Source organism: Telopea speciosissima, chromosome 3 (assembly GCF_018873765.1).
Source record: "Telopea speciosissima isolate NSW1024214 ecotype Mountain lineage chromosome 3, Tspe_v1, whole genome shotgun sequence".
Lineage (NCBI taxonomy): Eukaryota > Viridiplantae > Streptophyta > Magnoliopsida > Proteales > Proteaceae > Telopea > Telopea speciosissima.
Genome location: NC_057918.1, coordinates 71784028 through 71906731, shown reverse-complemented (window position 1 = coordinate 71906731; position 122704 = coordinate 71784028). Strand labels below are relative to the sequence as shown.

Here is a 122704-nt window from a genome sequence, read left to right as displayed (position 1 = left end):
CCTTAGCCAATTTGATGCATCTTTACTTGCTCGTTGGTGTTATACAGTCTGTGACATTCGATTTCGTAATGAGGAATTGCATGTAGCCTATTCTTGATATTGACATTCTGTGATAATTCTGAACGTCACGAAAAGGTTAATTTATGTGATATTTTTGTAAATATATTGGCTATGTGTGTTTTATGATAAAAGCAATCTTGATGAAAATTATTAAAATAAAATGGGCATTCAATAGCAATCCAAGTCTATGGGGTTCATGATTTAAGTAATTATGCTTTCACTCAGTGGGTTAGTTACTTGGATTGTGAGATCATTATTGACTATTCGGATGGATTGCAGCCAGAAAAATCATATGACGAATGATATGCTCTTGCCACCACAGGTGAGTCATCATTTGGTCGATTTCGCTTGACGGTATGAGGGTGACGTTTTGGGCTTCACTACTTTGGAGGTTCTTGTCTTGCCACCACAGGTGTGACCCCGATGACGCCGGATCTTTTTTCAGTTTATGTTTTCCTGCAGTTACTGAAAATAAAACTGGGATGAATCTGATTAATAAGCCCTAATTAATCAGTTGCAGTCATATTATTAGGATATAGATATGACTTCAGTTATTGCATATTTTATGTTTGCTAAATTTTGTGTGATCATGCTTACCAGTTTTAACTTCCCAATTATCTTCCATCAAAATCTTGAATGGTTCCAATTTAGGGAATGGAACGAATTCTTTAATGTTTTTCTGTGGCTATAGTGAGTATGAATTTTGCTATTTTAAAATTGACAAACCTCCCCAGCCATTGGCTAACAGCTCCATTGAACATAAAGGTCTTTATGAAAAGTGGGATGAGTCAAATCAGTTATGTCTGATAGTCATGATATATATTATGGACATGACCATCAAGAAAAGTAACATTCTTATTGAGAGTGATAAGGAACGAAAACTCATTACACCTGTAAACAGAAGATTCATTGTTCATGATGAGCTTTAAAGAACACTTACATGGATTTTGTATTGTTTACACCCAGTTCTTATAATAGTGTGAGTGTGTTTGTGTAGATATATTATAAATTATGTCATGCAAGTTGGGTGAAATTGAGATAAAATATTTAATAGGTTTTCTTGTATATTGTTCAGTATTCTTAGTTTAACAACATTTATCTGAAGATCAGTGGAAGTAAATACTTTTTCCTTGTTTTTTATATTGATGACATTCTCCTTGCCAATAGTGATGTTGGTCTTTTGCTTGACACAAAACAGTAGTAACCATTTTTTTTATAAGAAAATCTTGGTGAAGCCTCTTATGTTTAGGCATTAAGATTCACCGTAATAGATCCATGTGCATGTTTGGTTTGTTTCAGAAGACCTCTTATGAAAGAAAACAGATTCACCAACACTCAGTGAACTCAGATGAATAATACTCTTTGTGCAATTAAGGTTGGTAGTTTAATGTGACCTCAAGAATACATATGAATTGATATTTGAATGATCTTGGAGTAGCACATTAGGTAACTGCTAACATGACCTACAAGACCATATGTGGATATCTGTTGGTGATGACATATGGTGCTATATGTTAAGAGGGTGTCTTACAGACACCAAATGTTTTTCTCTATGCAAGCAGAGTTTTGTGACTTATATGATGTCACTGTTTAGACTCTATGACTTAGGAATTTTTAACTCAAGGAATTTGATATTTATGTTTCCTTGTTAAAGAGAATGTATGTGAGTTACAAAAACTCAGTAGGGTACATTACTACAGATAGTATGTTTGTTGACCCTCTCACTAAAGACTTGACTCCAAAAGTTTTCAGGAGTGTGTCAGTAATATGGAACTTGTTAGTTCTTTTGATGCATTTTATTAGTGGGAGTTTTGGTTGTGTATACAGTTGCAACTAATTTCATATTCTTGTTTTGTGACATTTTATTCTCCAGAATATACATGTATCTTATTATGGTCATTGCTTATGTGTATACACTTGATTAATTGCCTCATAGAGAATTAATTGAGGTCATATGTGGTGTATTTACCTCATTCGGTATACGAGGTTCTAGTCAATACACGCATATCCAGTTGTTAAGTAAATGCATGCAGATTCTATTGTGTACACTTGTTTTTGCCTCCTTAAGATATTTGAGGCTATATGGTGTATTTGTCTCCTATGGTATTTGAGGCCTTCAGTAAATACACGTATATTTTGTTCACTATAAGAGCCTCATTCGGTCTCGAGGACGTGAACTAGTATGTTGGGATATTTGAACCCAGTCCCAACGAGTTTCCTTATGTGAAGTGTTTGCGTTTGGGCGACGCTTATAGTAAATGAGACCTCCAGTTTTTGTCTCATGTGGCTCATTCAGTTTCCGAGCCTGGACCAATTTGGAAATTGGCATGTTGATCATTGTATCATGCATTTTTCATACCACACTCATACTGTACAACCCAAGTCGGTGAGGCCATAAGTACTTTGACGTGTTAGGTCCCATGTCTCTTTAGATGTGACGATCTGCACTGTTGGGTGTTTGTAGTTTCATTTGGACCAATGCATCAGGTTTAAGGTGTACCCCATTCAACACTATCTTTTGTGGTCAACAATCAGTTTGTCTAAACCGGAGAGTCATTTTAAAAAGTTTTTAAAATCAAAACTTGTGACATATGCAGCCCAAGTGGGAGATTGTAAGATTTCCATAAGGTGGGCTGGCATAGTCCCACTTTTATTTTATTAAAATCGGTTTAGTTGTGTTGATGGGAGCCGCCTTAATGGTATGAGTCCAGTTACTATGTGTGGACCTAAAGTATTGTTTCCTTAATGGGAAGGAAACTCTAGTTTTTATGCAGGGTTGGTCACTGCCCTCACCACTATAAATAGTTGTCACTGGCCCATTAAGTGATCTCTTTGAGAAAACTTCAAGTTGAGTGGAAGAGGGCAGACCAGACCAACACAGTTCGTGTGCAACAGATATTGTAAAGATTTCAACTTCCACAACCATGGATCTAGGTACGCCAAAACAACTCTGGATTTATTTGTATGCTCATTGATCTCCAAGGATGTTCTGCATGAGTTATTCTATCAAAACTTCCATAATTCTCAAATTAATTAAAAGAAAAGAGAACGCCACCTGGGTGCTTGCGCCTTGCGGTGTCTGGGAGCGCGAAAGGCAGAAATTCTCTCGGGGGCATAGCAGTCATTCGCGCCCTATGTCTGGGCACAGGGGCAGGGGCAGCGCACTACTCGCCCAGCCGCACAGATAGCATTCTTTCTCCCAAAAAATTAAGGAAAATTATCAATGACAACCCCTCCGTTAGCCCGTTAAATTAATGTCACCCCACTAAGCACCAAAATATCAATTTTAACCAAAAAAATTAATGGAAAAAGCCTTTTAACTGTTTAATTAGTGATGTCAACAAGTTTGATTTTTTTAATAAAATATTTTACCCTTATTACTGTATGAACTGCCTATTCTACCCTTCAAATAAAAGAACAAAACTCATCCCTTCTTCTTCCTCCCACCCCTCCCCCCCCCCATACCCGCTCCTCTTCTGTACTTTACCCTTTTTCAACTCCACCTCCACCATGCCCTCCCCTGCCCCTTTCTTCCCCGGCAATTCTATCTCACTTATATTAGGGTTGTAAAACCGTAGATATTCCATTTTGAAGAAGTGGAGCAACAACCAGTTAACAGATCGCACTCACAGGAACGGACCAGCAAACACAAATCAACCTTAATTGGTCAATGTAAAGAAGAAGCCCTCTCTATGTAGTTCGTTATTATCCAGATCCTGGAATTTTCGGCCAAAGAACTGGGGACAAAATGCTCTTGCTCTGGTTGGAAACCTTTGTTTTAGTGTCTTTGTATTTGAGTGTTCACAGAGAAATGCAAGCAGACTAAAATCCGCCAAAAAAACCCTATAATCTCTTCTTAAGTTCATTGTCTGCTATAACCCTTCTTTTTTCAAAATATTCTTATACATCGTTGTAATGGCGAATTTCCCTTAAATAATTTTTAAAAATGTCTCCTTTTTAGCTGTTATAATGGTAGAATAAAACTTCTAAAAAAAATACAAAATTCCCTTTTTAGCCGTCATAAAGCTAAATTTAGGATTTTCCAACATACATAATCGCCTTTTTAGCCAAAAAGATCTTGTCTAGCACTCTGTCCGGGCTGCATGTGCAGCGCTAGACTGAGTGAGGCATGAAAAGACCGTCTCACCCTTGCCCCCTTTTTAGCCACTATGCTATTGAATTGGGATTTTCAAAATGCTTAGTATTATATTTCACGCCGTTATGATGACCAAATTTCCAAGAATAATATAGAATCAGTTTCTTCTAAAGAGGATGCTCCTTGTTGTGCCTCAACCTCTAGAGAGGTGGGACACATCATACTAAGCATTCTAAGTTCAGTAGATTCTGTCGGCCGATCTCTGACCCCAAAACAAATCTTTCTCCATAGGAGTCCAACCGACGCATAGTTAGTTTTATCAGACTCTATTAGCCAATAATAGATATTCAAAGACCATAGATCCTCCATTCAAAGTATGTCTAGACTATTTCCTCAATATGAGGATATGTAGGCAACTTGATTAAGTGATGCTCAAGTTGAGAGTCAAGTTAGAGAGGCTCGGAGCTGGCGCAAAATAAGAAGAAGCTTCTTATCGACGAGCGATAATTTTGAATTGAGCGTAGTACGATGGCCGCTCAACCCCAGGCCGCAGTAGAGGATCCAAATCCATATATTAAAAAAAATAAAAAAACAAAAATGGATGCCATTAATTATCTATAATTGATTATTCTTGTTAGATTATTAATTTTTCTAAATTTCAAGTACTGCTCCGATCAACATTATTAATAGTTTTTCTCTCCACATATTTGGTGGCCCAAAACAAATAGTTGAAGAACCCAACAAGGCCAAGGATGGCTAGCAACCAATAGAAACGGTCAAGATGATTGTGATTCAAATCGTTTCCTCCCAACCATCCAGTTTCTCCGGGATGATGTGCGGTGTATCTGTTGACTAGTTCCACAAGAGTAGAGCTTAACAAGGATGACAAGCCAAGTATACACCAAAAAATGGCAGTTCCCAAGGACTTCATCCCCCTCGACGCCTCACTATTGAAGAACTCAAGCAAACCAACATATGTAAACACATCGATGATAACAATAGCAAAGAATTGAAATCCAAGCCACAAAACAGACATGGGCACCACCACATGATCAGCTCCAACTCCAGCTCCAGCAGCTACGATGCTTTTCCTTTTCCTCTCAATCAGTGCAGCTATAGTACCTGCTAGTGATACCATTACGAAGCCAACGCCGACCCGTTGCAAGTGGGTGATGCCAGTTCTATGTCCTGTGATCTTGCTTGCAATTGGCACAAATAAGCGATCATAGACGATTAAGAAAATTGTTTGGAAAAATATGGGGATGGTGAGAAGAGAGACAGGAGAGACATTGATTTTCCCAGATGCTAGCTTGGTGTTCATAGTGCTTCCTTGTTGAATGGTAAATGTCAAAAGTTGTGGTACAGGAATGTAAGCAAGCAAAGCACTAAGGAAGATTGGTAGCATTCGAATTATGATTTTCATCTCCTCTACTTGGGTCACAGTGCAAAGAGACCAATTATTATTAATACTCCCTGTCGTTGTTGACCCATTTATAATTGCAGCTTTGTCTAGGAATCTGGAAAATCAAAAATCAAAATTCATAGCTAGCTAATAAGTAAAAATAAAATTCATGGGCTGGGCTGGGCTGGGCTGGGCTGGGCATGCACTTACTTGAGACTCTTTGTCTGTGAGAGTATCTCCCCTATTTTCTCTTCACCAGGAGATTCTTGATATAATTCTGCTTCATTTTTTGGTGAGGGAAGATTTCTTTTTCTAAATGCAGCTACCAAAACCTGAAGTAGGAATTAATTGGATCAAGATGAAAATATAGAATTAATTAATTACCACGAAAAAAAAAATAAAAAAAAATAGAAGTTTTATTGAATTCAACCTGTAACATCCGAGTAAGGGGGCTGCCTCTTGGGATCTGATAACGGTAGGATTTAAAACCAAGTGAAAGCACAATAAGTCCAAGTAACATAACAGCTGAAGTTAGAGCGAGACCTAGGGTCCATCCTTTGCTACTCTCAATCCATACTATCAGGGTTAGACCCATGACGGATCCACCTGAAATGCAGACGTTCAACCAGTTGAAGTAGCTAGACTTGCGGCGGCGGCGCATGTTGATTATATCATCATCATCATCATCATTATCATCATCAAACTGGTCTGCACCAAATGGTGGGAGGTTGGCTCTTAAACTGCCTTCTCCTATCGCTATAGTGTATAAGGCTATATACAATACAGCAGCTTTGGGGCCATGGACTTGCTTGCACTCACTTTGTTGCCCAGAACCAGAAGTAGTTGTGTCGTCGCATGTTGGTGGTCTTAGAGATGGAAGATATGCTTGCAATGTAAGCATCACAAAACCCTACAAAAATCCAATAATCAATATATTTTCCCTGATGATGCCAGGCCGTCTCACACTGTGGGAGTTGGAGGTGGTAATGGACCGTTTCATTACATTTGTTTTTTTTTTCTTTCATATTTTAAATTCTTTCTCATTCTACCACCTCCTTCTCCAATGACATGGATTTGACTTTTCGCTGCTGCCATAATGGTGTGGAGAATAGCTAGGCCTCCTTGCTATCTCCCCCAAATAAGGGTGCAAATCCGTTCGGTTCTGATTCGGTTTCAGAGAGTGTTGGTGTGAACCAAAATTGAACCAAATTAGTTTGAAAATCGAAACTCAAACTGAATCTGCTCGGTTACTGTACTTATTTATATATTATAAAGTATTATTATATTAATATATATATATATTATTATTTTATATAATTTCTCTTCCTTTTGTGTGGACTAAGGATGTCAACTTGTTGGGCCGGTCAGGCTTAGCTGGGCCTCACCGTGCTTAAAGCTTGCATGGTAATTAATATATTAATTTTACTTTTTTGATCCTTATCTTATTCTCAAAAATTATTTGATGAAACTTTTTCAGTGAGTCTAAATTTATCATTTCACATAAGAATTGGATTAAATGATTTTCAACTCTTTGGATATATATTTTTTTAATTTTGGCATTAAGTATTATATTAAATAACTTTTAAAAATAAAACAATAGACATAAAGATAAGATTATAATTGATTACAAGAACCAGATTTTCAATTTAACAAACATGCATGAAATATATCAAACATAATGTTTGCCAAAAAAAAAAAACAAAAAAGAAATATACCAAACATATAATAAATAAAATGTGAGGGTTGATAATTTCAAATAGGTGGGAATCATAAACGTTTCTCGGCCTTTATCGATTCCAATTCCTTAAACAGTGCTCCTTACTTGATGGGGCCGGGTTCTATTGTCATATATAATGAGACTAGCTTAGGTTCAGATACGAGAAGAGAACCATCTGGCATGCCTCTTAGGGGGGGTTTTCATTCTCTCAAATGCGGTGCACTGTCGAATACACCACACTTAAGAATTCAACCATAAAAATATGGACAGTGATGTCTTTTTATCCTTTCAAGTGTTTGATAGACGGTTGAATTCTTTATTGGTCTTTCGTTTCTTTCATGACCAATATAAGGCTAACTTACACAAGAACGTTACCTATGGATAGCTGATCGCCACATGTCTGTCTCTCCTACAGGCGTTACAAGAAAACTGTTTCAAGAACCCTCTGTGTGCCTACTGATATTTCATTGACAGCTATTTACAAATGGTAAGATCAGAAAGGTTCCAAACAGCATTTGGGGCCCGGGGGGTTTGAATCTGAACAACTAGACCAAGAAAGTAGAATAATTAATCCAAGATTGCTTAAAAAAATAAATTTGCAGAGCTTTTGATGACGTTTCTACTAGATCTTCTTCTTCTGATGAAGTATGGGCAATGGGATTGCTCTTTAATTACGAGTTTCCAAATAAGAGGTTGAGAGAGAGAGAGAGAGAGAGAGAGACTTACAAGGATAACTAGGGGAGCAAAAAGAAGCAAGGTTTTGAATCTAGTGAGATAAGAGTCGGAGATGAAGGCGCCGAGCAAAGCAAAAGCGCAGGTAGTACCGAAGAAGTTAGTGACGGTGGTGGACGCAGTGGCAACATCCATATGCATTGTACCACGAAGATATGTCACCAAGTTTAGAAAGGTTGGTGCATACGACATGTTTGTCATCAACACCATAACTGTAACAAACAACAACAACATATATAAGAAACAAAAACAAAAAATAGGATCTGATTGATTTAATTGGGTTTAGATCGAGGGCTTTCGCAGCTTACAGCAGATGAACAATGCAGCTTTGGCTCCACCATGCCTGTCTTTGTTGATGGGGTTGCCCTTCCAATCCTTGAAAACCTGGACACCCATGTTGGTGTTGGTGTTGCTCTTGGAGAGATGTTTTTGAGAATATATATATGCCTCACTTTTTCTTTTTTATGAAAGTATAGTTACACAAATCACACATCAATCCCAAAAGGTTAACCGATTTTGAGGACCGTGGAATGCCGATTCTATTCTCTTCTCTTTATATAAAGATGATGAGACACTTTTTACTGAATCAGTCAAAGAGGCCGGGTAACATTAAATAGGGATATTGAAGGAATGAAAATTTGGAAAAAAATGATTAATTATTTTTGGCGTTGATATGGAAACAGCTAAGCAGACCATGGTTCGTGATCTCGGTATCGCCTGGATCAGATCGGATCGGGATCGAAACTCCCGATATGGATCGGGATCACTCAAACTCAGGTAAATATGACACTTTTATCCCTGTTTTCTTATAAAAAAAACTATATTTTTTTACATTTTTACCCCTGTTCCTACTGTTGGATAAGACCGATACCGATCTGATCCGGCCAAAATCGGCCAATCCAATCCAATACCTAAAACCATGAAGCAGACAAACAGACCAATCACCAATGAAGGGAGCCCGACTTTGAAGTCTGCTTGGATCATTGGTCAAACTAGGTTCACCCATGCCTAAGACTTGCAAGGGATAAAATGGCTCGGCTCTTTATCCCCTCAGTTTCCTCAATTCCATCTAATAGGGAGGCGGAAATGACCACCCTACCCCCTGCCTAAACACACTGCCTGGGTGGGGTCCACCTCCCTCTATTAGAGGAAATTGACGGGCAGACAAATTGAGGTGATTATTTTCCTAAAATGACTCCGCTCTTGACTGTATCCAACAAGCCCAACTGGCCTGGCCGGATTGACTTGAATTAATTTCCTACTTACTCAATTGCAAAAACTCATGAGTCATGAAATTTGGACGAGTTTTGGGTGTATCAACTCATTGATTTGGTCGGGCCAAGTTAACTAATGGACCATGAAAACAAAAAATAGATTTCCTATTGTTTTATACTTAATCTTCCTTGATTACGTTTTTATAAAATATTTTGCATGCTCCCCACCTCCTTTAGGACGTAAATTTTAATTCTTCATTTTAATTCAAATAATTTTAAAATAACTCAGTCTTATCCCAACTAAATGGGGTCTGTTACATGGATCCTTTAAAAATCCAAAGTAGAAAAAAATGAAGTCTTCAAAAAAGAAAAGGAAAATAGGAGAAATGAAGATTAAAAATGAAGAAATGAAATAAGAAAAGTAAGTAATGGAGGTCCTCATAATTTTACTTTTATGGGGGAAATCATAAAAGGAGTTTGGTAAGAAAAGAAAGTATGCATTAAAAAACTATAAAGTCAGATACATAATCATCCATGTCCGCCTTTTTTTTTTCTCCACGCAGTAACCACAAGACGATCAGCTGGTTCAATGTAGTACCAATCTTTTTTTTTTTTTTTTAAATACAATACTAAGCAAAAGATTTTAAAAGAGACTTATTAATGTCTAATAAAACTGAAAAAATCTACCATGGCCAACTGCATGACTCGTGGCTCACCCATGCCAGCCAATACCTCAGTCCAACATTTGGGAATTTTTATCCTCTCCTGTTACAGCACGGTGCTGTAATGCATCGTGTGACAGTTGCAGAGGCCATGTGCACCATGTGGGGCCCACTGTGCCACATGGCCTCTGCAACGCCACACGATGCATTACATCACCGTGCTGTAACAGGAGAGAATAACGATTCAACATTTGGAAATTAAAAAAACGAAAGACTCATCCACCCCTCTCTCCCCCCCTCCCCCTCCCCCTCCCCCTCCCCCCTTCCCCTCTCCAAAAAAAAAAAACAAAAAGAAGGCATATTAGAAAAACACTCCATTTCTGAGAAGCCAAATAGACTTGGTGCTTTCTTATTTTCAAACTACCTACTTTTTATTTTGGTAGATAAGTATACGACTTACTTGTGCTCATGAGTTAATTTTGCTAGCAACTTGTAGAGGACTTTATATGGGGTTAGGACTTGGGTTTTGGACATCTTCTCTACAATATAGACTGATATGCACAGCATCAAATATGCTAACGTTGCTGTGTATTACGAAGAGAACTGATGCTCAGGTAAAAGCAATACAACTCATTGTCTGGTTCAAGGTAACAAATAAGATTTTCGGTAGGGGTAGTAGATCAATCGAAGTGATGCCCTAGCAGGCGCAACCACATCAGTGTTTTTGATTATTTTGGACTGAAACTTAACATGTAACAGGGGATGGGGCCAACCTGCTCACAATTTATTTTACGTTCTATTTTCGCATTTTACATCAAAACAAACATAAGCAAGCATATGGTATTCCCATTAAGCCTTATCATAATTTCTATGGATTCAATCTTGGAACTGCATATCCATACCGAAGTGAAATGTAGGGTACATTGTAAGATATTTTTACTTTAAAACATGGTATCCAACTAGACAGCCCCAGTAAATTCAGGTATCATTTGCCAATAATTTTCTTATGCATGTATGTCCCATCAGAGAAAAAAAAACAAGTTACACATGATAAAATATATATATTACATCTCTACAATGTTATTCAAGAATTTTTGCAATGATCTCTTTTTGTCATACTTTTGCATGTATAGAAACTGTTAATTGACATATATCATGTCAAAATCTATTATTATTTTACATGTATGCCAAATTCTTCAACAGACTTCTTCCAATAATCATGCCAAGTTTTACCTGAAAGTCTTGTGTACTAGTCTTCCCCCACCTGAATGCACTATGGCAGTACATCGAGGTCTACTGCAATTAACGTACAAACTGTATGTATAAACCTGCAATTAACATACAAACTGTATGTATAAACCTCACTCTCAGATGCTTTCCGACTTTTAATGCATGGACACTAACACATACAGGTACAGACATGTACAGAGTATCTTTTACTTTCAGGTATCCACTGGAATTATACTGCTTGTATAGTGAATAAAGGACAATGTTTTTTTTTACACAGTTCATAACACTACTAACAAAGGGGCAGAATCCAATGTACGTCTTGATTTTGCAAAGTCCTGGCAGGATAGAATGGGTCAGTCCTAACCTTCGGCAATTTTTGCACGAAGTGCCTGCCTTCAAACTCAAACCCGCATTGGTATGCTGGCAAGCCAAGCTTTTACCATCACACCAAGCAACAGCCCCTGGAGTCCATAACTATGGTATCCTATTACCAGACTAGCTTTTGGGTTTACAAGGACCTAAACCAGACATAAAGCACTTGAGCTTACCCAAGCTATGGACTGGTTCAATGCCATATTGTATGGCTTTAAAGTTTAAAAGACTGGTAGATTCTGGTTTCCGATCAGTCTCAGGGGACAGGCTTGTCCAATGCAGGGTCACCCCAACCCAGCCTGCCATGCTCATTGCATGGTCCAAGCCGCAAATCAGCTTAAGATATGTCAAATAATATTGGGTACAAAATGCCCCCATGCTAAACAACATGTCCAAGCCTGGGATAACAAGTTGTATAATAGATGTACATAATTTACATCACATTAATGACGCAGAAAATTTGAAGCTAACTCATCACAAAGAATAAAACTCATCCTTGAAACTGTCAGCTTAACTGGTAATTCCAGAAACATATATTGGGAGAGAAATTTGATTAGTTAATGCAAGGACTAAATAATTTAGGCCTCACCGATCAGCTTAATGCCAACACTAAGGAGAACATTAGGGCAGATATTCATTGTTGAGGAATACGTTTGTATTCGAGCTCTGAACGTGTTTGCTGGAGTAGTATTTCTTCAATAGCATCGACAAAGCCTGAAAGATTGTGCCGCACATTCACATCCAGGGAGTTCACCAATTCCTATTTATAAAAAATGAGAAATCATCTAAATGACCAACAAAACCTATACAAATAAGATGGATATTCAAGTGAAAACAGAACTAGAAGCAGTTTTCTTGTCTGTCACATATGGTTTCAAACAGCTTTGGCCATTTAATGAACTACTCTCAGAAGGCATGAATGGAATTTGACCAGACCAAATTATACCTGAGCACATCCTAAAGACCCGAACCATATGTTTCCCATACCCAAATATACTAGAGTGTTGATCAAATGGGGCAGGGACTTGAGTTGGATTCTTAGCTCTGAGTACTCTATCAGGAGCTCTTGTAGGTGCTATCAATTAGAATAGCCAGGAATTTTATTTAATTAAGGGTGAGTCTACTACTTGTATGGTTCCCATGTTCTTAAAACTTTTCCTTGTCCATTTATATTCGTCCTATAAAATGTATAATCCCTCCTTCTCATCCTCTTTGTCCTTCCCATCCTACAATCCAACTTCCAACCAAATTAAGCGAGTAAAATGAACCATTTACTCCAAAACAAACAGCAGAGATGTAAGCAACTCATCCAACTTCAGCACGGGAACCGCAGAGATTTCTGAACAAGCTGAATTTTTGCATTTGGTGCATTGTCCCTTCCATGCTATTTCAGATATATAAAACAAACAAAATAACTTCCGTATATAATATATGGGAAAAAGTTCTCTGTCCGGGAGTGTGGCCTACGCCAGCACTCCCATGAGTCTATCTCTCACCTCCCATGTGAAAAGACACCTCTGCCCCCTTGTTTTAAGGAGGAGAGAGATAGACACAAAGGAGTGCTGGCGTAGGCCACACTCCCGTGCAGAAAACTACTTCCCATAATATATATATGGGTGCATCTTGTTGTCACCAAAATGGTGAAGTGAGAAATTGTAACATTCTTTTGATTGTCTTTTGTCTTATTCCCAAAAGTTATTCAATGTAGGGGTCAAAAGGGGTTTTCAAAATAATTTGAAAATGATTTGTCAAAATATCATTATTAAAAGTTGCACAGTTTTCAAGTAGACATGTGAAGCGACAGGATTTACCCTCTAAGGCAAACTCGAACTCAAACCAGGGAAAAACCAGTGGGAGATCGATTGCAGCAGGAATAATAAAATAAGGGAGAACAAAATTGAATAACTAAATTTTTTTATTGCTCTTTTCTGTTTACAAATGAAAGAACATAAAAGGCTAGGGAAGAACAAGAAGAAGGGGATATGGAAGGGGGAATAGGGGACTCTCTCAGTCCAGGGTCTCTCACCCACGGTCTCTCACCATCACTGCCTCTCACAGGCTCACAGCTTGAATCATAGCTCTATTTTCTTCAATCTCTGTCCCTTTCTGCTCAACCACATACACTTATTTATAATCATCTCATCAATGGTTACAAAATTAGCAACTCCCAATAGCGTGAGGAGATTGCTTGGCTGCCAATAAAACTGAAAAAAGGAAACTAACATAAATATAGAAACTTGCTGGAAAATAGAAACTCTACCTATTGACACAATAACAATACAAGAAAATAGAAACTAATAGATAGTATCCTAACAAATATTGGCAGCATCTCATCCAAGCCAGCTGTCGATATTGAGCCGAGCAACACTATTCACGTGAACAGTAACTCGTGGTACTGTTCACGTGAACAGTGTTTTTATTTTTATTTTTTGAATTCAGTCTTGGTCTTCTTCATGCTTCGATCTACATCACTCATTGAAAAAAATGCCAAAAAGTAAGGTTACGACTTTCTTTTCACCAACCTTGCTTACGAGAAGATTTTCCCTATAAAATGAAAACTATAAACGGACTGAAAGTACACGGATTACAAACAAATTGATACTTAGAAGGATGGCCGACAAAGGCACTATAAAACACAAATATTACAAATATCAGGATATTTAGGAAGATGGTAGACAACAAGGCACGATTCTCTGGTGGAGGCATGTTTTTGTAAAATCAATTTTAAGGCTGCTGGAATTCGTTAAATAAGATTTTACAACTAAATATGGATCTAACAATATAAGACTAATGCAACTCACCTCAACTGTGCAGAGAAAGCTTAATGAAATTCCCTTTGAATGATTATCTGAACTCTTGAGGGATATCAGCTTTAATGGCAAATTTGACAATGGCCAACCTTGAGAAATCTTTATGAAAGCATCTATTCCACCAACCATATGAGCTGTTAGTGTGTCATCTTTGTCCGAATATTCAAAGGAGTGTCTGCAATAGAGGTATTGTTGTTGAGTACAAAAGCTTAAAATGCATCAAACTAGTAACACTGATAATTTCAATTACAACAACTTTGATGATAATGATGGTCTAAAGAAAAGGTGGTGATTTGTGAAAAAATCGTTATGTTAGTGAAAGTAGCAAAGAACCATGCTCTTCATGTTCTGCTCTACATTATCAGATGATCCTGAACATCTAAATAATAATTTGAGTTTTACTTTCAGAAAGGAATGGCAAAATATCCAGCGAAGGGTCCACAACCAGATGGTTAAGGTCATCCAATTGATTGGCTGGACCCAAAGATGCCTGTACACAGAAGATTTAGGAGAACCTGACGCAAGTATATTTTTGCTATTTAAAATATGTAATTATAATACATGATCAATAACACTGGAAGACAATTGAAGATCGTCTCAAAACAATAATGCACCCAATATCATAATTAGTTAAATCTGAACTAATTTAGTATAAAGACAGTTCAATAATCTGTGTCATGCAAAAAAAATTAATTTAATGCACATAGATCGATTAGGTTCTATATAGTAAAATAACGAGGGTATCAATTATTTCTAGTTATAATAGTCAAATAAAATCGTACTTCTTGTAATATGGGTTCAAGGGTAAAATTGTCCTAGGGGTAATTATGTCCTTGTACCTATTCTAGAATGTTCTCTATCATATTATAAATAAAGCATGGCTATGATGACATAGATCAAGCCAGTATTCACGGAATTCCACATGGTATCAGAGCAGGTAGGGGTCACGGTATCAAGTCCCCCTGGGTGCGAGCAGGTATTAAAAAATTATTTATCCACCTATGTCCCCCTTTGGATAGTCCGCTGTGTTAGAGCTCCTATATGATATACATATTGTTTCCTTCCTTTCCTACAAGGTCGACCTTTTACAGGAAGCGGTTTCTACATGGTATCAGAGCCAAAAATATTCTGGGAACATGGGAATTGAAAATTTTTCCTTTTTTTCTTTTTCTCTCTCTCTGCTCCTTTGTGTTTCCGCCCTAAGGCCAGCCACCACCACCAAGCTCCTCCATCTTCCGCCAGCCCTCCGCCACCACCAGCAACCCTCCGCCACCTCCGCCAACCCTTCTCCACCTCCCGCCAGAACCCCCACCTCCTTCCGCCACCACCGAGAGCCCTCCCAGGGCTTTCCCCCTTCTTCCGCCACCACCGCAAGCCCCCCACCTCTCACCTTCCTTTCTTTCTCACGAGAGGGTCGCTCTCACCTTGCCGTTAATTTTTTCCCACCCTTGGTGGTGAGTTGACTCCCACTAAGGGTCCTTTTTTTCCCAACGTATGATTTAATTATTTTTGGAGGCCTTGTTTTTTGAGTTCTGCGATTTTTTATTTCCAGCCACCATGCCTGACGCTTCGGAGATCACCTCGGCTTCTTCTGGTTCTGATGGTTCGTCGCAACATGATTTTATTCCGTTTCCTCTAAACACCATCAAGTTAAATGGAAGCAATTATCTTATGTGGTCTCGTTCCTGTTTATTTGTGATTGGTTCTCGTGGCTTGTCTGGCTACATCACGGGTACCACAGTCAGGCCTACCGAGGTTAGTTCTGCCCAGAATCGCTGGATGAATTTTAATTTCTTGGTCATGTCGTATCTGGTTAATTCGATGGACCAAGAAATTGCTGGTCGATACCTCCTTGACTCGGCTGCAAAAATATGGAAGACAGCCAAAGATACTTATTCTCAGGTTGGGAATGCTGCCCAATGCTATGAACTCCGTCAAAAAATTCACTCTACCAAACAGATGGAGTTAACACTTTCTCAGTATTACAATACCATGTGTACAATGTGGCAACAGTTGGATTTTCTGGGCACCTTCACTACCACCATTGATGTTGATGCCATGGCCTACCGAAAGTGGGAGGATGGTTTACGCGTCTTTGATTGCTTGGCAGGGTTGAATATTGAGTTTGATCATATCCGGTCAAATATTTTGAATCAGGAACCTCTCCCAATTCTTGAACAGGCCTATGCGATCCTTTCGACTGAGGACAGTCGACGAACAGCCATGGTTCACCCTGTTACTCAGGAGCGATCGGCTCTTATTTCCGATTCATAGTCTTCCTGTGGGGGCTCTTCCCGTTCTGCTAGTACTGATCGGTCATTTGGTGATTGCCCTCCCATTAAATGCGATCACTGTAGGAAGGAATGGCATACGAAGGACCGCTGTTAGAAGCTTCATGGTCGCTCTGCAGACACTCGCGGGTGTGGTAGGGGTGGTTCTAATCGGTCCAATAACACCCGTGCTCATTAGGCAACTACTAAGGACCAGCATGATCATTCTCTTTCACAAGTTATGGCGGATTTGCAAAATTTACGAGATATGGTGACTCGTTTGGACATGTCTTCTTCGACATCTGCATCTCCTTCCATGGCTACCTCAGCTTCGTCTCTGCCTACTAATTGTTAAGAATAGTTGTATCAGGGGTATATATGTACATAACCCCTCTTTTGTGTATTCTTTATGTCATTTGTATAAGGCCAAGGGCCTGCGGGTAATTACATATTCTTTTCAATATAAGCATGTTAGTCTCTTGTTTTGAGATATAACACACAAAACCAAAACCATGGCTGCTCTCTATCTCTTCCTTCTCTTCTCCTTCTTCCACCCTAAATGCTAACATGGTATCAGAGCTGATCCTGCTGTTTGCAAGTGTTTGAAGGAAGTTTGGAGTGTGAAGAAGGTTTTCTTTCACTTGGTTGCTGTTGCTGTTTGAACGTCTGGTTAGGTTATCTTCTCCAAGTTGTTTCTCTTTGGTTTGGAATTCAAATGGAGTGCTTCTTAGTGCTCTAGTTTCGTTTGGGGATCCTCTTTGATCTCCTTGGCTTCTCTCAAGCTTTTTCCAAGCATCCATTCATCCACAAGGAATCTCGTGGTGGCTGTTCTGCCCAGAATTTCCGCCAGCTTGAGTCTAGATTGGCACCTTGGTCTTCAATAGGGCTTTGTTTGACCATTGTTTATGGTCTATTTGCATCGTTTTTTTGGTAAGGAACATTACTCATCCCTACTCCGCTGCTGTTTGAGCAATTTCTGAAGATCTACAAGTGTTTTTAAGCCTTTTTTGGCTATTGTTTGCTCTGTTTTGTGCCTACTGTTTTGAGAGATATCTGTTTGCTTGAAGTACTACTGTTTCCCTATTCTAAGTGGTTGATTAAAGCTTCAATATGGGTGAGAAAAATGTTGAAACACCCCTGCCCCTTGTGGAAACAGCTCCATCTCTCCCTTCTCACTTTGAGAGCCCCAATATCCAACTTCCTATTGCCAAACTTGAGAACCACAACTAATTGGATTGGTCCCGCTCCATGAAATTGATTCTTCGGTGTAGGGGGAAGATGGGATACATCAATGGTAGCATCAAGGCCCCCCTTCCTACCGAACAAGGGTACTCCAAATGGGACACTGAGAATTCTCTTGTGATGGCCTGGCTTCTTTTCTCCATGAAGCCTGAGATTGGAAGAAGATTTATGGGCAAGGAGATTGCCAAAGACATTTGGGACAATGTGGCCCATATTTTTGATCAAGTTGGGGACTCTACAAAGGTGTAGCAAACTTCTCCAACAGATTGTTAGCCTTCGCCAGGGTGATAGAAGCATCTCTAACTACTACAGTCTTGTTGTGGGCCTGTGGGAGGAGTATGACCACTATAGAGATCTTCAGTTGTGTCCTGATAATGAGGTCAAAGTGCACCGGTTGTTTGAGAAAGAGAGGGTCTTATTTCTCCTTGGAGGCCTCAATTCTGACTTTGAGCCTCTTAGGGTACAAATCCTCGGCCGCCCAAGTCTTCCCTCACTAGAGGAGGTGTGTGGATATCTACAGAGTGAGGAGACCCGTAGGGGTGCCATGGGGACTGCTCCCACTGTTATGCACTCTGCTCTTGTTTCTTCCACCCCTCAAGACTCCACTAAGGGAGCTGATAAGGGAGCTGCAAAGGGTCGATTCTTATGTGACCATTGTGGCAAATTTGGGCATACGAAGGAATTTTGTTGGGATCTCCATGGGAAGCCCTTTGCTGGTTCATCTGGGGGACTGAAAGGGCAGCGAAAGAAGGGGCCCAAGGCTCATGTTAGAGTCATTGAATCTGATCCATCCTCTCTGTCCAAAGAAGACATTGCTGCATTTCGCCGGATTGTGGCCCATCTGGATGGTTCCTCTGCTACTCCTCCTTCCACCGCACTACAGGCATCTTCCTCCTCCGGTACCACACCTTGGGTCATTGACTCAGGTGCCAGGGATCATATGACTGGTAGGTCTCAGCTGTATAATTCCTATTCTGTTTGTTCTGGGAAAGATAAGGTAAAAATTACTGATGGTTCCCTCTCCTCTATTTCTGGTAAGGGAAATATCCAAGTTGCACCATTTTTACCCTTGAAGTCTGTTTTTCATGTTCCCAACTTTGCCACTAACCTCCTTTCAGTTAGCCAATTGACTAAATCTTTGAACTGCTTTGTCACCTTCTTTCCTACCCATTGTCTTTTTCAGGATTTGGTGACGAGGAGGGTGATTGGCAGTGGTCGTGAGGCTAACGGCTTGTATGTTTTGGAGACTGGTGCTTCCCCTGTTATGCAAGCTCAATCCTATGTTTGTGGGCAAGAAGGTGGACGTACTCAGGAGGATATTTTGCTCTGGCATCGTCGTTTGGGACACCCTTCCTTTTCTGTTATGAGGAAACTGTTGCCACATTTATTTACTTCTTTTCCTGTCACTCATGTTTTTTATTGTGAATCTTGTCTATTTGCCAAAAGTTGTAAAACAGTTTATCCATCTAATGGTAATAGATCTACTTCACCCTTTCACCTTATCCATACTGATGTTTGGAGGCCTTCCCCTGTTACCTCTTTGCGTAGCTTCCGCTACTTTGTTTCTTTCATTGATGACTTTTCTCGGGTTACTTGGGTTTACCTTTTGAAACATAAGAGTGATGTCTATGTTGCATTTAAAAATTTTTATGAGTTAGTGTATACCCAATTTAACACTCGGATCCAAATTGTCCGCTCTGACAAAGGTGGGGAGTATATGTATAGTGGTTTGGAAAAAAAATTTCTGACCATGGCATTATTCATCAGGTGGCCTGTGTTGATACCCCCCAACAAAATGGGGTGGCTGAAAGAAAAAATCGCCATCTCCTTGAAGTGGCTAGATCCCTTTGGTTTACCATGCATGTTCCAAAAACTTTTTGGTCTGATGCCCTACTCACTGCTGTCTTTCTTATTAATCACATGCCATCTAGTGTCCTAAACTTCAAGGTTCCTCTTGATGTCTTACCCTCACGGTCTTCTTCCTTTTCTCTTCCTCCAAGGGTGTTTGGTTGTATTTGCTATGTACATATTAGCAAATCTGCCCACACTAAATTGGATCCTAAGCAAGGATTTAAGTATCGGTATCGGGTATCGTATCGGTCGGGCGATTTTAAGAGACGTATCATATCGTATCGGAGATACGTATCGATCGGTGCAAAAACGCATGAAAATGATCAAAATACACATGAAAATACACTTTTGGACAATAAAAACAATATAAACAAGCAATTTGTGTCATATATCATGCATATATACTGAGAATTGTGAATAATCAATAACCAGACAAGTGCGGCACATTGAAATTGTTATAAAAGATTAAAAGATGAAATTTCTTACATGTAAAGTCACTCAATTGCCATGAAGAATGTAGGGGTGGATCAAAGTCATGTCTGTAAGGGTCTTCAACAATAGGAGTGACTATTGTGATAGATTTTAGGGTAAATATATAATCTTCTTGGAATGTGATAGATCTATACATAATATAGTACATATATTATATACATTAGTATTTGTTTTAAATTTTAGAAGAAAATAAAAAAAAAAATCATTTTAAAGAAGCAATTTTCGGTTTTGGGTAAAAGGAACTCCTTAAAGGGAGTTGGTCCCAAGCTGTACATATAAAGCAAGTTTGTAAGGTGTCTCTTTGGGTTATATTCCCTCTTCATTCAAAATTGTGGACGGCTGGCTTCATTTTATTTGCCATGGTGGTCCTTTCAACAGCTGGTTATCATCTCAAGAATCTGAGAAAAGATTTTACCAAGAAAGAAAGTTGCCTTCTGTCTAATTTTAGGATTAAGTTTTCCTTCATCCGTGGAGTAGAGAAACAATCAGAACGAATACCCCCATTTTTAACCCACGTAGAGGGATCACGTGGCCCATTCAAATTATTCGTAGGATAGACTTCCTAGTGGATTTGCCAATTGTCTAATTTATTTTGTATGTATTTTCAACTTCATATCTTCCATGTGATAAGTCAGTTTAGAGTCCAAATTTCACCTGTTATCAACCTTTCTCTAGTAGCTCACACTATGATGTCATTTTGAAACTGTCAAGAGCTATAGACATGATGAGATGATACTAATGGAGATGTTCGATATCGAATTCGGTCAGATAGTTGCAAAGAAACATGGATTTTGAACTCAAATCTTTGTAAATGTATACAAAGAATGCAATACTAAGTTAGTTTAACATATTCCCTTTGAATCATAACAAAAAAAATACCAAAAATCAAAGATTTAAACAAAAGAATCAAGTTTTTTTCAAAAAACCTACCTTGCCCTTTAAGAACACCTTTTGATTTCGAATGTGGGCTGTTAGATGCAGCAAATGATGAGATTTCACCTCCTTTAGGATCGTTTTTGGCAAAGGAATCAAAGCCCTCAACAAATCTTTGGCAAAAACCAAGTTTAAAGATGTTTTTTTATGGTTTCTCAAAGCTGGAACTGTTTTTTTTCTGCCAGCCTGCTCCTGCTCGAGTTTTCTGTTTTGAGAAGACTTGGGCCCATGTGGTTTTTAAGTTGCCGATACGTATCGAGACGTATCGAGACGTCTCGGTATGTATCGTTATTTCAAAAATAATAAAATAATGGTTTAAATCATGTCTCGTCTGTATCGATACGTATCGACCATATCGTATCGTATCGACCGTATCGTATCGTATCGATATGTATCGGTCGATACATTCGAGACATTTGCATTTTAAAAAAAAAAGATACGTCTCGACCTGTCTCGTCTCGGCCATGACCGATACCGAGACGTATCGGCCGAGACGAGACGATACGATACGTTCCGATACTTAATTCCTTGATCCTAAGGCCCTAAAGTGCATCTTTCTTGGGTATTCCTCCACCTCCAAAGGGTATAAATGCTATCATCCTCCTACTCGTCGGTGGCTTCTCTCCAAAGATGTTCATTTCTTTGAAACCATTCCGTATTCTCAGTCATCTCTTCAGGGGGAGTGTTCCTTTCTTGGTGGTGGTGTTGAGGGTGAAGAGGTTCCCGAGTTTGTTTCATTTCCTTTTTCCTCTCTTGTCCCTATTTCTCCTTTTCAGATTGACAAGGGAAAGAGAAATTCTGTGGATACTGTTGTTGATGGGGAACCTTCTGTGGATACTGTTGTTGAGGGGGAGCGTCCTAGTGCACAGGAGAACAGAGAACAGGGGGAGCTACTGGTGTATAGGAAGGATAGGAGAAATCCTTCTTCATGGCTTCCTATACAGAAGACCTGCCAAAATCCTTCTTCGTCTCCTCATCCTGACCCTCCATCCATCGAGACAGGTATACCTTCCTCTACTTCTACATTCTCAGACTTAGATCTTCCTATAGCTCACCGCAAGGGAACTCGGGCATGTACTAATCCCATTGCCAAGTTTGTTTCCTATGATTCTATCTCCCTTACAGGTATAGCCTTCACTGTGGCTATCTCATCCATCTCTATTCCCAAGAATGTAGCAGAGGCTATGGCAGATCCAAAATGGAGAGAAGCAATGAACACAGAGATGTTGGCTCTTGAGAAGAATCACACTTGGGACCTAGTTGAACTCCCTAAAGGGAGAATCCCTGTTGGATGCAGATGGGTATTCACAATCAAGTTCAAGTTTGATGGTACTGTGGAGAGGTATAAGGCAAGACTTGTCGCCAAGGGTTATACACAGGTGTATAGCATTGACTATCAGGAAACCTTTGCTCCGGTGGCCAAGCATAACTCCATTCGTGTACTTCTCTCAATGGCTGCAAATCTTGATTGGCCATTGTACCAACTTGATGTGAAGAATGCATTCTTATATGGTGACCTAGAAGAAGTATATATGCACTCTCCTCCTGGGTTCAAGCATCCAGGTGACAATGGGAAAGTATGTCGACTTAGGAAGGCTCTCTATAGAGTCAAACAGTCTCCTAAGGCTTGGTTTGAGAGGTTCAGACAAGCCCTCCTACAGAATGGATATACTCAAAGTCAAGCTGATCACACATTGTTTATACAAAGGAAGGACAGCACTATTATGGCTCTCATTGTTTATGTTGATGACATTGTGGTCACGGGAAACAACGAAGCTGAAATCTCAAAGCTTAAGCTTTATTTGGCTCGGCAGTTTGAGATCAAAGATCTCGGTCTATCGAAGTATTTTCTGGGGATTGAAGTTTCAAGATCCAAGCAAGGGATCAATGTTTGTCAAAGGAAATTTGTTCTTGATCTACTTACAGAGACAGGCAACTTAGGATGCAAACCAATCTCCTCCCCTATTGAGCAGAACCACAAACTAGGGGAAGATTGTGGTGAACCTCTTGTGGATGCTGAAAAGTATCAGAGATTAGTAGGTAAGCTAATCTATCTCTCCCTCACCTGGCCTGACATCACCTATGCTGTTGGTGTGGTGAGTCAGTTTATGCATGCACCCAAGTTGGAACATCTTGATGCAGTTTACAGGATCCTCAGGTATTTGAAGTCATGCCCCGGAAAAGGTCTTTTCTTTTCTAGGAATGGTCACTTGCGAATTGAAGTATATACAGATGCTGATTGGGCCGGGTCTATTTCTGATAGAAGATCCACCTCTGGATACTGTACCTTTGTTGGGGGAAATTTAGTCACCTGGAGAAGTAAGAAGCAGCCTGTGGTAGCTAGGTCAAGTGCTGAAGCAGAATTTCGAGCCATGGCTCATGGTGTGTGTGAAATCTTGTGGTTGAAGAAACTTGTTCAAAAATTGGGATTTGAGACGACTGAACCTATGAGTCTATATTGCGATAACAAGGCAGCCATCAGCACTGCTCACAACCCAATTCAACATGACAGGACAAAGCATGTTGAGGTTGACAGACACTTTATCAAGGAGAAGATAGACTCTAAGACTATTTGTACTCCTTTTGTGAAGACAAATGAACAAGTGGCAGACATCTTCACCAAAGGACTTAGCTCTCATCACTTTAGTTTTATGTTAGACAAGCTGGGTATGTATGACATATACCACCCAGCTTGAGGGGGAGTGTTAAGAATAGTTGTATCAGGGGTATATATGTACATAACCCCTCTTTTGTGTATTCTTTATGTCATTTGTATAAGGCCAAGGGCCTGTGTGTAATTATATATTCTTTTCAATATAAGCATGTTAGTCTCTTGTTTTGAGATATAACACACAAAACCAAAACCGTGGCTGCTCTCTATCTCTTCCTTCTCTTCTCCTTCTTCCACCCTAAATGCTAACACTAATCCCAATACACCTTCCACAGGTATTTCATTTTGGTGGGTCTTGCACCTCGGTCATGCCCGATTCTTGGGTAATTGACTCAGAGGCAACCGACCATATAACCGGTTCTTCCTCTTTTTATTCCACTTATTTTCCTTTATCTAGTCATAGTAAGGTTTGTGTCGCTGATGGGACTCTTTCTCCTATCTCGGGAAAGGGATTTGTGCAGTGTTCTTCCTCTCTTACCTTTTCATCTGTGTTATATATTCTGAAGTTCACTACTAATTTGCTTTCCATTAGTAGCATAACTAAGGATTTAAATTGTAAAGTAACATTTTTTCCAACCCATTATTTATTTCAGGACTTGGCAACGGACAGTACGATTGCATGTGGTAAGGTGGTTGGTGGTCTGTATGTGCTTGATGATTCCCGGGCAGCTTTGACATCTTAGTCTGCATCTTCTGATTTTGATTCTGCACTTTTTGAATTGAATAATTGGCATCGTTGTTTGGGCCATCCACCGTTCGGTGTTTTGTCAGATTTATTTCCTAGTTTAGTGAAGGGATGTAATAAATATAATTTTTCTTGTGATGCTCGCACTTTGGCAAAGCAAACTCGAAGCATTTTTCCTATTTCTGATAATAGAAGCTTGCATCCTTTTGGTTTGATACATTCGATGGTTTATCACTTTCATTGATTGTTTCAACAGGATGACTTGGGTATATTTGATGCATAGTAAAAGTGACCTCTTCACGTGTTTCACTTTATCTCACAAGATGGTCGAGACACAGTTCGATGCCAAGGTCAAGATTCTTTGGTCAAATAATGGGAAGGAGTATATGGACGGTGCCTTTCGGTCATATTTGGACAGCCATGGGATCATTCACCAAACCTCTTGGTTTGACACTCCCGCTCAAAATGGGGTGGCTGAACGCAAGAACCGACATCTTTTGGAGGTTGCTCGTTCTCTTATGTTCACTATGGCTGTTCCTCCTCGTTTTTGGGGTGATGCTATCCTTACAGCTACATATCTTATCAATCGGCTTCCCTCCCGTGTTTTGGATGGACGCTGCCCCTTGGATGTGCTCTGTGGGAAATCAACCTTTGTTGTGTCTCCAAAAGTCTTTGGCTGTGTCGTGCTTGCCAGAAATCATCATGTACACGGAAAGTTTGATCCCAAGGGACTGCGATGCATATTTCTTAGTTATTCTGCTACCCAGAAGGAGTATAAATACTACCATCCTCCTACCCGAAAAGTGTTTGTCACTATGGATGTAGTGTTTCGGGAGTCTAAGGCTTACTTTAAACAGCCAAAACCTCTACAGCGGGAGATTATAAGTGGTGAAGAGGTCCCGCCGATTGCTCTTCTAGACATTGAGATACCTACTATAGAGGATACCTCTGTTGAATTCGAAGATGGAGTTACAGGTCAGGAACAAGAAGTGGGACAGCAGCAACAAAAAAAAATTGTGTACACTCGGGGAACTGATTTTCCTCTGGACGGCCCTCTATACAAAGAGACCACCACCACTGATCCTACTTAATCGACATCTGCTCCTGCTCCAAGTCTTGCTCCTAGTCAGATTTCTGGTAAGCCCCCTCTTGATCCCAGTCTTGATTTACCCATTGTTGTTCGGATATCAAAGAGGAGTTGTACATTCCACCCTATTTCCAACTTTGTGTCATATAACTCACTAACTCCTGCTTTCCATGCCTTCATAGCTTCTTTATCCTCGGTTTCTGTCCCTAACAACTGGCAGGAGGCTATAGCCGAACAGAAATGGAAGGATGCGATGAATGAAGAGATGCATGCCCTTAAAAAAAATCAGACCTGGGATTTGGTGAGTCCTCTACCTGGAAAAAGACCTGTTGGTTGCAAATGGGTCTTTGTAGTGAAGCACAAGGCTGATGGCTCAGTGGAAAGGTACAAGGCGAGGCTTGTTGCCAAAGGGTTAACTCAAACCCAAGGTATTGACTACCAAGAAACCTCTGCTCCTATAGCAAAGATGAATATTGTACGGGTCATATCTCTTGTGTTGTGAATCAAGAAGAAGATGCCTACACGGAGATACCTCCTGGTTTTACTTCTTCAAAAACTCAGGGAAAGGTATGTAAACTGAAAAAGGCCCTGTATGGTCTGAAACAGTCACCAAGGGCTTGGTTTGGCCGGTTCCATAAGGCTATGATTGCTTATGGGTACAAGCAGAGCAATGCTGATCATACGTTGTTTGTGAAGAAGGTAGGACAACAAGTGACAATGTTAATTGTCTATGTTGATGACAGTGATCACAGGTAGTGATGCATAAGAAATGTAGAAGTTGAAGGCTTATTTGGGCACCGAGTTTGAAGTCAAAGAATTGGGTAGATTAAGGTATTTCTTAGGGATTGAGGTTGCCTATTCAGCTAAAGGCATATCTCTCTCTCAAAGGAAATATACCTTGGATTTGTTACAAGAGACATGGATGCTTGGGTGTAAACCAACAGATACCCCCTTGAGCCCAACACACATTTGAAGAGTAAGGACGGTGACCCGGTGGACAAAGGCAGCTATCAAAGGTTAGTTGACCGATTGATCTACCTCTCACATACCCGGTTGAATATCACATTTGTTGTAAGCCTTGTCAGTCAATACATGCATAATCCTCACTCTTCTCACTTGGTAGCAGCATATAGAATTCTCCGTTACCTTAAGTCATCTCCTGGAAAAGGAGTCTTGTTCTCTCCTCATAACCACCTCCGGATAGAAGCATACACTGATGCAGATTAGGTAGGCAGTCCTGATGATAGGAAGTCCACAACCTGGGTATTGCACATTTGTTGGAGGAAACCTAACTACTTGGAGAAGCAAAAAGCAAGCTGTTGTAGCTCGATCTAGTGCTGAAGCTGAGTTCCGAGCTATGGCCTAGGGTATTTGTGAAGTTCTTTGGCTCAAGGGGCTTCTTTAAGATTTGGGGATGTTTGCCGATCTTCCTATGCGGCTCTACTGTGATAACAATTCTGCAATCAGCATTGCGCACAATCTGGTTCAATATGATCGTACCAAACATGTTGAGATTGACCGACACTTCATCAAAGAGAAGTTGGAACAAGGGCTAATTTGTATTTCATTTATTCAGTCTAGTGATCAGTTGGCTGATATCCTTACCAAAGGAATCAGTCCTAAGTTATTTTTTCCTATAATTAGCAAGTTGGGCAGGTTTGATATGTATGCACCAACTTAAGGGGGAGTGTTGTAATATGGGTTCAAGGGTAAAATTGTCCTAGGGGTAATTATGTCCTTGTACCTATTCCAAAATGTTCTCTATCATATTATAAATAAAGCACGGCTATGATCACATAGATCAAGCCAGTATTCACGGAATTCCACAGTACTTTATCCCAATAAACCAGTACTCTTTAATTTTATAACTAAATACAATGTACTGTAGAATTCTATCCTTTTATTTAAAATAAAATAATGTTTAGACTTCATAGCTGGTCCTAATACGCAGAACTCTTGGCAGAGGAATCATTCAAATCCTTTAGATGAGTCCATGGTAGGCCTGTAAATTGACTGGATATACCAACATCTGTATCATTTATGTTTAAGATAAGAGGATATCTACACCCAATTGAAAATATCCGGCAGATTTGCCCTTGCAAACTCCAAATCCATGACCAGTTATATTCAGAAATGCATAACTATATATCCATGTTTTTATCACCTACTGTATAATCACGAATTGTATGTCCTACCCACAACCTTCTGAAAAAACTGATTAGACTAGTGCCACCAAAATAAGACAAGTAGATCTCAACAGTGAAAGCTATGTAGTTGCACAGGCAACTAGGCTAAAGTTTCAACACTTGAACAAATTATCACTACCCAAAACCAGAGAAGACCAAATGGTAATTAATAAGCACCTTTCGAATTAAAGTTGTGTGTTCTAACAGCAATGACTCTGATTCTTGACTTGCATAGAAGTGGTCAATTGGGTGCCTATAAGCATTGGCAGCGTTTGACAAACATAGAACCAAATAAATTTTTTATTAGGGAAATTAACGTTTACCACCCATGAAGTTTCAAACAATTATGTTTACCACCCCTGGAATTTCATCTATTTCATAAACCTCCCCTGTATTTTGAAAGATTTTTACAAACATACCCCTACCGTTTGATGAGAACACTTAAGTGATGATGTCATAACCCAAATACTAACTAAATGCCCGTAATACCCTTAATGAAGGTAATTTTCCATATTTACCCCCATTTGTAAAAAATGGACCCACAAACCCCACCATCACCACCACCTCCTCCTCTTTTTTCTTTGTTGTCACATAACACCATTGCCACAACCCCATCTTCTGTTCTTTCTCCCCAACCCCCTTTGCTTCTTTTTTTTGCCCCTCGTTTTCTTGATCCTTCAAGAAGCCCAGAAATGCAAGAAAGCCAAAAAAGAAAAATCCACCCTTCCAACCTCCTCCACCACCACCATCATCATCACGAGGTGGAAATCCAGTCCCCCTTTCATCAAGCTCCCGTGATTTTTCCTTGCCTTGAATGGGAGCATTGGTAATTACTGATGTTGTTGCCTGGCGTGTAAGTTGTAACAGTCTGGGTTTGCTCTGTACCATGCTTCACGTTCAAAGAAGCTGCACCTATTACCGTGGCAGACTGCATTCGAATAAAATCTGAGATGGGCTTTCTGCTTTGAAAACATGGAGATCGTGTAACAGGCTTCACTAGACCAGATTGAGCAAATTGAAGTTTTCCACCATGCACACACAAACAAAGAAAAGGGTTTAGAAAAAAGTAGCTAAAAATCGCTCAATTGGTCGCCTGGTGGTGCAGTTTGGGAGCCCTTTGTTGTTGCTGTCTTCTGGAAGCGTGCTTCTAAGGGTTTGTAGAGCGGAGCTGAATGAGGTGGTTTGACATGATATGAACAGAAAATTCCGCCACTTTCGGGATGATTAATGATGCTGACCATTTTATGTAAACTGTATTTTGTCCAGATTCCTCTTTCCTTTTATTCTCTTCTCTCCCTTTTCTTTCCATCTCTAAAATTTATTAACAGTTAATTGCTTTTGATATGATGATTTGCAACTCCTTCATGCGTGTGTTTGAAGAGAAGAATTTGATTTTTAGTAGTGTGGTTAGGGTTTAGATTGGCAGATTAAGGTTTTAATCGATTATGTTCAAGGAAGCAACAGGTCTGATGGTTTCGGTGGCGATGGGGGAAGGGGCCGCCATGATGAGGGTTACGGTTTTGGAAGCGGAGGTTGTGGATACGGTGGGAAAAATGGTGGGGGTAGAGGTGATGGTGGTTGAAGGGGAGGGGGTGGTTACGGTGGTGGTGGCGGATGTTACAATTGCAGTGAGACAGGGCACTTGGTCAGGGACTGTCAACAAGGAGGCGGAAGGTATGACGGTGGTGGTGGTGAGTAGAAATCAGGGAAGAAGAAGAAGGGGACAAGGGCAAAATTGTCATTTCTTTCCAAAACTAACAGAGTTAGTACTCAGGGGTGCGGAAGTAATTTTTTAAATTCCAGGGGTGGTAGGTGTAATTGTTTGAAACCCCCAGGGTGGTAGACGTATTTTTTCCCTTTTTATTAAGTTTCGAGCCACCATTTGGTTTCAAACCCCATCAATTTTTTAACTCCACCTGTCCATAGGGATTTGCCTAGTGAAGAGATGTAAGTGGATATTTGAAATCTGGATACAATTCACATTCATAGCCGATTATGTGGATTTGAATACCAAAACGTAATTGAGTAAATACTCAGATATTGATGTATCTACTTCAACAATAATGGTTGATACTTATTCTTTAATTTATACTTAATATGCATATAATGTGTCATATATGTTATATTTATTTATAGGGATTTTCTTATTATATGTGTGTGTGTGTGTTATAAAAATTAAATGGATATTATTGATTTCAAAGAACCACATCTTTAATAGATTTGAATTCGGACACTCAGAAGAAATGTCCCACAGATATTAAATCAAATTTAGATAACAGGTATGCTCATCAGAGATGAGTTTGTGTACGGGTGTATTTTCTCTGTTAGTCTGTTTAGATCCTTAGTCTAGTGGAGGATGGCTTGGTTGTGCAAGTAACAGTAAATCACCAAAGGAATCACTGCTTTCTGTAAATGTGGGTATACAGCTACTGTCCATGTTTTTGCTCTCCAGCTTTCCCAATTCGATGCTGTTACTTTAGCCAAAAGAAATGAATCACCCATACATGTAATAAAGGAGACTACGTTTTTGAACAGGCACAGTCTGCACTACTTAAGATTAGGAGATCCCAAACAAGGACATTAATCTATAGTATTAATAATGTAAAAGTTATATTCATAACACATAACACTCTAACCTTGATTTGTTTGCATACTTCACTACTAATCGCCTTAGAGTACATAACCGGATTTGGTCTTGCACTTTTCTTACAAACCACTCCAATGAAGACCTCAGCTCAAGTACTGAAAATGATGAGGAAAACTGCCTGCAAGAACTAGAAGTGATTATATCATCCTGAAACTATAGCAATGACGAGCAATGAAATATGTATATTCAATAAACTCAAAACTGTGTTGTTTTCAGTTTGCTGTCCAAATGAAAAAGTATTTGATGACAAACAAGGAAGCATTCCTATCCAATACCACTAGGGATAAATTAGTGTAAATATAAACAACACCAAAGAACAAAGGAAGTACATTTCCCAATTGGTTTTCATCCCTGGACGACACATCTCGGACAACATCCTTATTTGTCACGACATTGTCAGAGGATTTGAGAGGAAAAATCATTCCCCTAAAGATTGACATCCACAAAGCCTTTGATTCTTTAAGGTGGGACTTCATAAGTCAGGTGATGACCAAGATGGGATTTCCCTGTATCTTTGTCAACTGGATTCAGGCTTGCATCTCTTCCCCCAAGTTTTCTGTGCTAGTTAATGGCAGCCCGGCAGGTTACTTTGATGCCTCTGTGGGAATTAGACAAGGCTGCCCTCTCTCCCCTTATTTGTTCACTTTGGCTTTGGAAGCTCTCCCCAGGGAAATCCAAATTTGCACTAATCAACAGCTTATTGCGCCTATGCCTAAGTGTAAAGCTCTCAACCTTTCTCACTTGGCCTTTGCGGATGACCTGATGATCTTCTCAAAGGCTTCCATCGCCTCTCTGGAGTTTATTATGCTTTGCTTGCAGCACTTTCATGAGCTATTGGGCCTTCGCATCAACCCTTCAAAGTCTCTCTTATTCTTTGCGGGGGTTTCTAAGCTGGATAAGGCTCCTTTGCTTGAGAGATCTAGATTCCAAGAAGGTCACCTACCTGTTAAGTATTTGGGGCTCCCTTTGATCCCTGCTAGGCTTTCAGCTCATCACTGCACCCCAATGCTCGATCTCATTCGAAAAAGGCTTCAGTTATGGAAAGGCAAGCTCCTCTCTTATGCTGGCAGGTTGGTTCTTATCAGATCAGTCTTAGAATCTTCTTATATCTACTGGTCTGGCATCTACGGGCTGCCACAAGCTACTATAAAGTCCTTGGAATCTCTTTTAGCTTCTTTCCTTTGGAAGGGTAATGATACTTCCAGATTCCTTCATCCTCTTCCCTGGGCTGCTGTGTGTCTACCGAAGAATGAAGGCGGCTTGGGCATCAGAAGAATCAAAGATGTGAACTCGGCTGGTATCTTTAAGTTAATCTAGAAGATTGCTTCAAAGCAAAAGAGCACCTGGGTAGACAGGATCTACTCGGGGCCCCTTCGGCATGATTCCATTTGGACGACTTCCCTGTCGGCTGATTCTTCTTGGGTTTGGCGCAAAATCTTAGGCTCCCATCACTTGGTCATCCATGTCATCAAATCTCAGTTTGGGGATGGTCGCTCTTCCTATCTTTGGCTGGATCACTGGCACCCAAAGGGGATCCTCCTCCCTCTGATTACCCCTCGGATCATTTATGCTTCGGGCCTCCACAAGCTCTCTTTGGTGGCTGACATTCTAGATCAGTCCGGCTAGGCTCCCCCTCCTACTTCCTCTCCAGATCTTGCCGTCATCAGGAATGACCTCTCCTCCATCATCAGAAGGCCTTTGGGCAGCCAAGACTGTGTAAACTGGTTGGCAAACAATCCTTCTCTCTTCTCCTCAAAGTTTGCCTGGGACATCATTCGGCACAAGGGACCTCTAGCCACTTGGAGAAAGCTTCTTTGGTTCAAGCACCACATCCTTAGGCACTGCTTTACAGTTTGGAGGATCTTCAACAAATTTCTTCCAACTCAAGCCTTTCTTCTGCATCGCCACATCCCTATCTCCCCCTCTTGCTGCCTCTGCCTGGAACAATTTGGAAGACACGGATCACCTTTTCTTTGAGTGCCCTACTGCAGCAGCAGCGATCTGGAAAGGCATCTTGCTTAAATGTTGGCCAGCCCCTAGAAGAATTCTTCCTTTCTCCCGAGAATGGATTTGGATAGACATGACTTTTGCTGGCCGCTCTTTATGTGATACTATTGGAAAGCTTGCTTTTTGTGCTACCTTGAACCACATTTGGATAGAGCGCAATATTAGGAAATGGACCTCCAATTCTAGATCTTACCAGCAGATTTGGGATTCCATTTCCTTTGATATTATGGCATCGTCAGCCCCTCCATCTTTTTGCACTGACACCCCAAGGAACAGGCTAATTGTTGTCTCCTGGGGTCTCTCTTCTGTCTCCCTTGTTTCCCCTAGCCCACAAAGCTGAGGCTTGGGTTCCTTATTTTTTGTTTGGTTGCTCCCCTTTGAGGGCCCTGTAATTCTTTTTTCCTTCTTGGTAATGAATTTCTTATTCACCCAAAAAAAAAAAAAAAAGTACATTTCCCATGCCTGCAAGTGACGAAAATATTTTAACCAAGCATCACACTAAGAAAACTTTTGGGAAAAAAAAAAAGGAAAAGGCCCTTGAGTTAAGCTAAAGGTATGCAATGACTCGAGAGGTTATACGTTGCTTGTGATGGATGCAACACAAATCGCTGGAGGCCATGAGTCCCATGCATGGGTAGACTATTGCAGCTAACCAACCCAAAGGAAAATATTTTTTGCTGCTACAAGAAATCTGAAGAAAATCAATTTCATAAATTGATATAAATCCTACTGCGACTAGTTAAAAATTCAACCCCAAAAGCTCTATTAGTTTTCAATAATTTGTCAACACCCAAAGAGCATTTAATCATCCTTATCACCCATCAGCTTATGAAAATTTAGGACCTAAGACTTGAATCTTATATTAACACAAAAACATCTAAAGGGCGTACACAGTGCACGAGGCTCCCACCACTATGAGTTCTGGGGAGAGGTAGATTGTATGCAGCCTTACCTCCGCTTTGCAAAGAGGCTGTTTCCCGATTCGAACCTATGACCACCAGGTCACAATGGAGCAACCTTACCGTTGTCCCAAGGTCCGCCCTCATTAACACAAAAACATCTCTATGTACAAATCCATTACAAGGAGAAACTATGATTTTACATTTGCATGCTCATAACCCAAACCCTGAATTTATCAAATCCCCTAATTTTAGTCTCTGCTGAATAAAACAATAAAAACTATTTCTTGCCTACATATAGTATGGAAATTACATAAAATTCGGGTCCTTGTACCAAGATCTCTACTTGGAGCATCACTTATTTACCAAATTAATATGGTCTGTCTTTGATGCAAACATGAAAAATCCAACATAGAAATTTGAAAGGACTTAGTTAATGACGGAAATGTTGAAACTGAGCTAAAATATCAGAAGATAACCTAAAATTTATGATTATTTCTCTAAGTGAGAATACTTGTTTAACTTTTTCGGATACAACAACAAAAACAACTCAGCCTTATCCCAACTAAACAGAGTCGGCTACATGGATCCAAGTGAAAACAAGCTAAAAAGAAAGGGATAGAAAAGGAACGCAACAACAACAAATCAGTCTTATACACAGTGACCGGGGTCAGCAACCCAGATCCTTTCCCTCCAAACAGCTCTATTCGACGTCATACTTGGAGCAAGACCTAAACCATGCATGTCTTTCCTCACCACTTCTCCTAGGGTCATTTTAGGTCTGCCCCTAACTCTTTTAGAACCTTCAATCAGAATCAAGTCACTCCTACGAATTGGAGCTCCGAAGGCCTCCGTTGAACATGGCCATGCCACCTCAGCCGACTTTCTTGAAGCTTATCTTGAATCGGGGCTACTCCTAGGCTAGCTCTAATAACATCACTCCTTATTTTATCCTTCCTGGTTTGCCACTTACCAATCTCAACATCCTCATCTCCGCTATACTTAGCTTATTTATATGACACTTCTTGATAGCCCAACACTCTGCACCATACATCATAGCCGATCTTATGACTGTCCTGTAAAATTGTCCTTTAAGCTTTAAAGGGATCTGTCGATCACATAACACTCCGGATTCACCTCTCCACTTCATCCAACCTACTCTAATCCTCTGAGAGACATCATCTTCTATATCACCTTCCTTACTAATGATTGATCCTAAATACTTGAAATGGCCACTTTGTGGTATCTCCATCCCATCAACTTTTACCCCCTTATTACCCATCCCGGGGTTGCTAAAGTTACATACTTCATCTTCGTTCTACTTATCTTAAAACCTTTTGGTTCCGAGATTGATCTCCATAGCTCCAGTTTGGTATTAATTCCAGCCTTGTCTCATCCACCAAGACAATGTCATCAGCAAAAAACATGCACCAAGGAACCTCACCTTGGATGCCTTAGGTTAACTCATCCATGATAAGTGCAAACAAATAAGGGGGCTCAAGGCTGATCCTTGGTGTAACCCAACTGTAATTGGAGATTCACTACCTTGACCCCTTACAGTTCTAACACTAGTCACCACACCATCATACGCATCTTTAATTAAGTCCACATACTTACTTGAAACATTTCTCCTCTTTAGCACATGCCAGATTAAATCCCTAGGAACTCTGTCATAAGCTTTCTCTAAGTCGATAAAGGCCATGTGAAGATGCTTTTTGTGCTCTCTAAATCTTTCCACGAGTCTCCTAAGAAGATAGATAGCTTCTGTTGAGGATCTTCCCGGCATAAAACCAAATTGGTTCTCTGAAATAGAGGTCTCTCTTCTCAGGTGCATTTCAATAATCCTCTCCCATAATTTCATAGTATGACTCATTAGTTCTATGACTCTATAATTGTTGCAACTTTGGATATCACCTTACTTTTTGTAAATCAGGACCACAAAACTTCTCCTCTATTCATCTGGCATTCTCTCAGTGCATATAATCTTATTAAACAGCTTAGTTAACCAAGATAAGCCATAGAGTCCTAAGCTCTTCCACACTTCTATTGGGACCCCATCAAGACCAGGAGCCTTGGCTATTTTCATCTTTTATAGTGCTTCTTTTACTTCAGAAACCCTAATTTTACGTATATACCTCCGACAGGTGTCTTGAAGTGTAGTGCCTTCTCCCGGTCCACTATAACTCGAAATGGATTCGTTAAGTAGGCAGTAGAAATAAAGGATTAGTTTAAACTTTTCGGATGTTAGTTAATAATAAATATTTTTTTTATAGTTCAATAAATTTATTGCAAAAAAGGAAAAGAAGTGCATAGAGACTAGAAGGGAACCCTACATGCTTCACAAGGAGAGCAAGAGAGCCCCACCCCCACCACTAGAGGGATCACTCGACCTAAGCCAACAAGCACACTAACTGGTCAAAGGGAAGAAGGAAACAGCCACCCGTAAGGCTTAGAGGTCCACGTGGGCTGGATACCCCACTTCTCGGCAAGATACAAGTTCCTAAGGGATTTGGGTCCCTTAGAAGAAACTCCTCGGCATTTATCCACCACATCACCACAAATGTCTCTGATGATCTGCTTTGTGAAAATGTGATAATTCCTCTCCCTCCGTATATGGGAAATGGTACTACAGAAAACCAGCTTAGCAATACAGCCAATGGTGTCACCCTTGAAGCTCTTCCCAATCCACTAAGCATCCAACACAACACTCCTCCTAGGGCTTCTGATAGGGGAACAAAGTCTAAGAATGTCCTTCCATACTTGAGAAGAGAATGAATACTCGAAGAAAAGGAGATCTCGGCTCCCAATCCTAGCCCAATAGAGGGTACAAAACGAAGACATCCGGATCACTCTCCTCCGGAGATGGTCTATAGTGGTCAAAGCATCCACCTCCAGGTCATGAAGGACTGACGCACAATACACATCGGAAACCAAATGCAACAAGTCCAACCCAACCGAGAGTGTGGACTTCTCAGAACAGCCCAGGCTGAGCTGGAGGTGAATTTCCCAAATGGGTTGGCAGTCCATCTGATGGCACCCAGCATAGAAACTCTGAGATATCTAATACTGTCCAACTGTCTCCACACGTGATGCAGATCTACAGATGTAGAGAGGCCAGGGTTCCAATCACCATCTGTAAGAATAGAATGTACTCAAGCCAATTTGTCAGAACCCGCATCATAACGAATCCTATCCTCATACCTGAGAACAAGAAAACTGTCTGGATGCAAAGGGTCTCACCACAGTTTAGTAGAAAGCCAATTGCCAATGGAGTGGTGAATAAATGTCCGAGCATGATCTCTGAGCTTGAGAATCTTCCTCCATACCCAGGAGCTGAAAGGACTTTCACTGTCCAGATGGATTACCCTTTCAAGTATCCGAGACTCACCCATTTCACCTAGAGAAATCCTGTATGGGAGGCAACCCACTAAATCTGTTCAAAATGCCCACCATATTCACGTCCTTAGTGCGCTTAACCCCCATAGCACCCTCTTTCTTCGGCCTGCAGAAATGTAATGCAACTTTCTCTTAAAAGAGGGGCCCGATCACAAGAAGCCTTCAACTTCCCTGAGATTAATGAAACCCCAAGGTATCTCACGGTAAGTTGAGTATCAGAGAAACCAGTCAATAGAAGGAGCTGATCACGGATTTGGGCCTGAACACCAACAAGGATAATAGACAACTTGGCGCGGTTCACATGGAGCCCTGATAGGGATGAGAAAATGGGTAAAACAACGACAGCTGAGACTAACAAGAAATCTACCCTCACAAAACCATAAGATCATCTGCAAAAACCAAATGAGACAACAAGAGAGGCTTGCACCGAGGAATAAGCTTGAGGCTCTGATCTCCAGTCTTTTTAACAGAGAAGTAAGGCCTTCCATAACAATAGTAAACGGGTAAGGGGACATGGGATACCCTTGTCTAATGCCCCTCCCCCCCCCCCCCCCACACAACAAAGTAGCCATCCGAGCCATCATTAACAAGGACAGAGAACATAGCAGATTGGATACAGCTCTTCACCCACTCTATAAATTTCCCAAGGGAACCCCATACAAGCCAAAAATTTTAGGAGATAATTCCACTTCAAGGAATCATAGGCCTTGTGGAAGTCAAATTTCAGGATGGAATTGGGGGAAGCATGCTTCTGAGTAATCCCCCTCACAACATCATGGCACACAAAATGTTGTCCGTAATGGATCTCCCCTTGATAAAAGCAGATAGGTTTAATTTTCAAAGGAATTACTGCAGAAAAATACCTGACAGACTTTGCAGCATCAATAAGTTCACCTATGAATACATCATTTGGGAATATCTGGAAAGGTAGCAGTATGCACTATGCAGTCAATAACCATCCAGAGAAACTGTAAGAGTAGCATTTAACTACTAAGATGAAGCAAAAACCTTGATCACCATGAAAGAACAAAAAGGAAATACATTTGTCACAACAGCATGAACAGAACATTATGATGTGTTTATTGCAACAATGAATGAATGCACATAACACTAATATTGAGCATGTGACAACTGACAAAGACATTTTAGTGTAAGACATTAGTCAATGCTACTAATTTAACTGCATTATCGAGTTTAAAGATTCAATAGGCCTCTTCAGCTTCTTTCCTAAGGCTATTGCATTTTCTATCCTCCCACAGGAAGTGCTTTGTATTGAATCTAGAACTTACTACCTCAGTGAGACTTTATTACATATCTTGTAGATGCGAAACTTCTCTTCAAAGGGAGTAGAGCAATTAACAGAAAGCCTATTTTGCTCCTCTTCCTGTTTGACCATATATGTCTGATGCCGAAGGTAATGATGGTGATGGTGGTGGTTCCTCTATTGGTTCAATGGAGATGGAGTGGACTTGAAAGTGCAGTCAAGAACTCAAGATAAGGGTGAGAGCCTGCCCACATGCATGTACTTCGACAGTAGGTCTCTTCTAACCTTTCTATCACAGGTGATGCTACTAAGGCAACTATCATTCCAATTTTTGTTGATTGCCAATTCCCTACGGCACTTATAGAAGGAGTTCATCCATTTATTCAGCATCCGATACCTGTTTGTCAATGAAATACCATGTTGGGACTGATCTTGCTGTGTCTAAGGACATTTCATCTCACCAAAAAAGTATTTTATTAATATAATCATTCAGATAAAAACAATGGGTTTTAAACCTCTTCACAGGCCAATTAAGTATGTTAAGATAATTCTTTCAATGAGTGTATTGAGGATATTGGAGTGCATGACCTGAGGTGGTCTGGATTCCCCCTTACTTGGAACAACAAAAGGGCTGGAATTCATCGAATCTCTTGCAAGCTGGATAGGGTGTTGGTCAATGAAGATTGGCTTTCAGCTTTCCCCTCTTCCCATGCTTCCTTTGACAATCCAGACATATCCGACCACTCCCCCATCTCCCTTGCTATTCAGCCTCACTTCTTTTGGTCCTAAACCCTTCAAATTTTTCAACATGTGGTCCTCACACCCCTCTTTTTTACCTACTGTTCAAGAAGCTTGGGACAAGCCTGTTTTTGCTTTCTCTACCCTCCTCATTGCCCTCTCCAAAAAGCTCAGAAATGCTAAGGCTGCCCTCAAAGATTGGAACATCAACACTTTTGGCAACATCCCCCAGCAGGTCCTGGATTGCAAGGCAAGACTTGCCTCTATTCAGCTTTGGTTGCAGTCTGACAATTTCAATGGTGCTTTAGCTGAAGAGGAAAAGGAGATTTCCTTTGAGGTCTCCTCTTTGCTAGCCCGTGAAGAAAGTTTCCTCAAGCAGAAATCCAGAATCAAGTGGTTAGACCTAGGTGACTCCAATACTGCATACTACTACCGTTCTTTGAAAGCCAGAGTCAATTATAACTTCATTGTTAAGCTCACAGCTCAAGATGGTTCTACTGTTTCAACAGTTAAAGACATTAAGGACTTGGCGGTTCAGCACTTTAAGGGATTATTCAGATGCACTCAGATGGACTCTTCTTCAATCCTGAATGACTTACTCAACAAGTTCATTCCCTCGGCTTACCTTGACTCTTTGAGCTCCATTCCCAAAGAAGATGAGATAGTGGCAGCCATCCATTCTCTTAAGGTGTCTGGTGCTCCTAGTCCGGATGGGTTTAGTATGGGATTCTTCTTAGCTACTTGGGACATCATCAAATTGGACCTTATTGCTGCCATTGAAAGCTTCTTCTTTAATCCTAATCAGGTCAAGGGTATCAATCACACTTTTCTCTTCCTCATCCCCAAAAAGGAGGGGGCATCTACTATGAATGACTTCAGACCCATTGCTCTCTGCAATCTTCTGTACAAGTTCATTGTCAAGATTCTTGCTCAAAGGCTTAAAAGTGTAGTGGATCTCCTTGTCAGTGACAACCAATCAGCCTTCATCCCAAGAAGAAACATCTCGGACAACATCCTTCTTTGTCATGCTATTGTCAAAGGGTTTGATAGGAAAAATCACTCCCCCTCTATTCTCCTGAAGATTGACATCCATAAGGCTTTTGATTCTCTAAGGTGGGATTTCATTAGACAAGTGATGACCAAGATGGGATTTCCAACAATTTTTGTCAACTGGATTCAGGCCTACATCTCCTCCCCAAGGTTCTCAGTGTTAGTTAATGGCAACCCGGCGGGGTATTTTGATGCTTCAGTGGGAATTCGGCAAGGCTGTCCCCTCTCCCCCTACTTGTTCACTTTGGCTTTGGAAGTTCTCTCCAGGAAAATCCAAATTAGCACAGATCAGTAGCTCATTTCTCCTTTGCCAAAGTGTAAAGCTCTCAAGCTAACTCATTTGGCATTTGCAGATGACCTGATGATTTTCTCTAAGGCTTCCATTGCCTCTCTAAAATCTTCTTTGCTCTGTCTTCAGTATTTCCATGAGTTATCGGGCCTTCACATCAACCCTTCAAAGTCTCTTTTGTTCTTTGTTAGGGTTTCGGATTTGGACAAAGTGGCTTTTATTGAGAAATCTGGTTTCCAAGAGGGTCATCTTCCTGTCAAGTACTTGGATCTCCCTTTAATTCCAGCTAGGCTATCAGCTCACCAATGTACCCCGATGCTTGATCTCATTCGCAAAAGGCTTCATTGTGGAAAGGCATACTTCTCTCTTATGCAGGTAGATTAGTGCTTATTAGATCAGTTTTGGAATCATCTTATATCTACTAGTCCGGCATATGGTCTTCCCCAAGCTACTATCAAGTCCTTGGAAACTCTTTTGTCTTCCTTTCTCTGGAAGGGTAATGATTCTTCAAGGTTCCTTCACCCTCTTAGCTGGGCAATTGTGTGTCTTCCTAAGAAGGAAGTTGGTTCGGTTATTAGAAGAATCAAAGAAGTGAACTCTGCTGGAATCATCAAGCTCATTTGGAAGATTGTCTCTAAACAGAAAAGTATATGGGTTGACTGGATTTACTCGAGCCTCCTTCGTCAGGACTCCATCTGGATGACTTCAGCTTCCTCTGATTCTTCTTGGGTTTAGCACAAGATCTTAGACTCCCGTCATCTGGTTCTTCACAAAATTCACTCTCAGATTGGTGATGGTCTCACTTCCTATCTTTGGCTCGACCAGTGGCACCCAAGGGGGATCCTCATCCACTCGATAACCCCGCGAATCATATATGCTTCTAGTCTTCACAGGCTCTCCTTGGTAGCTGACATCTTAGATCAAACTAGCTGGTCCCCTCCTCCTACCTCCTCTCCAGAGCTTAATCTCATCTGGGATGAGCTTCCCTCCATTTCCAGAAGGCATATAGGTAGAGGTGACTGTGTTTCTTGGTTGGCAAGCAATTCTAGTTTCTTCTCCTCTAAATCAGCTTGGGATCTCATTCATCTGAAGGGCCAGTTGGTCCCTTGGGGAAAGCTTCTTTGTTTCAAGCATCGCATCCCTTGCCATTGCTTCACTGCTTGGAGGATCTTTTCCAATTGTCTTCCAACTCAGGCCTTCCTTCATCACCGCCAGATTCTTGTTTCGCCCTCTTGCTGCCTCTGTTGGAACAATGTGGAAGACTCTGATCATCTCTTCTTTGAGTATCCTACTGCGGCAACAATTTGGAAAGGTATATTAATCAAATGCTGGCCTGCCCCTAGAGGAATCCTTCCCTTCTCCCGCGAGTGGATTTCGATTGATATGACCTTTGCTGGTTCCTCTATCTGTGACACGGTCGGAAAGCTTGCTTTTTGTGCAACTCTTAACTATATTTGGATGGAGCGTAATATCAGGAAATGGACCTCCAACTCTAGGTCTTATTAGCAGATTTGGGATTCCATTTCTTTTGAAATTAAGGCGAAATTATCGTCAGCTCCTCCATCTTCTTGCCTTGACACTTGAACAGGCTCATTGTTGTCTCCTGGGGCCTTTCTTCTGTCTCTCTTGTTGCTCCTGGCCCTCATTTATGAGGGTTTGGCTTCTGATTCTTTGTTTTGTTGCTCCCCTTTAGGGGCCCTATAATTTTTTTCCTCTTTGGTAATGAATTTCTTATTTACCCAAAAAAAAAAGTATGTTAAGATATCGTGGGGCCCTCTTATGTAAACCACGATAGAAGGAGTCCTTCTATCGTGGAGTATTTATTTCCTTTTGTATTCCTACTATTTTAGGTAGGTTAGTTGCTTCTTCTCTAGGAGATTTTCTATCTTATTTCTTTCCTATTCTAATTAGGAGAGTGCTGGTTGTAATTTTCCTTCTATTTTATTCTAAATCAGATCTGGGAGAGAAGAGCAAGTATCGGCTGTGAGTTCTCTCAACAGCTTCTCTTCTTCTCTTATCTCCCACTTCATTTCCTTCTCTTCTTCTTGCTACTGGTTTTCATAGTCTGATGTTGTAACATGGTATCAGAGCATTAAAACCAGTAGCTCCTCTCTCCTTCAATTCTGGTTTATTAGTGATCTTCACTCAGCTTTGCTTCTTCTGGCGGCAGCAGCCTATGCTGCATATTCTCCGCCCTAGTTGTTAATGATATGATATAAACTAGGCTGCATACTACTACTACTACAACATCTTCCCATCGATCCATGAAGAAATATTGAGAAAGAGATCGAATTCCTGCTACTATGGTGCTTGCGGCTACTCTGTTTTTTGGGTCTTTCTTCAACAAGTCATCACTTTTACTCCATTGTCCATCGCATGATATGGATGGAATTTTCAGAGGTCATTGGCTTCTACTAGTACTTCACTCGACCAAGAGTTGGAAGTCTTCTACTGGTTGGATTTTCTGCTACAATTTTTTGCTCTCTACACCTGGCAGATGCTCTGTTTTCTGGAAGTTTTTTTTTTTTTTTACTCTCATCTGCTATTGAAGGCTGATCAAGTCTACTGATCAGAGTAAGGTTTTTCTTTGGAGATCTATTTAATTCATCTACAGCAATTGTTTAAGTTGTTCTGCTGCAGTTTTGCTCTGCATATTTTTGGTATTTTCTGCTACTACTACTCTGCTCAATTGCTGGTGTTTCCTACTACTGCTGCAACTCTGCCCTGCATATATATTTTTTGTGCTTTCTACTACCACTGCTCTGCACAAGCTGCTACTTCTGCCTCTCCTTGGTGTTCACTTGTGTCACTTTATCTGCAATACTACTATTTTCTGTTATGGCTGATCCAAAGTCTACTATGGACAATGTCAATATTCAGATTACCAGTATTAAGTTGAATGGTGTTTCCAATTATATATTACGGTCACAAGCTGTACTTGTTTATATCCATGCCAAGGGAAAAATGAAGTATCTTACGGATGATCCCCCCATTATTGATCCTAAAGATCCCACTTCTTTCACTACCCATGATGATTGGATGTATGCATAGTTGTCACGGCGTCACGGCGATCCAAGTCGGTGGAGGGGTGTCACGTCGATATATCGACATGTCGCCCGCCATGGCGTTGCCATGGCGAGCATGTCGACCATGTTTTATTTTTTATTTTCTCTATTTTTAATGTGTTAATAGATGTATACTCAAGCCATGTTTTATTTTTTCTCTATTGTTTCTCAAGTTTTAAGAAGAAAATTCAGAAATCGAAGAAGAAATCGAAGAGGGAAAGAAGAAATCGAAAGAAATCGAAGAGGGAAAGAAGACAGGAAGAAGAAATCGAAGAGGGAAAGAAGACAGGAAGAAGAAATCGAAGAAGAAATCGAAAGAAATTGAAGAGGGAAAGAAGAAATCGAAGAGGGAAGAAGAAATCGAAGACAGGAAGAAGAAATCGAAGAGGGAAAGAGAGTCAGGAAGAAGAAATCAAAGAGGGTCGCCATGGCGTAGGTCGCCATGCAGCCCTCTCCAGCGCCAGGACGCCATGACAACTATGGATGTATGAAAATTCTAAACTTAAAATCTGGTTATGGAATAGTATTGAACCCTTCATTGCTGCCAATGTTATGTGCCACAAGACTGTTAAGGGAGTATGGAATGACTTAAAGGAGAGTTTTTCTCAGGAGAAAAATATTTCTCATACCTATGAGTTATATGAAAAACTGTTCAGCTGCTCTCAAGGGGGTAAATCCCTCAAAGAATATTTCAACACCAACAAGGGAATCATTGAGGAACTTCAGGTCCATCAACCACTCACTACTAACTTGGAGCAGCTGAAACTCCAAAGGGCAGAATTTCATGTTGCGAAATTTCTTGCCAGTCTGCATCCTGATTATCAGTCGGTTAAGAGTTATCTTCTTGCGGGTGAGAAAGTTCCATTGTTAAATGAAACATTTTCCTGACTTCAGTGCATGTCTACATCTACTAAGGCTGATTCCGCTCCTTCTCCAAAGGACAGTTCTGCCTTTATTGCTGGTCGGGGACGAGGTTCTTCCTTCCGTGGTCGTGGTCAAGGGCAAGGAAGAGGCCATGGCCGTGGTACTGGTGGACATGGTGGACAGCAAATTGATAAGTCTAACTGTTTTTGCACCCATTGTGGCAGGCAGAATCATACTGTTGATACTTGTTGGGCTAAGCATGGCAAGCCTGAGTGGGCCCATGAGTTGGCCAATACTGTTATGACCGACCATACTCCTGACAAGATATACTCTGGCGAACCAGCATCTGCACCTAGACCTGCTTCCACTGTGTCTATTCCACATGATGATTATACTCGATTGCGGCAACTTAAAGCCACTACGGCCACTCCCACTGCCACTCTTGCTCACACAGGTAATTCAGCCTTTCTTACTAGCTCCACTCCTTGGATCATAGATTCCAGTGCTTCCTCCCACATGAAAGGTAAGGCTGATTCATTTACTTCCCTTTAAAATTCATCAATCTTCTCCGGTTATTGTTGCTGATGGTTCCGCTACTAAAGTGACAGGTCATGGTACTATTTCTCCTACTTCATCCATGACCTTGTCATCTGTTTTACATGTTCCTTGTTTACCCTTGTCCTTATTGTCTGTTAGACAAATTACTAAATCTCTAAACTGTTCTATCACATTTTCCCCATCTTATTGTGTTTTTCAGGTTCTTCAGACAAGGAGGATGATTGGTGGCGCAGTTGAGTAAGGTGGTTTATACTACTTGGACAGCACAAGCCCATCTACTACTGTTGTTACATCTACTACTGGTTCTTCTTCTCTACAATGGCACTACCATCTTGGTCATCTATCATTTTCCAAGCTGCAACTTATGGTTCCAGCTGCAAATCCATTACCCGTCTTGAATGTGAAGCCTGTGAATCAGGCAAACATCATAGATCTTCTTTTCCTTCTCGTGGTTTACCTGGTAGTACGTCATTATTTTCTTTAGTTCACTCAGATATTTGGGGTCCATGTCATGTTAGTAATAGATTTGGTTTCCATTATTTTGCCACCTTTATAGATGATTACTCTCATTCTACTAGGGTCCACTAGTTAAAAGACCGGACTGAGTTTCTTAATGTTTTCAAAAAAATTTATCAAGAAATAAAAACGTAGTTTGGTAGTTCTATTAAAATTTTCAGATCTGATAATGCTATTGAGTATGTGCAAAAGGATGCTTCTGCATTTTGTTTGGAAAATGGTTTAGCGCAAGGTTTTGGTGGAGAGAAAATTATTATCGGAGGTGACCTTAACGGACATGTGGGCAGGGATCGTAGAGACTATGATGAGGTTCACGGAGGATACGGAGTTGGAGAGAGGAATAAAGACGGGATTTCAGTGTTAGACTTTGCGATAGCGTTTGACCTGTGCATTGCAAATACCTTTTTTAAAAGAGAGAAGAACATTTAGTTACCTACAAGAGTGGGCAACATGCAAGCTAAATAGATTTTTTCCTAACTCGAAGGTCAGACAGACTTTTATGTAAGGACTGTAAGATTATACTAGGAGAGAGCTTAACCGTTCAACATAGACTGATGGTCTTGGATATGTACCTCAATACGAGGCAACGTAAGAAGGCGAAACAGGTTTGCCCTAAAATAAGATGGGGGCGACTACAAGGAGTTCTCCTAGAATCATTTACCAGTACAGTAGCTCTGCAAGGAAAGTGGGATTTTGAGGGAAATACCAATGAGATGTGGACTGAGATGACGATTTGTATTAAGAAGGTTACTAAAGAAGTCCTAAGGATTTCAAAAGGCATGTGTTTGGCCCCTAGAGAGACTTGGTGATGGGATAACGAGGTTTAAGCAGCCATTAAGACTAAGAAAGCTCGTTTTAAGACATGGCAAAGGACAAACAAGGCAGAGGATAAGGTGCGATATTATGCGGCCAGAAAAGAAGCTCGGAAGATTGTGGGGAAAGCAAGAGCGAAGAAATATGATGACCTCGATGAAAAACTTAATACAAAGGAAGGGGAAAAATGCAATTTATCGGATCGCCAAAATAAGAGAAAGGAAGAGCCGAGATTTGGACCATGTTAGATGCATTATGAGTAAGGATAGTAGAGTACTAATACGAGATGAGGACATTATGGAGAGATGGGGTGAATATTTTTACAACCTATTAAATGGAGCTACCTTGACCGATAGGATGGATTCAGAAGTGGAAAGGAATAGTCTTGAAGTCAACACAAGTCATGGACATCTACAACAAGTTAGCGAGGACGAAGTTAAAGAGGCCCTACAAAAGATGAAGGTAAGTAAAACACCAGGACTGGATGAGATCCCAATTGAAGTGTGGAAGAGCTTCAGAGCACGAGGGATATCTTGGCTAACCAACCTATTTAACAAGATTTTGAGTACAAAGAAAAGGCCAGATGAGTGGAGGAGAAGCATTGTAGTTCCAATTTATAAGAATAAAGGTGATATCTAGAACTGCAATAACTATAGAGGCATAAAACTAACGAGTCATACTATGAAACTTTGGGAAAAAATCATTGAAGCCCACTTAAGAAGAGAAACTGATATATCAGAGAACCAATTTGGTTTTATGCCAGGGAGATCCATGTCAGAAGCTATTTACCTTTTAAGGAGGCTTATGGAAATATTTAGAGCTTTTAAAAGGAATCTCCATATGATCTTTATTGACCTAGAAAAGGCCTATGATAGAGTCCCAAGAGAGCTAATTTGGCATGTCCTAGGGAAGAGAAGGAGCTCAAGTAACTATGTGGATATAATCAAGGACATGTATGCGGGCGTAGTAAAGAGTGTCAGAACTGCAGGGACCAAAGTAGTGAATTCCCTATTACAATTGGGTTACACCAAAGATCAGCTCTAAGCCCTTTTTGTTTGCACTCATCATGGATGATTTAACCAGGCACATCCAAAATGAGGTCCCTTGGTGTATGCTTTTCGCTGATGATATTGTTTTGATTGATGAGATAGTGGAAGGGATTAATGCAAAGCTGGAGTTATGGAGATCAAGCTTGGAATCACGAGGTTTTAAGTTAAGCAGAACAAAGACAGAGTATATGATGTGTAACTTCAGCCAAACCAGGAGAGATGATGAAGTGGTGAAACTTGAGAACCGAGAGCTACCACAAAGTGAATGCTTTAGATACCTGGGGTCAACCATTAACAAAGAGGGTGATATAGAGGATGATGTTTCCTACAGAATTAAAGTAGGATGGATGAAGTGGAGAGGTGCATCGGGAGTGTTATGTGACACATGCATGCCTGTTAAGCTTAAGGGAAAATTCTATAGGACAGTAATAAGACCAGCCATGACTTATGGAGAGGAATGTTGGGCAGTTAAGAAGAGTAATATAGATAAGATGAGTGTAGCGGAGATGAGGATGTGTGGCAAGACCAAGAGAGATAGAGTAAGGAAGAATTGTATTAAAACCGAATTGGGAGTTGCACCAATCCAGGACAAGATTCGTGAGAGCCGTCAAAAGTGGTATGGTCATGTGTAACAGAAACCTATGGATGCACCGATAAGGAAGAGTGACCAAATTCAGTTTGACGGAGCTAAAAGAGGTAGGGGCAGGCCTAAAATGACTATTGGAGAAGTGGTAAAAAAGGATATGCATGTGGTAGGCCTCGATCCTAGTATAACTGCAGATAGAGTTGTTTGGAAGATAAGGACCCGTATAGCCGACTCCTTGTAGAGGAATGTTCCTGGGATGGTGCTTTGACTTTTTTGTTTACTTATTTTTTGGTCTTCTTCCTTTTACTTCTTTTTACCTCTCTTATTTCTTTTACTGTCATAACCTCTATCGGATCCAAGTAGCCGACCCCATTTAGTTGGGATAAGGTTATGGTTATTGTTATTGTTGTAGAATGGTGTGATTCATCAAACTAGCTGCTCTCATACCCCCCAACAAAATGGGGTGGGTGAACATAAGAACCGGCATTTGTTGGAAGTTGCCCGGTCTCTTATGATTCACATGCATGCTCCCAAGAATTTTTGGTGTGATGCTATCCTAGCTGCTTGTTTTATAATTAACCGAATGCTTTCTTCTGTAATAAATAATCAAACTCCGTTTACTGTTCTCCATCCTCGTAGTGCCCTTTTTCCTTTATCACCCAAGGTGTTTGGTTGTGTTTGTTTTGTTCAAATTTTGCAGTCTCATGTTGACAAGCTCTTTCCTAGGGTAGTAAGTATGTCTTCCTTGGTTATTCTCGCACCCAAAAAGGGTACAAGTGCTATGATCCGCTGTCTCACAAACAGTATGTGAGTGTTGATGTCACCTTCTTTGAAAACACACTGTATTATTCTGCTCCTACTTCTCCTTCTCCAGCAGGTTCGGATATTCCTCCTCTTCCTCCGGTTATTCCTCTTGATGTGCCTGACAACTCCACCACCTCTATTAAACCATTGTAGGTGTACCAGCGCAAGAAGAAACTTGTGCCTCCTACTAGTACTAACCCTGCTCCACTAGCTGTCCAATCTGATCCAAGTCTGGAGGTCTCCCCTGATCATCCTACTGCTCTTCGAAAAGGTAACCGTGCTTGTACTCAAAAGTCCTTAATTGCTTATCCTATTGAAAAGTATGTGTCCATTTCCCGCCTACCTCTACTTTTCACAACCTTGCTTTTTCCGTATCTACTAATCCGATTCCCTGCTCTCTTTCTGAGGCTTCCTCTCACTCTGGCTGGAAGTTGGCTATGGATACTGAAATGGAAGCCTTATTATCTCTTGGAATTTAGCGGATTTACCTCTAGGGAAAGATATTGTAAAATGGCATTGGGTGTACACTGTCAAATACAATCCTAATGGTTCGGTTGAACATCTTAAAGCCAGTCTTGTTGCCAAAGGGTATACTCAGACTTACAGTGTTGACTATTATGAGACATTCTCGCCTGTTGCTCTTCTAAATTCCGTGCAAGTTCTCTTTTCTATGGTTGTCAATTTGAGTAGGCCACTTTACCAGATGGATATCAAGAATGCATTCCTCTATGGTGATCTCTAAGAGGAAGTTTACATGGAGCAACCTCCAGGGTATGTTGCTCATGGGGAGAATTCTACCAAAGTGTGCAAGTTACATAAAGCTAAATATGGGCTGAAGCAGTCACCTAGAGCTTGGTTTGACAAGTTTAGAACTATTGTTACTTGTTACGGGTTCTCTCAGTGCTATGCTGACCATTCTGTGTTTGTTCGACGCAAGGATTCCAAGGTTGTTGTGCTAGTAGTCTGTGTTGACGACATAATTATTACTGGGAATGATGAGTCAGGAATTGCAGCAGTTAAGTCCTATCTACATCAGCATCTTCAGATGAAGGATTTAGGTCCTCCCTAGTATTTTTTTAGAATCGAAGTGTTGCGTAGTAAAAAAGGAATCAGCTTATCCCAGCGGAAATATGTACTGGATCTTTTCACAGAGAGAGGTATGCTTCTAAGCCTACTGATACTCCCATGGATCCTCATCACAAGCTAGAGGTTGATGGTGGTGAAGATTTTGAAGATATACACCAATACAGGAGGTTGGTGGGTAAACTTATTAATTTGATTGTTACTCGACCTGACATATCCATTGCAGTTGCTGTCATTAGTCAGTTTATGCAGTCTTCCAAGAAGCCTCACTGAGAGGCAGCTTGTCGTATTCTATGATATTTAAAAGGAGCTCTAAGAAAGGGACTGGTTTATACATCACGTCAGAGAGTAGATCTGATGGGGTTCTCTGATGTTGACTGGGCTGGTTCTGTTGGTGATAGGAGAGTTGGTTTTTAGGTTAGAGCTGCAAGTAAGAGAAGGAGAAGAGGATGAAGAAGAAAGAGGAAGAGAGGAGAGGGAGAAGGAGACAAGAGAGAAGAAGTGAGGATATTTCGGTGGTAAGTCTTGGGTGTGAGAGTGATCTCTCCACACCTATATTACTTCATTAATAGAAATGAGAATATTACATACACCTCCCTAGGGAGGTAAAATGTAAGAAAGGTAAAAAATAGAAAATACACAATAGGGCAACTAGACAAAAGGGTAGTTTGAGCTAAACACATAACTTCTAACAACTCTAACACTCCCTCTCAAGTTGGAGAATAAATGCCATGAATTCCCAGCTTGCATAGGAGAGTACCAAACTGAATAGAGGTAAGAGCCTTGGTGAAGATATCTGCCAATTGATCACCAGTCTTCACAAAAGGAGTACAAATACAACCAGAGTCTATTTTTTCCTTGATGAAGTGACGATAATCTTCTCCTAGTTTGTGATTCTGCTCAATAGGAGAGTTTGCTGGTTTGCAGCCTAACATCCCTATCTCTGTCAACAAATCAGGAAAAAACTTCCGTTGACATATGTTGATTCCTCTCTTGGCCCTTGACACTTCAATTCCTAAGAAATACTTCAAGGGACCTAGATCTTTGATTTAAAACTGTTGAGCCAAGTAGATTTTCAGTTTAGTTATCTCAATCGTATCATCTCCAGTGACTACAATATCATTAACATAGACAATGAGGGTTGTAACGGTATCATTGCCCCGTTTGGCAAAGAGAGTGTGGTCAGCTTGGCTCTGGGAATATCCATTCTTCAGAATAATCTGCCGAAAGCGCTCAAACCATGCCTTTGGTGACTGTTTGAGGCTATAGAGTGCCTTCTTGAGGATGCACACTTTCGCTTCAACTGAAGGTATTTTGAAGCCTGGTGAGGTTTGCATGTACACTTCCTCTTCCAAGTCGCCATGAAGAAAGGCATTCTTCACATTTAACTGAAATAATGGTCAATCTTTATTGGCAGCCAATGATAAAGGAACTCTAACAGAGTTGTGCTTAGCCACAGGAGCAAATGTCTCCTGATAGTCAATTCCATAGACTTGACTATACCCCTAAGCCGCCAACCTTGCTTTGTATCTCTCAACAGTAGCATCAGATTTATACTTGCTTGTGTAGACCCATCTGCATCCAACCGGGACACGTTCCCTGGGAAGATCCACCAATTGCCAAGCACCATTCTTCTCAAGTGCCATCATCTCCTCAGACATAGCTTGTCTCCACTTTGGGTCAGACAAAGTATCAGTAACATTCTTAGGAATAGAAGCAGTAGAGAGAGCAGCAATAAAGGCAAGATCTGTAGGAGAAAGAGCATCATAGGAAACAAACTGGGCTATGGGATTAATACATGCTCTTTTCCCTTTTCTAACAGCAATAGGAAGGTCTAAATCAGATGGAGGGGAAGGGATGTCACCTGATTGAGGAGAATGAATCTCAGGATGTGGATCCAAAGAAGACTCTTGGTAGGTCTTCTTTCTTTTACTCTTCAAGCTTTCACCTTTTTTGTACTGAATGTGGTAATCCTTCTCATTACCAGAACCACTTTCTGTTTCAACCAATTTAGTATTTTTTTTTTTTTGGATGAATAAAAATATATAACTAAAAAAGAGGGGGAAATGAACAAGCAACCAATTTAGTATTCACACTTGATTGATCATCAATATCAACCACATCCATAGTCCTGTGTTTTCCAATGTCAAGCATAAAAAGAGAGATAGGTAGAGGAGAATGAAGGAAATTAGTAGCCTGTTCATTTCCACAATTCTCCCCCTGAAGAGGATGCTGAGAAGGGGCAAAGAAAGGGACAGATTCAAGGAAGGTGACATCTTTGGAGATAAGGCACCTGCGAGAAGAAGGGTGATAACAATTGTAATCTTTGGTAGTAGAAGAGTACCCAAAAAAGAAACACTTGAGAGCTTTGGGATCAAGTTTAGTGCGAGTGGATTTGTTAACATGCACATAACAAACACCGCAAAGACTTTCGGAGGGAGAGAGAAGGCAGCAACCTGTAAGGATAAGATTTCTAAGGGAGATTTGAAATCAAGAAGTTTGGTAGGCAAGCGATTGATGAGAAAGGAAGTAGTGAGAAGAGCTGCAGACCAGAAGGTCTTGGGAACATGCATGCCAAACAAGAGACTACAGGTGACCTCCAATAAATGGCAATTTTTTCTCTCAGTAACCCCATTTTGTTGGGGTGTGTCAACACACGCTAGCTGATGGATAATGCCATTATTAATAAAGACTGCTTGGAGGCCACTAAACATGTATTCTCCCCCTTTATCAGACCGAACAATTTTGATTCGAGTATCAAACTAAGTAAGAATCATGTGATAAAAAGTCTTAAATGCATCACAAACATCACTTTTATGTTTCATAAGAACAGTCCAATTAGCACAAGAAAAATCACCAACAAATGACATAAAATAACGATAGCCAAATAAAGAGGTAGTAGGGGAAGGTCCCCAAACATCAGTATGCACAATATGGGAAGGAGCAGCAGTTCTTATCATGATATGGATAAGAAGAACGACAGTGTTTGGCAAACATACATGGTTCACAATGAAAAACATGAGAAGAAGCAATAGAAGAAAATAAGTAAGGTAATTGTTTCCTCATTACAACAAAAGATGGATGGCCAAGACGATGCCGCCATAACATAACAGACTCCACAAAACTACTATCATTACATCCACAAACATAGGGCTGAGTTGTGGGCAAAAAAGGTTAAAAAAGATAAAGGCCTTGTTCCTGACATCCACTACCAACAATCCTCTTCGTCACCAAATCCTGAAAAAGACAGTGAGAAAGAAAAAAGTGACACAACAGTTCAGAGATTTAGTCAAATGACTCACAGATAGAAGATTAAGAGTAAGGTTAGGGACAATAAGAACAGAAGTAAGAGAATGAGATCACGTAACAGGGATATTGCCCTTACCAGAGATGGAGGAAAGGGAGTCACTAGCTACCCTAACCTTATCCTTACCAGAACAAATGGTATAGGAATCATAATAATGGGACGTACCAGTGATGTGGTCAGTGGCACTAGAGTCAATGATCCAAGACTGGACTGCAGTAGAAGTTGAGGAGGAGACCTGCAAAGCTGAGGATGAAGAGGAGTTAGCCACTGTAGGTGTAAAAGATGTGCTCAGTTGTAACATGACCCTGCGAAACACTGCATCTACCAAAGTGGAGTCATCTTATGCAGCATCTGCCGCAGTCATTACAAGTGTGCTCGAGCTCTCCTTCTACGACCACCACGAGTACCTCCTCGTGTACTAGGGGAACGACCATAAAGAGTCTAACACCTATCCTTGGTATGTCCAGATCTCCCAAAATGGTTACATTTAAACCTGTCTCTGCCACCTCCACTAGCACCACCTGTCTCTACTGCTCTGTCTTCCCCATGGTTAGGCCCCTAGCTTCTACCACCTCCACGGGTGTCCCGAAAAGAACTAGAATGGAGGGTTGACCTCTCAAGAGATGCTGGTACTGGTTCCATATTAACACGCCGAGTCTCCTCACACTGTGAGTAACTACAAACCTCATCAAGAGATAGAAGAGGGGACCAGCCTAAAATTTGGAGCCTGATTGGTTCATAATCAGGGTTCAGGCCACCAAGTAAAGTGAAGACACGCTCCTTTTTAAGAGTGCGATATACTTTTACTTCATCCTCTGGGTTGGTCAATTGAAGATCCCCGTAGTGGTCATACTCCTCCAAAAGGCTAATATAATCATTGTAATACTCAGAAATGGTCCTGTCACCCTGCTATTGAATTAATTTTTTGGTGAAGCTGATAGACCTTGCCAGAGTCACCTACCCTATCAAAGGTCTGGGAGACATTGTCCCAGATTGCCTTGGCAGTCTCTTTTCTCATAAACCTTCTCCCAATCTCGGGCTTCATGGAGAAGATTAACCATGTCATGACTGTAGAATTTTTTGTCTCCCATTTCTCATAGGTAGGAGAGCCAACCTCTAGGGCTTTAATAGCATCTGTAATATACTCAAGCTTCCCTTTGCTCCTAAGGGATAGCTTCATTGAATGTGACCAATCTAAGTAATTAGTGTTATCAAGCTTCACGATGGAAACCTGTGGATGTGAGCACTCATAAACAAACTGAGGAGTTGTTGGTGTTAGAGTGGGCTATAAATCAGCTGAGCCAAGCCCAGATGTATCCGAATCAACCATATTGTCAGGGAAACAGCACTTGACGATAAACAAGAACACCAAAGACAGGTGGGGAGTACACACTCAACCCAAATATGGAATCCAACACAATAATCAGATTTCAGCAGAGAAGAAACTAGCACAACCTTGATAACACTTCACTCTAATACTCTCCAATGAGTAACATCAACTTTAAACAAGTTCAAAGACTTCACAAAAGCTGTCCATAAGCATTTCTTAACCAAGGAAGCAGCATATGGCAGTCCAAATGCAAGGAACACAGGAACTAGGCATTCTCGGATTTCCTTTTTCCTGTCTACTAGCTTTCTTCTGAGCTGGAGCACTTGTTGTTTTCTCAGTAACCATCACTTGACTTGAAGTTGTGCCACTCTGTTTATTTTTACCCTGTTTGGATGTTTCACATGGTTCAAACCCAATCCAAATCTAACACCAGCTGGTCTCTGTACACTGAGCATCTCATCCAAGATTTTGCTATTCTGTACTTGAGATGTCTGACTGCTCACAATTGGGGATGAACTTTCTGCCCTAACCATTTCTTCAGCTTTTTCTTTCAACATAGTCGGCTCTTTTTCCATCTCAGAGTAAGCAGACATGGCAGTAGCTTGCTCCTCTAATTGTGCCTTGAGAACTATATTTTCTTCCATCAGTTTCTTACACTTAATCACTTTTAGAGATAGTTGTTTCTCCATCTCATCTGCAGCTTGCTAAGTTTCTTCAAACTTCTCCTTGAGTGACTTCACCTGTTCATTTCTTTCTTTGAGGAGTTTGGTAATTTTCTTGTTTTTCCTTCTCTCTTCATCAAGATCATCCAAAGCGGACTCTAACTCAGCTTCTAGATTTATTTCAGCTTCTTGCTCATCCTCCTTTTCAGTTTCAGCTTCACTAACTCTGACCACCTTTTCTTTGTCCTTGGTCTCATACACCATGAACAAAGCTTCGCTGTAAGCACTATCTGATTCATCATCAGTGTCACTCTCTGAAGAATCACTGCTTTTCCTAGAAATCAAACTTCTTTTCTTTAGTCTAGTCCTCAGGTTGGTGGTTTTCTTCTTTTTGAATTTTCTATTCTCTTTTGGTTCCTCCTCATCATCACTAAGACACTAACACTGTTCTTTCTGTGAGGACACTTGGAAGCAAAGTGACCAACTGCACCCTTTATATTTGTCTTTACTTCTGGTAAGTTTTCTGACAAAGTTGGCTGCCCCTTCATCATTACTGCCAATCTCCACATCTGAGGTTTCATTAATATCAAGTTTCTTGAGTGCTTTGAATGCTGCCTCCTTGTCATCTGATTTGCCTTTGCCTTTACCAATTCTCATCTCATATGCAATAAGTGTTCCATGGACCTCATCGAGTGTAACTGTATCAAGATCCTTTGCTTCTTCTATTGCCGAGACTTTTGAATCAAACCTTGGAAGCAGTGATCTGAGGATCTTCTGAACAACTGCCGAATCAGACAGTGTCTCTCCCAAACCTCTGATTGCATTAACGACCTCATTCACCCAGTGCATATAACTTGCAATGTCTTCATCAGATGTCATCTTTAGGCTTTCAAACTGTGCTCTGTGAATTTGTAGTTTAACCTTCTTAATCTTGGGATCCCCTTCATGAATACTAATCAATTTATCCCACATCTGCTTGGCTGTAGTACATGTCATCAATTTCAACATCTCGCTGTCCGGCATTGCACCAGAGATTGCATTGAGTGCCTTCTGATTACTCACATATTTTTTTCATTCTTCAGTATAAGTTAAGGGTGTTGATGGTGCAGTGTACCCATTTGTCACAGACTCCCAAACTTCTAGACCTAAGGAACCCAGATAGAATTCCATTCTTTTCTTCCAAAAGATAAAATTTGTGCCATCAAATTTTGGTACCTTACCAGATGAATATCCTTCTCCTGAAGCCATGACTGTCCTATAGATCTCTCAGTTGTTGGTTTCCCTGTCACTGAATGTGGCTCTGATACCACTTGTTGAACTGGCTTCAACACTGAGAGGAGGGGTCAATCAGTGTTTATTAAATTTTCTCTCCCCTTTTTTCAATTCTCACGGTACCTGTAACACAGTCGTATGCACTCCCGCCTCGCAACCAAGAATGGTCAGGCCTACCAAGATGTGCACACCCATTCTGCAAGCACACATGCACTTCTAATATCCAATCAACCACAAAGACACAAGATGTACATGGTTCGGCAATTTGCCTACATCCACAGAGCAATACCCAATCGGGGTTTCGTATTTGCTCAATACGCAACACTTTTTAACCGCTACAACGGTTCAAGATAGTATCCTGCTTCTGTTCTTGATAATACAAGAAACTAAGGCAACAACCCCAAAAGGAAATTCCTATAAAGCACCAACCTGATAGCCCATACAATGATGTAATAATAAAATAGCAAATCCCCCCTTTTACAGCATCAATCTAAGTTTAACATCAAGCAACAAAAAACCTAGAACATCAAAACAGGGATTCGATATAGAATTACCTCACAACGTAATCCAATTAAGGAAGAACTCAACAATCTTCAACAGTAGCAGCCTTGGACAACATTCTCCAACCTTGAACTTCATTTTTCTTTTTTTTTCTTTTTTTGTAATACTTTGTTCACAAAGGCAGCAGCAAGTGTATGAACCCAAGCCTCCACTCTATATCGCTTTCTTTAGATGGTGCACCGAGGCAGCAACTCACGAATTTCAGAAACCAGTGACTCTTTTAAACCTCCACTTCACAACCAGTGGCAGCAATAAAAAATATATATAGAGAGAGAGAGAGACACCTTACTCGGTTCTGCTGCCTCTTTCTCTGATTTCTCTCACGAGAATACTCTTGGGTCAGCAATTCATCTCAATGAAGATCAATAGAACATCTTCGGCCAGCAACTAAAACTCACGAATCACCTCTATTGCAACCCCGAGAGAACTCTCTCTACTTTTTCCTCTTCTTTTTTATTTTAATTTTTTTAATTCCACAAGGTAGATTATTTTCAATCCACACAATAACCAACTCAGATTCAGCAATCTTCGGATTCCCGAGCTAATCGCATATAGATAGCTTTCCTTTTATATTAGGATCCTAATATTCTTTCGATATAGCACCAAATCAACCAAAAGAGTTCTAATTGAACTCAACTACTCAAGCCACGATCAACAAGAGATGCAATCTGAGCCGCAAAATCTCCTTTAGGATTAACAAAAAAATCAAACTTGAATCACATTGCTGCAATATAGAATGCACAGCTGGCTTTCACCCAACCACCATGACTTGCTGTCCACCTTAATAAAGAATCCCAGCTTACTTCAATAACATGTGGCAGCTCTCTAAGGATACCAGCATTGACATGTGGCAGCAACTATATTCCCATCACATGAGCTGTATAATGTTAACAAGGTTGTTGCTTTACAAGATCAAGACTCCAATATCAAATTAGCAACTTATATAATGCATACCTTGCTGTCCAGCATATGATAAGGTTCCATATCATGCCATGCCTTAGTGCTATCAATCCATTTGACATGATTCATGTTTAACCAATGTACACCTGGTGAGCAATTGAACCATTCCACCTTGAACCATTGAGAACCAGCCCACCTTGAACCATTGAGAAACCAGAATCAACTGTAGTTGCCAACAATGACAACCTTTACTTCAGTAGTCCAACACATAGGGGGTATAATAGGTACCCTTGGGCGATTCTAATGGCCCAGTTCAAACCTCAAACACATGCCGAGAGGTCAAGCATAAGTTCTATAACAAGGTATCGAACCTATGGATCTATTCCCTCTTTTTTTATTTCTAATTAATTGGTTAGTCCTTGGATCAAGAAATAATATAGAAATAGAATAAAGATCTCTTTCTTGAATGAAGAAATAATAAAATATTGTTTCCGGATATCTCAATTGGTCAAATTCCAAGTAATTGTATCCTTTCGAGAAATGCCCGAAAGAGTAACCTCACCAACTAGATAATCAGACACGAGCCCCTCCTTGGGCGGATTCCTCCTTTTGCTCCTCAGCCTACGGGGTATTAGCAGCCGTTTCCAGCTGTTGTTCCCCTCCCAAGGGCAGGTTCTTATGCGTTACTCACCCGTCCGCCACTGGAAACACCACTTCCCGTCCGACTTGCATGTGTTAAGCATGCCGTCAACGTCGAACTCTCCCTTATCAGTGTATGGACAGCTATCTCTTGAGCACAGGTTTAGGTTCGGCCTCAATGAGAAAATGGAGCACCTAACATCGCATCTTCATAGACCAAGAACTACGAGATCACCCCTTTCATTCTAGGGTGACGAAGGGATCGCACCATTCGAGCCTTTTTTTTTATGCTTTTCCAGAGGTCTGGAGAAAGCTGCAATCAATAGGTCGACAAGCCTCCCTTCCCGAAAGGAAGGAGTCAGAAAGACTGCAACTTGAAGCTGGCGGTATTCCTGGCAGCAGTTGGGTGAGAACCAAATCTTGAAAAGAGCTTCAATACGGCTCAATTAGTGTCTTCAAACATCTGAATAGGCTATAAGGAACTTATTTCATACTCTTTCAACAAATCTTTACATAGGAATCTCCTCCTTGAAATCCTTTATGCCCTAGGATTCCAAAAAGAAGAAAAAAATAGGAACAAGGAACTGAACACGACCCTCAAACCTGGTGCTCTGATACCAAGTTGGTTTTTAGGTTAGAGCTACAAGAGAAGGAGAAGTGGTTGAAGAAGAAAGAGGAAGTGAGGAGAGGGAGAAGGAGACAAAGAGAGGATATTTCTGTGGTAAGTTTTGTGTGTGAGAGTACACCTATATTACTTCATTAATAGAAATGAGAATATTACAAATACCTCCCTAGGGAGGTAAAAGATAAGAAAGTTAAAAAATAGAAAATACACAATAGGGCAACTAGACAAAAGGCTAGTTCCCAAACTACCCTTATCGCATAACTTCTAACAACTCTAACAAGGAGGAATACTACTGGGTACCGCACCTTTGTTGACGGAAATCTAGTTACTTAGCGAAGCAAGAACCAATCTATTGTGGCTAGATCTAGTGTTGAGGCTGAGTATCGAGCTATGGCCCATACTGCAGCTAAACTAATATGATTGAAATCCCTATTACAAAAGTTGGGGTTTTCTGTCTCAACTCCCATGAAAATGTTTTGCGACAACCAAGCTGCCGTTTACATCGCAAGCAATCCGGTGTTTCACGAGAGGACCAAACACATCGAAGTTGACTGTCACTTTGCGAGAGATGTTGCTATGAAGAAGCTCATCTCCACACCTTTTGTCTCCTCCGCAAATCAGCTTGGTGACCTGTTTACTAAGCCCTTGTTTGGTCCGATGTTCCATGGTGATCTATATGCTCCAGCTTGAGGGGGAGTGGTAAGATATCGTGGGGCCCTCTTATGCAAACCACGATAGAAAGAGTCCGATTGTGGAGTATTTGTTTCCTTTTGCGTTCCTAATATTTTAGGTAGGTTAGTTGCTTTTTCTCTAGGAGATTTTCTATCTTATTTCTTTCCTATTCAAATTAGAAAAGTCCTGGTTGTAATCTTCCTTCTATTTTATTATAAATCAGATCTGGGAGAGAAGAGCAAGTATCGGCTGTGAGTTCTCTCAACAACATCTCTTCTTCTCTTCTCTCCCCCTTCGTTTCCTTCTCTTCTTCTTGCTGCTGGTTTTCACATTCTGATGTTGTAACAAAGTATGTTGGGCAACTGGAGCATGTGTTGTTATTGTTGGCAACTATACAGTATGTTCTGGTGATGCACGTGTGTACAGGTGTTGTGGCAATGCTGGGAGTGTTGGACAGTGAGTTGGCAGTCCAGTAGCAGTGAAAACGTAACATGTGTCAGTTGGCAGTGATATTTAAGTATCCGGGCATATGTAGCAGTGTTAGGCAGTATATTACAATGTTATCTAGTGATCGGCAGCATGTGGCAGCATCAGGTGAAGGGTGCATGCATTTTAAATGGCAATTTCATAGGTTCACGCTGATGTGTCAACTTTGGAGCCAATTTGAGTAGGCCAAATGCAGATTTGGAAGGACAAATGAACATGGAAATTGTGGTGTGTTGTGTTATCTTTCCAGCACCACTGAAATCGCATCAATCTGATTCCGTACGGGGAAGTTATGAAGATTTTTGTATACTCACAAAGAAAATAAGGAAATGAGGAGGTTTTTGGAATTCGGAGTTGGCATGTGTGGCACGTGGCAAGAGATGGTTGGGTTTTAAAATAAAAAAGGGAAAAAGAACTTTGTCCGGGAGTGTGGCCTACGGCAGCACTCCCATGAGTCTATCTCTCTTCTCCCAATTTGAAAAGACAGCCCTTGTTTTGAGGAGGAGAGAGATAGAAACATGGGAGTGCTGGCGTGGGACACACTCCCAGACAGAAAACTACTTCCTATAAAAAAAATAATAATAATAATAACATTCCTTTTGGGGTGGCATCCCAGGTGAGGGTCATGGACCATGGCACAGGGAGTAGGGCTGCAGGCCAACCCACATAGCTGGCCGCGCAGCAAGCACCAGGCCAAGGGACACGCATGTAGCACTGCACAGGCTAGGCCTCTCCAACAACCCATGCTCGCAACTGGGCCAAATGTTCGACCGAATGCCCAAGTGAAGACCCAATTTCATGAGTTCTCGCCTTCTCGGTAGAGTCCCAGAACTGAGGATCAATGTGTTCCAGAGTGCACTCGTGACATACCAAAACTGCACGAGTTGGTTAAGATTCCAATCCGAGATCGCTTACAAGTCAGCCACTACTGGATCTCAATCAGACAACCACAGTTTGCATGCACTCGAGGCGCGCAACACTGACGCAAATTATTCCATCGTGCATTCTCTTATTTGTCGAGCATCGAGAGATCTTTGTGCAGTGAAACATTCAATTGTTGCACATTATCGGATGTTGCGCGTGTACAACTGTTGATGCCGATCCAACAATCCCCGCTAAGCCTGCATTTTGGAAGGCCGATCCAACGGCCAACATTTGTGCTGCCCTTTGAACGTGTAATTCTGTGCTTCGCAACCTACCCGTGCACTTAAGAAGATTCCAATCCAGAAGCCTGGGATCCAGTGGCTCATATTGAACCCACATTTTAGATAGCCGATTCAAGGACTGTAATCCAAACCGCGGACTGTGACGTTCTCAAAGATCACAAAGATGCCTTTTTAAGCCCATCCAGGCCTCCCCCCTTCATCGATCCGACTGCTGAACTTCAAATTGAGTTTTTCAAATCAATTTAGGGCCTTTTAAGCCAAAGTTTTTTTGCAGCTCTCATGGGATTTGTACCAGAACGTCATAAACCTGAAAAAAGGAGAGAAAAGTGAGGAGAATAGTGCTTTAATGGTGAAACATTGATTTGGTTGATTGTGATGGCTACTTTGATGATGTGAGCATGTTCAAGGTGTAATTTACGCATCAAGGAAGCAGTAGTTTGTGGGATTACACAGGTTGAGGTAATCCAATTTTGCAAATCCCTATTTTGTTAATCTAGGTTGTGTTTAATGTCAAGAAACCTAGCTATATTGAAGTAATATGGGGGAATTTGTATTTCAATTTTTAAATTGTAATACATGTCAAGTTGGGCTTGATAGGATCGCGGTTGTAGCCCCAAGTCTGTGTTGCATAGACGGAAGCAGGGATTGTAGTTCCTGGACTGTTGTAACAGTCAAAATATTGGAGATGATCGAGCAATATACGAGGCCCAATTAGGGCATTGCTCCATGGATTTAGGCAACTTGCCGAACCACGTATATCTTGTATTGTATGTGCCTAGCTATGTTACTGGCTTTTGATGATATTGGAGGGTTGTGACTGCCTTGTAGAGTGGGTGTGCACTACCTGGTATACCTGGCCACATTGTCATTGCGAGGTGGTTGTGCACACGATTGTTTGTGATTGGTAAATTTGGCATTTGGGATTGCTCCAGCCAATCAGTATGTGTGCTTGAAGACAATATCGTCTGTGTGTTGATCAGCAGGGTGAATATCAAGGTTCAGTTGGGAGAAAATTTGAAGACATTGGTTCACTCTCTCTCAATGTCAACCTAGGAAAATCAAATGGTATCAGAGCCATGGTTCCCTAAGAAAAAGAAGTCTAACAGCTTTGGGTAGTTGAACTGAGAGATTGACAGATGGCATCAAGTGACAGTCGTCAGGTGCACAACAAGGTTCCATTATTTGACAGGTCCAACTACAAATTTTGGAGGATGAAAATGGAAGCCTTAAGGCTTTAGGTTATGATGTATGGATGGCAGTCAAGAATGGGTACACACCATCAGAGGAGGATATCAATCATATCACAGATGTTACAAAAAAGAAAAAGAGAGAATGATTCGAGGTCAGTGAATGCTCTACTGAGCTCTTTGATAGATAATGAATTTGCAAGGGTTCTCAACTATACTACCTCAAAGATGGTTTGGGAAAAATTGAAAAGATCAGAGAAGCCAAGCTACAGCATCAAAGGGTAAAATTTGAAAGTTTGAAGACGTCAGAGGAAGAGACAGTTGAGAACTATATGAGCAGAGTTAATAAAATCAATGCTATCGAAGGGCTAGGTAAATAAGTAAAGGATGCAGTTGTTGTGAAGAAAGTCCTTAGGTCTTTGCTGGATCTCTACAACCATAAAGTGTCTACAATAGAAGAATCCAAAGATTTGAATGCTATGAGTTTAGATGAGTTGCATGACACATTGACAGCTTACGAGATGAGAATGATGAAGGTAAAACCTACAGAGAAGGAAGCTGCATTCAAGGCTATAAAGACATTGTTGTCTGTATGATGATCAACAGGGTGAATATCAGGGTTTAGTTGACCAAAAGGGGCCTCAAAACCAAGATTTTGAACCTTGTTACTAACACATCCTGAAAATATTAACCTCAAAGGTTAAACTATAATGGAAAGTGAATTAGGTCTATTATTTCTTTTTCTCTTCTTTTATGAATAGTAATTTAAAAAAAGTAAAAATAATGAAGTGTATAAAGAGTTCAGGGAAGCAATCCTCCACAGGTGAAGTATCTCTATATACACTATTTTCAGCAACCAAGGCACAGCATCCTTTTTGTTTGTTTAGGTATCAGAGAAAATTAACTCTGACAGCTTTCTTTGGAGCAATTTAACCAAAAAATTTACAAGGATAGTCTTCATCCAGTTGCTTTTCCACCTCCAAGGGCATCATAACATACCCTTAAAGATTTTAAAGTTTTTAAGAAGAGCTTCCAAAGCTACCAGGTCCATTAGAATTATGTCACCTGATGGACCCCCAAACTCTTCAATAATTTCACACCATGATCACTACTGAAAGCACACTAAGTGGAAGGCCTCCAGGAGCATAACAAATGATGTTCAGCTTGGACAATCATTTTCTTCCCCAAGGAGCATTTAAGAGTTCTTCACAAAATAACTACTAAAACAGAATCCTGAAGAACATGAATTCATTCTCTTTAGCAGGCTCCTTCTTTTTTTTGGGTGAATAAAAATTCATTACCAAAGGGAAGAGAAGGGGAGAGGAAAAGAATACACAGGGGAAAGAGGGGGTGGAGCTATACAATAGCAGGCCCTAGGAAGGGCCGGAAGGAATAAGATGAGAAGCGGGTAAGCCCCAAATAACCACAATATACATACACCTTGGGGAGTCTACAACAGATCTATGACGTAACAAGTGAGTCTTAGAGTTAACATCATCATGTAAAGGGAACAGGAGTTGGAAGTCCATCTTCGAAGATTTCGCACCATCCACATATGAGATATAGCAGCACCGAACACAAGCTTACCAACCACGTCACAGATAGTGCTACCGGAGACCGTCATATCCATCCAAAGCCAGTCCCTAGAAAAGGGGAGAGGTCTACTGCAGCGGAGCCAAAATGACGCTAAGGCTTTTTTCCAAACTGAGCAGGCAAAAGGGCAAGAGAAGAAGAGGTAGTCGATGTCCTCAGAGCCATTCCAACAAAGGATATAGGAGGGGGTGACAAAAAGACAACGGTGAAGGAGGAAAGCATGGGTGGGGCGACAGTGGTTAAAGATTCTCCAGACAGTGAAGCTGTGGAGGGGTATGTGGCCTTTGAACCACACCAATTTGTGCCAAGGGACAAGGGGACCACTATGTCTAACAAAATTCCAAGCAAATCTGGAACTGAATAAGACATTAGAGAAGGTACAAAGCTTTCCAACAAGTCCAACATTGCTTAAATCTGATTTATATTGAAAAAGTTATGTAATCTGATTTATATTGAAAAAGTCATGTACCGGTCAAACTTAATTTGGTGTGCGCGAATGCTGTCAAAATCGCTCTGAATGAAAATATTTTTTTGGACATCAAAACAAATGAATATTTTACCGTACTTTTGGTTTTTAGCAATGTTTTACCATATTAAGAGTGATGGGATTTTTAGATTTGAGAAAAACCCCAGCATTAGAAAGTTGAAAATTGCACCTACCGCCAAAAATCCAGTTTTTGTTCTTGAACTGGGAGGTTGACTTTTTATCCTTTAAGAATTTGATTTTTCAACTATTTTTATTGGATTCAAATAGGGGTATTTGCTTATTTATGAATAATATCTTAAGTGCTTGTCTTAGTTTCTGGCATAAGTAAGTGTCTGTCCTGGTTTCCCACTAACTGAAACTCCTATTTGGACTTTGATTTTTCAAAATTTGATAGTGCCATTATATTTAAATGGCCCAAAATAGGCTGTATACCAATTTTTATGACCAAACTAGATCTATAACCCACCGAAACCAGCCATCGAGTTGAAAAAAAAAAACACAAATTGGATCTCGGCGAGATCTCGACCCAACTCGCTATTTGGCCAGGTCAAAACCTGTACTCGAGACGAGTTCTTGATCTATGATCTCAACATGCTTATGTACATGGCAAGTTCCTTTCTGTTCAAGTGTTTGTTAGGTTCCTTCACATTGATGTTCTTTCATTATTTGTTAGAGTGAGCCATCTCTACACAATTAGATAAATTAAATTAAATTAAATTGCCACGGTGATGGTTATGATATCTAATTTTACTTTAGAAATACATGGTGTTAAACAGTTTCCACATTTCAGGAGACGAAATACCTCCACATTCTTTAACTCCATAGTCCCATCTATAACTTCTATTAATAACTCATGTTCCTGTATCAATGGCTCACTGATCTCCATTTTCTGTTGGCAAGCTAAGCCCTCTGAGACTGGAATGAATGTCTTCAGAGATAATCTGATATTGTTTCCTTCGAAATCAATAATCTTCAGACCTGTCAATCTGTCTTCAATCTGTTGAATTGCTTCAACCCTAAAATACAAGAGCAAATGAACATGTTGTAGAAATCCATGTAAACAGAACAAAGAACAAGTATTAACTTCCCTAAATGAATCAGTTACCTTCTAAAAATGGACTCAAGATCCTGCAAAGTGCTTAAAGCAAATTTTTTCTCCTCAATCTGATGTTCAAGTTCCAAAATCTGAAATGTCTAGAAAACTGAATCATAATCTTCTAAGATGTTGTAAGATAGCATAAACAATTACAAGAATGCAGTACTAGTAAACTAGGAGAAGCCGGCACAGAAAAATGAAAGAAGACAATGTAACAAAATCAAGAGACAGAAAACTATGTTAAAAACAGGTGTTATCAAACTGAAATTGTGACCAGGTGAATCAACAGAAAACATGTCACCATTGTTAGTAGTGATAGCAGAGACTGTTTGATGTTTAGGTTCTAGTTAAGGGTAGTTTGGGTATTTTATTTTATTTGCTTCTTTCTTATTTCCCTAGTGTATCCTTTAAGTGAATATATGTTGAATGAAGTGGGAGCTTCATCACCAAGTGGAAAACTCCCAAGGGTTACACAAACACATCGATTCTCACTGTTCTCCTGTTTCCTCTCTTCTTCTTCTCATCTCTTCTCTTCTATTATTGTTTACATGGTATCAGAGCAAGATCTCTAGGGACTGCTACAACTTTCCTAGTATCTTGTCTCCTCCCTTTCAAGGTTTCAATCACCATTGATTGATTCATTTCAGCTCAAGTTTTGAGAGTTTCTTCAGTTTTTGTTTGAAAGGGGTGCAGCATCCTAACCAGTATTTTCAGACTGTTTAGAGACTATTTCATGATTGAAGATTGAGAACTAGGTCTCCTTTGCTGTTGGTTTTTTTTGGTGAATAAATAAGTATTACCAAACCCCAGGAGGGGGCCGGAAGGAGAAAAGAGGGGGGGGGGAATGTACAAAGAGAGAGAGGGGGGGGGGGGGAGAAAGAAAACCAGAGTCAAGTCCTCCTTAAACTAGAAGGGGACTGCAACATACTACTATCCAGACCCCAGGTAACAACAATGTGCCTGTTCCTTGGGGTATCCATGAGGGACCGGTGAGGAATAGTGCTGATCTTAGAGGAAACTTCGAAGGAGATGTCTTTCCAAATCAAGTCGAAAGATCTAGATTTGGAAGTCCATCTCCTAAGATTCCTCTCCATCCAAATATGATGGACAACAGAGCCAAAAACAAGCTTGCCAATACTGTCACAGATGGAGCTGCCTTTAAAAGTATTGGTCAACCAGATGCATTCTCGGTCAAAAGGAAGGTACCTCCTGCTTCGATACCAGATGGAAGAGAGGGCTTTTTTCCAGATGTTAGAAGAAAAAGGGCAAGCAAAGAAGAGATGGGCAGTGTCCTCAAAACCGTTCCAGCAAAAGGTGCAAGAGGGGTGAACAGGGATGTGGCGGTGCAGGAGAAAGGCTTGAGTGGGAAGGCAAAGGTGAAGCGATCTCTAGGCTGTAAGGCTATGGCGAGGAATGGAGCCTTTGAACCAGACTAGGTTGTGCCAGGGGACTGGGGCGGAAGGGTTGCGGACGAAGTTCCAAGCTGATCTAGTGGTGAAACTGCCAGAAGGGGCTGGGAGCCAAATTGACTGATCCACAATGGAAGGAGAGGGAAGGTGTAAGGGGGGGAGGGTAGGCCAGATTTGGGATAGGACAGAGGGAAGGGGAGAAGGAGGGGACCAGGAACCAAGGGAGATGATGAGAGATAAGGGGCAGATTTGGGAATGCCAGAAGAGTAGACAGCTCGAGGGCCAAAGACATTATAAGAATGCCTAAAGGATGCCAGGGGTCAAGCCAAAGGGAGGTAGAGGAGCCATTAACAATGGCGGTGGAGGTGGCCGTCAGGGCAAGAGGCCGGAGAAGAAGAATCTTACGCCAAACCCAAGACGCGTCTGGGCGTAAAGGAGCAGTCCAAATGGAATCATTCTTGAGAAGGTGGGAGTAGACCCAGTTGACCCAGATGGAATCGTGCCTGGAAGAGATTTTCCAGATGAGCTTAAGGATCCCGGCTTTGTTGGAGTCCTGAATGCAGCGAATGCCTAATCCTCCTTCAGCCTTGGGGAGACAGACAGATTTCCAACTGATTGGATGCATGAATTTTGAGGTTTCTTTGCCTTTCCAAAGGAAAGCACAGAAGAGGTTCTCAATGGCTTTGATGGTGGCTTTAGGGATGGCGAAAATGCCACACCAATAAATGTAAGATGATTGGAGGACCGATCTGATACATTCAAGCCTACCCGCATAGGATAAAAGTCTGCCTTTCCAGAGCTGAAGGCGCTTACGGATATTATCAAGCATGGGGGAGCAATGATGGCTGGTCAGCCTGGCGGGGATGAGAGGCAAGCCAAGATATTTGACCGGAAGGGAGCCAAGGGAGAAGCCAGTCAGACGGAGGAGGGATTCCTTGTCAGACTCGGGGATCCCAGCAATGAAGGGTTTGGATTTAAGGAAATTTATTCAGAGCCCAGAAAGGTCTTCGAAAAGGCAGAGGGAGGACATAATGGCAGCAATGGAGGAGGGGGAGGCCTTGGAGAAAATCATCAAGTCCTCAGCGAAGGCCAAGTGGGTAAGGTTGATGTGCTTGCATTTGGGGATGGGGGAGATGAGATGGCGATCAGTTTTGGATTGGAGGCTCCTGGAGAGGACTTCAAGAGCAAGGGAGAAAAGGAAGGGGGAGAGGGGGCATCCTTGGCGAATACCAACCGAAGACTTGAAGAAGCCAGCAGGGGAGCCATTAACAAGAACAGAATAGGAGGGGGAGGAGATGCAGGTGTGAATCCAGCGCACAAAAGCATTGGGAAAACCCATTTGGATGAGCACGTTACAGATGAAGTCCCATCGGATAGAATCAAAAGCTTTGTGCAAGTTAATCTTCATGAGAGCAGTAGGGGAATGGGATTGACGGTCGAAGCCACGAACAATCTCAGAGCAGAGGATGATATTGTCCGCAATACTCCGGCCCGAGATAAAGGCAGATTGATTGGGGCTGACCAGATCAAGGATGACTCGTTGGATCCGATTGGCGAGGATCTTAGCAATGAACTTGTAGAGGAGGTTACATAGCGAGATGGGTCTGAAATCAGACAAGGCGGATGCGCCATCCAGTTTGGGAATGAGGCAGAGGAAGGTTTGATTGATCTGGGCAAGTTGACTGGGTTTAAAGAAAAAGCTGCGGATGGCTTTGAAGAGCTCGCCTTTGATCGAGTCCCAGCAACTGAGGAAGAAACCCATACTAAAGCCATCGGGACCTGGGGCTTTATTGGTTTTGTGGGAGAGAATTGCTTTGGAGATTTCATCATCCGAGGGGATAGACAGGAGGAAGTCAAAAAAAGAAGGGGGAACAATTTTATTGATGAGATTAGGGGGAAATGTGGATACAGAGTGAGGAGAGGGGTTGAAGAGAAAAGAGAAGAAGGAGGCAGCTTCGGCCTTGATCCCAGAGATGGAGGAAATAGGGGTCCCATCCGAAGAGATGAGATGGGTGATGGAGTTAGAACTAAGCCTGGCACGCAAAGAGCAATGGAAAAAGGCTGTGTTCGAATCACCCAACTCGAGCCACTTGATTCTGGATTTTTGGCGCAAAAAACTTTCTTTGAGGAGGGAGAGAGATGAGAGCTCCTCGGAGAGCTTTCTCTCCTCCAAAGCTAGATCCTGAAGGGAGGGATCTTGTTGGAGGGAAAATTGAACACGGGCCAGATCTGAACGGCATGAGGAGAGGCGGGAAGTGATGCTGCCAAAAGTGGAGAGATTCCATCTCTTGAGGGCTGCTTTGGTACGACGAAGCTTGGAGGCGAAGGTGAGGAGAGGAAGGGAGGGGAAATGGACAGGAGGGCGCCAGGCTTGGAGAAAAGTGGTTTGAAAGTCGGCATGGGAGGACCACATGTCGAAGAATTTGAATGGCTTAGGGCCAAAAGATGAATAGGGCTGGATAAGAAGGAGGCAAGGACAATGATCTGATAAGCCCTGAGGGTGGAAAGTAGCATGAGAATGAGGAAAGGTAGTGAGCCAAGAGTCATTAATGAAGAGGCGGTCTAGCTTACAGGCAACCCGCTCAGGGCCAATCCGTCTGTTGTGCCAAGTAAGAGGAGACCCAGACCACCGAAGATCATCAAGACCGAGATCTTCAATGCAATCATTGAAGGAGTTGACAGAGGGAAGGTCAATGGGCCGACCTCCAAATTTTTCGGATTGATATCTAACCACATTGAAATCACCGCCCACACCCCAAGGTAGGGAATTAATCCTACATTTGAGGAGAGATAGGTCCTTCCAAAGGGCTAGACGGTCAGCAGCCAAATTGTGAGCATAGACCACAGTGAGGAAGATGGAAGAGGGGGAATTCGGGAAGGAGAGATGAAGGTGAAGGAGTTGGGAGGAGGAGTGAGAGATGGAAATGTGGATTTTGGCGGGATTCCAGAGTATCCAAATACGACCATTTGGGGAATGGGTGTAGTTAGAGAGCAAGGACCAAGAAGGAGCAATAGAAGCAACAATACGGGAGGAATTCTCTTGGAGGACACGGGTCTCTAGGAGAGCACAAAAGGAGGAGTGAGAGGAGTTGATGAATGATCTAATTTCATGGTGCTTAGCTAGGGAATTGAGGCCCCTAACGTTCCAAATGAAACCAGCGGACATGACTAGGGGATAGAGGGCAGGGAGGACCTAGGGGGAACACTTCGGTATCGTCTGCAGGAAAAGACAATAGCCGGGTTACGAACATAAGGGCGCCAAGGGGGGGAGGGTCTAGAAAGGCCAAGAGGTTGGGGGGGGGGGAGAGTAGGAATTGAAGGCAAAGGCACCGAGATAACTAGAGGAGCAAGGGGAGGGTCCTCAGGAAGGGTGGGGAATTGGGATTCAGAACTGGACCGGGTTAGAAGAGGCCGAGGGGAAGGATCAGGGAGACGGGGAGGTGGGTCAGGGAGATGGGCTAAGAGGAGATGGGCTGGGGGTTTAATTATAGGAAGATTGTAGGCAAAATAAGAGTTAAAAGGGGGAGGGGGGTTCGGTTGAGAAGGAAAAGAAGAACGAAGGTTGGCATGGGTGGGCTTAAGAGGGATGGGTTTAGAGGAGAATTTAAGACTACTGGAACAGGTGGATATGGACGAAAGGATGGGCTTAGGGGGGGTGGGTTTAGCAGAGGTTTTAAGGATTTTGGAACTGGTTAAAGAGGAGGAGAGTGTGGGCTTCATGGGTGAGGTAGTCGTGGAAGATTTGAGTGGGCTTAAATGGGCTTTGGGACTGAAGGGCTTAGGAGAAGAGTTAATGGAAGTGGGTTGATGGGCTTGAGCGTGAATGGGCCAGATGGGTGTTAAAAGGGTTGATGGGCTAGAAAGACAAGGGTTTTGGGAAGAGGTTGAGGAGGGGTGGGATGTCTGGAAAGTAAGTTGAGAGGACACTTGTCAGGAGAAGGTAAAGTGGGGACAAGGGGGTTTAAAAGTGGAGGAGAAGAAAGCAAGGGGGGTAGTTGTGAATAGGGAAAAGGTGGGAGAGGGGGGGAACTACAAAAGGGGGAAAGGGGTTGGGGAGGGGGGTTATGCAAACCTGACGCGAGCGCAGGAGTCGAACTTCCATTCCCAGAGAAGGCATCGTTGACCAAAGCTTCAGGGGCACGGGCATCGTCAGCAGCAGAGGGAGCCTGAAGAGGCAAGTCCTGGTTAGCGAAGGAGACAGGGCGTGAAGAAGCTCCTCCTCGATCAGCAGAAAAGTCCTCACGGATCAAGGGGCTCCGAGACATCATAGTGGAAGTCGCGTCAATCGAGGTGCAAGCAGGGCTTGTTGGATAGCTTAAAGTAGCCAGACAAGAGGGCTTGCAGTGCGACAGAGCGGACAGGGGATCAGACTGCAGAGTCTCTGATCCACCAGAAGCAGCGGTAGTCGACGCAGAGGTTTGGGGCATAGCAGGTTTCAAAGAGCAGGCAGGCATCTGGGCTGCCTTTCCAAGATGTTTCTCCAGCAGGGCAGCAACGCGACAATTATTTTTGCGCCCAGGAAGAGTTGCACGAGAGGAAGATCTTCCCGAAGAGGTAGATCGATGGGAGGTGAAAGTCAGAGATCGTGGTCTTCTGAGAGGAGATAGTTGACATTTAAAGCATCCGACGAAGAGGAGACTGCAAGTGGAACTTCGAGCGAAACAGGCAGAAAGCACTTCAGACGAGACAAGAATTACCTGGGTAGCAACCGGAGGAGCAGTGGACTCGCAAGGGCTTTCCCGAACAGACAAGGATTGGTGGCCAAAGACTTTACAGATGGTGAAATGAGGCGGCAACCAACCGTACTTCACAGTCGTTCAAATCGAAACCATCGTCCTCCACGATGGTAATGGAGGAGGGAGGGGGCAAGCGGCAATATGTCGCACGCAGGCGGGCGAAGGAAAGTCCGAGCATCTTAGAGGTTCGCTCATCCGAGTACAACGGCACCCCAATGACCGAGCCTAGCCGGCCGAGACACTCTGCTCCAGAGTGCAACAAGGCCAGGAGGGTAATCCACAAGGGAATGGAGTCGTGGTCGACCTCGTGGAGCCGGATATAAGGAGTCCATCGGCGAAGGAAGATTGGTTTGGAGCCAACCATCCAAAGGGCGCCAGCAAGGGCTCGAGCTTTGACATCGGGGGAGTAGAATTTGAAGATAAAAACTCCATTATCAAGCAGGAAGAGGTCCAGCGCTCCAAGAGCTTTCCATTGCTTGGAGAGGGAGGCTTTGACAACATTGAAGGAGGGTCTGGCCCCAAGGAAATGGCCCACGAGACATTCGTTCCATTTATTGATTTCAGGTGCTAAAAGACTGTTTGGGCAGAGGGCGTAAGTAGCGCCATTCTCAGAGGAAGGTTGGATAAAGTGTAGGGAGGTTGCAGAAGAGGATGAGTCACGATGGAAGAGGTAGTTGCCCCAATTTTTTGCAGGGGCAGGAGTATCAGAAGGTAAGAGAGTATGAGTGGCGATGGAGGGAAGAGAGGAGAGGGGGGGAGCAGCGATGGTGGAGACAGGGGGAAATTGGGTGAAGGGGGCGGTAGAGGGTGGAGGGTTGGCCGGAGGGAGTGGCGCTACCATGATCAAGGGCCCATTTCACAGCGGCAGGGAGTGTTCACCATTATGATATTGTTCTCCTTTGCTGTTGGTTATTGATTTATGAAGTGGAAAATGCATTCAAGAGCTTAGATATCATGTTTGATCAAGGTTTTTGGATCGATTTTTAGGGCAGAAGCTGAGATCGATTTCTGTTAAAATCGATTTTTTTTTTGGGTGAATAAGAAATTCATTAAAAAGGAGGGGGAAAAATTTACAGTGCCCTCAAAGGGGAGCAACAAAACAAAAAATAAGGATCTCAAGCCTTAGCTTTACGGGCTAGCGGAAACAAGGGAGACAGAAGAGAGACCCTAGGAGACAACAATAAGCATGTTCCTTGGGGCGTCAGTGCAAAAAGAGGGAGGGGCTGATGATAACTTCGCCTTAATATCAAAGGAAATGGAATCCCAAATCTGCTGGTAAGATCTAGAATTGGAGGTCCATTTCCTGATATTGCGCTCCATCCAAATATGGTTCAAGGTAGCACAAAAAGCAAGCTTTCCAACAGTATCACATAAAGATCGGCCAGCAAAAGTCCTGTCGATCCAAATCCATTCCCAGGAGAAAGGAAGAATTCTTCTAGGGGCTGGCCAACATTTTAGCAAGATGCCTTTCCAAATCGCTGCCGCAGTAGGGCACTCAAAGAATAGGTGATCGGTGTCTTCCACATTGTTCCAGCAGAGGCAGCAAGAGGGGGAGACAGGGATGTGGCGATGCAGAAGAAAGGCCTGAGTTGGAAGACAATTGTTGAAGATCCTTCAAACTATGAAGCAGTGCCTAGGGATGTGGTGCTTGAACCAAAGAAGCCTTCTCCAAGCGCCTAGAGGACCCTTATGCCGAATGATGTCCCAGGCAGATTTTGAGGAGAAGAGAGAAGGATATTTTGCCAACCAGTTTACACAGTCCTGGCTGCCCAAAGGCCTTCTGATGATGGAGGAGAGGTCATTCAAGATGATGGCAAGGTCCGGAGAGGAAGTAGGAGGGGGAGCCCAGCCGGACTGATCTAGAATGTTAGATTAAAATTGATTTTTATTGGACTTGAAATCGATTTTTTATTGGTTGGAGATTGATTCTCATTTGAGTTAGAAGTTGGAAATCAAGCTTGCTTCAAGGTCTTGAGATTTAGCATCAACCATTAGGGTTTTGAAATCGATTTTTCAGTGCTTTGGAGCTGAGATCGACTTTTTCAGGGTTTTGACTATTTCTCTGAATCTTTGGTACGTATTGCAACTCCATTCCATTTTGTGTTTGTTGAAATGTCTGAACCATCAAAGCATGTCATTAGTGAGGTTGTATCTTCATCAACCAACCGTATTACTGAGAATCAACTAGAAGGAATCACCAACTTTCAACAAAGGAAGAAGATTGTTAAGTTGGTGTTGATTGCTGGTGACCAACATGACTATTTGACTAAGACTAAACCTTGTGATGATGCATTATGGGATACCACTAATGCATGTATTCTAGGACAGTTGCTGAATTCTATGGAAAATCAAATTGCTGATTTGGTGACTCAAATCGGTACTAGTTAAGGAGTTACATGATTATTTGAATGTTCTGTATTCTGGGCAGAAAAACTTGTCTCATATCTATGAGTTGTCTAAGGAGTTTTACAGAGCTTATCGAAAGGGTCGTCCCTTGACCCAGTATTTTGCCGATTTTAAGAAGATGTATGAGGAGCTGAATTGCCTACTTCCTATCACCTCTGATGTGCAATAGATGCAGAACCAGTGAGAGAAACTCACAGTTATGGGATTTCTGGGTGGTCTTGGGAAGGAGTTTGACTCTGTTTGTTCCCAGATACTTGGTGGTAATAAGGTAGCCACACTTTCAAATACTTTTTCACAAGTTCTACGCGTATCTCGTGTGCCTACTCATGATTCCACCGTTGTGGATGGTTCAGCTTTGGCATCTTTCACACCTAACCATGGGCCTAGTAGTAGGCATGGTACTAAATCTCGTTTCGTTTCGGTGTTTCGGTCTGACCGAAATTTCCGAGATACCGAAATTTCGTCGAAATCTCGGTCGAAATATGGTATTTTTCTGTGGGTGTAAAATGCCAAAAATGTCCGAGATTTCCGAAATTTTCGAAACGAGATGACCGAAATTACCGAGATTTTCGAAATTTCCGAAACGAGATGACCGAAATTTCGTCGAAATATTCGAAATATTGCATTTTTTCATTTCGGACTTGCATTTCGTTTCGGACAGGTCGAGATACTCGAAATATTCGATATCTCGACCGAAATTTCGCGAGTTTTAGTACTATGGTAGTAGGACAGGGACTGTTGGTAGTCCTTGTCGTGGGACTGGTTCTGGCAAATCCCCTATATCCGGTAAAACTCCTATTTTTAGTACTCAGGGTGGTTCAGATTCTTCAGGAATAGTGAAGACCTGTCACCATCACTGGACATATCCAACTCTTTTGTTGAAAATTTAATGGCACACCACCACAGCAACAGTTTGATAATTTTACTGCCATTACCAATTCTGCTGCTACATCATCTTCCCAGTTTGAGGATAAGACTTTGAAGATGTCTGGTGAGGATTATGCACGCTTTACCAAGTTTCAGATCTCTTAGTCTTCCCAGCCATTTGCTGCTACATTTGTTTAGACTAGTAATGTCACTGCATGTCTTTCGACTGCTTCTCGCACCTGGATCATTAGTTCAGGTGCATCGGACCATATGAGTGATATGACTGGGGTCTCAGGTATATTTTCCACCTTTCGTGCATCATCCTCTAGTGTTACCTTAGTTGATGATTCTTTAGCTAAAGTAACTGGTACATGCATTGTTCATGCTACTCCTTCCTTATCCTTATCTTCTGTTCTTTATTTGCTTGAGTTTCCTTTTAACCTCTTGTCTATTAATAAGTTTACTAAAACTTATAATTGTTTTGTAACCTTTTCTATGATTCATGTGTCTTTCAGGACCTTACGACAAAGAAGATGATTGGTAGAGGTCATGAGTCAAGGAGGGCTATACCTACTTGAGGATATTTTGTCTATGGCATGTTCGAGTATGGCATCACCTCACCAAGTACAAAGTCGTTTGGGTCATCCATCATTGCAGAGTTTACGGCTTTTAGATTCTCGTTTTCGGTCTATTTCTAGTTAAATTGAGAGCCTTGTCAGTTTGGGAAGCTTCACCGTGTAAGTTCTCCCCTAGAGTCAATCAACGGTCTAATCAACCTTTTGCTTTAGTACATTCAGATGTTGTCCTTGTCTGGTTGTTTCTAAGTTAGGCTTTTGTTATTTTGTTACTTTTGTTGATGACTGTTAAGTTATGTAACCCGATAAGGGTATTTTGAATATTTTTCTGTCTTTTTCCCAATACCTAGCATAGTCGGCTATGTGGGGGTGTTCTTGTAATTCTGCCTCTTTTGGAAGACTGTAAATAAAGATGCTTGGAGATCACATTGATCATTCAAGCCATTCATAAAATTCTGTTTTGTTAACATGGCATCTGAGCCAAATGTTTCTCTGATCTAAGTTTTTTCAAAACCCACCACCCACCCATCATTTTTTCTTCCCTCTCTTTCTCTCGATTTTTTCCCTCCTTTTCTTCTTGGTTCTCTTCCTTCACCTTAGGGCAGCACTAATGAAGTGATCATATGATCTAGTTGCTGCCCTCAAACCTACCTCTTCTTTTTTTCCATGACCTAAAGTTCGATTCTGCTCAATAGTTGCTGCAACACTTCTCTGCGATATTGGAGTTCTCCATGTTTCGAAGATCAGGCCTCTATCACTTTTGAAGGTTGATTTTCCCTTCATGGAGATTCATCTGCAGCCTTGACCAGCATCTATCCCAACTCTACAATTTTTTTTTGAAGCCCCCTAACCTAAATCGATCTCCAGTTTCAGGGTTTTCTACAACCCTGACACCTATCAATTTTTTAAGTTAGGGCTGTTTACTGTTGCTGCCTTTTTCAGAGGAGTTTACTTCCACCAAGAGGATCACTCGACATCACTTTCAGCCAGCCAGATATTCTGAGTTTTTTTACAAAATTCAGATTTTCTTTTCTTGGGATCGATTTCTCCCAATATCGATTCCAAGGTTTTTAGTTCTTCCTGGCAGGCTGCATCGGTTACTTGCTTGTTTAATTCATTGATTGGCTGCCACAATGACAGGCTCATATTCTTCTTCTGCAACTTCTGGGATTGATGGACAAACCCGGACTGATTTCCTTCCCCTTGTTGCTCCTATCAAGCTCGATGGCACCAATTATCTCATGTGGTCTAGGTCTACATATTTGACCATTGCTGGTCGGGGACTTACTGGACATATTCTTGGGAGTAACTCCATGTCAGCTGACCCTGGTTCTCTGCAAGACAGATGGATGTCTGATGATGCTATGGTGATGTCCTATTTGATCCACTCTATGCAACTGGACCTCTCCAGCAACTACTTGCTGCTGGAAACAGCCCACCAAATCTGGAGTGCTGCCAAGGAGACTTATGGGCAGTTAGGGAATGATGCTCAAGTGTATGAGATTCGCAAGAAGGTTCATGACACCACTCAGAAGGAGCTGTCCGTATCTAAATACTATGCTGCCCTCAAAAGTTTATGCCAGCAATTGGATCATTACTCGGATTTTCAGCCCTCTACTGCTACTGATATTGCTGCCTATCGCAAATACGTCGACAAAATCCATGTGTATGACTTCTGGTAGGTCTGAATATAGAATATGACCCTATTCGAGTGCAAGTTCTTAGCAGGTCTCCATTTCCTACACTAGAGCAGTCCTTTGCTTTGGTTCATACAGAGGAGACTCGTAGGGCTGCTATGTTGCATTCTCCTATTATTAATCGCTCTGCCTTACAAGCTACTTCCATTCTATTACCATTACTGATGGTGGGAATGCTGCCTCCAAAAAGCCTGTGAAGTGTGAACACTGCAACAAAACCTATCACACTAAGGCTCAATGCTGGAAATTACATGGGAAGCCTGCTGACTTTGAGGCAACACGGGGATGTGGGAAGTCCAAACCCAAGGCAAATCTTACTGAATCTACTATTGATGCTGCTGCTGCCCCTTTTACCGACATTGGTCTTACTCAGGATGAACTCCTGGCTTTCCGTCGCATGCTACAGGCCTCTTCTGCTACACCTACTACGGCATTTTCACCTGCTGCCCCTCCTGATTCTCACTTTGCCTCAGGTATTCCAGTAGGTAGTCATTGTGCATCGGCTGTCTCCAGTCCTTGGATTATAGACTCTGGTGCTACTCACCACATGACTGGTTCCTCCCATATGTTTCACCAATATTCTCCTTCTTCTGGGAAAGATACTGTTCGAGTGGCTAATGGTTCCCTTTCTTCTATTAATGGAAAGGGTTCCATTCACTGTTCTCCTACCCTTACATTAAATTCTATTTTGCATGTTCCCTCTTTGTCTACTAATCTTTTTTCTATTAGTAGTCTGACCAAAGATTTAAACTGCAAAATAAATTTCTTTCCCTCTCATTGTGTCATACAGGATCTGGTGAAAGGACACACGATTGGGGGTGGTAAGGTACATGGTGGTCTCTACTTACTCGACACGGGTCGGACTTCTCTTCCGTCAGCTTCATCTCCGGCTCATCAATTATATTCAACCACTTTTCCTGATCTCCATCTATGGCATTGTGCCATTGTCAGCTTGGTCACCCTCCACTTTTAGCTTTTTTTATTTCCTCAGTTAGTCAAAGATTGTAAAACCGGATGAGTTTTTAAGTGAGGCCTGTGTTTTGGCCAAACAGACTCGTTCCAGTTATTCTTCATTTAATAAAAAAAGTGTTTCTCCCTTTGCTTTAGTGCATACTAATGTGTGGGGCCCTGGCCGTTGTGTTTCCATTCCTGGCCATAGATGGTTTGTTTCCTTCATTGACTGCTTTACTAGGACCACTTGGGTTTACATGATGCAGCACAGAAGTGAGGTTTTCGCGGTTTTCAGTTATTTCATCATATGGTTCAAACCCAATTCAATGCCACCTTAAAAATTTTGTGGAGTGATAATGGCAGGGAATACATGGAGGGTCAATTCAAAAATTATTTGGCTGAAACTGGAACAATTCATCAGACCAACTGTGTCGACACTCCGGCCAAGAATGGAGTGGCTGAAAGGAAAAATCGGCATGTTCTGAAAATGGCTCGGGCCATTATGTTTGCACAGGAAGTTCCTTCTCAATATTGGAGTAATGCTATCCTCACCGTTGCCTACCTCATCAACCGAATGCCTACCCGTGTACTTGATGTTGATGGTCGTGCCCCTATTGACCTTCTCCAGGGTTCTTTTGTAGCTCCCCAAAAAATTGTTGGTTGTGTTTGTTATGCTCGCAACCATCATCCTCATGGCAAGCTAGATCCTCGAAGCATTCGGTGTATTTTTTTGGGATACTCCGCCACCCAGAAAGGATACAAGTGTTATCACCCGCCCACTCGGCGTATTTTGGTTACTATGTGTTGAATAATGTAAACCAGAATACCATGGGGGTATTCTGGTCTTTTGGTGTTTATTTTTTATGTTTTTAAGTGTTTTGTGTACTGCCTAGCTATGTCGGCTATGGCAAGGGTATATTTGTCATATGGATGTAATTTTAAAGTTATAAATAATAGGCTTGGCTGATCACAATCGATCATTCAAGCATTCTTCAAATTCTGGTTTTGATAACATGGTATCAGAGCACTCTTCTCTGATCTAGGGTTTTTCAAGACCTTCCCCCTCCATCGATTTCTTCTCTTCCATCATCTCCATCGATTTCTTCTCTCTCTCTTCTTTCTCTTTCCTTGGTTCTCTCCATCCTTCAAGGGCAGCACCAATGAGGTGATCCTATTATGGTTTAAGTGCTGCCCTCCATTACACCTAAATTTTAATGCCATAAATACAGATCGATAGCTGCTGTGTTTTTTCTCTCTACGATTTGGGACTGCTCCTCTTTTTTTGGAAATCGATCTCATAGACTTGGAAGATCGATTGTTCACTTTGGAGTACCACTGGCAGGACCTTAGACAGCATCTATCACACCTGCATTATCAGCAATTGAAGATCTCAAGTTACAGCCCTTTTTTCCTTTTTATCGATCTCAACTGTCAGGGTTTTCAAAAACCCTGACACCTTATCGATCTTAGCTTTCTGGGCTGCTGTTTGAGGAGTTCTTTTTAGGGATATTTCCCTGATTATTCTGCTGCACTCGACCTGTCTTTCAGCCCCAATTGCTGCAGTTTTGTTGAAGATCTGATTTTTTCAATTTAGAGGATCGATTTCTGCCTGGCTGCAATATGGGTGACTCAGAGATTACTTCGGCTGCTTCTGGAGGAGATCAGACTAGGACTGATTTTCTGCCCTATGCTGCTGCCATAAAGCTTGATGGCACAGACTACTTAATTTGGGCCAGATCATTATCCCTGACCGTGGCTGGTAGGGGACTCACTGGCCATCTTACTGGCACCACCAAACAGCCTACTGAAGAAGGTGCTGCTCGTACTAAATGGGCTGCCAATGATGCAATGGTGATGTCATTTATTCTGAACTCTATGACCACTGACCTTTCTAGTCAGTATCTTCTCCTTGACACTGCTACTCAGATATGGACTGTTGTCAAGGGTACTTATGGTCGTTCAAGAAGTGGTGCTCAGGTTTATGAAATCAGGAAGACACTTCAAAACACTACTCAGAAGGAGATAACTATCACTAAATATTATGCTGCCCTCAAATGTTTATGGTAGCAATTGGATCACTATGCTCGATTTCAGCCTACTACTAGTGCTGACATTACTGCCTACCACACCTATGTAGATTAGCTTTGGGTCTATGACTTTCTGGCTGGCCTCAATGATGAGTATGATCCTATTCGGGTGCAAGTTCTTGGTCGGGTTCCTTTCCCCACTTTAGAGGAAACCTTTTCTCATGTGCACAGTGAAGAGACTAGGAGGCCTGCTATGATGATTACTCCTAGAGTTGAAAGACCAACCTTACAAACTGTAAAATCCGCAATAAATTTAAATTTTTGGAACTTGTGTGATTTCAGATTCCAGTCCTGTGATGATGCTTGCTTCAATGTTATGGGCTGCATCGGTCGAGGTACTAGACCAATCATCTGACACACCTATGGAGGATTCCGGGGAGGAGTCTTCTCAACCTACCCTTCTAGAGTCAGAGAACCCTGGTGGGGTCCCGCATCTGAGCTACCTGTGTCAGATATGCTACCTGGAGGGGATGCGGAACCTATCCCTTAACTAACTTATTGTAAGTATGAACTTATTTGTGTATTCGTATGCCGATTATATGACCAATTAGACTTTTAGGGGTATTCTGGTCATTTTATCCCTGTGGGACCCACTTCCCCAGTGGAGATTCCAATTCCAAGTAATTACCCGTACCCAGTTTACCCATGATGTCATGTGACATCATTCTATAATTACATTAAGGTAATAAGTACAAAATTCTGGTCAAAAACAATTTTAAAAATTAGTTTTAAAAGCTTATTTTACATTAAAGGACCAAACAGCCCTTAGATAACTCAACCACTATAAATATAAACCAATTACACTATTCATCAATCTAAGAGGTTAATAAATTAGTTATAGAAATAATTAATACTCAAATTACCACCCTACCCCTTAGTGCTTAAGTATTATGCATATATATAAACCCCCCTTTACTATTTTCCTTCTTCCTCTTATCTAAACATAAGAAGAATCGATCCAGCCTTGAGAGCCTTAGGGAAACTTAGAGAAAGAAGAAGAAGAAGACAGAAGTACATCATACGTTGGGGCTTTGATTCTACACTTGGAGTTGAAGCTTGAGAGTGCAATTGGAGTTCTTCCTGCACAATCTAGGACTGTTGTCACACTGATATCACCATCAATTTCAGGTAGGTCCTTAAATTTCTGTTGTTCTCTTCTCTTTCTTCTCTAATCCTAAGCCTTAACCCAGTCCTAACCCATGGCAGCCTCTAAAACATGTAAACTAAGCTTTGAAAATAGGAATGCTACCAACATAAACCTAATTTAGAACAAACTAGGTTCTGTTATACCTGAAATTCCAGGGTTGTTTCTCTGCTGAATCTAATTTCAGGTTCCATGAACCAATTTATAAGCCCAAATCATTAATTTGAGAAGTAATTAACCTAAATCCCTAATTTTAGTATTTAAATCTAAAATTCAACAAATTAGTGAAATGACCCACTTTAATTATTATCTGAAACCAGAAATTGGGACTGTGCATGTTAAGATCTGCCCATTTAAAGTAAAACCCCCAATTTTTCCCTTTGAACCGGACAGCCGGTTCAGCCGGTTCAGCCATTTTGGACCAAAATACCCCTGATGCCTTCGACTAATCTCTGGCTATGCTCTAACCTCCAAACATTGCTGATTTTCTGCTGATAGGGACTGTTTCCAGTCTGTTCTTGCTGGTTTGTCTGTTTTGCTGGGCTATTTTGGAGGGTAATCATTTAGACCTTACCTACAGAGACAGGTAAGGGAATTCTGACTTTAATTTTGGAGTGTTTATCATCCTAATTTGTTTTTGTTCTGAATGCCATACCATACATCATCGAAATTATCCTGTTCATATAGTTTATTAGCTTTTATTTACTGCATTAGAATCTGCATGTGATTTAGGTTGCACTAGCATCTTGCACTTGCACTAATATTACTTGTTACTGATTTCTATTATTGGAAGAATACTGTTCTAATTAAATTCAGCTATACATACATGTGTTACCATGCATAAATTGCATTGGGCTAGGCTGTTTTATCATAACCCAGTACTACGCCCCTTACCAACAGGGGGTAAGGTGTTGGACAACCCGTGGTACAGCCGAAGGGTATGCCGGGGTACCATTCACTGTCCCATGTTAGCGTGTGTACTCCGATGTGGGAACAAACAGTAGGGTTGGTCATTGAGGGTCTGTTGGATTAGCTGCTTGGTGATATGCTTTCCTGGCGGGTCCTCACCGTGGTAGAATGGTTTTGCTCGGGTGACCGATGTCTGGAGCTGCCTGGTGTCATGTTTTCCGATTGGTCATTGGGGGTCTGTTGGGTTAGCTGCCTTGTGTCATGCTTTCCTGGCAGGTTCTCTTCGAGGTTAGCATCTACTACAGTAGTACTTATACCACATGTGACTTAGTATCCATGTAAGGATATGCTACTTAGGACATTCATCATAATTGCTGCGATATGTTTGCATGCATTCCCTTATTGGGCTCAGTTGAGAGCTCACCCCTCGTGATCACTCTATTTTTACAGATGAGACTTCTATCGCTGCTGTTTGTGCTCCTTTGGGCACTCCTACTGTTCAGGATTCTCTTGTTGATCGCGGAGCTGGTCCTTATGTTCTGGTGGAGCACGATGCTTCGTGCTCCTGCGACGACTGCTCATTCTCCTGATCTCCCAGACTGATCAGGCTCCTCCCTTCCTTTTGTTTATATTACTTTTTGTAGTACTTATGTATATAACCTTTTTGGCTTATTTAGTGTTACACCTTCTATGAACTAACTATGTAACCCTGATGTAAAAGCATGTTCATATATATATAAATACAACTGTTATCACTAGTTTCCTTTAATTACTGTCTTATTTCATATTAAATTGCTTCCGCTACTCTTGATTTAATTATATTGTGACTGAAACTGCGAATAGAGAACTGCATGGTGGTCTTGGTTGGATGTCAAGGACATCCTGGCACACTTGGCCCTTATAAACCGGGCCGGGGTGTGACACAAACTGCTGGCTCCACCCCTGATACTTCTTCTAATAGTGTTGCTGCTACTGCTACAGCTAAAGAGCCTGTAAAGTGTGAACATTGCCACAAACCATATCACACTAAGGCTCAGTGTTGGAAACTGCATGGGAAGCCTGCTGATTTTGAGGCCAAACGTGGTCGTGCTAAGTCTAAAACAAAGCCAATCACACTGAAAGTGTAGCTCCAGCTCCCACTACTGACATTGGTTTCTCCCAGGAAGAACTTCAAGCTCTCCGGCGTCTGTTGAACACATCCGCTGCCCCTACTACATCTGCTGCCAATTCAGGTTCCTTCTTTGCCCGTACAGGTATTTCCTTTGCTGGTCATTGTGCATCAGTAGTTTCCACTCCTTGGATTATAGACTCCAGTGCTACTGATCACATGACAGGTTCCTCCAGTCTTTTTAACACATATTTTTCCACTTCTGGTAAGGACAAAGTTGAAATTGCTGATGGGTCCCTCTCCTCCATATCTGGGAAAGGATCCATTGGGTTTTCCACTTCTCTTACATTATCCTCTGTGTTGCATATTCCCAAGTTTACCACAAATCTTCTCTCCATTAGCAGTATCACCAAATCTCTAAATTGTAAAGTGACTTTTTTTCTCACTCATTATGTTTTTCAGGAACTGGACTCGGGGAAGACGATTGGATTGGGTAAAGTGCATAGCGGATTGTACCTGCTTGATGGAGATCCTGCATCTACCCAGGCTTTACCTTCTAGGCACTGTTCTCTAGCATCCTTCTCTTCTGAACTACACATATGGCACTCTAGACTAGGACATCCACCTCTAGGTACTTTATCTACTTTATTTCCCGCATTAAGTAATACTTGTAATAAGGAAGACTTTTTTTGTGAGCCTTATGTCTTGGCCAAACAGACACGTTCCAACTATCCAATTTCTAATAAAAGGTCATCTTCTTTATTTCATGTTGTTCATACTGATGTGTGGGGTCCTAGTATAAAAGTTTCTCTTTCGGGTCATCGGTGGTATGTCACCTTCATTGACTGCTATTCTAGGTTCACTTAGGTCTACCTTATGCACACCAAAAATGAGGTTTTTTTCATGTTTTCAGCACTTTCACCAGCTGGTTAAAACTTAATTTAATGCCACCATTCAGATTTTGAGGAGTGATAATGGGACAGAGTATATGGAAGGTCAGTTTCAAAATACCTGGCTGCCCATGGAATCCTCCATCAGACCAGCTGTGTTGATACTCCAGCCCAAAATGGAGTGGCTGAGAGGAAAAACCACTACCTCTTGGAGGTAGCTAGAGCTCTTCTGTTTGCTCGCAATGTCCCTTCCGTTTATTGGGGGGATGCTATTCTTACTGCAGCCTATTTAATTAATAGGCTGCCCAGTCCGGTCCTTAACTCTAGACCCCCTGTTGAGCTATTACTTGGCTCTTCCTCCTTTATAGTTCCCCCTAAGGTTTTTGGCTGCGTTTGTTATGCCAGGGATACAAGGTCCCCTGGTAAACTTGACCCACGTAATCTCCGCTGCATTTTCTTAGGGTACTCTACTACACAGAAGGGGTACAAGTGCTATTACCCTCCATCCCGCCGAACTTTTGTCAGCATGGATGTCGTGTTTCACGAGAGTGTTTCATACTATGTGTCCCTACCTCTTCAGGGGGAGAGTGTTAGTGAAGATGTGCTGACTATAGCCTCCCCACCTCCACTCCAGTCTGTTTATCATGAGTCTGAACCAGATCGGCCTGCTCCTAGTACTTCCCCTGAGACTGCTCCTTGTACCCCCCCTGAGTCAGGGGGAGAGATTCCTATACAGGGGGAGCAAACTACTCCAATTCAGACTCCTGTCCAGAGGACTATTAGTGAATTTCAAAGGAGGATTGATGCTAGTTACATGAAGGCCTATGCAAGGAAACATAAGCAGGTTCAATCAACTGTTGCTCTAGTACCCATCCAATTGCCGAACCTGGATCCAGAACCTGCCTCTCCACCTGGTAATGTTCCTTTTCCTGAGTAACCTATTGCTCTTCGCAAAGGTGTCAGCACTTGCACTCAACATCCCATATCTCATGTTGTTTCTTATGACTCCCTTTCCCATCCTTTCGTGCTTTTGTTTCTTCTCTTTCTTCTGTTCGTATTCCTAACAATTGGCAAGAAGCTCTATCAGATGGAAAGTGGAAGGCAGCCATGATGGAAGAAATGGAGGCTTTGAAGAAAAATAACACATGGGAGCTTGTAGTTCTTCCACCTGGGAAGAAAACCGTTGGATGTAGATGGGTGTTTGTGGTGAAACAGAAGGTGGATGGCACTGTGGATAGGTATAAGGCACGGCTCGTGGCCAAGGGGTTCACTCAGACATACGGCATTGATTACCAGGAAACCTTTGCACCTGTTGCAAAGTTAAATACTGTTCGTGTGCTGTTATCATGTGCAGTCAACCTTGGATGGGATTTGCAGCAGCTAGATGTCAAAAATGCCTTCCTCAATGGAGCACTGGAGGAGGAGGTGTATATGGACATTCCACCAGGGTTCTCTTGTGACAGAAATAAAGGGAAAGTGTGTAGGCTGAAGCGTGCACTGTATGGGCTGAAGCAATCACCTCGAGCTTGGTTTGGTCGATTCCACAAGGCCATGATTTCTGTGGGCTATAAGCAGAGTAACGCTGATTACACACTCTTTGTCAAGAGTGTTGGTGAAAAACTCACTATTCTTATAGTCTACGTTGATGACATAGTGGTTACTGGCAATGATGGTGATGAGATCAGACGGTTGAAGACCTTCCTTGGCCAAGAATTTGAGATTAAGGATCTAGGGAAATTAAGATACTTTCTTAGGATTGAAGTGGCCAGATCTTCTAAAGGCATATTTCTCTCCCAAAGAAAGTATGTCCTAAACTTGTTGGCTGAAACAGGGTTGTTAGGCTGCCATCCTTCGGATACTCCTATGGATCCCACTGTTCGGCTTAAGGAGAATGAGGGTGAGCCTGTTGATAAAGGCCGGTACCAAAGACTTGTAGGGAAGCTGATTTATCTTTCACACACTCGTCCTGACATTGCTGTCGCCGTGAGTGTTGTGAGTCCGTTTAGGCATGATCCCTACACTTCTCATATGGAGGTTGTTCTTCGTATTTTGCACTATTTGAAGTCAGCTCCTGGAAAAGGCATTCTTTTGTTTGCACATGGTCACCTACGGATAGAAGCGTACACCGATGCTGATTGGGCTGGTTCTGCAGATCGCAAGTCGATTTCTGGGTATTGCTCCTTTGTAGGTGGAAATCTTGTCACATGGCATAGCAAGAAGCAAAATGTAGTTGCTCGTTCTAGTGCCGAAGCTGAGTTTCGAGCTATGGCACAAGGTATTTGTGAGTTACTTTGGCTTAAAGGTTTGCTACAAGATCTTGGTATTCCTATTCGCCTTCCTATGATGTTGTACTCTGACAACAAAGCTGCGATCAGCATAGCACACAACCCAGTACAGCATGATCGTACCAAGCGTGTTGAGGTGGATAGGCATTTCATCAAGGAGAAGTTAGAAGATGGGCAGATCTGCATTCCCTTTATGACCTTTGCTGATCAGCTTGTTGATGTCTTCACCAAGGGGCTGCCTGGAAAGTTATTTCATCCTAATCTAGTCAAGTTGGGCATGATCAACATCTTTGCTCCAACTTGAGGGGGAGTGTTGAATAATGTAAACGAGAATACCGTGGGGGGTATTCTGGCCTTTTGGTGTTTATTTTTTATATTTTTAAGTGTTTTGTGTACTGCCTAGCTATGTCGGCTATGGCAGGGGTATATTTGTCATATGGATGTAATTTTAAAGTTATAAATAATAGGCTTGGCTGATCACAATCGATCATTCAAGCATTCTTCAAATTCTGGTTTTGATAACACTATGTATATTGTCTTCCATGAATCCCTAGCATATTATTCTTAGACACCTCTTCAGGGGGAGCATGATCCAGGTTTTGAAGATATGTCTGCTATCCAACCAGCTCCTATTCAGGGGGAGCCTTCTTCTCTAGAGCCTCCAACTTCAGTCTCTAGTTTGATTCCTATTCAGGGGGAGTATAGACCTGTGAGTCAGATTCCTGTTGATAAAGTCTATACCCGGAAGCACAAAGAGCAAGTTGAGACTACCACTACTGTACCTCTTCTCCTCAGAACTTGATCCAGATCCAAACTCTGCTACATCATCTGGTAAGGATCATTCTCTTGACTTACCTATTGTTGTTCGTAAAGGCGTTAGGTCTTGTACCCAACATCCTATCTCCAATGTTGTTTTGTATGATTCTTTGTCTTCTTCCGATCGTGCATTTGTGTCCTCTTTCCTCTGTTTCTATTCCTCAGAATTGGCAAGAGGCGATTGCAGATCCAAAGTGGAAAGCAGCCATGATGGAAGAGATGAAGGCCTTATCCAAAGATGAGACGTGGGAGCCAGTGGTTCTTCCTCCGGGCAACAATTCAATAGGCTAGAAATGGGTGTTTGTGGTCAAGCAGAAGATGGACGGGACAGTAGACAAATACAAGGCCAGACTTGTGGCAAGGGCTTTACTCACACTTATGGGAATAGTGGTTCTTCCTCCGGGCAAGAAATCAGTAGGCTGTAAATGGGTGTTTGTGGTCAAGCAGAAGATGGACGGGACAGTAGACAGATACAAGGCCAGACTTGTGGCAAGGGCTTTACTCAGACCTATGGGATCGACTATCAGGAGACATTTGCCCCAGTTGCAAAGTTGAATACTATTTGGGTTTTACTGTCATATGTTGTCAATCTAGGCTGGGATTTGCAGCAATTGGACGTAAAAAAATGCATTTCTCCATGGAGAGCTGGAAGAGGAAGTTTATATGGAGATTCCCCCAAGTTTTTCTTGTGACAAGACTCATGGAAATATTTGCAAACTAAAGCTGGTGTTATATGGACTGAAGCAATCTCCTTGGGCTTGATTTGGCAGATTCCATAAAGCAATAATATTCATAGGATACAAACAGAGTAATGTTGATCACACCTTGTTCATCAAGCGAAATGTAGATAAGATCACTCTTCTTATAGTCTATGTCGATGACATAGTTGTAACTGGTAATGATGCAGATGAAGTTTCTCACCTGAAGAATTTCTTGGAACAAGAATTTGAAATAAAAGATCTAGGACAGCTAAGGTACTTCCTTGGGAATGAAGTTGCCCGTTCTCCTACAGGCATTTTTCTCTCCCAAAGGAAGTATGTTCTAGACCTACTATCAGAGACTAGTTTGTTAGGTTGTCATCCTTGTGACACTCCTTTGGAAGCTAATACCCGTCTGAAAGAAAAGGATGGTGATCCGGTTGATAAGGGAGAATATCAACGGTTGGTGGGAAAATTGATATATCTCTCCCACACCAGACCGGACATTGCATTTGCAATAAGTTTGGTCAGTCAGTTCATGCATGATCCCTACTCCACTCATATGGTTGTTGTTCTTCGCATTCTCCATTACTTAAAGTCAACTCCAGGAAAAGGGATTCTCTTGTCTCCACATGATCATCTTCGTATCTAGACTTACACTAATGCTGACTGGGGTGGTAATCCTGACAGGAAATCTACTTCAGGTTATTGTACTTTCGTAGGAGGTAATCTTGTCATGTGGCGTAGTAAAAAACAAAATGTTAAGGCAAGATCCAGTGCTGAAGCAGAATTCCGTGCTCTGGCCCAAGGCATCTATAAATTATTGTGGCTTCAGAGTTTACTCCAAGATCTTAGTGATTCTATTCATCGTCCAATGATGTTGTACTGTGACAACAAAGTAGCAATCAGCATTGCCCACAATCCAGTACAGCATGAGTGTACCAAGTATGTGGAGATCGACAGACACTTCATCAAGGAGAAGTTAGAGAGTAGGCAGATTTGTATACTTTTTGTGAAGTCCGGTGATTAGCTTGCTGATGTCTTCACTAAAGGGCTAAGTGGGAAGTTGTTTCATCCTAATTTAGTTAAGTTAGGCATGTACGTTATCTATGCACCAACTTGAGGGGAAGTGTTAGGTTATGTAACCCGATAAGGGTATTTTGGGTATTTTTTTGTCTTTTCCGTATAGCTAGTATAGTCGGCTATATGGGGATGTTCTTGTAATTCTGCCCCTTTTTGGAAGATTATAAATAGAGATGCTTGGAGATCAAATTGATCATTCAAGCCATTCATAAAATTCTGTTTTGTTAACAATGACCATTCAAGAGTTACTTGGTGTTATTTAATGAAGAATTGTTTTGAGTTGTTCTCTCTTTTTTTTTCTTTTTTTCTTTTTTTTTCTTGATTGTTTTTGTGAATTAAATTAAGAGTCAGTTTAGTACTCCTTTGTGTATTCTTCGTAGTGATAATGCTAAAGAATATTTTTCTAATCCGTTCACTGCTTTTATGGTTCAACATAGCATTATACATCAATCTTCTTGTGCCAACACCCCACAACAAAATGTGTGGCCGAAAGAAAGAATCGCCATGTGATGGAGGTCACACGGTCTCTTTTATTTGAGATGAAGGTGATTAAGTCTTTTTGGGCTGATGCTGTTTTGAATGAGTGTTTTTTTTGGGTGAATAGAAATTCATTACCAAAGAGGAAAGGAAAAAGAACAACAACCCTCAAATAGGAGGGAAAAACAAAACAACAGCCTAAGCCTCAAACAGAAGGGCCCACAGCTCGAAGAGAAATAGAGGGAATGCCCCAGGAATCAACAATGAGTCTGTTCCTTGGGGAGTCATTACAAGTAGAGGGAGCAACCGAACTAAGTTTGGTTTTAATTTCAAAAGAGATGGAATCCCAAATCTGATTGAGAGATCGAGATTTGGAGGTCCATTTCCGAAGATTTTGCTCCATCCAAATATGGTTGATCACAGCACCAAAAGCCATCTTTCCCACCACATCACAAAGGGAAGAACCACCAAAAGTCATGTCAACCCAAATCCATTCTCTGCCGAAAGGAAGAATCCGTCAATTTCTTGGCCAGCATTTAGCAAGGATATCTTTCCAGATGGAGTGGGAGACAGGGCAGTCAAAGAAAAGATAATTGGAGTCCTCCATTCCACTCCAACATAGACCACAATTAGGGGAGACAGAGATGTGCCGATGCCGAAGAAAGGACAACGTTGGAAGGCAGTTAAAGAAAACTCTCCAGACCGTAAGCAGTGTCGGGGAATGTGGTGTTTGAACCAAACAAGTTTCCTCCAAGGGACAAGGGGATGGCGAGTCCGAACAAGATCCCAAGCAGCTTTGGAGCTGAAAGAACCCGAAGAATTTGGGAGCCAAGTGACACAGTCTTCCCTGTGATGGGCCTTCTTTGAATAGAGGGGAGGAGATTCCAGATATTAGTGAGCACAGGGTTTGAGGTTTCAAGAGGAGCCCAGCCATTAGCATCAATGATATCAGCCACCAAAGCATTTCTAGGTAGTCTAGAGCCATAAATAGATCTAGGGCTGACTTGATGAAGGAGAATTCCCATAGGGTGCCAATGGTCCAACCATAAGGAAGTCAAATTCCCATTACCAATGAGAGAGAGAATAGATCCAAGGACAATGGGGCGAGAAGCAAGAATTTTACGCCAGACCCAAGAGGAATCCGAAGAGATGGAGATAGTCCAAATGGAATCCAATCGAAGGAGCCCAGAATAAATCCAATCCACCCAAATGCTTTTTTTCCTGGAGACAATCTTCAAAATCAACTTGATGATGCCAGCTGAATTCACCTCCTTTATTCTTCTAATACCCAAGCCACCTTCCTGCAGAGGGAGACAGACTGAAGCCCAACTAGCAGGCCAGAGAAACCTAGAGGAATCAGAACCTTTCCAAAGGAAAGAAGACATGAGAGATTCCAAGGATTTGATGGTGGAATGAGGCGGCCCATAGATTCCAGACCAGTAGATATAGGATGCTTGCAGCACCGATTTGACGAGAACCAGGCGACCCGCATAGGATAGAAGCTTGCCTTTCCAGAGTTGAAGTCTTTTCCTGATAAGGTCCAACATGGGAGTGCAATGATGAGCTGACAATCTAGCTGGAATTAAAGGAAGGCCCACATATTTGACTGGGAGCTGACCAATAGGGAAACCACAAATAGCCTGCAAAGCATCTTTGTCTAAGTCAGAGACCCCGGCCAAGAAGAGAAGGGACTTGGTTGGGTTGATCTGGAGACCCGATAAATCTTGGAAGAGCTGCAAACAGTGCATAACAGACTCAAAAGAGCTAGTGGAAGCCTTGGAGAAAATCATGAGATCATCAGCAAACGCCAAGTGAGAAAGCTTGAGGGCTTTGCATTTGGGAATGGGGGTAATGAGCTGCTGATCGGTGCATAATTGGATCTCCCTTGAAAGAACTTCCAGAGCTAAGGTGAAAATATAGGGGGAGAGGGGGCACCCTTGCCGAACACCCACAGAAGAAGTGAAGTAGCCCGCTGGGCTGCCGTTGACAAGAACAGAGAACTTGGGCGTGGAAATACAGCAATGAATCCAATGGATGAAGACCGGAGGGAATCCCATCTTAGCTAGCACCTTGACAATGAAGTCCCACCTTAGAGAGTCAAAAGCTTTGTGAATATCAATCTTCATACGAGCAAATGGGGGATGATTCTTTCTCTCAAAACCTCTAACTATCTCATTGCATAGGAGAATGTTTTCCGAGATGTTCGTCCCTAGGATGAAGGTAGACTAGTTATCACTGACTAGGAGATCCACCACAGTCTTTAGCCTATAAGCAAGGATTTTTGCAATGAACTTGTAGATCAGGTTACAAAGGGCAATGGGCCTGAAGTCAGACATCACTGAAGCTCCCTCCTCCTTTGGAATGAGACAAAGAAAGGTATGGTTCACCCCTTCAATCTGGCTAGGATCAAAGAAAAAGCTTCTGATAGCTTTGATAAGATCATCCTTAATAATGTCCCAAGTAGCTAAGAAGAACCCCATGCTGAATCCATCCGGCCCGGGAGCCCGATTGAGCTTTAGAGAGTGTATAGCAGTGGTAATTTCATCCTCTGAAGGAATGGCACTAAGAGACTGAGTAAACTCATTAGGCACAAATTTATTGAGCAGGTTGTTGGGAATCGGATCTGCAGTATCAAAAGGGCCAGAGAAGAGATCCTTGAAGTAGTTCACAGCCAAGTCTTTGATGTCTTTCACAGTAGTAACAGCAGAACCATCAGGAGCAACCAGTTGAGAAATAGAATTGGAATTGGATCTTGACTTTAAGGAGCGATGGAAGTATGCTGAATTAGAGTCCCCTAGCTCCAGCCACTTAATCCTAGCCTTCTGCCTTAAAAAGCTTTCCTCTTGGGAGAGAAGCAAAGAGAGCTGAATGGAGGCAGCTTTTTCGTCCGCAGCAAGTTGGCAATTTAGAATGTCCGATTGGATTTGCTGCTGAATGGAGGCTAATTTATCCTTGCAATCCTGAACATTCTGGGAAATATTGCCAAAAGTGTTAGAGTTCCAAGCTTTGAGAGCAATCTTCACATTCCTAAGCTTCCTTGCAAGAGCAATAAGGGGGGAAGAAAAAGCTTGAACAGGTTGGTCCCAAGCATCCTTGACAATGGTAAGAAAGGAGGGATGAGAGGACCACATATAAAAAAATTTAAACCCAAAGGAATTGTAAGGCTGAATTGAAAGAGAGCTAGGGCCATGATCAGAAATTCCAGGGGTATCAAAAGTAGCAAAGGAAGAAGGAAATGAAGCAAGCCAATTGTCATTGACAATAACTCGGTCAAGCTTACAATCGATCCGGGAGCTCCCAGCCCTTTTGTTGCTCCAAGAGAAAGTAGGACCAGTCCAACAAAGGTCATCGATGCCCAAATTTCGATACAGTCATTGAAAGCAGCCATAGAATCAAGGTCCAAAGAGTCACCACCCTGTTTTTCAAACCCAAATCTAATGACATTGAAATCTCCAGCAATGCCCCAAGGAAGAGGGCCTATAAGGCTGGCAGTGTTACGGAGATCATTCCACAAAGATATCCTCTGTGAAGGGCAGTTGGAAGCATAGATGGCAGTGAGAAAAAAGGTGAATTGGTCTTGGCAATCCGAGAAACTTAAATGGATGTACTGAGCCAAAGAGGAGATCAGGGAGATCTTAATTTTTTAAGAGTCCCATAAAATCCATATACGACCATCAGGGTGATGATTGTAGTTGGATAAGAAAGACCAGCCCGGAGCAATGGAATTTAAAATTCTGGCAGCATTGGGCTCTTTGACATGAGTTTCCAGCAAGCAGCAGAAGGTGGAGTGATGAAGCCGAATACGGTCTCTAACAGCAGCATGTTTACAAGGGGTATTGAGACCCCGAGTATTCCATACAACTCCGTGATTCATAAGGGCTAGGAGAGAGATTGCACCTGAGTCCCCTCAAGCCGGGACAAGATACTTCGAGACGAGGAGAAGCTGCGATGACGCCGGTTATAGGAGCAGGCACGAGAATTCACGGCAGCAGGAGCTAAGGTAACAGGGGAGTTGCAGGTGTTTTTGGATAAAGGAAGAGGATCGGGTAGAAGAGATGAAGAGGCCTTATTGGAAGCCAAGGGATCCTCAACCCGATAACCCAACCCAATTGGGTCAGAAGGAGAACTTAAGGGGTCTAAAGCAAGGCCCACAGGGGTGGAAGATTTATGGGTTTTTTTTTTCTTTTGGGTTTTTTTTTTTTTTTTCTTTTGGGTTTCTTTTGAATGAGTGTTACCTAATCAACTGCATGACTACCTCTGTTTTACGTGGTGGTATACCCCATTCTTTGTTATTTCCTTCTAATCCCTTATTTGCCTTACCACCACGTGTCTTTGGTAATGTTTGTTTCATTCGTGATCATAGTCCAGGTGTTTCTAAGTTGGATCCCAAAGCTCTTAAATGTATCTTTGTTGGCTATTCTCGTACTCAAAAGGGTTATCACTGTTATTCATTTGAGTTACAAAAACATTTTTTCACAGCTGATGCTTCCTTCTTTGAGTCTACCCCTTATATTAATTCCGTTTGTGTTGTTTCTGAATTGGACGATGATCTTCCTTTGTATAATGTTCAGTCTCCTGCTCGATAGGTTTCTCCATCACCACCACCACTGCCATCGCCACCTCCTATTGTGTACCAGCGCCATCTTTGGAAGATTTGCCCCCTCCCCCCATTTCATCAACCTCAACCTCCTCTTCTTCGTTGCCTGATCCTGCCCCAGGTAATCCTTCTTCTTCTCTTGATGTTTCTTCTGACCTTGATGTGCCTATTGCTCTTCGCAAGGGTGTTCGGAGTTATGCCCAACATCCTCTTTCTAACTTTGTGTCCTACTCTGGTTTATCCTCTACTTTCCATTCCTACTTAACTACTATTGAGAATCATCCTATTCCTAAGTCTATTGCAGAGGCATTATCTAGTCCTGGTTGGAGAGCTGCTATGACTGAGGAACTGTTGGCTTCGGAGGAAAATCAAACATGGGATCTTGTTCCATTACCCTCTGGTAAATCAGCTATTGGTTGTCGATGGGTATTTGTGGTAAAGGTGAATCCTGATGGTTCTTTGGCAGGTTTGAAGGACCGCCTTATGGCCAAGGGCGATGCCCAGGTGTATGGTGTTGATTATTTGGACACTTTTTCTCCTGTGGCTAAGCTTACTTCTGTTAGCATTTTGCTTTCTCTTGCTGTTACTAATCACTGGCCCCTGTTTCAGTTGGATGTTAAGAATGCTTTTTTGCATGGGGATCCCCATGAGGAAGTTTATATGGAGCAACCTCCTAGGTTTGTTGCTCAGGAGGAGTATGGAATGGTATGTAAGCTCAAGAAGTCTTTGTATGGGCTGAAACAGTTGTTTTGGAGTTTGGACTGACACGTTTAGCATAGTTATCAAGGCGTCGCTAAGGCAACGCCTAGCCGTCCAGGCTCCTTGGACGCCTAGGCGGGCGCCTTGCCACCTTAGCAGTATCGCCTTGAATTTGGTCACCTTTCCGCCTTGATAACTAGGCATTGTAGTAATGATCATTCTGTATTTTTCCGACATTCTAATGCAAGCATAGTTGTCAAGGCGTCGCCTAGGCGTCAATTGTAGGGCGCCTTGCACTGGTTGAATTGATATCGAACAGGTTCTGGCACTTATTTATTCCAAATATCATTTAAGTAAATGAAATATATTTGTTATTTCGTTTACTTAAGATATTATTCATAAATAAGCAAATACCCCCCTATTTGAATCCAATAAAAATAGTTAAAAAATTCCAAAGGGACAAAAAATCAACCCCCCAGTTGAAGAACAAAAACTGGATTTTTGACAGTAGGTGAAATTTTCAACTTTCTAATGCTAGGGTTTTTCTCAAATCTAAAAATTCCATAAATCTTAATATAGTAAACATTGCTAAAAACAAGAAGTGCGGTAAAATATTTATTTCTTTTGATATCTAAAAAATATTTTCATTCAAAGCGATTTTGACAACATTCGTGCACACCAAATAAGGTTTGACCAGAACATAACTCCTTAAATATAAATAAGTTTTAAGCAATCTTGGATGTGTTGGAGAGTTGTTTTGTGCTCTACCTAATACAAAAAGTGTCATGTAAAAATAAATCATTTGATCAATCAAATTTCTTAGAGAACACGAACATTTCTCTAAATCTAGAGCAGGTTAATTACTTATTAATAAGATCATATTTTCTAAGAACAGTATAAACCAATGTGAGACTAGGTATACCTGAAAATGACCAATTCCAATAACATATAAACCAAATATATGTTTTGATTGTTTCAAACTTCCAATAGCTTGCTTCTGTAGTTCTGTTGTCTTTCATTTCTATGTTGATTTTTTACGACTTAATGTGACTTAATGTTGATTTTTTATGACTTGATGTGGCTTAATGTTGATTTTTGATGATATAAGGTACATATTGTAGCATATTAAATAATGTTAGAAAAGTAGGGAAATAAAAATTAACACTAGGGCGCCTTGTCGCTTAATCGGTTAGACACCCCTCACCGCCTTGGGTCGCCTTGTCGTCTTGACAACTATGGATGCAGGAACACTATTTTTTTTTGTACATGTGGGTGATATTGTCATTACAGAATATGACTCTTCCGGAATTGAGAAGTTGAAGATGCATTTACAACAGAAGTTTCAGACTAAAGATTTGGGAAGATTGAAATACTTTCTAGGTGTGGAAGTGGCTCAGTCAAGGAAAGGAATTTAGCTTTCACAGCGAAAGTATGTTATTGATCTTCTTTCAAAGACAGGATTCTTAGGATCTAAACCTCTAGATACTCCTATGGATCTTAATTCAAAGCTCATAGCTGATGGTGGGGATATTCTTAGTGAACCTGAAAAGTATCGTAAACTTGTTGGGAAACTAAATTATTTGACTGTGACACGACCTGACATTGCCTTTCCTGTTAGTGTTGTGAGTCAGTTTTTGCCTGCTCCTCAGACATCTCATTGGGATGTTGTTATACGTATCTTGCAGTACTTCAAGAAGGCTCATGGACGTGCTCTACTTTACTCAGATGATGGCCATGGACGGTTGAGGGCATTTCAGATGTTGATTAGGCTGGATCTCCTGTTGACAGATGGTCAACTACAAGCTATTGCACATTTGTCGGAGGGAATCTTGTGTCGTGGAAAAGCAAGAAACAGACAATTGTAGCTCGATCCAGTGCAAAGTCAGAGTATCAAGTCATGGCACAGTTACTTGTGAGATGATGTGGGTGATACAATTGTTGACTGAGATTGGATTTATAGATGATTCCCCTATGCAAGTAGTGTTAGTAGAGACTGTTTCGTGTCTTGGTTCTAGTTAAGTATAGTTTGAGTATTTTGTTTTGTTTGCTTCTTTCTTATTACCCTAGTGTAACCTTTAAGTGGATACATATTGAATGAACTGGGAGCTCCATCACCAAATGGAAAACACCCAAGAGTTACACAAACACATCGATTCTTCTTCTTCTTCTTCTTTTATTATTGTTTACAACCATATATCAAACACAAATCTCTATAAAAGGCATTTTTACTGTGAAGACTTGATCCTTGCTAGGACCAGGAGGAAACTATATATGTTTTGCCCATTTCAGTGTATGAGTTACGGTATTTGTACCCCTATCTGCCGCAGTATGGAGTTCTCCTCGGACATCTGGATGTCTTTGCAGTCAAGTGGATCATTTAGGACAAGAGGTGAAATCCTCTTGACGCCTGAAGAATCTTTCGTATGGCCTTTGCTAGGTAGCGGAAGTTTGAAATAAATGTTAGTATGTTGCTGATAAAGCAGTCATCCATGTTGAAGGATTATGGAGGGATAAAATTGGATGAATATTTCCATTAAGTGACACTTTATTACTAATAGTTATACAGTCAAGTTTTGTACTCTAGAGATCATTAATATGTTCTTGTTTTCCTTTTCAATGTAACATTTTTTCCTGCCCGGTGTAGCTTTGGCATACAATAATTCAATATAATTTCCTCACTAGTAAAACAAGTTCCACTCATAAGAAGATCTTCTTTCTTAAAGAAACAAGTAAAACGGGGGAGGGAGAAAGTAAAATATGGAAAGAAACTTCCTAACCTCGAAATTATAATCTCCAGGTGCTTCTTGGTTTTCTTCAGATATTGAGCACCCAATATGTCCATTCCCTTGTAGCTTTTGCAGACCCTAGAAGAAAAAGTATAGGGTTAAGTAAATATAAACAAAAGACAGATCCATTAGACAAGTGAAAAAGAACAACAATCAGCTATTCTACTACATGTTGATTGCTGACTGGTAGCAGCTCTAGATATAATACAAGAGGTACTTATAAAAGCTTCCTTTGTCAGAAACTTGAGTGGCATGCTGAAAAATGCTGCTTAGCCAAATCTTTAAGAATCGGCAGTAATGGTTTTTTCCTTTTTTCTGGGATAGGAATTCATTTATCTATTTTCCCCTTTCAATCCTGTTATTTCGTCGTTATTTCAGACAACCAAAGAAATCATATTAGGTTCCTCCCCCCCCCCCCCCCTCCCCTCTTCATTTTATGCAGGAATCTCCTTTTTATCAAAAATTTCCTTCAAAAGCATATCATTCTAGATGTGACGTGAAAAATTGGTGTATAGATTTCATTTCTTTCTTTTACCCATGCCAACCTCCTTTGTTTTTGTCAATGTAATCTTGAGTAATTTTTAGATTATTTCTCAAAAACATGTCACAGTGGATGCAAGGCAATTAATAGGTCTCTGGATGTTATCAATTTCTTCGCTTTCTTTTCTTCAAAAGAAAAAATATAACACTTCAAATGAGTGAATTGAAACTAGGAATTATGGCAAACCTACAATGAAATGAGGAATATCTATTGCCTTGATCAAATCTTTTGCTAAAGGTGAGATTGAGATTCTTTTGTTGGAGAAACACGTTATCCTCAATAAATGAATTTTTCACTCTTTAGAAGACAGTCTCTCTCATTCAAAATTGTGAACCTGCCAGTAGAGCCCTGGCTGGTCCCATATGACCAAGCAGATCTCCTATTACTCACATACCCAAGCCAAAAGAGAGAATGAGATTCTTTTGTAGGAGAAACATGTTATCCTCAATTAAAAAACTGTTCAGTATTTACAGGACAATCATTGCCAACATACCAGCAGAGCCCTAAGCTGGGCCCATGCGACGAAGCAGATAACTAACCACTCCCGCACCCAAGCCGAACTCGGTGTCCTTAAAGAGAACACCAAGCATATGAACATCTGGTAACAATCATATGGGCTAACTCTAATCCAAAGTAAAAACCCAAAGTAATGGGCTAACCAACTCAAATCTCATGAATCCCCTGAATTTTATTGGAGGGGGGGGGGGGGTAGGGCTAAGTCGGAGCTTCAAGGAGCTCACCATTAAAGAATCCAGATACCAGGAAATGATTTCCTAGTCATAACTTCTGAGAGGGGTTCATAATAGACCATGGTACACAGTATTGCCAAAGTTTCGCGAAATTATGCAAAATATTTCAGTTTAGAATTTTCCTTTTGTTTTCTGTCAGTACTTCAGTCTTATGTACTGTCGGTTAGTTGTAGGGGCATTATTGTCCTTATTTTTATTTTGTTTTGATTATAAATATAATAGGGACAGACCTGCGGCAGAACATTCTGTTCTAGCCGCAGGTTCTCTCCCACCTCTTGAGGCTAGCGTGCATCTTCTCTCTTCTCCTTTTCTGTTTCTTCTTTCATTGATCCCTCTAATCTGGTTATAATACTCTGATGTTCTAACATGGTATCATGGCAATTACAATCAGATTAGAGGACCCTCCCACGATTTTCTGTTGATCTCTCCTTCTTGATTTTCCCTTGTGGTGTGCAGCCACCTACTGCTGCTTTTGCAATGAGTTAAAACACTCCTCTCAATATTCGTGGAGTGTTTTATCCCTACCTACACTGATGGTGCTTACTGATTTGAAGATTCAATCATCTACACCCAAGGACTGCCAATGTCAATCTCTAGCAAAACCCTGACAAAATCGACTTTCTTTGAATGGATGTTTTTGGAGCTGTGATGATTCAAGGTTGTGATGCTATGGTTTCTAGTTGGTGATTGCAATTGATTGTATATCAATTTCCATCCCTATGCTTCATATTTGAAGTTGGTGGTATTTGATATTGATCTCCCCTTGGATGGTCTCTTCGATTTCACCTTATATTCTGCTTGTTGTTTCTTCTTGCTGATTGAAGATTCAACCTCTTCTACCTACTGGAGTCAGTTGCTGCTCTTTTTTTACCACTACAATACTGGAGTTAGTTGTGTTAGCTGCTCCTTGAATTATCTACTACTGCTGCCTTACAGGTGTTTGAACATTTTCCTGAACCAATTGCTGCTGCCCTAACTCCTTTCTTTTTTCTTTTCTTTTTTTCCCCCCTGAAGAGCCATCTCTTCTAAATGGCTGATACAGAGAATTCTACAGACAATGTCAATGCTCAGATTACATCTATCAAACTCAAGGGGAGTTCTAACTATCTACTGTGGACCAAAGTTGTTCGTGTCTACATTATGGCTAAGGACAAACTTCGCTACATTATTTCTGACCCTCTGGCTCCAGATTCTAAGGATTACAGCACCTGGGTGAAGGAGAATGCAATTATTCTGATTTGGTTGTGGAATAGCATGGAACCCAACATTGCAGCTAATGCCATGTTTCACACGACTGCTAAGGGAGTGTGGGATGACTTGAAGGAGGCATATTCTCAAGAGAACAGTATGACCCATATTTCTGAGCTTTATGAGAAGCTATTCCAGTTCCAACCGTCTGATAAATCTCTTCAGGAGTACTACAGTGCTTTTAAGGGGATCGTTGAAGAATTGAACGTGTTTCAGTCCCTTACCACTGAAGGCCCAACGGAATGAATTCTTTGTCTCAAAATTTTTGGCTGGATTGAATCCTAATCTGAAGGCTATGAAGGGTCACTTACTTGCTGGTGATTCGGTTCCCACTCTTAATGATACTTATTCAAGGCTGCAGTTTATTGTCTCTCTTAGTTCCAAACCAGACACCACCCCCAAGGAAAACTCAGCATTCACTGCTAGTAGAGGCCATGGCAGAAGCCGTGGTTCAGGGGGAGGATGTGGTATTGGAGGCCGTGGATCTGGTGGGCAGCATATTGACAAAGCTGTCGGGCAGTGTTCTTATTGTGGGAAATCCAATCACATTGTTGATACATGCTGGTCCAAGCATGGGAAACCAGAATGGGCTCAACACTTGGCCAATCATGCAGCTCCTGAAGAAGGTATAGACATGGTTGCATCCAGTGATACTAAATCAGGTTCAGCCATGGCAGAATCCTCCACCGCTCTTCGTGATGAGGTTCATCAGCTGATGCGCCACATAAAGAGTCTTGAGTCATCCACTTCCACTACTAGGGCATCTACTTCCGCTGCCACATTGGCCCATGCAGGTACACCTGCCTTTCTTTCCACCACTTCCACTCCCTGGATTATTGATTCGGGGGCTTCCGCTCACATGATTGGTAAGTCATCTATTTTCAGTTCCATTTCATTTAATTCTCATACTTCACCTGTTATCTTTGCCAATGGCTCTTCTACACCTGTTACTGGGCATGGTATTGTTTGCCTTAACTCTAACCTTTCTCTTTCTTCCGTATTACATGTACCTCAATTTCCCTTAATCCTTCTTTCAATTAGTCAACTCACTAAAAATCTAAATTGCTCAGTAACATTTTTTCCTTCTCACTGTCTTTTTCAGGATCTTCACATGAGGAAGACAATTGGTGGAGGGCGTGAGAAAGATGGCCTATATTATCTTTACGATGCTGGCCCATGTGCTTCTGCAGCTGCAACTACTGTTGGTGGAGAGTCGCCATTCCAATGGCAATGTCGGTTAAGACATTTGTCCTTGTTTAGGTTAAAAATTTTGTTTCCCCAATTTAAAGTCTTTAGATAGGTTTGAGTGTGAGGGCTGCGAGTTGGGTAAACATCATCGTGCTTCTTATCCGTCTCGCACTGTGCCCCGTAGTTCTTCTTTATTTTCTTTAGTGCATTTAGATGTATGGAGTCCTTGTCGTGCAAGTATTAGACATGGTTTTTCGGTATTTTGTCACATTTGTGGACGACCATTCCAGACTTACATGGTTATATCTTTTAAAGGGTTGTTCTGAATTTACATGTATTTCGCAATTTTTGCAATGAAATAAAGACCCAATTTAAAGCCTCTATTCAAGAGTTTCATTCTGATAATACCTTAGAATTTGTTCAAAATGAAATTTCTTCCTTTTGTGTTCATAATGGCATGATTCACCAAACCACTTGTTCCTATACCCCTCAACAAAACGGGGTAGCGAAACGGAAAAATAGACATTTACTTGAGATCGTCCGTGCTATGATGCTTCATATGCAAGTGCCTAAACATTTTTGGTGTGATGCAGTTCTTACTGTTTGTTTCTTAACTAACCGAATGCCTTTTTCTGTGCTTGCCGACAAGCCTCCCTTCTCTGTTTTATTTCCAGACTTACCGATTTTTAACTTACCACCTCGGGTTTTTGGCTGTGTCTGTTTTGTTCATAATCTCCATCAATCAGGTGATAAGTTAGCATGGTTTACAGTATCAATGCGTATCGTATCGACCGATACGTATCAGTATCGGTCAGTACCGATACGTTTCTTTTTTTTAAATGAACTATCTCGGATTGTATCGAAATGTATCAACCAATACGACCGATATGTATCGATACATATCGATACGTCCAGTAAAGGGTTCTATGGGTGGTTTAATACGTATCGATATGTATCGATACGTATCGGCCGATACGGCTCGATACATACCAATACATTCCATAAATAAATAAATAAATAAATAACCATTTTTATGTGAATTAAAAAACCATTTTCACTCAGAGACTCGTTACAACTCCTATTCTAACAGAAAAATGAAGGAAAACACTCAACCAAGAAACTAAACTCTTGCATTTAATCTTGGTTTTCACACTTTTGGACTCAAAAATGAATCAAGGAGTGCTACAATATCATCCTTTGCATCATCCAATACTCTTCATGGCTATAGACGATTAAAACATGTAAGAAATCTCATCTTTTATAACAATTTCAAAGTGCCGCACTTGTGTGGTTATACATTATTCACAATTCTTAGTGTATATGCATGATAAATGACATATATTGCTTGTTTATATTGTTTTTTGTGTCCAAAAGTCTATTTCCATGTGTATTTTGATCATTTTCATGTGTTTCTGCACTGATCGATGCGTATCTCCGATACGATACGATACGATACGTCTCTTAAAATCGCTTGACCGATACGATACTCAATACCGATATTTTAAACCTTGTAAGTTAGATCCTAAATCAACTAAGTGTGTTATCTGGGTTACTCCCGTACTCAGAAGGGGTACCGGTGTTATGACCCAATTACTAGGAGACAGTTTGTTAGTGCTGATGTCACCTTCTTTGAAGGTACCTCCTACTTCTCTGATCAGCCCATCTTGTCGGATGATCCTTTGACTGTGTCTGACCTCCTCTCATCCCTGTGGTTGTTCCTCTATTTAACCCTCCACTGTAGGTGCATCGACGTAAGAGGAATATTGGGCAACACAGTACAGATACTACTGGTTCATCTCCATCTCTTCCGGTACCATCCTCAATCTCTGGTGTGGTTCCTCCCTTACTTACTCTTCCTGACTTACCAGCTGAACCAAATGACTTGCCAATTGCTGCTCGTAAAGGTAAGCGGTCATGTACTAAAAAATCCTTAGTTGCTTATCCCATTGATAAGTTTGTGTCTCTCTCACATCTTCCATCCTGTTATCATAGTTTTGCTCACTCTTTCTCTACTTATACCAGTCCTCGCACCCACACTGAATCTCTTTCTATCCCTGCTTGGAAGAAAGCCATGGATGTGGAAATGGATGCCTTATTGACTCGCGATACATGGGAGTTGGTGGAGTTACCTCCTGGTAAAGACCTGGTGAAGTGTAGGTGGATGTATACTATCAAGTATCACTTTGATGGTTTTGTTGAGCGGCTTAAGGCTTTCCTGGTAGCTAAAGGAAACACCCAACATTATGGTGTAGAATATTTTGAGACTTTCTCTCCTGTGGCTGAATTCAATTCGCCTTCTTATTTCTATGGCTGTAAATTTTGCTTGGCCTTTATTTCAGCTAGACATTAAAAAATGCCTTCCTCTTTGGTAACATACTTGAAGAAGTATATATGGAGCAACCTCCAGGATATGTTGCTCAGGGGGAGAATGGTGGACGTGTGTGTAGGCTGCACAAGGCTATTTATGGGCTGAAACAGTCTCCTCGGACCTAGTTCGAGAAATTCAGCGCTATTGTGATTGGTTATGTTTTTCTCAGTCTTTTTCTGACCATTCAGTGTTTCTTCGTCGCCAAGGAGAGAAATTGGTTGTTCTTGTTGTCTATGATGACATCACTGTCTCAAGAAATGATGAGGGTGGCATTAAGGAGGTAAAAGATTACTTACAGTGTTACAGCAGCATTTTCAGACCAAAGACTTGGGCCAGCTTCATTACTTTCTTGGGATTGAGGTTATTAGAAGCAAAAAGGGGATCAGCCTGTCTCAAAGAAAGTATGTTTTAGATCTCTTGACTGATACTGGTATGCATGCTGCCAAACCAGTGGATATTCCTATGGATCCTAATAAAAAGTTTGGGATTGATGATGGTGAACCTCCTTAGGAGGTTCACTCCTATAGAAGCTTGATTGGGAAGTTAATATCTTTGAGTGTCACTAGGCTGAACATATCATTTGTTATTGGGGTTCTCAGTCAGTTCATGCAATCTCCTTGTAAGTCTCATTGGGATGCAACTATTCGGGTTCTTTGATATTTTAAGGGTGCTCCTAGGAAGGGGCTTATTTATCGTCCCAATAGACATATGGAGTTAGTTGCGTACTCTGATGCAGATTGGGTAGGTTCAGCCAGTAATCGTCAATCTACCACAGGGTATTGTAGTTTTGTTGGCGGGAACCTGATTACGTGGCGAAGCAAAAAACAAACCACGGTTGCTAGGTTTATAGTTCAAAATCTTGCGAAACCTCGATCGAGATTTCGGATATTTCGAGCTGCTCGAAACGAAATGCTACTTCGAATCGAAAAAATACAATATCTCGAGCGAAATTCTCGAAATTTCATGATATCTCGCGAGATTTCGAATTTTTCGTCAAACCCCTTTATATAAAAGACCACATTTCGTCAGTCTCGGTTGAAACGAGACTTCAAAACAGCTCTGGTTTTTTTGTTTTTGCTTGGTTTTTGCTCATTTCTTCTCCATTCTTCCACTTCCCATTTGAATCCTTGCCGCATCTACGCCGGAACCACTTGGAGAACACAAGATTCAAACTTCTTAGCACATCTGTGAAGCCTTTCCACTATTCCAGGTAAAACCATATTCTCAAAATTGGTTTTTTTTAGGGAAATGCATGATCAATATGTTTGTTTGTGATGAAATAAATATATGTTAGACACCGGAAGCCGATCTACAACTTCACGGTGTCGAAAACACCATTTTGGGAGACTATTTTTGCAATTTGAACATTTAAATGTGTTTATATAGCCTAAAATAGGGTTTCCATGAAGTTTCAGGCCTTAACTTGGCCTAAAACCCACCGAAATGACCTACCGAAACATACCAGAAAAATACAATATTTCGGTCAGCCCGAAATACCGAAACGAAACGAGTTCTCGAACAATGGCTAGGTCTAGTGATAAGGCTGAGTATAGAGCTATGGCACATACTACAGCTGAGCTAATTTGGATTCGGTCATTACTTTCTTGAGATGGGTTTTCTGGTACCGACTCCTATGAAGATGTATTGTGACAATAATGCAGCCATCTATACTGCTAGTAATCCGGTCTTCCATGAGAGGATCAAACATATTGAAGATTGTCACTTGGTTCATAATGTTGTGTTGAAGAAGCTGATTGAAACTCCGTTTGTTTCTTCGTCCGATCAGCCAGCCGATTTGTTTACTAAGTCTCTTTTTGCCCCTAGTTTCCATTCTTGCTGTAACAAGCTGAGCATGGGTGATGTATACGCTCCAGCTTGAGGGGGAGTGTTGAAGTTTTGATATTAGGGACAGTTTAGTCTTTTTCCCGTGTTTTCTATTAGTACTTACGTCTTATGTATTGTAGGTTAGTTGTAGGGGCATTATTGTCCTTACCTTTATTTTGTTTTGATTATAAATATAATAGGGACAGACCTGTGGCAAAAACATTCTGTCTTGCCGCACGATCTCTCCCATCTCTTGAGACTTGCGTGCATCTTCTCTCTTCTCCTTTTCTGTTTCTTCTTCTTCCTTCTTTGATCCCTCTAATCTGGTTATAAAATTCTGATTTTCTAACACTTTAAATACCACATTTCGAACGAAATGGGTTGAAATTCTGACCCATTTCACCTAGTTTCGACTTTCGACTTTCGACTCAAAAGCTTGGAAAACCCATTTTTGGTGGTTTCTTGGCCAAATCACTGTTGTACAAGGTTGAACAAGTACTTGGGCAATAGAGGAACACAATGGAAGCGACGATTTGCTGCATTGTTGGAAGTATTTGTGCCAGATTCAAAGTTGGAGGCATTCCACAGTTTTGATCATGCCTGGAACTCATTTTGGTACTAGGATCCTAGGACTCCGATATAAGTAACTCTTTGTAACAAACCATGTATGATGCATGATTTATGAATTGATTTATAATTTGATGTCTAGTCATTCCTTTTTTCTTTTTCTTTTTTTTTTTTTTGGTAGAAGATGTCTATTCATTCATGATGAAATCTGGAAAAATGGGAGAATGACTTGTGTTAATGAGACACAGGCCAGCTTTATTTATAATAAAGAATAGAACAATCTAGAATGAGTACAAGACCAAAATACCCTTACTGACAATTCTACCCTTGTACCCATATTACAACACTCCCCCTCAAGTGGGTGCATAGATATCTATCATGCCCAACTTGCTAACAATAGAACTAAACAACTTAGAACTTAGGCCTTTAGTAAGAATATCCGCAAGCTGGTCATCAGAAGGAACAAAGGTAATGCACATCTGACCACTGTCAAGTTTCTCCTTAATGAAGTAACGGTCTATCTCCACGTGCTTTGTTCAATCATGACGAACAGGATTGTGAGCAATGCTGATTGCGGACTTACTATCAGAGTACAATCGCATAGGTAAATCAGCCTCAATTCCAAGATCTTGCAACAGTTCTTAGAGCCAAAGAACCTCACAAATACCTTGGGCCATAGCCCGAAACTCAGCCTCTGCACTGGAACGAGCAACAACTGTTTGCTTCTTGCTCCTCCAGGTAACAAGATTTCCTCCAGCATATGTACAGTAGCTAGAAGTTGAACGCTTATCATCAAGAGACCCAGCCCAATCTGCATCTGTATATGTTTCAACCTTCATATGTCCATAAGGAGATACCGAAATTCCTTTTCCAACAGAAGCTTTCAAATATCTCAAAATTCTGTAGACAGCATCCAAATGTGTAGAGTAGGGGTCATGTATATACTAGCTCACCAGACTTATTGCAAAGGCAATATTAGGACGAGCGTGGGACAAATAAATCAGACGTCCTACCAGTCTCTGGTACTGCTCTCTATCAACAGGTACTCCTTCTTTTGACCGAAGGTGACGATTAGGCTCTACAGGAGTGTCAGTTGGCTTACATCCCAACATACCTGTCTCAGATAAGTCCATGGTGTACTTTATTTGGGATAAAGAAATTCTTTTGTTAGAGTAGGCAACCTCAATACCCAAGAAGTAACTAAGCTTACCTAGATCTTTGATCTCAACCTCAGTACCCAGAAAAGTCTTTAAAGCATCAATCTCCTCCTGGCTGCTCCCTGTGATGACAATGTCATCAACATACACTATCAACATCGTCACATGTTCGGTAGTCCTTTTAATAAAGAGTATGTGATCTGCCTTACTTTGCTTGAATCCATTGGAGACCATAGCTTTATGGAACCTACCGAACCATGCCCTAGGGGATTGCTTTAACCCATAAAGAGCTCACTTGAGCTTACACACCTTTCCCTGAGTCTTCTGAGAATCAAAACCTGGTGGAATATCCATGTAGACTTCTTCAGCCAATTCACCATGCAAGAATGCATTTTACATCAAGCTGAAATAAATTCCATCCCAAATTTATGGCATAAGATAGGAGAACTCTCACAGTATTCATCTTAGCTACTGGAGCAAACGTCTCCAGCTAGTCAATCCCATATGTCTAAGTAAAGCCTCTAGCAATCAGCCTGGCTTTATATCTCTCAATACTTCCATCAACCTTGTGCTTGACAGCAAATACCCATTTACACCCTACAGCTCTCTTTCCCGGTGGAAGCTGAACCAAATCCCACGTATTATTTTTTCCAAGTGCTCTCATCTCTTCCTCCATAGCTTCTTTCCAGTCCGAATGTGCCACTGCCTCCTGCCAGGAGTTAGGAAGAGAAACAAAGGACAGGGAAGCAAGAAAAGTCTGGAAACTAGGAGACAATGAGTCATAAGAAACCACATTAGAAATCGGGTGATGAGTGCAACTGCGTTTACCTTTCCTAACAGCAAAAGGAAGAACTAAAGTAGGATCATAAGGAGGAACAGATGGAAGCTTACCAAAGGGTTCAAAGTTAGTAGAACTTGGAACCGTTTCAGTCAATCTTAGATGAAAGATGGTAATAGGCCTGTTCTGGTCGAGCTTACTCTTCCTGGCATATATGTGAAGTGACTCATCTTCCTAAACTACTTTTTTCTTCCCAAGCTTAATAGTATTTTCAATAGGCACAGGAGTCTCCCCCTGAACAGGAACGTAACTTTGGCTTTGCACCTGTTCTTGGCTAGTAACCCCATCCTCAAGAACATCTTCTTCATCCCATGGTGGATCTATAGGAATTTGAAGGACCTCTTCCTTATGAACAAACTCCCCCTGAAGAGGGACAGGGTAGAAGGGAACATCTTCCTAAAAAACAACATCCATGGAAACAAAAACTTTTCCGAGAAGAAGGATGATAACATTTATATCCTTTTTGGGTAGCAGAGTAGCCCAAAAAAATACACCTAAGACCCCGGGGATCTAACTTCCCATGGACATGATGATTACGGACAAAAGCAACACAGCCAAAGAATTTAGGAGGAACTGGAAAGGTAACAGTACCAAGGAGAGTTTCGATTGGACTCTTATTATTAAGCACACGGGAAGGCATCCTTTTTTTAGGGTGAATAGAAATTTCATTACCAAAAGAGAAGAGAAAAAAGAATTACAAAGGGCCTCAAAGGGGGGGGAAAAAAACCAGCCAGCCTAAGCATTAGCTAAGGGAGGCCGAAGCAACCAAAGATACATTAGAGAGACCCAAGGATTGAACAATGATCCTGTTCCTAGGGGTGTCAAGACAACTAGAAGGAGGGACTGGAGATAACTTTGCTTTAATTTCAAAAGAAATGGAATCCCAAATCTTCTGGTAAGTTCGAGAATTGGAGGTCTATTTCCTTAAATTGCTCTCCATCCAAATATGGTTGAGAATTGCACAAAACGCCATCTTCCCAACCGAATCACAAATAGAGGAGCCAGCATAGGTCATATCGATCCAAATCCACTCTCTAGAGAATGGAAGGATTCTTCTGTGGGCAGGCCAACATTTGAGGAGAATACCCTTCCAGATGGCAGCTGCAATAGGGCACTCAAAGAAAAGATGGTTCAAGTCTTCATCATTGTTCCAGCAAAGGCAGCAAGCAGGGGAGACTGAGATCTGACGGCTGCGAAGAAAGGCTTGAGTTGGAAGACATTTGTTGAAGACTCTCCAGGCCGTGAAGCAGTGACAAGGAATGTGGTGCTTGAACCAAAGAAGCTTACGCTAAGGACATAGTCCGAAATCTCAGGTCTCAGGGCCATCTCGGCCTTTGAAAAAACCGAGTTGGGCCGAGATCTCGGCGAATTTGTGCACTTTTTTTTTTTTCCGACTCGGAAGCCCATCTCGGTGGGTTTTAGACCTCTGTTGGGTCTGAAAATCAGTAGACAGCCTATTTTAGGCCATTTAAACACAATGGCATTATTAGATTTTACAAAAACAAAGTCCAAATATGACTTTTACATCGGACCCTTAGTTGGTAGGCAGCGACGTATTAAAATAGCATAGTATATACATTAATGACATAATTTATGTACATAGAACTCAAACAAAACATTTAATTAATAGGAAAACAAGTTAATAAGCATTATAAACCATCAAAAACCTTCACAAACTTGAGCAATCCTCCAAAATTGAGCTGCAATCTTCACTTTGCCACCAAATTCAGCTTCCAAATGTTTCAATCCAACCAAAAAATGAAGAAGGGAAGAGAAGATTGAGAGAAGAAGAGAGTTAGAGAGAAGAGAGCCAAATAATAGAAAGCAAGGTTCGACAAAGCAAGGTTCTTTCGAACCTTGCTGTTTACAGCATGTATATGCCTAACATTTTAAGTTAAATGGGTAAAGTGAGTGAAGTGACCCATATCCAGTAACCGAGACCCGAAACTCGACCCGAGATCTCGCCGAGATCTTGCAATGTCTTCTGTTTTTCAATAAAAATTCAAGATGATATTGAGACGAGATCTCGGCGAGATCTCGCCGAGATATGGTACTTTTCTGTTTCCCTTGCCATCTCGACTCGGTTTTTGAAAAAACCGAGAATCTCGAGAATCTCGGCGATATCTCGACGAGATCTCGCGAGATTTCGAACTATGGCTAAGGAACCAATGGGCCTTTCAAACGAATAAAATTCCAAGCCACTTTGGAGGAAAAGGAGCAAGAGCTGTTTGACGTCCAGGAAACACAGTCACCTCTTGTCGTAGACCTTCTTGAGATGGAGGGGAGCTCATGCCAGATAAGATTAAGGGGAGGGCCGGATAGGGGAGGAGCCCAGCCATTATGATCAAGGATATCAGCCACCAAGGATAGTCCATGGAGGCCCGATGTGTAAATGGTTCTCGGGATGACCCGGTGAAGAAGAATTCCCATAGGGTGTCAGTTGTCCAGCCAGAGGTAGGAAGAGCGACCATCTCCAATGTTGGTGCGAATGACTTGAAGGACCAAATGACGGTTGGCAAGAATTTTCTGCTAGACCCAAGAAGCATCAGATAAGGATGTGGCAGTCCAAATAGAGTCATGGCACAGGGGCCCCGAATAAATCCAATCTACCCAGATGCTTTTTTTCTTCGAAGCAATCTTCCAGATAAGCTTAATGATACCAGGTGTGTTCACTTCTTTGATTCTTTTGATGCCTAACCCTCCTTCCTTCTTGGGAAGGTACACAGCAGCCTAACTTAAGGGATGAAGGAACCGAGAGGGATCTGAGCCCTTCCATAGAAAGGAAGCCATAAGAGCTTCAAGGGACTTGATAGTAGATTGAGGAAGGCCATAAATACCCGACCAGTAGATATAAGAAGCCTCCAAAACAGATTTAATAAGGACCAACCTGCCTGCATTGGAGAGAAGCTTGCTTTTCCAAAGTTGAAGTCTCTTCCGGATCAAATCCAACATAGGGGTGCAGTGGTGGGCAGAAAACCTTGCAGGAATCAAAGGGATCCCCAAATATTTGACTGGAAGTTGGCCCTCAAGGAAACCTGATTTGACAAGGAAGGCAACTTTGTCAATCTCTGAAACTCCAGCAAAGAAGATGAGGGACTTGGAAGGGTTGATGCAGAGACCCGAAAGCTCTTTGAAATGCTGAAGACATAGCAAAATAGACTCTAAGTAGGTAACCGAGGCCTTGGAGAATATCATCAAATCATCCACGAAGGCCAAATGAGTAAGCTTGAGGGCTTTACACTTGGGCATAGGAGTGATGAGCTGCTGATCAGTACAAAGTTGGATCTCTCTGGAGAGGATTTCCAAAGCAATAGTGAACAAGGGGAAAGAGGGCAGCCTTGCCGAATCCCCACAGTAGCTCCAAAGTAACCTGTTGGGCTCCCATTGACCAACACTGAGAACTTTGGGGAAGAGATGCAAGAGCTAATCCAATTTACAAAGGCCAAGGGAAATCCCATCTGAGTCATCACTCAAGCAATATAATCCCACCTTAGAGAATCAAAGGCTTTGTGGATGTCAATCTTCAAGAGAAGCGAGGGAGAATGGTTTTTCCTATCAAATCCTCTGACAATATCATTACACAGAAGGATGTTATCAGAAATGTTCTTGCCAGGGATGAAGGCCATTTGGTTATCGCTTACCAAGAGATCTACAACACTTTTGAGCCTTCGAGCAAGAATCTTGGCAATGAACTTGTAGAGCAGATTGCAGAGGGCAATGGGCCTAAAATCATTCATAGCAATTGCACCTTCCTTTTTCGGGATGAGACATAGGAAAGTGTGATTGATCCCTTTGATTTGATTGGGATTGAGGAAGAAGCTCTCAATTGCAGCAATAAGGTCTGATTTGATGATGTCCCAAGCAGCTAAAAAGAATCCCATACTAAAACCATCCGGACCTAGAGCTCCATTAACCTTGAGGGAGTGGATAGCTTCCACAATTTCATCTTCTTTCGGGATGGAACTTAAGGAAGCAAAATATTCTGGGGCAATGAACTTGTTGAGCAAGTGATTCAGGATGGGATCTTGATCCTCCTGAGGGCCAAAGAAAATGCCTCTGTAATGCTGGACAACCAAGTCTTTGATGTCCTTTACTGTATTTACAATAGAGCCATCCGGGCGAGAGAGCTGAACAATGGAGTTAGCATTAACTCTAGCTTTCACAGAACGATGAAAATAAGCTGAATTTGAATCTCCCAAGTCTAACCACTTGATTCTCGATTTTTGCTTGAGAAAACTTTCTTCTCTAGCAAGCAAGGAGGAGAGATGAATGGAGACCTCTTTTTCTTCAACAGCAAGAGAATCATTAAGCAAATCAGATTGCAGCCGAGCCTGAATGGGAGCAAGCCTGTCTTTACACTCCTTTACTTGGAGAGTAATGTTGCCAACGATATTGAGGTTCCAGTCTTTGAGAGCAGCCTTGACATTTTTGAGCCTCTTAGAGAAAGCAATGAGAGGGGTGGAGAATGCAAAAACAGGCTTTTCCCAAGCTTCTTGAACAACCGGAAAAAAAGTAGGATGAGAGGACCACATGTCAAAGAATTTGAAGGGTTTTGGACCAAAAGAAGTGAAGGGTTGGATTGCTAGGGAGATGGGGGAATGATCTGAGATGTCCGGGTTGCCAAAGGAGGCCTGAGAGGAAGGGAAAGAAGCTAGCCACTCTTCATTGACAAGCACTCTGTCTAACTTACAAGCAATGCGACTGTTTCCAGCCCTTTTGTTGCTCCAAGTAAGGGGGAAACCAGTCCATCTGAGGTCATTTGCAGCTATATCCTCTATGCACTCATTAAAAGAATTCATAGCTTCCAAGTCAATATGATCCCCACCTGGTTTTTCATGACTGTATCTGATAATATTGAAGTCTCCCCCCAGCCCCCAAGGATGAGAACCGATTTGGTTAGCAATGGATCTGAGGTCAGCCCACAGGGAAGTCCTTTGAGTAGGACAATTATCAGCATACACCACCAAGAAGAAAAAGGAAAAATACCCCCAAGGAGTCCAAGAACTTGGTGAGCAAGAATTGAGAGGAAGAAGAAACAAGGGAGATGGAATTCTAGAGGGGTCCCATAAGATCCAAATTCGGACATTGTTGTGGTGGGAGTAGTTGGAAAGGAGAGACCAACCAGGGGCAATGGAGGAAAGAATTTTGATCGAATTAGGCTCTTTGATATGAGTTTCCAAGAGACAGCAAAAGCTAGAGCGAGAGGCTCGAATGCGAGAATGAACAGTAGCCTGCTTTGCGGGAGAGTTAAGCCCACGAGTGTTCCAGATGGTGTCGTGGATCATTGGGGAAGAGGGAGGAGAGGCAACGAAGGCTTAAGGAGCCTGGTCAACACAGCACGAGACCTGGTTTCGCTATGATGGCGGCGACGATAAGAGCTTCCAATAGGAGTAACAGGCGTATAAGGTGGAGGAAGAGCCTCGCGGGGACCCAGCAGAGCTTTGATTAAAAGTATGTCGGATAGAGAAGAAGTTGGGTCCAACGGATCCGGGACAGGCCCAAGCAAAGAGGAGCAGCCCGACCCAGAGCCAGAAGCTGGTAAAGAGGAGCAGCCCAACCCTGAGCCGGAAGCGGGTAAAGAGGGGTAAGATGGTTTGTCAAAAGGACCTGACCCAGGAAGAGAAGCAAACAGGTTAAAGCCCATGGGAAGGCATCCTATTAATAAGAAAAGCAACAATGGTAGCAGCATCGCCCCAAAACCGAATAGGAACATTCATAGCAAACATGATAGACCTAGCAATCTCAAGAAGGTGACGGTTTTTTCTTTCTGCCACTGCATTTGGAGATGGAGTATCAACAGAGGATGTTTGATGGATAATCCCATGGGCAGAAAAATAGGACTGAAATGTCCCGACCGAGTAATCAGTGCCATTATCAGACCGAAGAATTCTGATTTTAGCATCAAACTGAGTGGAAACCTGCGATTTGACAAAACCCCGTCAAAAGTCGGGCCACGTGAGGCACTGCTTGTGGCAAGAGCCAAGGACCCAAATAGGTCCAAGCCCCCACCCACCTTGCGGCACGAGCCAAGGACACAAATAGGTCTAAGCCCCCACCTAGGCCATCACCTCACCCTGGGCCGACAATCAACCAAGGTAGCGCAAAACCCCATTGGAAGGCAACACATCGTTATGCATCATGGTGTTTTGAAAAACATGCAACATCGCCTGTGGTGCTATTTGACACAACCCCGTCAAAAGTCGGGCCACGTGAGGCACTGCTTGTGGCAAGAGCCAGGGACCCAAATAGGTCCAAGCCCCCACCCACCTTGTAGCAGGAGCGAAGGACACAAATAGGTCCAAGCCCCCACCTAGGCCATCACCTCACCCTGGGCCAACAATCAACCAAGGTAGCGCAAAACCCCATTGGAAGGCAACACATCGTTATGCATCATGGTGTTTTGAAAAACATGCAACATCACCTGTGGTGCTATTTGACAAAACCCCGTCAAAAGTCGGGCCACGTGAGGCACTGCTTGTGGCAAGAGCCAAGGACATGGTGAAAATGCTGAAATATAGAAAACACGTCACTCTTTTGTTGCATTAAATAAACCCAAGTCGTACGACTAAAACAATCAATAAAAGTCACAAACCATCTATAACCAGAAGAAGATACCACACGGGTAGGGCCCCACACATCAGAATGAATTAAACTAAAAGGAACCATACTACGATTATCCGACACAGGATAGGTATTTCGAGTTTGCTTTGCAAGAATGCAAGCATCACAATGAAAATTATTCAAATTACATAATTTAGTAAAACTAGGAAATAAACTAGAAAGAGTTCTTAAGGGTCGGTATCCCAAACGACGGTGCCAAGTGTGCAAATCAGCAAGGGCTGTCAAAGCAGATCCTAGGAGAGAAGCCACAGTAGATAACGCAATAGGAGGCTGCTCTAACATGTACAGGCCACCTTCCATTTTACCACATGCAATAGTACTGCCTGTTTCCAAGTCCTGAAATACACAGTGAGAAAGAAAGAAAATCACCTTATAATTGAGCTCACATGTAATACTACTAATGGATAACAGGTTAGTTGAAAAATTGGGAACATGAAGAACAGAAGATAATGAAAGGGAAGGGGAACAATGAACAACACCCTTGCCAGATATAGGGGAAAAAGAACGATTAGCAACCTTGACCTTATCGTTGCTAGCTAATAGAAAATACTGAGAAAAGAATTTAGGAGAGCTCGTCATGTGATTAGAAGCACCCGAGTCAATGATCCAAGAAAAAGATTTGACAGAGGAGCTATGACCACAAAACAAAATACCTGTGGAAGGACTGTCAGAGAGAGGTGCAGTAGTAGCAGAGGCAACACTGGCATGGGCCAAAGGTGCTGGAGTGGTAGATTCCAGCCTTGACATCAAACTCTGCAAGTGACTCATCTCATCGGTAGAGAAAGGTGTACTAGAGGAAGCATCCTCAGAGATCGACTGGTGGGCAGCACTACCTCCAGTTCTTGGCAGACCACGCCCACGAGGCTCAGGTGGGTGACCGTGGAGTTTCCAACAACGATCCTTGGTGTGGCGCTCCTTCCCATAGTAGTCACACTTCACAGGAGGGCGACCAGATGGGGCAGCAAGACTACGAATCTGGACCCCGGGAAAGCGAGCAGTAGAGGTCAGAGTCCCTTTGGCAGGAAAAGTATATAGGGCGGCTTTCTTCAGAGGCCACAATTGCATAGGCCTATGCAAGGATAGGAAATGGATCCTTATTCAAGACATGAGCACGCACAGGATCATACTCCATATTCAACCCCGACAAAAAATCATACACCCGAAGCTTCTCTTCCCATTGGCGATAGGCAATAGTGTCAGCCTGACAGGTAGCAATAAACTTCCCATAGAAATCCAAGGTCTGCCAAATACCCCTCATGGTATTATAGTACTAGCTAAGAGTGAGATCTTTCTGTTCCATCTTATGTATCTTCCGGCGGAGTTCGTAGCATTGGGCAGCATTACCAACCTTAGAATAGGTTTCTTTGGCAACACTCCAGACATCGGTAGCAATCTCAATCAGAAGATAACTCTGGGAAATAGATGGATCAATCGAATTGAGAAGAAAAGACACACAAGGCACTCGTCGAGATCCCATTTATCTTGGGCCTTCCCTGCAGCAATAGGACGAACAGAGGTACCCGTCAGATGGCTTTTCAAACCACGAGAACCAACAGCAAGCAAAACAAACCTCGACCACATGAGATAATTACTGCCATCAAGTTTAACAAAGTTAGTCTGGAAGGTAGGGAAATCCTTTTCATAGTGCACAGAGGACCCTCCTTGTCCAAAAGAAATGGCAGAATTTTCGTTGTAAGACATGGCCACAGAGAAGGGGAAAATTTTTCACAAGGCCTCACTCAACGAAGCAGCACATAAAAAAAATAGGAGATTTAAGGCATAGATGAAAGCAAAGAGCCCTTGGTGGGATACACTCACCACCAAGGGAGGCCGAAAGAGAATGGCAGGGAAGAGGACCCCTGCAGCTTGGGCTGTAGAGGCGGAAAAAAGGAGGGGGAAAAACGAAAGAAAAAAGGTAAGGAAGGGTGGGCGGTGGTCTTGCAAGAAGAGAGAGAGGAGGTAGAAGGGGTGATGGAGGCGGAAGTGGAGGTGGTGCTGCTACGGTGGTGATGTTGTGATTGGGTGGGAGGCTGCTGTTTTGTTATTCTCACACATGACCCAAAACCCTAGGTCGATTTTCCCTTGCTCCCCATGATGAAATCTGGAAAAATGGGAGAATGACTTGTGTCAATGAGACACAGGTCAGGTTTATTTATAATAAAGAATAGAACAATCTAGAATGAGTACAAGACCAAAATACCCCTATTGACAATACTACCCTTGTACCCATATTACAACAATTCCTAATGCATATTTAAGTTGTTTTACTTGAATTATGTGTTCTAGTACTAAACATTGTGTCGAATAGGACATGTTAGAGAATGTATACAGTGTACACTACCAACCTAGTGTCCGAAGTCAAACTGGCATTTTGAATGTGGTTTTTTAAAATCTAACGGTTTCACTATGTTGGTTTCCTAGAAGTTTCAAGACCTAATTTGGCCATTTGGCCCTCAAAATCAATCATCGAAATTTGCAGAAAAAATGTACAGATTTAAACCGAAACGTGGTACTATGTAATAGACAGCTATAAGGAATCCTGGCGACTGACAAACCCCTCCCTCTATTCAGGATTCACGTTGCCATTTACAGCATACTTAAGAATCAGATTCAGGTTCAGAGCACAACTTTCATCTTCAAAGCCCAGCCCACTATACAAAACAAAATAAACTGTTAACCAGAGACTGAAGTCACCATTCCTTTTTTTCCTGGCGAGGATTCATTTGTCCACCTGACTAATAAATGGATCAAGCTAGGATTGGGTGCTTAGGTGTTACCCTCATTGATCAACCCAACCAAACCAATTGCAACCTATGTTACCCAGACATGGCAAGGACTTGACATTCTGAAGCATCAGAAACATAACTTACATTGAAAACAGGAGTACCTCACAAGATATAACAACCATTTTGAAGTATATGGTTAAATTTTCCACCCTGGCTCCCGTTCACTGTAATTTTCAATCACCTACCCAATTTCAGAGCTTTTAAAGGCATGAGAACTTCTTTCTAAATCTACATAGCATTCAAGGCTCTTTTGACTTTATCCTTTAAGCAAAAAATATTATTAGAACTTACAAGCTAAGGTAGCTTACGAGAAAGATCTGGGAAGCTTTAGGAATAAGAGTTAGGTTTTATTTTGGATGGACGACTCAGATGAATTTATTAGCCTCTAAGTTATTAGGGTTTTATTTTTTAATATATTGAAGATGTCGTTATCTATTAAAAAGAATTTCATACAACTAGTTTCATTATTGTCAATAAATGAGGCTTTAGATTAAGAACATGTTAGTGTTTGTGAGATACCATGGAAAGAGGTTCCATAAGTTTCCTCTTTAACACCGCAACTCAATACTGTGATCAGAGCTTTTATCTCTCCCTTCTGCCAACTATTCTCCTTGCCACATGGTACGGTATGCACTTCCATTTTCTTTTTCCCAACATCAAACTTACCGATCATTTTATTCATTTTCAAGGTCAGATCTTGTTTAACACAGCACAAAATTATCAATGAGTTGCCAAAATGTAGGATTCCGGTCTCCCTATCCAAAAGAAGAGGGGAACTCAGATGTACAATTTTAACCAGGAACTAAATAGGTTGTCCGAGTCATCTAATTGATGATGTGATAAAAATATAATGATACTGAGTTCAGCTTTGGAACTTCCACACATAATTCTCAAGGAAATACCTGCAGCTCAATGAGCTCCAATGAATTACTCAAACTGTCAAGATCACTCTCCAATCGAGTGGAATCTACATACAACAGGAAAGTAAATTACTAAGGAATAAATAAATTCAGAAACCAATGACAATGCTATGACCAACTCACCTTCGATATAGGTTTTGGTAAGAACCTCAATTTCATTAGAAATCTTCACATTTTCAGCTTCCACCAGTTTTAGCTCTTCTGTCGTGTTTTCCAAGTAGGCATCTATATCGATACATAAACAAATTCTGACAGATAGAAGACGATAATGCGAAAAAAGGAAAGAGAAAACTATTTTTGGGAATAAAAAGATAGACCAAGTGAACTTGTAGACATTATTCGGAAATTTAAGTTCTCTTGCAATTGCTACTCAAATGAAGTAAAAACAGTACATGAGCAAGAGAAAAATAAAACTAAGTAAATAAGTCAAAAAGAAGAAGAAGAAAAATGCATAGATTTCTTACCCAATTCTTCAGGAGCTAAGGAATCAAAACCCAACAACTCGGACGTAATCTGATTCTCTGCATTCTAGAAATGTCTCAAACGAAGAATCATAAGAAACAGCAAATAGAAATGGAAACGGAGAGCAACAAATTAACGGGCTTACCCCGAGATGGAGAACAAAATCTTTTAATTTCTCGGAATCTTTAGGGGACATTACGGAAATATCTTTGGAGCTTCTGTGAATTCCTGAGAGCTCTTTCATTCGACTAAGCAGAAAGAAATTCAACTAACAAAAAGTGAATGCTGGCAGATAATCGAGAGTGAGGGTTTAAAGAGATTCGAAGTTAACATCAGAAACAGACCTTCTGATGATCTCTATATCGAGTGACTGTTCGGAGGAGGGCAGGTATTCGCGCTGGTCTCCCATCTCGCTACACTGTTGAGTGTCTTCGGCGTCTGAATTTTGTCGGAGTATGGAGTATGCGAGAGTGTCTGACTCCTTATATCTGATGTGATGTCCCGCCATTCTAATCCGAGCTTTTGAACCCAATCTACTGGGCGCGTAAGCATGGATTCGGCTCCTATGTAGCGCGGTTTTTTTTTTGGGTTAGAGGTGTCCGGCCCGTGGCCGACTAATTCCCCTTAGACTCGTGCACGATCCCGCAACACACATGAACCGGAAGCCCCACGTCACATAAGAGTATTACAAAGAGGTAATTTTGGAAAAGCACATATCCACCAACCTATCCCTACATCTCGTAGAGTATGGTTTCCGTCATCATTCCCATGTGACTATCCCCCTCATCCTCAAAACAAGGGGGTAGAGGTGTCTTTTCATATGAGGAAGAGAGATAGACACATGGTAGTGATGGTGAAGGCCACACACTTGGACAAGGTTCTTTTTCCCTATTTACTATCCCTACCGTTATAACAATGTATATTTTTCCTTTTTGGAGAAAAAGATTTGCTACCTGATCGCGTGGCCAATGTGGCTCTTGCGCCTAGACATAGTACCAACCTATTTTCATGGAAAGTACCGCCATGCCCCTATAGCAAGGCAGAAATCCTGCCCAAGTTGATGCTTGTGCGTGCTCTCACATTGGCCAGCATGCACATGCAAGCTCTAGAGGCCCAAGCAACGTTCTCTTGCCCCCCCCCCCCTTTTTATTTGGTGGGGGGAGTGTTGTGTGGGGAGGTGGGGGCGTGGAGGCATGGTTTTTAATCTCTAATCGGTATCAGCCAAGACCAATCCAATGCACTTGCACAAATAAGGGTAGAAAGGTAACAATCCAATCTACATTAACAATGCATTCCTCAATGGTCAGCTTATTGAGGCTGTTTTTATGGTTCAGCCACCGAACTTTGTGGATTCCACATTTCCACATTATGTTTGTCGCCTACAGAAGTCGTTACATGGGCTCAAGCAAGCCCCCCGCATGGTATACCCAGTTGAGTAGTTTCTTGGTTTCATATGGTTTTGTTTCCTCAAAAACCGATACTTACTTGTTCATCTATCGGTGGGTGGTGTTATCCTTTATTGTCTCGTCTATGTGGATGATTTACTCATCACGGCCCCACTACCACGGCGGTTCAATCTCTTATTTCCACATTGTCTGCTACATTTACATTGAAGGATCTCGGGGATTTGAACTAATTTTTGGGCATTGAGGCCTCTCGGTTCACCAAGGGCCTCTTTCTCTCTCAATGCAAGTATGTTATGGATCTGCTTCATAGTACACATATGGTTGATGCAAAGCCCATATCCACTCCTTTAGCGTCTGATGTTTCCTTGGCATTGTCTACTGGTTCGGTTTTGTAGGATGGTACAGAATATCGTAGGGTAGTTGGAGCCCTCCAATATCTTGTTGTTATGAGGCCTGATACTGGTTATGCTGTAAATAAAGTGGTCCAATTCATGCACAGGCCCACTGATGTTCATTGGGCTGCAGTAAAACATGTTTTATGCTATTTGAAGTTTAATACCATGGAGGGACTCTTGATTAGGCCGTGTTCTATCTCTCATAATGGCTTTGCCGATGCTGATTGGGCAAGCTGCCCGATTGACCGCAAGTCCACCACGGGTTATGATATATATCTTGGCAACAATCTAGTGTCTTGGAGCTCCAAAAAGCAAAAGACTGTATTGTGGTCTTCCACGGAGGCTGAGTATAGACTATAGGGCGATGGTGGCGACGACCACTGAAATACTTTGGTTACATTCCCTTTTATGTGAACTCGGTATCTTTCTTGCTATAGAACCGGTCATTGGGTACGACAACGTGGGTCCTACATATCTATCGGCAAACCCCGTGTTTCATGCTCGTATGAAACACATCGAGATAGACTTTCATTTTGTTCGGGATATGATTGCAACTAGACAGTTAGCCGTGCACTATATTTCCACTATTGACCAAATAGTTGATATCCTTACCAAGGGTCTCTCCCGTTTGCAGTTTACTATGCTCAAAGGCAAGGTCATTGTTGGCTCGCCCCCCATATGAGCTTGAGGGGGAATGATAAGGATACATCTCATCATCTATAGCCACATGTCCACTAATGTATTATTCTATTACAGATGCAGTTAGTCTACGTTGTCTGTGTATATATAAGGACTTTCTCATTAATATAATAAGAGAAAATCATTTCTTAACACACCCATGTCTATTGCCTCCCAAAGACGAGGCTTCCCATCGCTTTGACTCTCTGTTGCACAGCCTATTCTACTCTATACTCTGCACGACTCGTCTCAATCCCTGACTGACCATCTTCCATTTCTGCTACTTTAGAAGATACCACGCTTGAAGCTCCCCATCATCTATTGATTCCTGAGGAGGGCCCAGATTGAAATCCCTGTTAAATGCGGGTGGCCATATTGCTTCCCAAATCCAAATTGTATAGTTCCAGTTCAGCTCGGTTCAATTCAACAACAAATGGCTTCCGTTGTGGGTGAGATGGTTTGAATTGAAATAGCTCTATTTTAGCATGAACCTTGAGGACAAAGTTCTCTGAAGAGGTTGGCAATGTTATGATCATTGGTAGATGGGTAATTTGTGTTGGGTTTGTTTGTTAGGGATAGATAGATAATTTTTATTAGCTAGGGCTTCATACAGTGTAAGGGATGGATTGTAAAGGCATCAAAGAATTAATCCAAACCTCCATATTAAGCTTGAAACCCCCTTTCCCTGTTCCGATACGATCCCTTCTGAAATCTGCACCTGGTTGCCTTCGTTTCACTATTGTTAGGTCTCGCATTCTGGTGGTGATGCTTCATCAAGTCCATGGTCATATCGTATAGCCCCCCCCCCCCCCCCAGAGAAACCGGAAGATGAAAAAAAATAGAAGATGAAACAACGCCCTCCCATATGGTCCTTAAAATTAGACTGTGCCGCCTGTAGTCTCTTGGAGTAGTTGAATACCTCAGTTGCCTTGGTACAATTCAGTACCTGGAATACTTCTAAATTTGGTAAGTTTGGCAGCAAATCAGAGGGTATGACACTACTTAGACTAAACAATTTTGAACATATATAAATCTTATTTGTTGAAACATCCACTTGGAAGATGTCCATGGCAAATTACTGTCAATTTGGGTAGGGACTTCAAGTATAGCTTTTCCAAACTCTTAAATGCAATTCGGTACACCTGGTTCCCTATTCCCAACCTTAGCCATTCGATGGAGGGATAGTTGTGTTGAGTTGTTGCAAACCCCTCTCAGATAGAAACCCCAAATTTTAATAGAAGACTGAACTCTCTCAGATGAGAGCCAAAAAACAGAGGAAATCAAATTAATTCAAATCAGATCAATAGGACGACATGAAATTTGTAGAAAACCTCCCTTTTAGTGTCCTATCCCAGTCCCCAAAGTATTATAGAAATCTGATGGTGGAATTAGAAAAATTCAGATGCTTAAATA

General features: G+C 41.6%; 2 protein-coding genes across 2 annotated transcripts; both read right to left on the bottom strand.

Annotated features, from left to right (window-relative positions):
• Positions 1 to 4814: 4814 nt before the first annotated feature.
• Positions 4815 to 8405, bottom strand: LOC122655499 (protein NRT1/ PTR FAMILY 4.5-like). Its single transcript, XM_043849685.1, has 5 exons — positions 8316 to 8405; positions 7951 to 8219; positions 5989 to 6468; positions 5769 to 5890; positions 4815 to 5673 (listed from the first exon to the last, which is right to left on the bottom strand). Exons 1-5 carry the CDS (start codon positions 8401 to 8403, stop codon positions 4815 to 4817), a joined length of 1818 nt encoding a protein of 605 aa, XP_043705620.1. The 5' UTR covers positions 8404 to 8405.
• Positions 8406 to 12045: 3640 nt separating this feature from the next.
• LOC122656629 lies at positions 12046 to 119244 on the bottom strand. The gene is made up of 12 exons (XM_043851235.1): positions 119157 to 119244; positions 118958 to 119060; positions 118815 to 118878; positions 118474 to 118575; positions 118333 to 118397; positions 97535 to 97621; positions 65333 to 65412; positions 65030 to 65243; positions 37525 to 37580; positions 30349 to 30477; positions 14287 to 14470; positions 12046 to 12245 (listed from the first exon to the last, which is right to left on the bottom strand). Exons 1-12 carry the CDS (start codon positions 119219 to 119221, stop codon positions 12120 to 12122), a joined length of 1275 nt encoding a protein of 424 aa, XP_043707170.1. The 5' UTR covers positions 119222 to 119244; the 3' UTR covers positions 12046 to 12119.
• Between the last annotated feature and the right edge of the window lie 3460 nt (positions 119245 to 122704).

What these genes read in the sequence shown, in the direction of transcription:
- LOC122656629 (XM_043851235.1), bottom strand. Translation starts at nt 119,221, where the DNA reads ATGGGAGACCAGCGCGAATACCTGCCCTCCTCCGAACAGTCACTCGAT. An exon ending in TGGAGTTAAAGAATGTGGAG is followed by an intron (nt 37,581 to 65,029) that starts GTATTTCGTCTC and finishes CTACCTTTCCAG; the next exon opens with ATATTCCCAAATGATGTATT. An exon ending in GCTTTCTCTGCACAGTTGAG is followed by an intron (nt 12,246 to 14,286) that starts GTGAGTTGCATT and finishes TTTTATAAATAG; the next exon opens with GAATTGGTGAACTCCCTGGA.
- LOC122655499 (XM_043849685.1), bottom strand. Translation starts at nt 8,403, where the DNA reads ATGGGTGTCCAGGTTTTCAAGGATTGGAAGGGCAACCCCATCAACAAA. An exon ending in AACCTCTTATTTGGAAACTC is followed by an intron (nt 6,469 to 7,950) that starts GTAATTAAAGAG and finishes GGATTTTTGTAG; the next exon opens with GGTTTTGTGATGCTTACATT. An exon ending in CCCTTACTCGGATGTTACAG is followed by an intron (nt 5,891 to 5,988) that starts GTTGAATTCAAT and finishes TTCCTACTTCAG; the next exon opens with GTTTTGGTAGCTGCATTTAG.